At 42.5% G+C, this 121,896-nt stretch overlaps 1 protein-coding gene across 3 annotated transcripts; it reads right to left on the bottom strand.

The window, feature by feature from the left end:
- Positions 1–200: 200 nt before the first annotated feature.
- On the bottom strand, positions 201–96,776 carry KCNG2 (potassium voltage-gated channel modifier subfamily G member 2). Of its 3 annotated transcripts, XM_084850054.1 has the most exons (4): positions 95,962–96,776; positions 32,333–32,453; positions 31,411–32,243; positions 201–2,951 (listed from the first exon to the last, which is right to left on the bottom strand). In XM_084850054.1, the coding sequence occupies exons 3-4, from the start codon at positions 32,164–32,166 to the stop codon at positions 2,136–2,138; spliced, it is 1,572 nt and encodes a 523-aa protein (XP_084706180.1). In that variant the 5' UTR covers positions 32,167–32,243; positions 32,333–32,453; positions 95,962–96,776; the 3' UTR covers positions 201–2,135. The 3 variants fall into 3 exon arrangements, with proteins under 3 accessions (XP_084706180.1, XP_084706181.1, XP_084706182.1); XM_084850055.1 differs by lacking the exon at positions 32,333–32,453 and having other exon boundaries at positions 95,962–96,502; XM_084850056.1 differs by lacking the exon at positions 32,333–32,453 and having other exon boundaries at positions 95,785–96,441.
- Between the last annotated feature and the right edge of the window lie 25,120 nt (positions 96,777–121,896).

Below are 121,896 nucleotides of genomic sequence, written 5' to 3'. Positions count from 1 at the left end.
AAAATTGTGCTTACTTTCCAAATTACAGCAGAAGCATCATAATTGCTGTTTCTGAAACCATACATCAAAGAGAATTTCCTATATGAATCATCTTTTACCCAGCACTTGGGATATGTGGAACTGTCCGACACATTAAATGAAAGCAGCTAGAGCACAGGAGGCTGCACATAGACAAGAAATAGGAAGTCTGGTTTATATGTGACATAAAATGGCTTTAATAAGGAAAACAAGAAAACAAGATTTAGATTGTGTATCTGAAGATAATTTTATTTTCCATTTTGAAATATTTTGGAACAAGTAATAAGGATTAACAGAAAAGAGTAATTATAAACTTTGTTTAAAATAATTAATGGTTCTTTATTAAGGACAGAAACTTTTGTTGTTGTTAAATGTAGCTATTTTGTCAGCCAAAACACTGAATTTAATAGAAGCCTCCTACTGTCCTCAGGATGCTCTGGAAGTAGCTCTTTCCTCACAACCTTGCTGACCAGAAATCAACATAACTGAAGAGAAAATGGACATCACCCTCACTACCCTTCTCCTCCATTAGAACCCATTTTTTTCTAGGCTAGCCGTGCTCTTAATTTTTGCTCAGCTCTAAAGCACTTGCTTGTCTAGAGTAGTGGAGGTGAGGCTTACTACAGCTAATTGCTGTGAGAAACTCCTGCCTGATGGTAGCGGGATATAGGTGGAAGGCATAATGCTGTGCTGGCTACTCTTCTGCTGCTGCTTTCTTCTCTGTTGCTGTTGCCACGGAGCAGTCATTTTCAGAGGTCAGCCATGAAGAAACGATGTTCATGTTCCTTGTGTAATCAAACCTGTGGGGTTGGACAGATGCCTTCTGTTCATTTTATGTTGTCTGTATGATTCTCTCATGTCCCGTGAGAGAATCATACTCAGATACTTTGTTTTACATCTTAAAAGCAGCTTTAGATATTGCGTAACACTGAGGAAAAATAGGCAGTGAAAGTGACCTGTGCTTCCTTTTCTTTGTGCATCTTCACAATGTCTGAAATTGAACTTTTACACATTCTTCTTTCTGCTTCACAGTCAAGTGTGTACAAGTTATACCTGCATCACTTGTGCATACTGTGCACGATACATTATGTAGCATCAACTCAGTGTTTGTTCTTTCTGGGAAAGAGGCAGCAGAAGCTTTCCCATCTCCCTACCTAAGGTCATAGCCTGTGTTTCCTGTGGAAAAGTCCAACTCTGCCTTTTGGTTCCAAGGGAACCAGAGGGTACTGGCCCTCTTCCAGCCAGCCACTGACCTTCCTTAGTGATGCTTTCTTATGCTTTGAAAATCATGGCTCTTACTGCGAATGGGGTGCAGTAGGATACCGGACATGTTGAAAGAATAATAGTCACAATAATGTCATTTAAAACAATGTACATTCAAGTCTGAGCAAAGGAAAACAGACTGTATATTCTGTCATCCAAGCTAGGATGCAAAAGCTTACTGTGGTAAATCTGCATGTTCACTAAATAATGCATAACGAGCTAAAGCACAAATCAGATCTGTCAGCAGGCAGCCAAAATTGTGGTTATTAATTTTTTTAATTGAAGAAAAAACTGAAACGGAGAGGTAAACTAGGGATAGATTTGCCAGTTAGCCAGAAAAGGCCCTTTATCCTTGTACTTACAAATTCACCTTTTATCCTTTCTGTCCATAGTCTATGAGGGTATACAACATGAATTCATCAGTGGTGCAGGGTCTGGGAAAAATATTCTTGTGCAATATACCATTTGCTCCAATTCTTTGTCTAGTCAATGGCATATGTACTTCACCCTGAATTTGGGGCACTTAGTTTAAAAAAAGTATTTTAGCAATGTTATTTTCCCCCACGTGTACAGTGGAAATCTGTCTTAAATTGCTGTTCTTTTAAGACCATACAGCAACATTTTTAGTGCTGAAAAATCTCTTATGTTCTAAGAATGCTGAAGCTGAATTGTACTTGGTATTATTTTAAGCAACATAATTGGTCACTGAAGTCATTGCTCAATAGGCAGTCTTTCTCCTTCACTATGCGTGGCAATAACATGATCTAGGTGGTTCAGCGGTTACTTCAGATATGTAATAATCTACTTGACCATTTTTTCCATGTGGTTCCTGCAAGATTTTAGTTTGGTTTCAGTCAGCAATTCTTAATTCCCTGTTGCATCTCAGCGTAAATCATCTCTCCATCAGTTCCATCTGGACAGGTGGACTCTTCTTCCTGAGAACTATCATCGTTTGGAATGTTGTTGCTTTCTTCCACCTGATGAAGCTGTCTGCTAGCAGCTCGCTGCTGTTCTTCTTTAAGCTCTATGTACGAACGGGAAAAAGTGTGGAAGATGGAAGTGACAGGGAAAGCCATAAGCAAAATGCCGCTCAGTATACTGCTCAGAGCTACGACCTGTCCTGGAATGCTACGGGGAACCATGTCACCATAGCCAACAGTTGTCATGGATATTACAGCCCACCAATAACTGCTGGGAACACTAGTGAATTCATGTTTGGCTCCCATTTCACTCTCTGCCAGGTAAACCAGTGGGGAAAAGAGTGCCATAGCGACACAAAGGAAAAGGAGGAGGAGTCCAAATTCCCGTGTGCAACGGCGCACAGTAAGACCCAGGGTCTGCAGCCCCAGTGAATGCCTGGCCAGCCGCATGACATACAGGATACGAAGGGCTCGCAAGGTGCGGAGGACCAGACCCACTCTCTCTAGATACTTGTTTCCAACTCCACCGCTACTAGCCCCAGGCTTGTTGTTTTTGGTAGAGGCCATATCTACAATCAAAGAGATGTAGAAAGGCAAGATGGCCAAGATGTCTATAATGTTGAGTGGGGTCTTCAAGAAGGCGCACTTGCTCTCTGCCTGAATCGAGCGCAAGATGAACTCAAAGGAAAACCAAGCCACACAGACAGTCTCCAGCACAAAGATGTCATGGCACTTCTGGGAACATTCACCCTGTGGGGAAGGTAGAAAATTAAAACAGTCATTAAGCAAGCCAGGAAAAATGTTCTTTAGTGTAGAATATTACTTTCAGAGGGATGACCATTATCTGCTTAGAATCTCCAAGGGCCTGATCTCCATTTTATGTCACATAATGATAGATGCAAAATTCGACCAATTTCCCAGACTCGGGGCTGTTTGGGAAGCAGACCTAGGTCTAACTATTTCTGACACAGCATGAAAAAACATGTGGTGTTTGCCTCCATTAAAATCTGTTTCCTGTTCAGTACAGGAAGTAACTTTAAAGTTGCTTCATAGACCATATCTCACTCCAGTGAAATTCAGTTTTATGAACCCTTCTTTATCCCCTAATCGCTGGAGAGGATGCACAGAACATGGGTCCTTCTTTCACATGTGGTGGCTTTGCCCTCATGTATCAGATTTTTGGGATCACATTTTTTTTATCAGATTTCTATTATTACTAAACAATTAGTTCCCAAGACCTCAGTACTCACACTCCTTTTCCAATTTATAGGTACAAAATTATTGCATAGAGAGCTTATAATTTTTCTTTTAACAGCAGCTCAACTTACAGTAGCAGGGGGTGGAAATCTTCAGATTTTAATGTACAGATTTGGTGTAGTCATGTATGGAACCTTGCCCTGATGGAAAAGCTAACTCACAACTTACGTATGGCAAAGGGGCATACTAATTCTGAGGCATATGATACTACTTAGCTTCCTTTTGTCATCCATGTATCTGAAATCTCATAATGACGATGTTTTTTAAAGCAGAGTGAGGACCATGCAGAGTGAGTTTTTGTGTATGTGTGTTCTGAACTGTACAAGAGAAAGTAAACACAACTTTGTGCTGTGGCATCTTGAAGACCAACTAATTTACTATAGCATGAACTTACATAAACAGTCTTCTTCCTCACATGCTCTGCTTTATCCATTTTTTGTCCCATATTCTTCACATTTGATCAAGTGGTAACACTTTATTTTTAGAAAGTCCTACTATAGATAGATGGATGGGTGTGTGTGTGTGTGTGTGTTATAATGTTTGCCAATACAGTGCAAAGAAGCAATGAGTTTCATGTATAGGTCAGGGATAGAACTTGATGCATGGAGCCCGACTGTGTGAAAAAATTGAGAGTGACTACCTTACAGTACAGAGCCCTACTGGAAAACTGCTTTTGTATGAGGATCAAACAAAGCCCTCTTCTAGAAAACAATTCCCCCCTCCAGTATCTAAATTAAAACTAATCACCGCTATTTTTAAAAAAATCTCTGGGGCAGAGAATTGTTTGAATGAGCGATTATCAGTTCCTCCCTGGAAAATTAACAGAGCCCTCCTTTAAAGTCCGTAAACAAACTCACCTTCACACAGCACTTATGCAACAATGAATAATAATGATGATGGTTTTTCTTTGATTGCTTATCTCCACTTCCAAATATAGCTGCAATTCACCATTACCTTTTTGCTATTAACTTCCCTGTGAGAGTTAATCACTTCTAGCAAGTAAATAGAGTGTACAACAGATACTGGCTATTAGGACAAGCATGAGTTGTTTTCTCTAACATCTTTTGTGTAATACTATTATTCTGGCTCTGGTAAAAAGGGAGACCTGGAGGCATTTATAACACAAGTATATCAGACTGAACTGCAGAATTAATACTCTGTGTTCCTGCAAGAAAATTACCTAAGAACATAAGAAGATCCCTGCTGGATCAGACCAAGAGTCCATCTTGTCCAACATTCTGTTCACACAGTGGCCAACCAGCTGTCGGTGGGGAACCCACAAGTAGGACATGAGTATAATTGCACCCTCCCTCTCATATTCCTGCCTCTGATACTGGGGGTCGCACATAGCCATCAGGACTGGTAGCCATTGACAGCCTTATCCTCCATGAATTTGTCTAATCCCCTTTTAAAGGGGATTTACAGTTAGATCAGGATGATTTAGAACCCAGTCCAGTCACAGGAAGCCCAGTGCCTGAGAGCTCAGCTCTGTCTAGCTTCCCATCTGATCACAGATTGAATACCCTGCACTGTCTTTCCATGTATTTTTGTGCAAAGATTTTTCTTCAACAACTGCCTATGTCATGATAATCTCTCACCAACATTCATGCAACATGTTGATGAAAGGAAAATTTATACGAAGTGAAAGGAAGGTTTCCAAATTATTGTAGGTTCAGCAATTGCAATTTGCCAGAGGCCTAGTTAACACATCCATGTATATACTAGGTATATAGGGCTGATAACAAAGAACCAATTCTAGATGTGGGAATTATAACTTCAAGCAAAAAGGATCTATCCCTGGAACAGAACTGTATATTATTATTCCTATGTTACATTTTTAATGTTTTAGCTTCATTTCATGTTAGTTGAGGATATATAACAAAATATAGGGAATCCCCCCCCCCCCCCGAATTAAAGTATCTTTTGTGGAATGTGGCTCTGGATCTTGATTTGTATCCCTTTGCCTTACATTTATATCATATTTTATAATAGGGAATGTACCTGTCTTTAGGGAATGTACCTGTCTTTGCACTGGTTTGAATAGCTCTTAGTCTGATACAGCAAAGCCAAGCAAAATTACACAGCTGTTGGAACTGGACTCATGGCTGGCTGGAAGGATCCTGTAAGGGCCTGCAGGAGAGGCCACCACCACCACCGGGGAAGAGGCGGGCCTGCTGCTGCTGGGCCTGCTGCTGCCGCCGCCGCTGCTGCTGCCCCTGCCACCACCACCAGGCCTTCCCTGGAGACTTCTGCCTGGCAGACCGCCAGTCCCTGCAGGACCAGGCCCCCAGGTACCGAGCCAGCTGTGCTGCTCCACCTGCCCTCCCTGGAGGGGCTACATAAGCTGGCTGGCTGAGGTGGCCTGGGAGAGCCAGGGCCTGCAGGAGAGGCCACTGCCATCACCAGGGAAGAGGTGCGCCTGCTGCTGGGCCGGCAGCGGCAGCTGCCGCTGCTGCGACCACCACCACCACCACCACCACCACCGCCTGGCCTTCCCTGTGGATTCTGGCCTGGCATTATTTTTAAGGGGATTTTTAATTGTTTTGTGTGTGTGTGTGTTTTCTTTTTCCTGGGGGATTTTGTTGTGGTTTTAGAGGTGGGTAGCCTGCCTGATAGGCGGGAGTGAGGGGGCATGTGACCACCTGATGGAGGCAGTGGGGGGAGTGTTGGGGGCCAGAAGATACCGAGGCTGGGCGGCAGGCGCTGGCAGAGCGCTAGGAGCAGGCCATGCCAGGTAAGGGGAACAAGGGAGAGATGTGTAGTATCTGTCCCCTGCTCCAGGCCTGTCCAGAGCCAAAGGATGGCTGGGGGAGGCGTGACCCCATCTTCTGGCCTTCGTTTGCTGCTCTGCAATGCCAGGTCTGTTACCCAGAAAACCTCCCTCATCCATGACATGATCCTGGATGAGGATGCAGACCTCGCATGTATTACGGAGACCTGGCTGGCCGAGGCTGCTGCTCCAACCCTTGCAGCCATGTGTCCGGCTGGATTTTCGTATGCACAGCAGCCGAGGGCTGGGGATCGGGGAGGGGGAGTGGCTGTTATCTACCGAGAGTCCTTGGTCTTCACCAGACCCCCTCTCCGGGAGACCAAGGTTGCTGAGTGCATGTACTGGAGGTTGGGCCCGAAGGGCAGTCTGGGGATTCTGCTCGTGTACCGTCCACCCCGCTGCACGACTGACTCCCTGGCCGAGGTGCTTGAGGTGGTCTCTGATGTGCGTGTGCAGTCCCCTAACTTACTAGTGTTGGGGGACTTCAGCGTACATTCGGAGGCCATCCTCACAGGAGCACCTCGGGACTTCATGGAGACCATGGCCTCCTGGGAGCTGCACCATATTCTAACTGGGCCCACCCATGTAGCCGGTCATGCACTAGACCTTGTGTTTGTTTCTGGAGAAGTGGGGAGTGATCTGGAAGTCGGGGGTATATCCACCACCCCCTTGTCATGGTCAGATCACTATCTGGTGACGTTGGACTTCTCGGTTCCACAACCCCTCCGCAGGAGTGGAGGACCCATTAAAATGGTCCGCCCCAGGCGTCTTATGGATCCAAATGGATTCCTGAATGCGCTTGGGGATTCTCTGGGGCATGCCAACGGCCACTCGGTCGAGACCCTGGTGGGTGGCTGGAATGCCGCAATCACTGGGGCATTAGATCAGGTGGCTCCGAAACGCCCTCTCCCCCTGAACAGGGCTCGGACTGCACCATGGTTCAATCCGTGGTTACGAGCTCTGAAACAGGAGGTGAGGCGCCTAGAGCGCCAGTGGCGGAAGTCTCGCTCCAAAGACGATCAGACACGGGCTAGAGCTGTATCTTCAGCCTATCACGTGGCGGTGAAGGCAGCAAAAAAGGAATATTATGCTGCCTCCATCGCGTCTGCACAGTGCTGTCCCAGGAGGCTGTTCCAAGTGGTCCGGAGCCTGGTCGGTCCTGTGGCTCCGGAACCACTGGAGCATTCTAAGGCCTCTTGTGAGGCCTTGGCAAGGCACTTTACAGATAAAATTGATCAGATTAGGTGTGTTACTCTGCACGCTGCACTTGGAAGAAACTGATTATCTAGACCCATTTCAGTCAGGCTTCAGGCCTGGGCATGGGACAGAAACGGCCTTGGTCGCCTTGGTAGATGATATGGGGAGGACTCTGGATAGGGGTGAATGCTCCTTCCTTGTTCTCCTTGACCTCTCAGCAGCTTTCGATACCGTTGACCATGGTATCCTCCTGGACTGCCTGGAGGGGTTGGGCATTGGGGACACTGTATTGCAGTGGTTCCGGTCCTTCCTCTCCGGCAGATACCAGAGGGTAGCACTGGGAGAGGAGGTTTCGGACCCGTGGCCACTTCCTTGTGGGGTGCCACAGGGTTCTATCCTCTCCCCGATGCTATTTAACATCTATGTGAAGCCGCTGGGGGCTATCATCAGGAGGTTTGGGGTGCAGTGTCATCAATATGTGGATGACACGCAGCTCTACCTCTCGTTTAAATCTTCACCAAGGTTGGCCATAGAATCCCTGTCCAAATGTCTGGAGACGGTGAGTGGCTGGATGGGGAGGAATAAGCTGAAGCTGAACCCTGACAAGACCAAGGTACTTTTGGTGGGAGACAAGAGGAGGCTGGGGGATGTTGACCTGGTGTTGAATGGGGTACGGCTACCCTTGAAAGACCAGGTCCGCAGCCTGGGGGTCATTTTGGACTCCCAGCTGTCCATGGAGGCTCAGGTGTCAGCTGTGAGCCTGACAGCGCTATATCAGCTCCATCTGATACGGCGGCTGCGCCCCTTCCTTCCTGACCATCTGCTCCCATCGGAAGTACATGCCCTGGTCTCCTCTCGTTTAGACTACTGTAATGCGCTCTACGTGGAGTTACCCTTGAAGACGGTTCAGAAGCTGCAGCTGGTACAGAACGCGGTGGCTCGCCTGATTAAAGGCAGCCGCCGACGAGATCACATCACTCCAGTGCTGAAGGAGTTGCACTGGTTACCAGTTGTTTTCCGGGCCAAATTCAAGGTGTTGGTTTTGACCTTTAAAACCCTATATGGTTCCGGCCCAGCCTATCTTAAGGAGCGCCTCCAGCAGCACCAGACAGGCCGCTTAACAAGATCAGCCTCGGATGGCCTTCTCTCTGTCCCATCAGCCAGGACAGCTAGACTGGTAGGGACGAGGGAGAGGGCCTTTTCTGTGGTGGCCCCCACTCTGTGGAACTCCTTCCCTAGGGAACTCCGTCATGCCCCCTCTTTAATGAGCTTCCGTCGTGCATTAAAAACGTTGTTGTTCAGGCAGGCATTTGGGGTGGGTTAGGGTATTTTAGAAAATGTTTTTATTGTAGAATTTTATTGTTTTAAACTGTTTTTATTGTATGTTGTACATCGCCCAGACTGGCTGGGTGACCAGCCAGATGGGTGATTAATAAATTTAATAATAAATAAATAAATAAGCTGTAGAACAGTTTTCTGTCTAAACATGCATATGATTGCACCCTAAGTGGCTTTTACAAAAAGTTTAGACAAATTGATGGAGATGGGTCTATCAATCACTCTTAGCCATCGCAGCTAAGAATGAGATCTCCATGTTTACAGGATGTAAAATTCTGATTACTAAATGGTGGGACAACCACTTGTGAGCTTCCCAACTTGCTGGCTACTATGAGAGACAGAATTTACATTAGGTGGATCCTGGGTCTGATACAGCAAGGTAATTCTTATATTCCTAATACAAGCATGTGGTTTTTAAAGTGCATTAGCCAGCACCCTACAAATACGCCTGTTGAAAATGCAACTTTGGACCAACTTTTATCATGCATAACAATTTACAAAATCTTATACTGGGCTGCAAGCTCACTCCAGGATAAGTGATGTTTTAAAATTCAATAAAGCTATACAGAGGCATTTTTTTCCTCAGAAGATGCTGAACAACTATAGTTAGGTAAACACAACAAAACTTTTGAGGAGAAGATATGGTTTTAGTTCTCTTCATTAGACACATATTCTTTCAGAAAATTGATTTGGGACTTTGTATCATTCTTGCACTGTTGCAAAAATAATTCATTATTTAAAGATTGACATCAACTAAGAGTTCCTTTGGAAGTTACAAAAGAAGTCCTGCCGGACACCCATGCAGTCTCTTCCACAGTTGATGAATGGCATTTGTTTGTAATGTCAAAAACTGTTCTAACAGTAAATGGCACTCATTATGTTGAGACAGAAAATTTACTACATAGATGACATAATCTGAGGTCACAGGGTTGATATGTTGCTGCTTGATGGTATTGTCTCGGGGAAGAAATAGGTAGTTCTGAGATGTGAGGAAGGTCTCTAGGGGAACAGATGGAGTTTTAAGACAACGTCAACTGCTATGGAAGGCTCAGCAAAGACCAGAGATATCCAACTATTCCTGAAAGCTAACAGCAGAAAACACGAGAGTAGGGGCATTTCTACACCAGTCTAAAACCCTGCATTTAAAACGGGGCTTTCTGTTTCTGTTTTAAATGCAGGATCACCACTGTCTCCCTTTACATGTGCTTCCTCCCCACCTTCTCCCCATATCCGAGTCTTCCATTATCTTCCATTGATCTCACTCCTCTTCTTGCTGCTTTAACTTTTTTCATGGAGGAAACGGAAGCGGAACACAACGGGGCAATTTGATAGCTCATTATTTGTGATTTAAAAATGGAACAAAGGGCATTTAGTGCAGGAGGGTCGCGATGGGGTCACGGCAGGGTCACGGCGTTATGTAAAGAGCCCGCAAACATCTGTGAAGGAGCAATCCCAATTGCAGGATAAAAGCTCCATGTGATGAAGCCCTATGGAAGGGCTCTTACCCAAGGGAACCTAGGCACAGGTCAAGAAATGGTTGGAGCAAAACGGCCAGCTTCAAAGTAAGGGCAGTATCTAAAACTGCTGCTGAGCTCCTGCTCAATCTGTTGCACAAGCGGGATTGACCACTTGCACAACAGGAGTAGGGGTTCAAAAAACAACCCCAGAAGCAAATGGAAACACTTCTTTCTGGATCAGGACAGGTCAGCAGAGCTTCCAGCAGAAATTCCTTCCACAAGCTCCACTGACCTGCCCTATTTTGGAAACGAGTGCTGCTGCAGCTTCCTGGCTACTCCTAGAGCCACTAGCTTTGCGCTGCGGTGGCAGTGGGTCCTGCTAGCATGCAGGAAGGACTGGACACTGTCTTAAGTGTTTAAATTATCAGCTGGTTCTGCCTACTCCCTGCCTTGACACAGGACACCTCTCGCTCTTTTCAGATGGCAGATTCAGTGACAATAAACACACCTAGGAGGATGGTGAGAGGATCCCCTAACCTATGTGTATTCAGGAGCTGTGAATAGAGCTGTACACATAAACAACTGCACACACCATTAGGAATCCTGCAGGGTTCCAGACTGCAATTGTTCATGCGCACAGTTGAATGCCCATGACCTAATGCTGTAATCCTGCTTCCCTGGATTTGTCATCTGAAAGATCCTTCCTGATGCTGACATTAAGAGTCAGTTCTTACTTTTACTTTGTGTTCTCGGGTTGCTGTCGGTATTCATATTATCACCTCAGCCTAGATTAATGCAGCTAGAAATCAGCTTTGGCTGACTGAAAACTATACTTGCCACATGCTGAGAGAGACATGAGAATGAATAGCCCTTTATTGTGCTTTGTTTTTGAGCCAGACTGTGTATTTCAGCCAGCATGCCTTATGGGAATACCTTCCATACTACTGGCATTGTGAGAGGCTACACACAATTGTGTTTAAAATCATGGCTGAAGCATAGCACTATTAGCTTATTTTGTCTCACAAATCAGCATTTAAACCAGGTGTAGATAACCTGGTAGCCTCCAGATGTTTTGGATCACAACTCCCATAATCCCTGACCATGGGCAATTCTGGCTGAGGCTTATGGAAGCTGTAGCCCAAAACATGTATGTATGTATTTATTTAAAGCATTTGTATCCCGCCCTATATCATTAGGATCTCAGGGCGGCATACAGATAAACTCAATTTAAACAGTGTAAAACAATAACTAATTTAAATAGCTAAAAACATATTAAATCATTAAGCTAGCTAATACCAATTGAAAATCTAAAACAATAAAACAGTTAAAACAGTGTACAAACTGAGGGAATCCAATTAGCCCTCAAAGTCTTTGGTAAAAAGCCACGTTTTAACTTGGTGCCAAAATGAAACCAGTGTCTGCGCCAATTGCACCTCCAAAGTTCGTTCCATGACTGGGGTGCCATAGCAGAAAAAGCACTCTCCCACGTCCCACCATAGTGTATGTCTCGCACTGGTGGGACACAGAGGAGGACTCCTCCAACAGATCTCAATCTCAATATACAAGGGGAGGTGCTCCCTCAAATATTGAGGTCCCAAGCTGCTTAGGGCTTTAAATGTCATCACTAGCACCTTGAATTAACACATTGGCAGCCAGTGCAGTTCCTTTAAGACCGGTATAATGTGATCTTTACGTGATGTTCCAGTCAACAGTCTAGCTGCTGCATTTTGTACTAGCTGCAACTTCTGAGTCGTCTTCAAGGGTAGCCCCATGTAAACTGCATTGCAGTAGTCTAATTGGGAAGTTACCAGTGTATGTACTACTGTGGCTAGGTTATCCCTGTCCAGGAAAGGTTGTAGCTGGCAGATCAGCCAAAGCTGACCCAAGTACTCCAGAAGGTACTAGGTTGTCTACCTCTGAATTAAACTCTTGTACACCATGTCTGTATGTGTGTATGTGTGTATCTCCTCTTGTACATGCCATGTCTGTATGTGTGTATCTATACACACAGCAGCAGCATAGACCGGAGGTTTTGTTGTTATATAATGCAGGCTTAGTGGCTTTGTCATGAGTAGATCTCAATGTAGGCAACATGCCTAGCCTAACATGGCAGGCATGGCATTTTTTCTATAAGTGGAATATGAGTGTGAGAGGATGTGACTGTGTGTGTGAGTGTCTGTGCATACAAATGAGAATAGGCAAAGCATAGTGAACATGTGTCACTGAACGTAATATGTCTACCCTGAAATTTCATGGGTCAGCACTTGTATATTAAAATTTTATATACATAATAATTTTATGTATTATGCTTTCTCCCAATCACTATGTTGAATCCTGCTCAGACTGTTTTAAGCCATTTGATATTCTCCATCTGAGCAGCAACACAAGAGCCAATAAAATAAATACTAGATGCAATTATTTAAAATCCCTGTAATCCATCCTCAGTAAACCACTATGTCCTTAACAGCAGTGATCATGAGGGAACAATAGGACTCGTATACAAAAACCATCAGCTTCAGTTCTGAAGTATGAGATTTCTCTCACAGTAAGTAAAATTGCAGCTATTATAGTAATAAAGTAGATTCTGTACAGACTTGTCCACTAACCTAATTATGACATGTAACCACATCAGCAGATTTTTGTGTATGGAATCTGCTCCTGATACACACATGAGGCAGGGACACAGCCCTTGCAGTGTACTGTGATCGGTTACAATTTGAGCACCAACATTTTGCACACAAAATCATGCATCTTGTTAGAAGTACTAGCTTTTCATGAGATTCAGGTAGCTCAAACTCTCACATCCTTTCTTTCTGGCCATTATCCCTCCCTCCACTATCACTGCCTTAATTTTTAAAAATGGGAAATTTGTTCTACTACACAGAACATCTAGATCAGGGGTAAGCAATGTGGTGCCTATGGGCACCAGGGCATCCTTGGTCACCTTCCATGGGACCCATGGAGCTGCCCTACCCCTCCCACTTAGCTAAGTTTCTTACTGGCAGCTGGGATCACTTCAAAGCAAAGTGAGGGCCTTTGTGCCCATCTTCTTTTCCCATGAATGCCTCTGGGCCACACATGGGCCTCAAAGACAATTTTATGAACTGAAGATGGCAGGTGGCTGCAGGCTGATGCTTTCATCTGGAAAACATCTATATTGTGGTGGTGTCCAGGCCATTTTCTCAAATTGCCCAATGTGCTCATGGGCCCAAAAAGGTTGCCTACCTCTGAGCTAGACAATTATTAATTTTACTGCTAACAAAAGTTTTTAAGGAGCAATCCTATGGCCACTAGACACCGTCTAGAGGGCCATAGGATTTTTCGTTTCCTAGGAATCGAGGTCAGAGAAACCGTACTTTGTGCCCCTCCCCCTCGTAGCCAGCACGGTTCTCTCTGCACCAGTGCTATGTCTCTGCACTCAGAAATAGAGTGCAGAGATGGGGAACAGGGGGCAGTCCGAAGGCAGGGAGGGGAAGAGACAATGGAAGCTGTGTTACACAGCTTCCTATGCACCACATGACCTCCCCACCTCCTGCTCCAAAGCTCCCCAGCTAGTCAGGTGAAACCACCTGTCTTGCCAAAAATGCAGGGCAGCTGGAGCACACAGGCGAAGATCACCTCTGTGCTCCAGCTATGCTCTATTGGATATTCATCAGCCTCCAAGTTTGGAGGCTGGTGACTATCTCCATAGGATTGCGCCCTAAAACTATTTCACAGTTTTGGAACCTGGGACAGTCATGATCCTGGAATAAAGACTACTTTATAGTTCTTTCTGCAGGCACAGCTACCACCATCTCCACCTCCATTTTTTCCCCCATTACACTTACTGGAAGGTGTATGGGTTCAGGTCAGTTTCACAATTCATTTAAAACAATTCAACTATTATGACATTAGCCTGAATAAAGAAGATTAAGGGGAGACATGATAGTGGTCTTCAAATATTTGAAAAACTGTCATGCAAAAGATGGAACAGAGTTGTTACAGAAGGCAGATCTAGAACCAACTGGTGCAAGTTGAGAGAAGCAGATTCTGGCTAAATATTAGGAGAAATTTCTAACAGTGAGGGCTGTTTGGCAGTGGAATAGACAGCCTCGGGTGGTGGTGGGTTCTCCTTCGCTGGAGGTATTTAAGAAGACGCTGGATGGCTATTTGTCAGGGATGCTGTAGCTGCATTCTGCACTGCAGTGCCTGCATTGAGCAGGGGGTTGGACTAGGATCACTAGATGACCTCCAAGGTCCCTTAGAATTCTATGATTCTATGACGTGGAATTCCATATATATCAGAAGCATGCAAAGATAATATCTCACCCAGTGAAATGAAATGTGACTAATATTGGTGCGGACACATAGTTACATTCTGAGAGGCTGCGACAATTGTTTTGTGGATGAAGAGAGAAGGTGTATTATCAAGCTGAAGAGAAGACCTCTGATTGTGAGAGAGAACTATGGTGATTAGAGTCAACAAACCCATCTCAGGAAGACATTTGCTCCCATGGACTACAGTTCCGTGCAGTTAACTCCACCCCAGCCATGGTGTTCAAGACCTTATTCATCTATTGGAATCTTGTTTTTCATCTCAGGATGTGCCCTGGAACATATGTGCTACCCTTTGTATTTTCTATTAACAGCCAGGACTCAAATGTTTGCTGAAGCAGGAAGGAAGGGGGTTTCTCTATGGATGTCTGGGCCATGCTTCCTGCCAGTGAACAAGAAGTTTGACATTTCTCTTTGATACAGTCTGTTTCAAGTGAGTCATCTGGCTCACAAATGACCTACTGCATGAAACTAAGCAGCAACCAATCATTTTGATTGAAAATATACCATTAGAGCTAGGTTTGGCTTTGGATTGTCCTTCTGTGCCAATACTGGCTAAGGCATTCCTCCACTCTTCTTTTAGTCCTAGTGGTATATTTAAAGGACACAAATTCACAGGAGCTGTCTCAAAAACGCTTAAGAAGCAATCACTTGCCTAAAATGTTAGGCTGCCATTTTCTTAGAATGGTTGCAGTTTGGCATTGTTGCTTCTATACTTTTGGGCTTTTGAAGAGCTTTTCCATGTGATCTAGAAAAAAGTATATTAGGCTGCATGTGTAATATTCTCACAAGGTGAGAATATAGCACTATATCCCAGTTTTACTGTGCTGTAGCAGAATAGTTGTGGTGTTGCTTCTCCCTTCCACTTGAAACTAAGGAGAGGTGTGCTTCACATAAACTGGAGGGTAGGGCGGGGAACAGGACCTCCAAGGTAGATTAAAAGAAAAAAAATATTTAAGCCTTGGGGCAGGGAGTTTTAAAAATAACAATTCATTAAAACCTATGCTTAATGCATAGTCAATTTAACTTTTATTTATTTATTAAATTTATTAATTGCCCATCTGGCTGGTCTCTCAGCCACTCTGGGCGATGTACAGAATATAATAAAACAGTTTAAAACAATAAAATTCTACAATAAAAACGTTTCCTAAAATACCCTAACCCACCCCAAATGCCTGCCTGAAAAACCACGTTTTTAATGCACAGCGGAAGCTCATTAAAGAGCTTTTCTTTTCTTCTTACTGTAAGTATATCAGTGGTGTAGCATGTATGTGTCCCAAAATGGCTTGGGCATAGTAAGGGGGAGTTCTGCAGCTTGACACTATTGGCATCATAAACAATATCCAGCAGAAGCCTCATGTAACCACATTCCATATAGCAACAAGGGAAGATGTATGGATTATACACTATGAAGGAAAAACAACTACATATTTATGATACAAAAACACCCAATTGGGTGAGAAAGCCCTAAAGCTCGATTCTGCAAGATAACGATCTGAAAGGTACTTTAGCACTTCTTATTTATGCAGATATGATTTCCCAAAACAGAACAACAACCCCAAAGCCTAGTTCTAGAGGAAGGCACAAGAGTCACCACAGGAAGACAACAACCTTGCACACTCTACTTTTCCACTGATATCACAATCCACCCTGTTGAACCTGGTTTTATCTTTTATCTCTCTCCTTTGCTGCCCATAGTCACTCAGTTGCCAAGTCATGTCGCTATTCTGCTTACAACATTACAAAAGTATGGCCTGTCCTCTCTGCCCCCTTAGTGAAAACTCTGGTTCACGCTCTGATCAATTCTTGTCTTGACTACTTCAACCTTCCCCTTTCTGGTCTTCTTTTGTCTCACTTTGGTACCCTCACTTCTATAAAGCACACTGCTGTCACCATCATTCACCTCTCTCATCCCTCTAATCATATGAAATACCAATACTAGCTTCCTTTCACTCCCAGGTACAACACAAGCTTATTTTCCTTACCTTCATAGTCCTTCATGGCCTTGCTCCTCTTCCTCTCTCTGCTCTTTTACCCAATGCACCCTTTCCGGTGACCTTCACTTCTCCAGTTCTATCACTCTCAGCTACCCAAACATGTTCTGCCCTTCAAATGAATCCTCCCTTGCTGTCCCTTTTGCTTGGAACTGCCTCTGAGACAACTTCCATGGGACCACCTTCCATACTTCCTTCAGGTCCTTCCTTGAGCCACCCTCTACATCAGGGATGGGGAACTATTTTATAGTGGGGGGCCAAATTCCCCCCCACCAGGTATTCTGCAGGCCAGATCACTGACTGTGGCCACACCCACTGGCATAATCCCCTACCCGTTTTGCCATTCTGTGTGATGAGAGAGGCACAGAGAAAGGAACTCGTATGGCATTGGGAGACTCCTCCCAGCAATGTCCAAGTCCCTGGCCTTGCACGCTGTGCGTCACCCCTATTAGGCACCGGGAGGAGTATCTCTTCCCAGTGCTGTCACACTGTTCGCTGTCCTGATGGGTACAACATGCAAACTGACTCATCCAGCGTTGCACTGGGCAAGTCCCTGGCTTCACACATACTGCAACCCCACTGTTAACCCCATGAACCAAATGGGGAACTTCTCTCAGCCAGATTAGGCCCACAGACTGGAGGTTTCCTATCCATTCTTTACATGAACCTAGTCCTCAAGCCCGACTGTATCTAAGCCGAAGTATCTATAACTAAATAGAATTCCCACTCTTTTTGTTTGTGTATTTCTTTACTTACTTACTTACAACATTTGTATACCACTCCCATCTAAACAGATTCTGGAGAAGTGAACAACATGAGATAAAATGAACAAAAGTTAAAAAGAAGAAACCTGCCTGCCCCATAATCTTCATAGGCTTCTATAAGGTTCTGTTTCTTGGCTGTACTAGAGTGTGATGCTAGACTGTGATAAAAACTTGCTTTTGTGTACAGATTATACCTGTACATATTAAAGGGATTGACAAATGCACAAACTATGCCTCCATTTAGCCATGCCTCCATTTCCCTCCCCTTTCTCTGCTGTCTCCCATGTGTCAAAATATAGACTGTAAGCCCCTTCGGCAGGAACCTCTCCTTTTTTCAACATTGTAAAATGCCAGGAACACTGATGGTGCTATATAAATCTTAATCATTGTCATTATCGTGGAAACATTTGAAGAATAATCAATATCATTGTTATTGTACCTAAAATTGCTAGGCATTGTATAAAAAATAAAAATAAAACAAGCCTTACTAACAATTGTACTGCAGCATAGATGTGGTAAGCAGGAGAGTTGAAGTGATGCTGGATGGATGAGTGGAGATCACTATAGGGAGGGATGATGAGATCCCATCCTTTTAGTGTGCAAAAAAAAAAAAAAAAGCATCCAAGGAGTGGATAATCTTGTTAGTCCATCACAAAATGATAGAAGCAGTCACTAATATTCAGTGCATGAAGTCTTAAGACCTTTTTAAATTTCTTGCTATCCCAGTCCTTACTTGGATTTTGGACTGCAATGTATTCCTAACATTCCATTTCCTTAAACGAATTTGCACCATTAGAACAACTGACTGCTGAATCTTTATGCAGGTAAGCAGGCCAATGTAATTCAAAGAGCAGCATATCTGTCTCCTGGCTCACTGCCCATAACCTCTGAGTTAATATATTTAATTGCATTCAGTGAACAGTGCCAAATTTCCGATCTCAGGATGATTGTCTTTGATCATTTGTGCTGGCCTTCCATGAACTTTTGAAAAGAGCACATGGAGCTACAAAACATAACACCCATGCAATAGCCTAAAATTAATACCTAGAATCAAGTCTTCAAAACAGGCAAGGAACTTGACTGAACTCAAGTAAAGCTTATATCCCTACATTTGGTGAAGCAAAAAGGTTGAATCTAATAACCCTGCCTTCCGCTGCTATGAACTGCACCCCAAATCAGGTTTCAGGCCTGGTTATGGGACGGAAACAGCCTTGGTTGCCCTGGTTGATGACTTACGCCAGGGAATGGACAGGGGGAGTGCAACCCTGTTGGTTCTTCTGGACCTCTCAGCTGCTTTCGATACCATCGACCATGGTATCCTTCTGGATCATTTATCTGGATTATGCTTGGGAGGCATAGTTTTAAAGTGGTTCCGGGCCTTTCTGAAGTAGCGCTCTCAGAAGGTGGTGCTGGGGCACTTCAGTTCAACCCCACGGCCATTAGCCTGTGGGGTGCCGCAAGGTTCTATCTTGTCCCCCATGCTTTTGAACATCTACATGAAACCGCTGGGGGATGTCATCAGGAGGTTTGGGCTGAAATGTCATCGGTATGCGGATGATACTCAGCTCTACCTCTCGTTTCCATCTGCACATCCCAGGGAGGCTGTGGAACTCTTGAACCAGTGTCTGGAGGCTGTCTGGAGATGGATGAGGGTGAACAAGCTGAAACTTAATCCAGACAAGACAGAGATACTGTGGGTTGGGAAACCAACTACTTCAGATGGAGGTTTACAACTGGCCTTAGATGGGGTTGCACTCCTGCTGAAAGACCAAGTGCGCAGCTGGGAGTCCTCCTGGACTCTGAGCTAACTGGGGAAGCCCAGGTGGCTGCGGTGTCCGGGAGTGCTTTTTACCAGCTTAGGCTGGTACTCTAACTCCGGCCCTATCTGGAGAGGATGGACCTTGCCTCAGTTATCCACACACTAGTCACGTCCAGGCTGGACTACTGTAATGCACTATATGTGGGGCTGCCTTTGAAGATGGTTCAGAAACTCCAGCTTGTGCAGAATGCGGCCACCCGAATATTGGTGGGGGTGAGGCAATTCGATCATATAACCCCTATAGTGTGCCAGCTGCACTGGTTACCAGTGCATTTCCAAGCCCAATTCAAAGTGCTGGTTTTGACCTTCAAAGCCTTAAATGGTTTGGAACCAAGTTACTTGAAGGATTGCCTACACCCATATCAGCCTGCCCGCACTTTAAGATCAGAAAGAGAGGCCCTTCTCATTTGCTCACCCATGAGAGCAGTCAGGTGGATGATCACACATGAGAGGGCCTTCTCTGCAGTGGTCCCATGCCTTTGGAACAAGCTGCCATCGGAGGTCCGCCATGCTCCGTCATTGCAGACTTTTAAGAAGGCCTTGAAACATATTATTTTACCTTGGCTTTCTGCTGATATGACTGCTACTGTTGTTGCTGCTGCTGTTAACATCGTTGTTGGTTTTATTGTTGGCTTTTATTGTTGTTTTTATTGTTTTTATATTTTATCACTTTTAATATTTTAATTGTTTTTTTGTATTTTATTGTTGTAAGCCACCTTGGGAGAGCTTCTGCCCTGAAAGGTGGCCAAGAAATATTATAAATAAATAAATAAATTCATCCTTCCTTTTGGTTCCATCATATCAAGCCCAATATTTTCGTTCTTTATTGCCCCAATCTCTCCTCTCCAATCTTGGCTCCCCTCTTCTGAATGTCATGCCACCAAAGGGGCAATAACCTTTGGGGTGGCCCTTGGGCGACACATGACAGTTAGGGCAGGAAACTGGCCATTTACTAGGAAATTTATAAATGGACTAAGTGATACTTTGTTATTCCTATGTGAGGAGACGGGCTGGGAGGGATACATCTGTGGAAAATTATTTAATTGTATTTTACTTTTAACTTGTCAGCCAAGCAGTGGGGAAACTGAGAGCCTTCAGGCACCAAGTGAAATGGGTGTTGGGCCAATGAAAGGTATGGCACTGGGAGGAGATGAAATTGAGTGAGACACATGGAGAGACAAGTTCTTGCTTCCAACTTGAGAGATGTGAGGTCTGTATAACCCAGTTATTTTGTCTCAATGTTAATACTGGTGAATACCAAGTTGATGAAAAGTAAAATGTAACTCCTCCATGATTTGATAGTGGATGAGCAAGCCCACCTGATGTTTATTGCCAAGTCTTGGCTAGATGAGACAGATGGGCCTATATTATGCTACTAGGCTATTCAGCAGCAATAGAAGTCAGGGAGTTGTGAGTAGTCATTATTTTCCATTAAGCTTTTTCTTGCACAGTACAAGCAGTAACTAAGTTGACTGTGTGAACCTTGTGATGGGTACCAGGAACAGGTTGGGGATTCTACTTGTCTACTCACTGCTGAGCTGCTGTGTAGACTCCCTGGCTCGGACTTGGACTTAATGTTGGAGACCCCTAGGTTCATAGTACTGAGGGACTTCAACATTCATGCTGAGGCCACTCTGTCAGGTGCAGCAGACTTAACAGCTTCCATAGCAGCACCCATGAGATTGTCCCAGTTTATTATTTATTATGGGCACTACACTTGTACAAGGTCACCAACTGGATTTACTGTTCTAGACAGGGTTCTGATGGTTTGATGTTTGGAGTCATTGAAATTATTCCTTTGTCATGGCCAGGTCATCTCATCAAGGCATGGATGGATATGATTGGTCACCTCTACAAACTAGGGGACCTATTAGCATTGGCCTGCCTCCAAATACACACAGATTGAATTGGTTTTCAAAATGTTCTGGTGTATTTGAGGAGAGATGTTGGAAGTGCAACATGTCTGAAGTCAGTCAATGCCCTGTTCAGCTTGGGGAACGAGTGCTGGACCGGAATAATCAGCAGAATTGCTTCTGGCACCCTCTCTCCTCACCTTGCAGGACACCAGCTCACTGAGCTTATGGAAGAGCTGGGAACTATGAAATGGATAAGGAGTGGCTGAAGACTTGTGTGGTATATGACCAGACACACGATAGCCATCATTTGTAACCATATTAATAGCTATGATGCTCGTGAACACATTATTCTTCTCTGCCACCATTTAGTCAGCATGATCATGTCTAGCTGAGCTATTCCAGGTAGTAAGGTGATTACTATACTCAAAAGATTACTATACTCAAAAGAGGAACTACTGAAGGGTGAACCAACTGCGATGCATTTACTTGATTCTTTGCTGATAATGTTGCTCAAATGCAGTTTGTACATGGTTTGTGCCCAGACGTGTTGGAAGCACTTGCTTGTTACAGTTGCTTGGAGCAATTCAGCTGGATTTCTCTAGAACAGGGGTGAGGAAGTTGTGGCTCTCCAGAAGTTTTGGCCTATAATTTCCATCAGCCCAAGCCAGCATAGTCAATGGTGCAGAATCCTGGGAGTTGTAAGCCAAAACATCTCAAGGGCCGCAAGTTGCCCATACCTGCTCTAGAAGACACAAGGTGCTTGGGGCTGTGAGGGCTATTATAGGTCTGGATCCTTGCCCATCCTGGTGGGTGGCTAAGACTGTGAATACTTCACTTAGATGTAGAAAAGCAGAGGGTGCCAGTATAAAAATTGTTGTGGTGATCTGCCCATTTGTGAAGGCAACTTTCTGTAAGGAAGATCTAGTAAGTTCTAGTTGCAAAACCTTTCTTTTTAATGGAAGTTGTGGAGTGTGTGGCAGCTGAGAAGGTCCAGACATATCTGCATGGAACACTCTTTCTTGGAACATCCATTTCTATAGGGGTTCTATCTGCTTATGGAACTGACAGACTTAGTAGTCTAAATCTATGTCTGGAGACTGACAAGGGGAACTTCATCCCCTGGTTGATTCTATTAGACTATGCTGTTCTCCACAGCAACTAACATCTGGTTGGGGTGTCTAGGCTGGCACTTCACTGGTTTCATTCCTTTCTCTCTCACAGCATGCAGAGTGTAGTCACTGATGATGCCTACCTAATCCCCCTGCAGGCTGCTGTGTGGTATACAACAGGGTTTGGTGTTATCACTAATGTTATTTTACATTTATATCAGCCTTCCCCAACCTGGTGCCCTCCAGATGTTTTGCACTTCAACTTCCATCAGCCCTAACCAGCATGGCTAATGGTGAGGAATGCTGTGAGCTGTCATCTAAAACATCTGGGGGGTATCAGGTTGGGGAAGGCTGATCTACTTGAAGCCACTGGAAGAGATCATCCAATGCTTTGAGATTGCGTGTCATCAATGTGCTGATCACAACCAGCTGTATATTTGATTAATCAAACAGTGATGACCAGCTATCTCAGTAATAAACAAGCCTCTGGAGGCTGTGGTGAAGTGTATACAGTTAACAAGTTGAAATTCAGTTCAAATAAGGTGGAGATGATGCTGGTAGGAAATCTCAATACTGTGGTTATTAGTTTGCTTGTGACAGATGAGGTTAATATCTACCACCTGAGAGATGCAAAGCTTGAGGAACTATACTAATCCATGTCTTCATTTCTAGGATTGAGTACTATAATATGTTATAGGATTACCCAGGAAGACAATCCAGAAGCTACAGTTGTTTTAAAATGTGCCTGTTTACCTCCTAATAGATATTGAGATATGAGAGCATGTTCAGCTGGTTTTATGACAGTGCTGGGTTAGATGGACCAAGGGTCTGATTTACTGTAAGTCCGCTTCACATCTTATGACTTAGGAGGGTACGGAGGCACAGTTCTGCCTTTTTTATATCCAAAAATGGTGCCGCTAGCTGTTTCATTTAGTCACATTAAAATGTGGATTATATATCAAAACAATATAGAAACAACAGAAGCCATTATGTTGAAATTGCTTTTTGTGTCTGAAATAAGGTTTACCCTTGCTTTGTGAAATAAGGTTTCTAGTTCTCAATTTGTCTTCATATACATTTCCTATCCTGGCTCCTGCAGAAGACAGAAATGGGCCAAACTGGAATAAAATGTGTGTAAATTAAAATAAAAAATATCTAAGAGTATCAAGTGCTCTTAATACATGAATATTAATACTCCATGTTAATACATGAGTATTAATACTCCACATGAGTATTAATGATTAGTATTTATTAATCTTTCTCCTCCAACATGGTCTCCAATCCAAGACTACTGAACCACATATTCCAATTAAAATTTTCTTAACTGCAACAGTCCTTCACTTTTTAAGCTGAGTACAGAAAAGAAAGTCTGGCAGCTAGTACAGAGGTTACCCAACTGATTCCACAAAGCATGACAAGTGATGTGAGAAAATTCATTGCTCCCACTTCCGAAATGGGGCCCTCACGGCCATATGTCTGTAAGTGATTACAGAGATCGCAAACACAGAACAAACAAATACAACTGAGGGAATAGGTGGGACCCTAGGGACATGAGTAGTAGGATGGTGGGGGAGGGTTCCTGCTAAACATTCCTCAGCTATAAAAGTTTCCCGAACAAGGCTCTGCACTGGTGTAGAGGCCGTATGTGTGATGCACAGAGACCACAAATAGGATGTTGCTACGTGTGATTAAATGATACTCCATTTATTCTTAGCATTGCTTTTGCATTGGCATATTAATAAGCAGTTTATCATTGCTCTGATAAATTAAATATTTTCTCTTTTTACTTGCCACCACTAGTTAACATTAGTATGTTGCTTCAAGGAGATTTCATTTCGACACTGGCTTATAATCATAGGCTTTAGACTATCTGTTTTACTCTGAAATTACTTTTTGTAGCTGACTTGACAGCACTTGCTGCCTGAGGACTACTGCAGCACATTCACTTCTGAAGTGCTTCAACTATAAGTGCTCTTTCTCGAAGTACATACAAGCCATATTGACAAATCCTGATATTTTTTAAAATCGCCGTAACTTACTCTAAAGACATTGCACTAATTCACTTTCCCCAAAATTTTAGCCCTACCCGAATATCTTTTTCTCTCTCTGACACATTTTGTCCGATTAAAGCAGAAGGGGGCGGGGGGAGATACATCAAGGGCACAATCCACCAGTAACTTCTCTTATGCAAGCTCCACTGAACTGAACGTGACTTGCACAAGAGCATATTGAAGCTATAAGATTACTGTTGGAATGAGAAAAGAAATGCAAGATGACATTCTGCAGCTCTTATTTATAGCTGTGTACTGATGGAATGAACTATTCAGAGATAGCCAGTGAAAATAACAAGAGACTCATACAGATAACCAAGTTGCCATGCAGTTTAGATCATCCTGCCAAGTTGCAAGGAAATTTTTACCACAACATCAGGGTTACATCGTGTAGTAAAATGGAATCTACACTCACTCTAATTTTAACAGAATTCTCTCCCCAGAACTCCCTACAATGATCAAGACAATGATATTTTGACATAGCAAATTGACACAAATCTGGTACACAACAATGAATCATTCCGAGATTTATTTTTTAAATTACATCAGCTAAGATCTAAAGGGTTTCTTGCAGAAGCCACAGGCACTTATGCTTGTGCAATGGCATTGTCCCTAATTTCACTGACTTCCCCCATGCAATTTCACAGGGTCCCCCAGACCACAAGAACAGATTTTCATGGGACATAAGAGGCTGAAGGCAGGAGAGCTCTGTTGTATGGATGGATCTCTGCTTGTGGTTGTCTAGATCCACGTGACTGAAATTAACATTTAGTTCTTTACTTACCTTTTCATATATTTTGACTGAAACCATGTTATGACCCAATGCTCAAGTTCAGTCAAAGCTCTCAACTGCACATTCAAATGATAATTTATTCTGTTTCACAAGAATCTGGCCCTGTAGACTGTCAGTTAAGTATGTTTTTACTGTGGTTCTTTAAAGGGGATTTTGATACATTTGGGCAATAGGTGTCTATAATCCTAACTAATGTGTGTATTTCTCACTCATTTGGGGTTGTTCCCTCTTTAACTCTGTTTATTCCACTTCGAACACCTTTCAAACAGTATTAATTTCAACATAATTTCACATATAGACATCTTTCCCTATAGCGATCAAGATGTAAGATTGTCAACTTACAGTACTACAATATCGTATTCCAGTTTATCTGTTTCCTAGAAACAACAAGGATGTTGATGGATGCTTTATAGCTATCAGAAGTGTTTCTTTCTAGCATGATAAATAAACCTTTCACTTGTGGTTACCAACCATGAATGATACTGCTGCTATGCAAACAACAAAGTATATAACCTGATATTGACAATATATGACTCCATTGCCTGCCAAAATAACCTATGCCGAGAATACACATACCATTGAAAGAATATGCTGGACACGATCCAGTCACAATTAAGCACTTCTAAATCCCACTGGTTTCAATAGGAGAGATTGAAGCATGTGCTTAACTCTCCCACTAACACGGACGAGACTTTAAAATGCTTTAAAGGAACAAGATGTATTAGGTAACTAGTGAGAGTGAGTACCTTCTGTATGTATTTTATGGACACCAGGTGGGTTTAAATTTTGCAAGAATGCAAGCATTTAAGTAAGAATTCTGTAAAAATTCAGAAAAATCTTGTCAGAATTTGGTGAAGTTTCCAGATATACCTACTATCATTGATTTTTTGACCTTCCTATCACTTAACTCCTCAAAATGTACCCCCAGCATACTGAGTGCCCATCTTGCTCCAAATGTAGCACTATTATTCACTATCCTCCACAAACAAGCACAGAAAGGAGAAGTCATTACAAGGGATTTCCACCCAAAGAAGAAATGTGTATGGAACTGGGCAGCAGAGTTTGAATAAAGTGTTGTTGAAGGTGATGATTCACCTTTTTTTGTCAAGAGATTGCTGGTCTGGAAAATTAAACAGGTTTCTGTTTACACGTGAATTGTGAGCTTCAGAACTTATAGATGTGCAACATTTTCATTTGAAAGTAATCATCCTTGACCGGAAGTCCCATCATCCTAATTCATCTTCAGTTGCCATATGATTTGCACCACATGTCTCACTGACTACAACCACTATTACTGTTGAATAAGGACTCACTGAGAAAAGGGACAATGAGCATTCCTCTGCTATTGTGAAAAACACTGTGAACAACATACTGTGCTGAATCAGAACAATGAAAATACTGTGGTGATCACAGGAGACTAGGGATGGCCAATCTCCATCATGCTCAGCTGACAGACCGATTCAGTTTTGAAATCATGCTCTTCGGGTGCCAACAAACCTTCAGGGTTTTTGTGGATGCTTGATAGACATGCTCACAAAACCCCAACGATTTCATGGGTCTTCACCTCAACAGGCAGTTTCCCTCCCCTTACAAGAGAAGGGTAGGTGGGTAATCAGGAGCGGGAGGAACCCACCCGTGCCACTATCCACTTTCCTGAATTAAAACAGATTACTTGAAGAAGGGGGAAATGTAGCAGGCAGAGGAAGGCTCTCCAAAGTCTATTAGGCACTCGCAGGCTGCCCAGCAGGCACCAATTGAGAGAGAGCTGAACTATGTGCCCCATGATTTCTCCATCAGGAAATGCAGTGCACAATGTCATTTGAGGCCAGGAAGACACCCATGTGGTGTTTCAACAGGCATGCTCACAAAATCCTGATTACGTTCATGAACCCTCCCCTCCATGTGGGCCCTTACAGTGGCTGCAAATTACATGGTGTGCGTCATTTCCTGCCAGGGAATCTTGGGGCATATAGTCCAGCCGATGGTTCGACACTGAGGAAAAGATGTTCTTTGCAGCCCACTAGCCACTTCAGGACTGTAGAGCACTCTCCTCCATTTACCATCTACTCTCCATCCCCAAGGTGAGTCTTTCAGTCATCCTTGTGGAGGGGGAAGGTTTTACAGGTGGAATATGAGCCCTATCAATGAGAGCCTGCTTGGGAGACTGTGCCCACCTTGATTCAGCTTGCTCTTTAAACTATGAACAGGAGAGTCCCTATAGTTGAGCACCCCTCAACTATTTAGGTAGACAATGGAACAACGGACTGGTTTAAGATTGGGAAAGGAGTACAGCAGGGCTGTATACTCTCACCCTACCTATTCAGCTTGTACACAGAACACATCATGCGACGTACTGGGCTTGATGAAGCCAAGGCTGGAGTTAAAAATTGCTGGTAGAAACATTAACTATCTCAGATCTGCCGACGATGCCACTTTGATGGCTGAAAGCGAGGAGGAGCTGAGGAACCTCATGACGAAGGTGAAAGAAGAAAGTGCAAAAGCTGGGTTGCAGTTCAACCTCAAAAAAACCAAGATTATGGCAACCAGCTTGATTGATAACTGGCAAACAAAGGGAGAAAACGTGGAGGCAGTGACAGATTTTGTCTTTCTAGGTGCAAAGATTACTGCAGATGCTGACTGCAGCCAGGAAATCAGAAGACGTTTACTTCTTGGGAGGAGAGCAATGACAAATCTTGATAAAATAGTGAAGAGCAGAGACATCACACTGACAACAAAGGTCTGCATAGTTAAAGCAATGGTATTCCCCGTAGTAACCTATGGCTGTGAGAGCTGGACCATAAGGAAGGCTGAGCGAAGGAAGATAGATGCTTTTAAACTGTGGTGCTGGAGGAAAATTCTGAGAGTGCCTTGGACTGCAAGAAGATCAAACCAGTCCATACTCCAGGAAATAAAGCCAGACTGCTCACTTGAGGGAATGATATTAAAGGCAAAACTGAAGTACTTTGGCCACATAATGAGAAGACAGGATACCCTGGAGAAGATGCTGATGCTAGGGAAAGTGGAAGGCAAAAGAAAGAGGGGCCGACCAAGGGCAAGATGGATGGATGGTATTCTGGAGGTGACAGACTTGACCTTGGGGGAGCTGGGGGTGATGACGGCCGACAGGAAGCTCTGGCGTGGGCTGGTCCATGAAGTCACGAAGAGTCGGAAGCGACTGACTGAATAAACAACAACAAACACAGCCTTCAGGAGGCAGTGGCCACTCGTGCAGCATGCATCCTCCATCTATGTAACCATTCGATCTCAAGTATCCATTATCCTATGATTTGGGTGGGATGCTTCAACTCAACTGCAAATACCCCGTCCTTCAAAATCACCTCTCAAAATGCTTCTTATATAGATTTAACAAATAATTAAAGTACTTCAAATATTAAGTCCTTTTCAGTAGAAGGCAGAAATGGTGATCAACACTAGGACCTTACAATCTGAATGCAAGAAGAGCTGTTTTGGGTTCAAATGAAAGATGAAATACTTGTTACTCACTTTCTCCACACCACATGAAATCTTATAAACTTCTACTACTGCATTTTCCAACACCATGGATTCGTACTCACCCTATAACCCCTACTGCAAGTCATGAGTTGTAGGGTGGGCATGCCACAGCATGCACTGGGTTTGGATAACATGCCAACACATGTAGCAGCATGGGTAATTATGTAAATGAGGGGCACGCACAGGGGCAGGGGGAGAAGCCATGATGGCTTCTTTCCCCCTCGTGATCATCTAAACCCAGACTTAGAGTTTGGGGGTGGGTGATCCTGAGAGAAAGAGTTGAGCGATTCATTTGGGCGAATAAATTAATTTTAAAGGATTTTATTTAGAGATGATTTGGAGAAAATAATTGCCTTGCCTTCTCTGAAATGGATGGTCTGTTTGAGCAGAAAACTGTGGTTTTGCATTTTGGGACTCAAATCTCACCTCTCCCTGGTACTCAGGATTGGGGGCAAGTTACTTGTCTCTCTGCCTCCTTGGTTTTCCTTGTGTGAACTATTTTGTGATAGGTCATGCCCATCATGACAGCTATTTTATGGAATGGGAAAACTCTTACGGTTACTATTTTGTCATCGCGCCCATAACACTATCTCAACATTCCAAAAGGGGCCCATGGGCCCAAAAACATTGGGGACCCCTGCTCTAGCATGTTCCTCTTTATTCGCATTTTTTCTAAATTAAAAAGCCCCAAACATGGTACCCTTTTCCATGGAGTTGGAGTTGCTCCACCTCCCTGATCATTTTGGTTGCCCTTCTCTGCACCTTTTTGAATTCTACAATATCCACCTCACTGTTCACTTTAGGTCAGGAGTGCAGAAGGTCCGGCCTGTGGGCCAAATCTAGCCCTCCGGGGTTCTCCAGATGGCCGCGCCCCACCGTTTTCCTCCAGCCATCAATCATTTGATGGTTTCCAGCTTCTGTCCAGTTTTTTTTTTCATCCTCAAATGCTGAAATGCATCTCCTAAGGCTTAGTTGCTAGCAGTAAGAGCTGTAAGCTAAAATATGCTGGTATTTTGGCCTGCCCTGTTTTGCCTTTGGCCCCAGGCATCACTGGAATGCGGCCCCCAAGAGCTTCTTCAAAACTGGATTCGGCCCTTGGGCTGGAAGAGGTTCATCACCCCTGCTTTAAGTCATTTATACAGAAGTTAAGAAACAAAGGTCCTGATACAGATCTTTGGGAGAATCTACTTTTTACATCCCTGTCCATTCATTCCTACTCTTTGCTTCCTGTTCTTTAACCAGTTAAACGTGAGTGGGGTCATATTCACCCCTTCCCCTGTTGTGGCTCTAATTCCCAACTCCCGCTTCCCAACTCTGTGCCCTACGGAGTGAGCCGCTAGAGGCTTGTGCTTGATGCCCTCTTTAGAGATGTCTAGCACGGATGGATAACTAAAACAGAGAGGGGAGAAACAGTACTCCAAAAATGATAAGCAACAACAATACACCATTGAAAAATGTGAAAAATGTAAATGATAAATCTGCCAACAATGAGCACAATGTTTAAAATGTATGCATATCCTGCCCAAACTGTTATTTCTAGAAATGAAGAACTCTTAATTCTTAAAGGATGTTGAGAAGGCCTTTTGGAAAAGAGAGCCCTTTTTAATTTGAGAAATTGAAATGCAATCTAGAGTTGGACCTCCTTTTCTACAACCCTGTGCATTTACTAAAAAGTAAATCCCACTCAATTCAGAAGGATTTACTTCTGAGTAAACATGCTTTGGGTCAAGTTGTGAGTCACTTACGCCTAAGACAAGGGGACTTGGTGCATCTCTACACCAGCCTAAAATCCCGCACTTAAAACAGGACTTTCTGCTTCCATTTTAAATGCAGGATCACAACGGACTCCCTTTACATGTGCTTCCTTTTCCCTCTCCCCTTTCCCCCTCCTTCTCCCCTTTATCTGAGTCTGCCATATGTTTCATTGATCTAGTGGCTTTTTCTTTTTCACGGAGGGAACTCAAGTGGAACACAAGCAGGGTAATTTGATATCTCATTATCTCAGATCTATTTTAAAATGGAATAAAGGTCATTTAGTGCAGGAGACGCCCTGGAGGTTAACAGCATCATCTAAAGGGCCTGCAAACTTCTGTAAGTGAGCAATCTCAATAGCAGGATAAAAGCTCTGTGTGAAGAAGCCCTTGGCTTCCTAGGAAAAAGAGCTCTTCAATGCCAGTTACTTATATAGAGATATGGAGTTTCGATTTCTCCAAATAAAAGGACTCATTGTTTCTAAGAAGCCCATCCCACTGCCCGCCCACCCAAAAGCCTTTAATTCTGCATATTAACATAAATATACACGAGTAGAGAATTATTCAGAATATCCAACAGACTCACATTTAATTTTAAAAGGGGAAATTTCTCAAAAATGAGATTACTTAAAAGACACTTGAGTGGTAGAAGTGAGAGAATCAAATCCCTTCAGGAAAAGGCAAAACACACACCAATAACTTTGATGTCATGAGCAAATGAACAGGGAAATCTGAGATATTTTTGTAGGACTATGAAGTAGCAGGGGTGTACTGGGTCAGAAACAACACACTTCTTCCTCTCCAAAAATAGATATTAGCAGCAATAATTAATGAAATTGCTTTAGTGAATGGTCATACATGAGATTAGTTTGAAAAAATATTAAAAATAAAAGGTTGGATCCAACGTTTCTGATAAAGGCAGAAGAGGTGGGACAATGGACAGGATGCAGGACTTTGTGAGACATCTGCTCAAACTAATTTCAAGCAAGTACCTTCCTAATAAAGTACTAATTTTCACACAGACAAAACAGAAATGAGTGCACAATAGAAGATAATCAGAATGTAAACTTGGGGTGAGGAACAGACTGCACCAGCTCTGCACCAGTGTCTGACTGAATGAAAATGAGCTAATGCACAGACATACTCTTTGAGGTTTGCTTATATGCATATTCCTGGCATTTGAGATATGACTATATAAACATTGTTTCTGTTCATTATACACTTACCCGTTCTTCTTCTTCTCTAAGATCTGGCATGGTGCTAATACAGAGGCTAACTGCAGTGATGGCAACAAAGGAAACAGATATGCAAGCAAAGATCTTTCCTGGGATCCCCGAGTGAGGATTCTCCACCATATCCCTGAGCTTTCTCATGCACACATGCAAACGGCTGCTGTCCTCGAAGGCACATTGCGGCTCTTCATTAGCTACCATTTCACTTTCGAACAATGCGGCCTCTGCCATCTCTTCCTCTTTCTGCCGCAGTCTTTTTTTACAGCACCACTCCAGGTTCTCCTCTTCTATCCCCCAGTAAACCAGCTCATCTTGGAAAGAGAGGGCACACATTTCCCTGAGGAGCCTTAACTTCCCAGCTGTCAAAAAAGTCATGATGGTCCTGAAGGCACAAGGGTTGCGGTCAAAAAAGAACTCATTGCAGTTGACATCATAATCATCACAGATATCCATTATCTCATCAAAGTTGTTGCATGATTTTAACTTCCCAAGCCTGGTCAAGGGGCAATTCTCTAATGTGGTCCATGGAATCCTGTATTTGATGCCACCTACATTGATGATCACATACCTGGTCCGGTCTTCCCGGCAAGCAAAGCAACACAAGTCTTCCCCAGGACGCAGAAGTTTAGCTTTTTTGTAGAAGAATCCTTTCTTTGTCTGCACTTCGCAAAGTGTCTCCAAGTTGTTGTAAGAGTATGAGGTGAATTCGGGATCTGCATTCCCAGGGAGCAATGCCATTTCCTGATACATTTGTTACATTCATGGGGGTGCCCAGCCTAATCAAAGAAATGGTCAATTCTGGTCAGGTGGGGACCCAAAAGGCCAGTCTAAAAAATAATAATAATAATAATGAAGCAAGAATGTCAGAGTTAGCATTTTTATCAAGGCAAAATAAGGCTCATATGCATATTATTACCTATTTAAGATTGTGTTTCCATTTGAGAAACTGCTGGGATCTTTCCAGCTTTCTACAGTCTCCTACTGTTCTTACAGAAAAGGATTGGGTTGACAGAGTTCTCAAACTTCTGAATGCAGCACTGTGTAATAAAACATAGGCAATTATGCATCATTAGAAATTAGAGCTCATCTGCATGGGAATCTTCAACAAATCTCAATGAAGCTAACCATCTCTGTACAGAAGTGCACTTATATTTTTTTCTGGAGATTTCATAGTTTTTATCTTCCATGAAGGGAAGAGTTTTTGCAGATGCAAAGCCAGTTCATGGATACTGAACAGATCAATGGTTTGCTGAAGTTTCCCCCCAACAAATTTAGGAAATGAAGTCTTAAATTTCCTAAATTTAAAAAAACTTAAGGAAAGTCTTTCCTGTAAGAATTCGAGCTATTTCATAATCAGTGCTAACCTGGATCATAGCAGGTATAGTAGGGAAATGAAAATAATTCAGCTTCAGGCCACAGAAGAATCCTGTGCCAATATCCTTCAAGAAAAAAGAATTTAAAGTTTCCTTGAAACTTTATTGGGTTTTTTGTTGTTGTTGGAAACAGAATGTGATTGGCACAAAAGTTGTATGACAACATTTGAATTGTGTTTGGTCAGATGAAAAATAAAATGTAGTTTTACAATGGGCTCACCATTTGTAACAGCTGGATTTTACATTTTCAAAAATGGGGCATCAACCATTGTTTATTTGTTTTGTTTCCAGCCATCCTACTGGCAGTCCCAGGTGCAACCTGAAAATGTCACATCACCTGATAGAGCCTAATCTGAATGTCTGCAATCCCTTCTCCCCCATTTCACCTTAACTCTGACCATGCAGACTTCATGACTTCAATATCAAGGCAGCCTTCCCCCGCCCCCCTATCCCCTTCCCACCTACTCTTTGTAATATCTTGCCTGATGAAGAGAACTGTCAGTTTGCACATTCTTTGTGACCTTTTGAGTTGACCTTTTGAGTTCCACAAAATCACCTTTAATCTGTCCAAGCAATTTTTACGGGCTTGTTTTGAGAAAGACTGGCAATGGTGGCACGTGTCTACCACTTGAGACGCCCCAAGGCAAAGGAGGCACAAAGAGTGTCCATTGGACGGAGGGAGTTTACTGCCGCAGCGGACGCACTTTCTGATGGGGGCCTTCAATTCCATAAACTGGAAGAAAAATGGAATAACAAACAACTATACTTTTTTCTTCTTATCCAAACCACCCACCCACCCAACCTCGACAAAGAACAAAAAAGACTTGTAGTAACTCGCTGAAAAAGCGAACAAAGTTCCCAAAGAGGCAGCCATGATAGCAGTTGAAAAGGAACTGAGGAGGAAGGTGGGAACCCAATCAGACATGCACAGTGGGACAGTGGGGGAGGATTCCTGCAAAAATGTCAAAGAAGCTATAGAAGTTTTCCCGAATGGAGGCTACGTGGAGGCGCAGAGCCCATATGTGTGATGCACAGAAACCACAAAGAAGAACAGCCTTCTCCAATCTGGTAACCTCCAAATGTTTGGGACTGCAACTCCCAGAATTCCTGACCACTGACCATGTTGGCTGGCGCTGATGGGAGTTGACATCCAAAACATCGGGAGGGCACCAGGTTGGGGAAGGCTGACCTAGAACTAGGAACTCCAGAACTGAAGAATACAAGGACCCACAAAGAAGTTAAGTATTAACAACTCAACTAGTAACGCTGTAATTCTACAGTAAGTGAAAGATGACAAAAACTAAAACTAATGAGATATTATTATACAGATTTACGTCAGTGAGATGTTTTATTAAGCTGTTTATACTTTTAAAAATAATATTTGTATGTGTACAGAAAATGTTTAAATATTTTAAGTAATTTAACTGAAACTATCTGAAGAACAATGTGTAGCTGCACTTTTCTAAAGTACACAAGACTAAACCATGTTTTGTTCCTGTGACAACACAGATGTGTTTATGAAATACAATCACAAGGGTTGAAAGAGGCAAAAAACTCATCCAGTTCAACCCCTCCACTGGATTATCCACATACTTTAGTGCCTCCCTGTCCAAATAAAGCCACACAGTTCAGAGCACAAAGTATGGGACAAGAAAGACAAGTTGCTTACCTGTAACTGTAGTTCTTTGAGTGGTCATCTGTGCTTTCACACATACGGGCTCTGCACCTGCGTGGAGACTCATTTGGGAAACTTCCAAGCTGAGCAAAGTTTTGTCAGGAACTCCTCCCCCACCGTATATATTATATACTGCATAAGTTCCCGCCTTCCCCTCAGTTCCTTCAGACTGCAATAGCAGTCCCAAGTCCAAGGAGAAAAGACCTCGGTACCAATAACATACAAAAATTGAGACCAAAGTGGGGATGGTGGCAGGGTTGTTTGAATGCACAGATGACCACTCGAAGAACTACAGTTACAGGTAAGCAACCTGTCTTCCTTCATGGTCTCTGTGCATCACACGTACGGGTGAATAACAAGCTGACTTACTGGAGGCGGGTTGCTGTCCCACTGCAGTACTGATGAGATTACAGCTTGCCAAAGGCACAGTCAGATCGGGCCCAAACATCCAACATATAGTGCCTTATAAGAGTGGAGGGTTTAGCTGCCTTGCACAGGTCCACCAAAGGCATCCCTCTTGCAAAGGCCAGAGAAGCTGCCACTCCCCTTGTCGAATGTGCCTGGATTCGAGGTGGTAGGTCCTTCCCCAAGACTTGGTATGCTAACTGAATATTCTGTACAATCCAGGATGCTAGTCTCTGGGACGATACTGGCAAACCCTTATTATGTCCTCTGTAGCATAGAAATAAGCACTACGATTTACGGAAAGATTCAGTTCTTGATCTATAAAAAGCCAGGGCTTGCTGGACATCTAAAGTGTGCAGTCTCTTCTCCAAAACAGAAGTTGGAAAGGGAAAGAAGGCAGGGAGAACTATTGCCTAATTTATATGGAAGTCTGTCACCACCTTTGAGAGAAAAGCCATGTCTGGCCTGAGTATCACTTTTTCCTTGCAGAAAATGGTATAAGGGGAATCTATCCATAAAGCAGAAAGTTCACTAGCTTTCCACAAGATCGTAATCGCTACCAAAAAGGCGACCTTCCAGGAGAGGAGTCTCAAATCTATGGTAGAAAGAGGCTTGAACAGGGCCGCTGTCAGACTGTTAAGTACCAGTGACAAGTCCCATTGAGGAATGAAGTCTCTCATGGGGGGGGGGAGAGCCAAGTTCTTAAGTCCCTGCAGAAACTGTTTGCATAAGGGATGGCTTAAGATCAAAAAACCTTGCAAGTCACCTGTCATTGCAGACATCGCTGAGGTACAGACTCTAATAGAAGAGTAATTCAGACCTTTACTGTATAAGTGTTGGAGAAAACACAAAACATCCCTAAGTGAACAGTGGTTAGGATCATAATTGTTCGCAGCCGCAAGCCTTGTAAACGCCTCCCATTTGACAGAGTAGGACCAGCATGTCGACGGCTTCCTCACCGCATCTAGAATTGTCTGTACTTCGTCAGTATTGACAAAGAATGGTCCCTCGGTATCAAATCCTCCATGCCATGAGTTTCAAAGTGTGGAGATTGGGATGATGGACCCAACCTCAATCCCAAGAGATTAGATCATCTATCTGCGAAAGCAGAAGTCAATGTCCCTGTGTCAAGTACCTCAGTATCTTGAACCAAGGTTGTCTCGGTCACCATGGGGTGATTGAGATACAGTCTGTCATATCCCCCCTGATTTTTGAAACTACTCTGATGAGAAATGGAAATGGAGGAAAAGGGTAGAACAGAATTCCATTTCTTCCAGGAGAAAAGCATCACCTAGAGATCCCTGGTCTATTTCTGCTCTGGAGCCAAAAAAAAAAAGCAAGCCGCGTTCTCAGGAGTTGCAAAAAGATCTACCTCGGGTCGACCCCACTTTCTGAAATTCTTCTCCAGAATTGTCCTGGCCAATTGCCACTCATGTCAGCACTGGTGAAGGCAACTTAGAGAGTCTGCTAAAATGTTGTCTGTTCCGGCAATATACAGGGCCATTAGACGAATGTCCCTCGCAGTGGACCAGCTGTAAACGTCCATGGTAAGGTGAAGGAGACTGGAGGAATGTGTTCTGTCTTGCCTGTTGAGGTACCATAATACTGTCGTATTGTCCATGAGAATCTGGACATGTTGGTACAAAAGGTACGGCTCGAAGGCACACAGAGCCTTCCAAACTGCCATTAACTCCAGGAAGTTTATATGGGAGGTAGTCTCTGTCGCAGACCATAGACCTTGTGTTCGGAGAGGACTGAAATGAGCTCCCCAACCTAGTAAGAAAGCATCTGTTGTTAAGACCCTGGATGGAGGAGAGGGAAGAAATGGCATCCCCCGAGTCAGATGTGCGAAATCCATCCATCAAGTCAAGGTGTGAGCAATACGTGTCGGTATTGTAAGCTGAACCAGAGACACATCATCGGTGGCGTTGAAAGCTCAAATGAACCAATTTTGTAAAGGTCTCATCCATAGTCAGGCCCACTGCATGACTGACACTGTCACTGCCATGTAAACCAACAAGCATTGAATGTTGCGTGCCCTGGTGTGGTGCTCAAAATGTAGAGATGCAGCCTGGGTGATCAAGACTTTGATGTGATTTTAAGGAAGATACGTCTGGCCAGCCCTGGAATCGAGTACAGCCCCTATGAACTGGACTCTGCGTGTGGGAGTAAGCTGTGATTTCTCCTCATTGAGTCCGAGTCCCAACGCTTGGAGGAGGTTCAAAACAACTACAATAGTGCGAAATAGGGCTTCTCTCGATATGTCCACCAAAAGCCAATCATCGAGGTACAGGTGTGATGATGCACAGGTAAGCACAAACCACCGCCATACACTTTGTGAACACGCATGGGGCTGTTGATAATCCAAATAGCAGAACTTTGAACTGGAAGATCTCTGGACTGATGACGAAACAGAGGAATTTCCTGTATGATTCTTTGATTGCTATGTGGAAATATGCATCCTTGAGATAGACTTTCACGAACCATGAGCCCAAAGAAGTGGTAGGATTGTAGTTAGTGTAGTCATTCTGAATCTCTTGGTAGTGACGAATTTGTTCAGTTCCCAAAGATCCAGAATGGGTTGAAGGCCCTGGTCCCGTCTGGGCACGGTGTAGTACCTGGAAAAAAAGCCCTCCACACTGAGTCTCGAGTGAAGGTGCTGAATAGCTCCATTCATTAGAAGAGAACTTGTTTCTTCTTGGAGGACTCTCGAAGGTGATGTGGTCCGTACCCAACCTAACGATGGAAGGGCATCGAATTCTATTCTGTATCCTCAGCAAACAATAGCCAGTACCCACTTGTCTGATGTTATTCTTGTCCAAGCTGCAACAAACTTTTTAGGATAACCTCAAAAGAAAGATTGTAAGGACTGATGCCTAGGGGAAAAGGGCTGGAGTCAAAGACGACATTTAGAAGACCTGTCTCCCTTTGTCTTCTGTTGATACTTGGTAAAGGGGTAGTTCTTCTGTTGCTGTTGGTGAGGTTGGTATCTAGGTGCTCAGTCTCCAGGTTGTTTACGGGGATAGGGTTGCTACTGGTGGTACCCACGGCAAGGTTGGTATGAGGCGTGCTGTTTTTGTTGCTGCTGCACTTGGGCAGTAGTTCTTGCCTTCTGCACAGAAGCCAATTGCTTGTCTGTTTTTGCATTGAATAAACCCTCGCCATCAAAGGGTAGATCCCCTTTCCTAGAGCAAGCTTTGGGAGTTAGGCCTGCAGAACAGAGCCAGGCATGTTGACTTAGGACAATGGAGCCCATCATCCCCTTGGCATTGCAGTCTGCCTAATGACAGGCGGTATTGATCTGCTGGTGGGATAGTTTGGATGCCTCCGTGTGGAACATTCTGGCTAAGTCGTGTTGATCCTCAGGAAGGTACGCAATGAGAGATCCATTTTTTCCCAAAGGAACAATTGGTACCTGGCCAGCATTGCCTGATAGTTTGAAATCCTAACCCCCAATGCCACTGAAGAATAGAGGCAGTGTCCAACAAGATCAAATTTATGGCCCTCCTCATCTACAGGTAAGGCATGCGTTTTTTGAGAGCAGCCTTGAGCAGACTGCTATTACTGAGTTCAGTTTTGGATGTGCAAAGAGGAAAGAAGCGTCTGTCTCTTGAACCCTGTACATTGATGCTAGCCTCTTGGACGTTGGGGTCAAGGATGAAGGCATTTTCCATGTCTGTTGCACTGCACTCAGCAGAGCGGGAAGAAAGGGAATGGCCACTGGGGTGGATATGTCTGCCGTGACAGCATCAAACACCGGATCGTGGAGTTGTTGTGGAGATTGTTGCACCTTGATGCCCAACAATTGTGCCATTCTAAGCACTTGCTCAGAAAAGTGCCCCATATCCACGGAAGGCGAGGCTCTATCTTGTGTCCCAACGACACCATCTGGAGATGAGATCCATGGGGGGACTGAGGAATATGAGGAGGAGGATTGATAGTCATCACCAGATTCCTGTGAGGGGGCAGGTTGCTGTGCCACATCAGTCGCACTGTGAGGTGGAATTGGAAGCGGCAGGGCTTGACGGTCCCTGCCAGATTGGTGTAGCGTTAGAGATGTAGAACGTCTCAATACCGGAGGAGGAGGACAGAAAGTGTATGTATTTCGAACCGTGGTCGTTGTCCAGGCTGAAATGGAGTGTGTAATGAGGAAGTAGCTCCTAAGTAACAAGAGCGATCCAGGAAAAGGTCACGATCCCTCCTGAGTCACCAATCTGCATCACCTTGCTGTCCACAGGGAGGAGATGATGAGACCGAAAAACGATCCCAATCACAGGATGGAGAGCAGGAGCGATCACGGTCATATTGTCCCTGCCAATGATCCTTATGGTATTGATCCAGAGATCGGTATTGAGGAAGTTGCCGAGCAGAGAGTGTCAGCTGATACCAAGGTGACTGGATACTGTAACGGCGTGGTGTTGGCCAATACCGATACCTGGATCTCCATTCCAGAGCTGTCTGAGCTGGACAGGGTGGTAGGGTTGGCGTGTCCTTCAACTCACCCTCCGAGACCATGGAGGCCAGATCCAAAGTCACAACTTTGTGAGGGGAACCACAACACAGATGGGAGAATCAAGTAGAGGAGGGGGAGGCGGGGCATCCCGCTCCTTCTCCTGCTGTTTAGAGCTTTGCTTTCTCCTCTTTTTCTCCGCTGCGTCCACTGCCGTTTTAGAGTGTTTTGCCTTTTTTGAAAGTTTTTTAGCTACCGAGATAGTCAAGTTTCTTCCCAGAGTATGTGGGTCTAGTCGAACCAGCTCTGCGGTTGACAGAGGGGAAGATTGAGTCGCAGGAGCTGCTCCCCTTGCACTTGTGGAAGGAGCAACAGTGGGCTGTTCTCAAGGTGTTTGAACCTTAGGCATATCAACCGCTTGAAGGGCCCATTGCCAAAGGATCACCTTTAGTCGATCTGCTCTATTCTTGCGAGCTTGCTTCGACAGCGATTGGCAGTGGTGGCAAGATTCAACTTTATGGGATTCTCCCAACCAGATTAGGCATAAAGAGTGACCATCCAAAGAATGCACCTTACTGCCACAAGCTGCGCACTTTCCGAACGGAGGCTTTTGGGCCATAAGGTGGAGGAGAAAAAACGTGTCGCCGCTAAGGCGAACAATGCTCTCCAAACGCTCTCCTCTCTCTCTCTCTCTCTCTGGTTCTCAGTTTTTAGGTAAAGAAAAAGATAAGGAAGAAAAAGATACGATAAGATAAAGATAGAAAACACAGCTTGACAGAATGTCAAAGAAGTTCCCCATGAAGTAACACTAAGGCCAAAAAGGAACTGAGGGGAAGGCGGGAACCCACACTATATATGCACTTTATGCACTCATAAAGCCCACTGACAGGTATCCCTTTCTTCTCATCCATGTGGGAACAAATGATACCGCCAAGCGGAGCTACGAAGAGATCACGTCAGACTTTGAAGCTTTGGGAAGGAAACTCAAGAACTTCGGGGCCCAGATAGTTTTCTCATCCATCCTTCCAGTAGTTAGAAGAGGGATAGAAAGGGAACGAAAAATACTCCAGGTGAATGACTGGCTACGAAGGTGGTGACAATGAGAGAGATTTGGATTCTGGGACCACGGCCTATACTTCCTGAAAGATGGGCTGTTGGCAAGGGATGGGTTGCACCTCACAAAGGATGGGAAGAATGTGTTTGGCCACAGCATGAAGAACTTTATCAGGAGGGCTTTAAACTGAATCCTACGGGGAAGGGAGATGTAATTTTGGGGGTAACAATGGACGTAGGCGCATGCACTGCAATGGAGAGAACAGCTCTGATAGCACCCAATAATAGTCTTCAGACACATGTGGGAAGAAAGCCAGACTATGAAGCACATGGTCTTTGATGTCTATATATTAATGCCCAGAGTATGGGAAACAAACAGAACGAACTTGAACTCTTAATACAAGAGGGAAATTATGACTTGATAGGTATAACTGAGACTTGGTGGGATGACTCTCATGACTGGAATACAGCAATTGAAGGATATAACTTGTTCAAAAGAATAGGAGGAACAGAAAGGGAGGTGGGGTTGCACTGTATGTGAAAAATACGTATCTCTGCACAGAAATACAGAAGGATGAGCTTGGTAGCCCCATCGAGAGCATCTGGATCAAAATAAATGGAGCAAAGAATAAAAGGAACCTGATGGTCGGAGTCTACTAGCGGCCACCCAATCAAGGAGAAGACGAGGATGAAACTTTTGAAAAGCAAATAGCCAATGTTTTAAGGAAGCATGATGTAGTAGTAATGGGGGACTTCAATTTCCCCGATATTTGTTGGGAGACAAATTCTGCAAAACATGGCCCCTCCAGGAAATTCCTGACTTGTGTGGCGGATAACTTCCTCCTACAGAAAGTAGAGGAAGGAGCTAGAGGATCGGCTATCCTTGACTTGATCCTAACCAACAGAGATGACTTAGTGGATAAAGTAGCAGTTACAGGAACTCTGGGGGAAAGCGACCATGTTGTACTTGAGTTCTTGGTTCTAAAGGAAGCAAAAGCTGAGTGTAGTCAAACGCGTACCCTGGATTTTAGGAAAGCTGATTTTAATAAACTCAGAACAATGATCAGTAAGGTCCCATGGCAAGCGACACTAACGAGAAAAGGAGTCCAAGATGGGCGGGAGCTTTTTAAAAAAGGAAATTCTGAAGGCACAATCGCAAACAATTCCAACAAGAAGAAAAGGTGGAAGACAACAGAAGAAGCCAATGTGGCTTCAGAAAAAGCTTAGGGATGACCTGAAAACAAAAAAGGACACATATAGGAAGTGGAAAGAAGGCCAAGTAACAAAGGAAGAGTACAGGCAGGTAGCACCGAATTGCAGGGATGGTGTCAGGAAGGCTAAAGCTGAGAACGAGCTGAGGTTAGCGAGGGATGCTAAAAGCAACAAAAAGGCTTTCTTCAGCTATGTGCATAGTAAAAGGCAGAGGAAAGAAATGGTTGCTCAGCTATTTAATAAGGATGGCAAAACGATAACAGATGACAAAGAAGAGGTGCTCAATTCCTACTTTGGCTCAGTCTTCTCCCAAAAGACGGTCTATGACCCCCCTGGCAAAGGTGAAGTACAGGCTGAAGGGGCGGGATTGCAGCTTGAGGTCGATGGGCATATGGTCAAGGAACACCTAATTACTCTGAATGAGTTCAAATCTCCAGGGCCAGATGAACTGCATCCTAGAGTAATAAAGGAACTGGCAGAAGAACTCTCAGAACCGCTGCCTATTCTCTTTGAGAAATCATGGAGGATGGGGGAAGTGCCAGATAACTGGAGGAGGGCTAATGTTGTCCCAATCTTCAAAAAGGGTAGAATGGAGGAACCTGGGAACTACAGACTAGTCAGTCTGACATCAGTCCCTGGGAAAATTCTGGAGCAAATGATAAAGCAATCCATCTGGAAGCACCTTGAAAACAATGCCGTGATTACTCAAAGCCAACATGGATTTGTCAAAAACAAGTCCTGCCAGATGAATCTGATCTCATTTTTTGATCAAGGAACCTCCCTTGCAGACCGTGGGAATGCTGTAGACATCATATACCTCGACTTCAACAAAGCTTTTGACAAAGTGCCCCACGATATCCTGATGAGCAAACTAGCTCAAAGTGGGCTAGATGAAACAACGATCCGGTGGATCCACAGTTGGCTACAGAATTGGACTCAAAGAGTGCTTATCAATGGGACCTTCTCAAACTGGGGAGAAGTAATGAGTGGGGTACTGCAGGTCTCAGTCCTGGACCCAGTGCTCTTCAACGTTTTTTATTAATGACTTGGAGGAGGAGGAGGTGCAGGGAATGCTGATTACCAAATTTGCAGATGACACAAAATTGGGCGGGATAGCTAATACTTTGGAAGACAGAAACAACATTCAAAGTGATCTGGACAGACTGGAGCGCTGGGCAGAAAATAACAGAATGACATTTAATAGGGATAAATGCCAAGTTCTGCACCTAGGAAAAAGAAACCAAATGCAGTTACAATATGGGGGATACATGGCTCAACAACACTACAAGCGAGCAGGATCTTGGAATTGTTGTCGATCACAAGCTGAATATGAGCCAACCATGTGATGTGGCTGCAAAAAAGGCAAATGCTCTTTTGGGCTGCATTAATAGAAACATAGCTTCCAAATCCTGGGGAGTACTAGTTCCCCTCTACTCAGCACTGGTTAGGCCTCATCTGGACTACTGTGTCCAGTTCTGGGCAAGGCACTTTAATAAGGATGCAGACAAGCTGGAGAGGGTTCAGAGGAGGGCAACAAAGATGATCAGGGGACTGGAAACAAAGCCCTATGAAGACAGACTGAAAGAACTGGGCATGTTTAGCCTTGAGAAAGAAGACTGAGGGGAGATACGATAGCGCTCTTCAAGTACTTGAAAGGCTGTCACAGAGAGGAAGGCCAGGATCTCTTCTCGATCATCCCAGAATGCAGGACACAGAATAATGGGCTCAAGTTACAGGAAGCCAGATTCTGGCTGAACATCAGGAAAAACGTCCTGACTGTTAGAGCAATACGACAATGGAACCAATTACCTAGTGAGGTGGTGGGCTCTCCCACACTGGAGGCGTTGAAGACGAGGCTGGACAGCCATCTGTCAGGGATGCTCTGACTTGGATTCCTGCATTGAGCAGGGGGTTGAACTTGATGGCCTTGTAGGCCCCTTCCAACCCTACTATTCTATGACTCTAAACCAAGAGACGGTGGGGGAGGGGTTCCCTCCAAAAACTGTTCAGCTTGGAAGTTTCCTGAACGAGTTTCCGTGCAGGCGCAGAGCCCATATGTGTTATGCACAGAGACCACGAAGAAGAAAGCCCTTTCCTCACATGCCTAACAAGCAGGCCTCTCCAAGCAACAGTGTGTTCAAAAACGCCTTTCCTGCTGATTTCAATAACCAATCATGTCCATATCAAGATAGACAGTTTCTCAAATAGCCAGGCCCTAAGCCATTTAGAGCTTTAAAGATGAAAACCAATGCCTTGAACTGAGCTCGGAAAACAGTTGGTAACTAGTGCATATCTTTTAAGTATTGGAATGATGTGATCATGATACTGTACCGATTAGCAGCCAAGCTGCCACATTTTGCACCAATTGCAGCTTCTAGATCATCTTCAAAAGTAGCCCCATGTAGAATGTGTTACAACAGTCTAACTATGAGGAAACCAAGGAATGGTTAACTGTTGCCAGACCAGACTGACTCAGGAACAGTTACAGCTGTCACACTAGACATAGTTACGCAAATACACTCCTTTCCACCTGAAAATCCAAGGAGAGCAAGGGATCCAGGAACAGTCCCAAGCTACAGTGCTGATCTTTCAGGGAGAGGGCAACCCCATCTAGAACAGGCTGAATCTCAATCCCCAAGTCAGTTGTTCTACTGACCAATAGCACTTCTGCCTTTTCTGGATTCTATCTCAGCTTATTCACCTTCACCCAGTCCATTATCAAACTTGGGCAATGTTCAATGTATTGACTTATTTCCTTGGAATCAAGTAACGAAGAGCAATAGATCTGAATATCATCAACATATTGATGGCATCTCACTCCAAAGCTCCAGCTGAGCTATCCCAAAGATTTCATGTACATGTTAAACAACATAGGGACAGAACAGAACCCTGTGGGACACCATAGACTGATGGCCACAGTGTCAAACAGTAGTCCCCCAACAGCACCTTCTGGACACAGCAGGAAGGTCCAGAACCACTGCAATAGAGTGCCCCCAAGGCCCAGCCCCACCAGGCAGTCCAAAAGGATACCACAGCCAATGGTATCAAAAGCTGCCAAGAGGTTCAGAAGAACTAGTAGGGATACACTCCTCCCTCCAGTTCCCAGCACAGGTCATCCACCAAGGCAACCAAAGCAGTCTCAGTCCTATCTCCAACCTGAAAGCTTGACTGAAATGCGTCCAGATAAATGGTAGGCATCTGTAGTTGCAGGGCCACCACAATCAATTAATCTCACCCGCTGCCTAAACAAGAGATTGCTGCTGGTGGGGAAGGGAAAATCTCAGCAGTTCTAGTTGCACATATGGTGGGGGCCCAAATCCATAAAAACAACAGCAGTTTCTAAACCTGCTGTTGTATTGATAGTGCTACTGCCCCCACCACCTCTCCCTTGTTAGAAACAGGTGGGGGGTCAGCAAGCTTCCCTTCATACTTCTGATGAGCATCAGTTAGGTGGAGAAAGGATCTCTGAGATGGAACAAATACCTAAAAACCTAAACAGAATCTGCACATGAGTTTGGGGGTTTGCCTAAAAGGAACATAGATAACAATATTTTTTTTCCAACAATGTATATTTGATATTAGCATGTTATCTATGTTGGAGTTTAGATTCTGATGGGCTTATTTCAAATGTAGCATCTGGGACAGCTTGTTGGTATATAAACTTCAGATATAGTGATGATGAACATTCTGTATGCAAAGAGAGAAGGGACAACTCCTGCTAAATGTACTCCCCTCATATTTCAATGAACAGTACTCAAAACCTTGTCTACTCTGTTTCTGTATAGACAGCACTGCATATCATGAATCTGGCAGACATAGTACAAGCTGCAATGCCTGCCTTTAAAAAAAAGAGGAGGGGGAATGTGAATGCCTTCCTGTATTGTATCGTTAGTGTAACATACATTAAATTGCTAGTTCTGTGTAGTGCTTATGGGGGAATTTCTGTGGTGGTAAATGATAGCTGCAAGACCTATGAGGGAAGTAAATAGTGGATAAAAGCAGCTACTGCAAAAGAGGGTGGGAAGAAAGAGCACTCACCCCTCCTCATGTGCATACATGGTGCCATTTGTCTACATAAGCAAAAACACTCACAACCTGAACATTAGCGATACAGGGAACAGGTGGGGCCCTACAACAAAACGCTGCAGTGCAGAATGCTTCTGTTGACAGGTTCAGATGCTCCATTCACCCTTTCCTGTTTTCCTCATTTTCCTTCCAACAGTCAGCATTCCATTCCTACAGAGTATGCTCAGTTCTCATTGGGCTATTTGACATTTCCACCCCCTCCATTTTGGGGGTTTTGTGGGGTGCAGTGAACACACTTGTGCCCAGTCTCAGCTACATTAAAATCTTGAATTTCTCCATTGATCTCTATGGGCAGCTCTAACTTCTGTCGCTGGGGAGACTTAAAAATAATATGAACCAGGAAATGATCTAGCCAAACAAAAAAATGATTATCTCTGTATCTTATTTTAATATCCATGTCTCTTCCACCTTCCTCCCTTTACAGCCACTTCATTCTATCATCTCTCCTGCCTGGTGGTCAGGCTTTTCCCCTTTCAGTCAGTCAACATTCTGTGCCATTGAGTTCTTAGGCTATTTCTGGGAGTTTCTCCCTCATAAAGTTTTTCTTTCTAAAGATTTTTTTTAGCTTCTGCACTACTCAGGGTTACCCCGAATCTGCTGATACCTCCCTCTTGTGTCTGGGTAACTGAATTTTGGCTATACCTCCTCAAGCACAGGAAGCTTGCAATTAGAAATAGAGAGAATGATGCTACGCAATTTCATTAAATGCTCCATGGAGAAAAGACTTTGAATAGAAACAAGTGGAACTGGACAAAGAAAAGGCACAATACTTGCACAATACAGATGATATACATGAAGAATATATTATGTTCGACATTAAATCAGCAGAATTTATTTCCTTGTAAATGTATTTATGATCAAGCTATAAGGGTTACACTCTATTGAAGTCAATTATGAAACTCCAGAGACCATAACTCCACTAACATCCTTTGCAAATTACAACACACAGTTATTATATATTCCTGGTGGTAGCATTTATCTAATAGTTGACAGGCAAACAAAAGAAATCTCCCTCCCAACCCCACCTCCCAAAGAATATTCTGCATAAATTAGGTTCCTAACAAATCAACATAATCTTAAGGATAAAGCTTCACCTATTACATGACAGTGGATTTATGTTATACTACAAAAAAGGCCAACAGGTACTATCCTGTAAGGAACAGTCTTCTATGGCATCTATATTATTTACCATGTTTGTTCTTCCCACAGATTCTGTGTACAGCAGAACTGAGTAGAGTAGTTAAAAATCAATGACATAACTGTGCACATGAAGGCTGCAATCCTATGCAAACTTACTTGGGAGTAAATCCCATTGAACTCAGTGGTACTTGCAAAAGATGGCAGAACAAAGCTTGTAACATCAATTTCCAACGTGAATCTGTTTCATGAGGGATTGTACCAGGAGCAACCAAAAACAACTAAAAGCAGTTACCTTTACAGACTGAGTTAGTACAAACTACACATGATGGCACCAGACCTATATTTTTAAATGCAGGCCTGACCCATTCATGTGTGATGTATGGGGGTGCAATACCAGAACTGAGTCCAGCTGGGATAAAAATGTCAGGGGGAAGGGCTCCAGGGGTAAGCCCAGCAAGCAAGAGGAGGATTCCGCATCCTCCACCCCTGCACCCCTTGAAAGTACACCTTTACCCATACACTTTACATGGGGCAGGCTCACATTTAGAAGTGGCACATGTACTTCGAGTTAAAAAGCCAAACTTGCAAGTATTATGTATCAACCATGAAGAGGAACACACTGAACGTTCAGGATGGCAGGTTTACAGAATCAGTACGGGGCAATGGCTGCCTGACTGAGGGAAAGTCAACAAATCCCTGGTCAACTATGCAGCTGCAATGGTAGCCTTGAATAAGGCACTATTTCTCAGCCTGACTTTCTTCACAGAGATGTCATTAGACGAAGATATTACTTAGAGCTCCTTGTGAAAAGGCTGGAATACAAATCCAATAAATAAATCAGTGCACTCTGGAATGGTTTAAGACTCCAACAAAGGTAAAGGTGTCCCCAACCAGTCGTGTCCGACTCTAGGGTGTGGTGCTCATCTCCATTTCTAAGCCGAAGAGCCAGCGCTGTCTGAAGACGCTTCCGTGGTCATGTGGCCGGCATGACTGAACACCGAGGTGCATGGAACGCTGTTACCTTTCCTGCTGAGGCGGTACCTATTTATCTACTTGCAATTTCTTGCTTTCGAACTGCTAGGTTGGCAGAAGCTGGGACTGAAGACGGGAGCTCACTCCGTCACGCAGCACTCGGGTCTTGAACTGCTGTCCTGCTGACCTTCCAGTCTGCAGCACAGCGTCTGTCAAGGGCTCCTTGGAGGGCTCTCTCAGTCTAATCCAGTAGCCAAGTCCAGACACAGACAAAGGAATTATTTTCAAAGCTTTATTCTTCTTTTACAACTTAACAACTCTACAGGTAGCAGCAGCATCCCTATGCCCTAAGTTGGAACAGTTGGTCCCCGTTTGAAAGGCAATTACTGGCAGACCCCTGAATATAAGGACTAGGGAGAATCCCTCCCCTTTTCCCTTGGATTCTCTGGGCGCAACCGTTCTTTGAGCGCCAACCGGGTGCTACGCCTCCTTTCCGCACCCTCCATTTGGCACCGCTCTGCGTCTGTGCCACGCATCCACCCAGTCTGCTATCTGTGCTGGGTCACTCCCTGGACTGCTAACTAAACTAGGAATGTGGGTGGGAGGAATCTCCGTCAGCTGTTGGTCCTGGGAAAGAGGCGCGCGCTCCTCTCCCAGGAGCGACTGCTCTTCCTCAGCATCAGAACTACTCTGGGATTCTATGGGCTCAGTGTCCACCCTGACAGCGTCTTAACCACTAAGCCACCGCGGCCCCCTAAGACTCCAATACTTGATTTCAAATAGTCAGTTTCACGAACTAAATCCACTTCGCACCTTTTCAGAAACAGTGAAAAGAAAATACACAAGTGACTCTAGACAACAAATGAGGGGGAACTTGCACATCTGTTCTGCAAGCCATTGGAACATGTGGAAGATATGCAAATTCTCCTTTAATGTACTACCTGGAAATACATCACCTTTTCACAATATACAATGCCATCTTTATTAAATAGAATAGCCTGAATTAAAACCAGTTTAATCATACTAAATACATCTGAGTATTTCAGTGTAACTGTCAGATAGAACTGGCCATAAGAATGATGATATTAATCATTACAGCCATATGGACATCTTAAGAATAAGCCATAACCTCTTAAAATGAGGGTTGTACTGAGAAATGCATTTAATGTTAATTTAGTAATTCCTGTTTTTAACCCCACTTGCAGACTCATAAATATTCTCCTTTCTTAAGTAGAGAATACACAAGCAAACTCACAAACTGCTATGCCCAGTACAGGAGAATATGAACTTGAGACACTTTGGATATCCAATGCAATCCCCTTAGAAATGCATGGAAATTACATACCACTGGAGCTTGCACAATTGTGACTTTTATCTATGTATTTTGTTGTTGTTTTTAATTTTCTGATACACAACGTTCATCCTAGTCATCTACACAGAGAGAGCGAGAGAGAATGAAACCTCTTACTCCTTCTCGCTCATCTTGTTGGAAATAGAGCTATCTTTTCCCCCCACCGCCCCCACTAGCTGCAGATTCCTGGCACAAACACCAATGTATCGTTCGTTCTCTTCTCTCTTCCTCTTTGTTGTTGTTCAGTCGTTAAGTCGTGTCTGACTCTTCATGACCCCATGGACCATAGCACACCAGGCCTTCCTGTCCTCCACTCTCTCCCGGAGTGTGCTCAAGTTCATGTTCATTGTATCGGTGATGCTATCTAACCATCTCATCCTCTGCCGTCCCCTTCTCCTTTTGCCTTCAATCTTTCCCAGCATCAGGGTCTTTTCTAGTGAATCTCCTCTGCACATTAGGTGGCCAAAATATTTGAGCTTCAGCTTCAGTATCTGTCCTTCCAATGAGCACTCAGGGTTGATTTCCTTTAAGATTGACTGATATGACCTCCTTGCAGTCCAGGGGACTCGTAAGAGTCTTCTCCAGCACCACAGTTCGAAAGCATCAATTCTTCGGCGCTCAGCCTTCCTTATAGTCCAGCTCTCACAGCCATATGTTACTACTGGGAAAACCATAGCTTTGATTATATGAACCTTTGTCAGCAAGGTGATGTCTCTGCTTCTTACTATGCTGTCTAGGTTTGCCATAGCATTCCTCCCAAGGAGCAAGCGTCTCTTAATTTCATGGCTACAGTCACTGTCTGCAGTGATCTTGGAGCCCAAGAAAATAAAATCTGTCACTGCTTCCATTTCTTCCCCTTCTATATGCCAGGAAGTGATGGGGCCAGATGCCATGACCTTAGTTTTTTTAATGTGGAGTTTCAAACCAGCTTTTGCACTCTCCTCTTTCACCCTCAACAACAGGCTCTTTAGATCCTCTTCGCTTTCTGCCATTAGGGTGGTATTGTCTGCATATCTGAGATTGTTGATATTTCTCCTGGCAATCTTAATTCCAACCTGTGATTCATCTAGCCTGGCGTTTCTCATGATGTACTCTGCATATAAGTTAAATAAGCAGGGTGACAATATACAGCCTTGTCATACTCCTTTCCCAATTTTGAAACAATCGGTTGTTCCATGTCCGGTTCTTACTGTTGCTTCTTGACCCTCGTACAGGTTTCTCAGGAGACAGGTAAGGTGGTCTGGTACTCCCATCACTTTAAGAATTTGCCACAGTTTGTTGTGATCCACACAATCAAAGGCTTTAGCGTAGTCAATGAAGCAGAAGTAGATGTTTTTCTGGAATTCTCTTGCTTTCTCCATGATCCAGCAAATGTTGGTTATTTGATCTCTAGTTCCTCTGCCTCTTCGAAACCCAGCTTGTACTTCCGGTAGTTCTCAGTTCACATCCTGCTGAAGTCTGCCTTGTAGGATTTTGAGCATAACCTTGTTAGCATGTGAAATGAGTGCAATTGTACGGTAGTTTGAACATTCTTTGGCATTGCCCTTCTTTGGAATTGGAATGTAAACTGACCTTCTCCAGTCTTGTGGCCACTGTTGAGTGTTTCAAATTTGTTGGCGTATTGAGTGCAGCACTTTAACAGCATCATCTTTTAAGATTTTAAATAGCTCAGCTGGAATACTGTCATCCCTGCTAGCTTTGTTGTTAGTAATGGTTCCTAAGGCCCACTTGACTTCACTCTCTACGACATGCGGCTCAAATTCAGTGACCGCATCATCGCAGCTATCAGGGACATTAAGATCTTTCCTGTATAAGCTCTTCTATGTATTCTTTCCACCTCTTCTTAATTCTCTTCTGCTTCTGCTAGGTCCCTGCCTTCTTTGTCCTTTATTATGCCCGTCTTTGCACAAAACGTTCCCTTGATATCTCCGATTTTCTTGAAGAGATATCTAGTCTTTCCCATTCTGTTGTTTTCCTCAATTTCCTTGCATTGTTCATTTAAGAAGGCCTTCTTATCTCTCCTTGCTATTCTCTGGGACTCTGCATTCAGTTGGATATATCTTCCCCTTTCTTCCTTCCTTTTCGCTTACCTTCTTTCCTCAGCTACTTGTAAAGCCTCATCAGACAGCCACTTTGCTTTCTTGCATTTCTTCTTCTTTGGGATGGTTTTAGCTGTTGCCTCCTGTACAATGTTACGAACCTCCATCCATAGTTCCTCAGGTACTCTGTCTATCAGATCTAATCCCTGAAATCTATTCAACACCTCCACTGTATATTTATAAGGGATATGATTTAGGTCATACCTGAATGGTTTAGTGGTTTTCCCTACGTTCTTCAAGTTAAGCCGAAATTTTGCAATAAGAAGCACTTGATCTGAGCCACAGTCAGCTCCAGGTCTTGTTTTTACTGACTGTATAGAGCTGCTCCATCTTTAGCTGCAAAGGACATAATCAATCTGATTTCGATATTGACCATCTGGTGATGTCCATGTGTAGAGTCGCCTCTTGTGCTGATGGAAAAGAGTGTTTGCTATGATCAGCGTGTTCTCTTAGCAAAACTCTATTAGCCTTTGTCCTGCTTCATTTTGTACACCAAGGCCATGCTTGCCTATTATCCCAGTGGTTTCTTGACTTCCTACTTTAGCATTCCAATCCCCTATGATGAAGAGGACATCTTTTTTTGGTGTTAGTTCTAGAAGGTGTTGTAGGTCTTCATAGAACCAATCAACCTCAGCTTCTTTGGCCTCAGTGGTTGGGACATAGACTTGAATTACTGTGATGGTGAATGGTTTGCCTTGGATTCGTACTGAGATCATTCTATCGTTTTTGAGATTGTACCCCAGTACTGCTTTTCCCACCCTTTTGTTGATGATGAGTGCTACTCCATTTCTTCTAAGGGAAGCCCATGCTTGTCCATTTTAGTTCGCTGATTCCCAAGATGTCGATGTTCAATCTTGCCATCTCATGTTTGACCACCTCCAGCTTACCTTGATTCATTGATCTTACATTCCAGATTCCTAAACAATATTGTTATTTACAACATCGGACTTCCTTTTCACCACCAGACACATCCACAGCTGAGTGTCCTTTCAGCTTTGGCCCAGCCGCTTCACTCTTTCTGGAGCTACTTGGAAATTCCCTCCGCTCTTCCCCAGTAGTATATTGGACACTTTCCGACCCGAGGGGCTCATCTTCCGGCATCATATCTTTTAGCCTTGTGATACCTTCCATGGGATTTTCTTGGCAAGAATACTGAAGTGGGTTGCCATTTCCTTCTCCAGTGGATCACATTTTGTCAGAACTCTCCGCCATGACCTGTCCATCTTGGGTGACCCTGCACGGCATAGCTCATGGCTTCACTGAGTTACGCAAGCCCCTTCGCCACGACAAGGCAGTGATCCATGAAGGGTCTCTTCCTCTTACTGCCAGTCAATTCATATCTGCTGGACCTTTTACAGATCTATTATTTTAAAAATGTATATCTCTTTATCAGGCCAATGCCTCTCAAAGTGGTTAACAACATACATTTTAAAATAGCAAAATTCATAAAAAATTGCTACTTAAAAGCTCAGCAGAGGTCTCACAAAGATATAAAATACTTAAAAACACAGCATCTAAAGACCTGGTTGCATAAAAAGGTTGTCCCCACAACCCCAGCATGAAAGGCCATCAGAAGACTGTCTGATGCATCCTCACTTGCCTAATATCTGAAGGTGATGGAACCCAAAGAAGGGCCCTCCAAGAAAAATACTGGGCAGGTTCATGTGGGAAATTCAGAAATATTGTTTGCACCTGGCTAAAACTGACAGCTCCTGTAGCAATTCCCAACTGTTCTGCTAAACTTGTTTCCAGTAAACCCACTTTTCAGGCTTAAAAGTCTATAGTTTCTGGCAGCTCAGAGACAGAGTTTACACTCCAGTCACTTCAACCCAATCTTCCTAGATGGTTTTAGTTGTCTTCATAGAACATAGGAAGCTGCCTTATACTGCACCAGACCATTAGTTCATCAAGCCCAATATTGTCGACACAGACTGGCAGCAGTTGTTCAGGGTTTCAGGGATAAATTTTTCCTGGAGATGCCGGGAATCAAACCTGGGACCTTCTACATGCAAAGTATGTGCTCTACCACCGAGCTACAGTCCCTCCCCACAGCTCTTTGGCTTCTATGGCAATTGCAATTATTCCCAGAGTTCATTGCTTCTGTCCATGATCGTCGTAAGTAGTTCAAGTTCATTTGTGTCATAGCATTGAAAGGTTTAAGTTTTGTATTCCCACCACCACCACCATGGGCAATTTCTGACCCCAAACCTTTTTTTTTTTTAAAGGAAACCTGTGTGTCTGAACGTTTACAACAAGCCCTGGTCAACTGTCTTCACCCAGAGGAAATACTTGATCAAACTATCAGACTCTGGCAGGGTGCAAATAGATTATGGATTTCTCCAAGTGCCCAAATCTCAATAACAGTGGAGGAGGGGGAGAGAACGATTAACCAAAGATGGCAAAAAATCTCAGTATCATCCTCTACCATAAAGAAAACAAGTTCCTCATCTCTAATTCATCCTACCTTCCACTGCTCAGTCATACAAAAATTATTGTTCTAAGAACACTCAGTGATCAGGCTCACTTATAGTCCAGTCACTTGGTACCTTTTATTATTTTTGATTTTTTCTCTGAACACCTGTGCTTGAAGAAGGGTCCCGTATAAACTGAAAATCTTGACACATCATTCTGAGCACCAGTTGGTCCAATAAAACATATCACTCTGTGTTTTTTGCTCTGTGAGTACATCATGAGCATTTCTAGACACAGCAATAATTTGGTTACAAAATCTCAATTTCCGTGTCTTACTTTATAGCAGCTTCCTCAAGCTGGTATCTTGAAGATGTGTTGGACTACAATTCCCATTATCCATATCTGGAGGACACTAGGTAGAAGAATGCTGCTTTATAGGTTTTAAGTGGTACTCCTCGTCAAACAGTCACTGCCTCTTATTTTGTAAAATATATTTCAGAGAATTCCTCCATTCATTACTATTCAACTTTAAAATGTCTGCTCTCTTTCTCATCCTAAATCTCTCTTATTACAGAAAATTCACCCTACCACATGTGCAGATTCAACTAATAAAGTAAGCAACATTTATTCTAATACATTATTTCCTATATGTAACCAGAACGAATTTTTTGTCTCTGAGTAGTAATTCATCAACCACTTTATATATTTTACACATTCCAATCAGTGACAAAACTAATTTAAGTGCAAAGTTACAAAGTAAAGACTATTTCAATGTCAAATTGTGCCAAGTACTGCATTTCTTTTTTGTCACTAACATTTTCCTAGCCTTATGCTTTCATTCTGAAGTTTATGGAGGTTTTTTTTTAATAGTGACTTTCTCTGCTTTTTGAAGCGCCAGACACTAATGACAAAAGTGTACACCATAATCAAGCATTTACAAGTAATGCATGTAATTAAATGTGAATTATTATCCTGCACTGGCACATTCTCTCAATTGACACATTATTTTCTTTCTACTATCTTACATTTCAAACATCTAAATAAAATGTTTTGGAAGTGGAAAAGTATGTGATACTTCTTTATAATGAAAAATAGTTTAATTTTAAAATTGGTATCATGCACTAAATTAGAAAGACTACCAAAACCTACCATCAGGTTTCTAGGTCTCAGCTTATCAAGTGACTCCTATTAAGGTGTAGGTAGTTCTAAAATGTATTAAGAGCACAGAACTCTCAGAAAATCAAGAGAAACACTCTGATCTTAATTTTTCAGCACCAGCTGCTCAATAATATGATATACTGGAAGAGAATCAAAATATTTCAGGCAAAACTCCAGAAATGGAATCTTAGATTTAAAAAATAAGCATACATATTATGTGTGTTTTTAAAGGAATGTAGTCGATAACCTCTTCATTTGACACACCATTCTTTTGATACTATTTTTGTTAGAAAGTGAGGTACTTATACCTCTGTTGTAAGATGCTCAGATAGGAAAAGTAATGACCAGATATGTTTTATAGCTATGGCGTGTCTGGCAAAACTCTTGAAACATGGGGGGGGGGGGAGAGTGTTTTTGATGGGAAAACATTACCCTTCCTAATGACAGCTGAAGGCATTGTAAGGTAGGTGCATTTATGTTTTGTGACACAATCCTATGAGGCACTGGGTTGAGGCAGTAGCTCTAAAGCAGGGGTGTTGAATCTCTTTTAGCCCAAGGGGCAAATTCAATTTTGGACAAGCTCTTGGGTGGGTGGGGAAAAAGGCAAAGGGAGTAGGGCCAACAATACCAGCATATTGTAGCTTAAAGCTCTTAAACTAAGCCTTAGGAGAGGCATTTTAAGCCTTTTAGAATGGGGAAAAACGCACAAAAGCCGGGAGACCACCAAACCATCAGGGGAAAGGGGGTAGGGCATGGGGGAGGAGCTATCTGGAAAAAATGGAGAGCCAGAATGGGATCCCAGGTGGGCTGGAGTTGGCCCACAAGCCTGAGGTTCTGCACCCTGTTCTAAAGATCAATTATGACGGTCAGAGTGTTAATTAAAGGAGCCATGCCATATGCACATAGACACACTATGCTGACCATTGGCAAATTGCACCACTTTCTTAGTTTATTATTTGCCTGTATGATAAGGTGCTTTCACTTCTATATCAGCTGTAATGGAAAGAGGATTGTCAGTTATCTTTCACTGCAGTAAGTGTGCCTGAGCAAACTGTCTCTGTATCCTAACTAAGGAGAAGTCTTTGCCTTCCTGTTTAACATTCACAGATTGAAAACAAGATTTCTTTTGTCTGCATTCACCTAGACCTCTATTTACTTTCACACATACCTATTTGCACATAAAAAGTAGGCATATGTACTCAAGCATGTAATTACTAGTGAATCTGATAAAATATGGTAGTTTGTTTAAACATTTCAGAGAAGTGCAGACAAGCAAACCACGGCACTATGAAAAAATAGGAACTGGAACTAGATAACATTGTGTGCGTGCGTGCGCGCACGTGCGTGTGCGCATGTGTGTGTAATACACTAATTTGCATTTGAAAGTTACAGCATTTAAATTTTTTGCCTGTGTTCCTACCAACAAATTCAAATAATATAGGTTAGGCATAAAAGATTATAAAATAAATTCCCTATTCTCCTGGTATTCCCCCCTGCCCCCCCTCATAATTAGTAATATTGCAGTGCTTCTTGAAGATGCAGAGGCTTGGACTTGAGGAAGTCTCCAGGATGAGGGAGATGCAAATCAGTCACAAAGAACAGCTCTCTCTATGCCTTTGCTGAATATTTGGCTTGGTATTCAGATGCTGATTTCAAAAAGTGGCCTCAGCAAATCATATCTGCTATTACATACCTAAAATGGATGTTATATTTTTTTTACGTTGTTGCTTCACAGTTTCATTCTTAGCTTTTTAAGAACAGCACTAACAATAACACAAAATACAATTCCAACATGCATGCCTACTGAGCCTTGACTATGTTAACCTGTATATCACTCATTTGCTATTAAATATATTTGTGTCATAATATATATAAATTATCTATTCAAGTGAAAAGGTATCCTTTGCTATAAATTATTCCTTGCAAGAAATGAATGGCAAGAAAGGGCTGTTATAGTCAATTAATAAAAAACAATTCTTGCCAACTTACTATTATTAATTTCATGCTAGGCAGGCGTTGTAGTTAAAATTGCCCCAAACCACAAGTTCACTGCTATTCATAAACTACTTTTTCATTTCAATTCTCATCTCCTAGTCTTGTTATTTATTTCCACCAAAGAAACAGCCTACAATAAATTCCTGAGCCAAATTTGCCAATATCTTTAGGTTTTACCATAAAGGCATAACATGCACAAAAACTCAGAGATAGTGAGCATCTTTTCAAATAAATGTTTTCTTATCTATCTGTCAATATGTATGTCCCATCTTCATTAATCAAAGCATCTATAGGACAGCTAACATCAGCATTAAACACCAAATACATATTAAAAACTAAAACATAAAAGACAGTAAATTTGTAACTAATTCACCAATTAAGCAGCTATAACCAAAAACCAAGAGCAAGCAATGATTGTGATTTTAAAACTCAGTGTGCACCAAACGCCTTCTGGAATAATGTAATCTTTGCCTAATGTCAAAAAACAAACAAAGAGAGAGAGGGGGGTGAACTTCCACCTGGAAGGGATTTCCAAAGCCTTCATACATGGTTGAAAATGCCCTATCTGTAACTCCACCACTACACTTCAGTTGACAGGGGTCTGAGCAGATCCTCTGAAGATGACCTTAAAAGCAAGTATGGGAGAAGGCTGTCCTTTAGATATCCTGGACCCAGACCATTTAGGACTATAGAAGTAAACACTGGCATTTTGGGCACCAACTGGGAGCCAGAGAAGCCATTTTCAAATTGGTGTCATATATTTTATGGCAAGGTTCGTATAATCAAAGCTATGGTTTTCCCAGTAGTAACGTATGGCTGTGAGAGCTGGACTATAAGGAAGGCTGAGCGCCGAAGAATTGATGCTTTCAAAGAAGACTCTTACAAGTCCCCTGGACTGCAAGGAGGTCAAATCAGTCAATCCTAAAGGAAATCAACACTGACTGCTCATTGGAAGGATAGATACTGAAGCTGAAGCTCAAATATTTTGGCCACCTAATGCGGAGAGAAAACTCACTGGAAAAGACCCTGATGCTGGGAAAGATTGAAAGCAAAAGGAGAAGGGGACAGCAGAGGACGAGATGGCTAGATAGCATCACCGATGCAATGAATCTGAACTTGAGCACACTCCAGGAGAGAACGGAGGACAGGAAGGCCTGGTGTGCTATGGTCCATGGGGTCACGAAGAGTCGGACACGACTTAACAACAACAATTTTATGGCAATGTGCTGCAGCTCACACACTGAAAACCCTTAATCATGTCCCTGGTATCCAGAAAGGCTTTTAAACACAAACAATCCATTGCTAATGATGGGAAATTGCAGCCTTGGCACTATGGATCTCAATTAGCTTGATTAAATGGGTTTCCCCCTATAAACTAGATGCATGCTGTTTTGTTTGAGAGATCACCATAATACCTTGGAAAGTGCATTCATAAAAATAGCATCTACTTCCACAGTTTATATGTCCAATAGATCTCTACCTCAAATGCACATTTTGCAAAAAAGTGATGCTTGTTTTTCTCCAATATTAATCTCTGCAAACTCCCTGAAACATCTTAAGGTCAAATTGGAATCACCCTCAGCAATAACAATTCTGCAGGTCAAATGCTGCCCTGCTGTTCTCCATGTACACCCTATATTAGACCTGTACAATACTTTTTAGTGAGATATACCCAGGGGTATAATTTAACAAAACTGAACTACACAGCTAGCCTTGCCATAATACTCAACCCAAACAGCTCAGTCATCTTGGCTTTCAAAGTTAAAAAACTTCAGTTTAAGAAACCGTATATACTGCAATTAGAGTAGGGCTTGAGTTGGAGCCCTCTCAAAGGACCATCCATCATTTCAAATCCAGTAAAATGTAATAAGAAAATCAACCACCATGTAGGGATAATTGATAAAGAAGAAAGTGATCAATCTGTGATTACTAAACAACTACAGAAACCAAGAAAATACAAATTGATATAACTATCCAGGGATTATTCACTTGGAGGTAGGTTCCCAAGTCCTCTGGTTGCTTTCTGTGTAGTTCCAGGTTGCTGGCACTGCCACTGTTAAACAGCCATCCATTAATTTATTTGTGAAGTCTGTCTTGAGAAAGAATTCAACCAGTGCTCATCTCCCTCTCTTCCTTGTGGATGCAACCAGTTAGGATAAATTCCCTTTCCTGAACTTGTTTGCATGACACTCTTGTGCTCACTGTGGGTTATTTAACCCATGATGAGCCACAGTGCGTGCCGGGCACCATTCTGAATATGCAACCCCTTATGGGGTAGTGGTATGTCACGTGAACTCACCCTCAGTTAAACAAACCCTCGCATAACCCTTGGGCTGAATCTACACATAGCAGTTATACCATTATCATACCATTATCATAACTATTGGTGCCATGTGTATCAATAGTTATAACGGTATGATAATCGTATAACTGCTGTGTGTAGATTCAGCCTTGGTTTGTTGTAGAGTTATCCAAGGATTGTTTAAACTTCTCATAACCCCTAATGGTCAGGTTCAGATGCAATATTCAAATGGCGTTGCATATTCAAAATGGAGGCCAGCATGTTCTGCGGCTCATCATGGGTTAATTAACTGTGCAAACTGAAGCAAAGGCTTCTGGTGAGATCTAGTTCAATCATGACAGGAAGCACAAGACTCAGTGCTCCCAAACTTCGCTTTATAGACCTTTTATACTTTAATGAGGGGGCGAGGAGCTTTCCTCACAGACTCACAATGGTCCAGCATGTTCTTGATCACTGGGAAATGTCTGGGCGCTTCTAGCACTCTCTTCATTTTGTAAGCCTGATAATGGTAGCCCACTAACTACTCAATATTATGTTAAAAGTACACAATTCTATCTTATAAACTGAACATAATGGGGGTGTTCAGACAATCATGGGGGTAAAAGAAGCCATTGTGGCTTCTCCCCCTGCCCAATTTAGATAACTACCAGCGATGCAGTACAGGTTGCCGTGTTGTCTGAACCCAGCGTGGTGCACAGTGGGGGTGGCTTCTTACCAATGCCGTAACCCCTACAACAAGCCATGGGTTGTGGCATTGGTAAGGAGCCACCCCCACCGCACAGGGTTTGAATGACACAGCAACCTGCACTGTGTTGCTGGTAATTTGCACTGGGAATTATGCAAATCACGGTCACATGTACAACATGCGTGGAGGGAGAAGTCACAATGGCTTCTTTTACCCCTCTGATCGTCCAAACCCAGTCAATGGCTTGGATGCAGACTTAGTCATAACTAACTTGTCCCATTCATTTCAATGGATCTGCTCTAAGAATGACTAAGTCTGGATCTAACCACATACACATACCCAAACATTAGCACATTGTAAGAAACCTGCCATAGAACAGTTCTATAAAGAAACATAAAAGTCACCTTTCTGAACAGTAGCACTACATGCTTGGTATGTATTGCTTAAGAACCTCCACAATGATCCAATCTTTTCTTTCTTCTGTCTACTATTAATACTTCACAAATTACCTACAATTTTTCAGCCTATGCCCAGCTAGTGCCTGTTCCACCCACACTACATCATGGTATGACTGAGAAATTTCTAGGAAATTACGTAGATAAATCCTTTCTGTGCTTTGATCCAAATATGTTACCTGTTCTTCTGTTAGAATGGACACCCCAGAACTTGTCCCCCTGGAATAGCTTCACTTTTAATTTTATTGGAGGGACTCAAGTTATTAATGTACACAGAGGGATTTGCTTCCTCAAATGAACTGAATGGGAACTCCCATTCATAGGAAGTATAAATATTATAACGGAACATATGTATCCACATCAACTCCCACAACCTAATATACAACTGCCTGGTTCAGAGAACAATAAGCATGTTAGAAGGCTGTGTGTGACAACTACTGGCCTTGTGGCCAGACTGCTGAACAGAAATCCAAATGGGTTAATGCATGTGGTTCAGCACATATTACCCCATTTGTGGTTGTGGCTTGTCTCCTCCCCCACTCTGCCCACATTGCACTCGCACTAAAGCAGATCCATACACAGAGGCCTGTTTCTATGCATGAATCACTGTCATGATGCTTTTGTCATTGTCAGGGTATATGATGCTTCAGTTGGAATTGATCAACGTGACTGTAATATTACAGTCTTTATTTAAAAAAAGGTTTATGGCAGATTAATGCACATAAACAGTCCCACAGGGCCTGTAAATTAAGCATAGGGTTTTTTTTGTAATATACAGATTTTTATCAATTTAAGATTATTATTTCCCTTTTTATTTTACATGCAACCTTAAAAAATTATTTGCAATCTGTACAAGTTTTCTTCTACATCTATACTAAATATATGGGCTTCACAAAAAGCTTAGGGATGACCTGAAAACAAAAAAAGGACACATATAGGAAGTGGAAAGAAGGCCAAGTAACAAAGGAAGAGTACAGGCAGGTAGCACAGAATTGCAGGGATGGTGTCAGGAAGGCTAAAGCTGAGAACGAGCTGAGGTTAGCGAGGGATGCTAAAAACAACAAAAGGCTTTCTTCAGCTACGTGTAGGGGTGGCCGAAAGTCACTTACCTGTCGTCGAAGGACGTTCGCGGTGGGGGGGAGGCGCTTCGCTTGTCCCCCCGCGAAGTTCAGGCCGGGGGGGGGAGGCTTCCCGCCTCGCCCCGGCCGAAATTCAGGCTGGGGGGGAGGCTTCCCGCCTCGCCCCGGCCGAAATTCAGGCCGGGGAGGAGGCTTCCCGCCTCGCCCGGCCGCGAACGCGAAAGTTAAAAAAACAAAAACAAACGCCCCCCGATAGGCTACGTGACGATTCACGTAGCCTATCACGGCTAGATCTGCAAAGTCAGCCGTGATAGGCTACGTCAATCGTCACGTAGCCTATCACGGGTGACTTTAAAAAAAAAAAAAGCGCGTACACTAATGGCAGCCCCCATAGGGAGCCCCCATTCGCGTTCCTTATTTAGTCGCTGTAGTCTACGTAAATCTTTACGTAGACTACAGCGACCAAATAAGGAACGGGAATGGCGGCTCCCTATGGGGGCCGCCATTATCCGTACACACTTTTTTTTTTTTTTTAAAGTCACCCGTGATAGGCTACGTGACGATTGACGTAGCCTATCACGGCTGACTTTGCAAATCTAGCCGTGATAGGCTACGTGAATCGTCACGTAGCCTATCTGGGGGCGTGGTTTTTTTTTTCTTTCATTGCAATGGCGGTGGCGGCAGCCGGTCAAAAGACCGGCTGCCGCTCCCGCCCCGCTCAAACACCTGCCGAACCGCCGGCTGGACCCGCCTCCGGGAGGGACATTCGGCGAAGGTAAGTCCCGTCCCGGGGGGTGTGTGGGGGGCGGGGGGGGGTTCGGAGGATTTCTCCCCGAAACTTGTTCGGGGGGCCGAACACGTTGGCGCTCGGCCCCCGAAGTTTTGGGGAGAAATTCTCCGCCAACCCTAGCTACGTGCATAGTAAAAGGCAGAGGAAAGAAATGGTTGTTCAGCTATTAAATAAGGATGGCAAAACGATAACAGATGACAAAGAAAAGGCAGAGGTGCTCAATTCCTACTTTGGCTCAGTCTTCTCCCAAAAGACGGTCTATGACCCCCCTGGCAAAGGCAAAGTGCAGGCTGAAGGGGCAGGACTGCAGCTTGAGATCAATAGGCATATGGTCAAGGAACACCTAATTACTTTCAATGAGTTCAAATCTCCAGGGCCAGATGAACTGCATCCTACAGTAATAAAGGAACTGGCAGAAGAACTCTTAGAACCGCTGCCTATTCTCTTTGAGAAATCATGGAGGATGGGGGAAGTGCCAGATGACTGGAGGAGGGCTAATGTTGTCCCTATCTTCAAAAAGGGTACAAAGGAGGAACCTGGGAACTACAGACTAGTCAGTCTGACATCAATCCCAGGGAAAATTCTGGCGCAGATGATAAAGCAATCCATTTGTAAGCACCTTGAAAACAATGCCGTGATTACTCAAAGCCAACATGGATTTGTCGAAAACAAGTCCTGCCAGACAAATCTGATCTCATTTTTTGATCAAGGAACCTCCCTTGTGGACTGTGGGAATGCTGTAGACATCATATACCTCGACTTCAGCAAAGCTTTCGACAAAGTGCCCCATGATATCCTGATGAGCAAACTAGCTCAAAGTGGGCTAGATGAAACAACGGTCCGGTGGATCCACAGTTGGCTACAGAATTGGACTCAAAGAGTGCTTATCAATGGGACCTTCTCAAACTGGAGAGAGGTAACGAGTGGGGTACCGCAGGGCTCAGTCCTGGGCCCAGTGCTCTTCAACAATTTTATTAATGACTTGGAGGAGGAGGTGCAGGGAATGCTGATCAGATTTGCAGATGACACAAAATTGGGCGGGATAGCTAATACTTTGGAAGACAGAAACAAAATTCAAAGTGATCTGGATAGACTGGAGCACTGGGCAGAAAACAACAGAATGACATTTAATGGGGATAAATGCCAAGTTCTGCACCTAGGAAAAAGAAACCAAATGCACAGTTACAAGATGGGGGATATGTGGCTCAACAACACTACAAGCGAGAAAGATCTTGGAATTGTTGTTGATCACCAGCTGAATATGAGCCAACAATGTGATGTGGCTGCAAAAAAGGCAAATGCTCTTTTGGGCTGCATTAATAGAAACATAGCTTCCAAATCCAGGGAAGTACTAGTTCCCCTGTACTCAGCACTGGTTAGGCCTCATCTGGACTACTGTGTCCAGTTCTGGGCACCACACTTTAAGAAGGATGTAGACAAACTGGAGAGGGTTCAGAGGAGGGCAACAAAGATGATCAGAGGACTGGAAACAAAGCCCTATGAAGACAGACTGAAAGAACTGGGCCTGTTTAGCCTTGAGAAGAGAAGACTGAGGGGAGATATGATAGCACTCTTCAAGTACTTGAAAGGTTGTCACAGAGAAGAAGGCCAGGATCTCTTCTTGATCATCCCAGAGTGCAGGACACAGAATAATGGGCTCAAGTGACAGGAAGCCAGATTCCGGCTGAACATCAGGAAAAACTTCCTGACTGTTAGGGAAGTACTTGACAATGGAACCAATTACCTAGGGAGGTGGTGGGCTCTCCCACACTGGAGGCATTCAAGATGAGGCTGGACAGCCATCTGTCAGGGATACTCTGACTTGGTTTCCTGCACTGAGCAGGGGGTTGGACTTGATGGCCTTGTAGGCCCCTTCCAACCCTACTATTCTATGATTCTATAAATTAGAAGAAAGTTGCCTAGTTTAAAAAAAATGAAAGGAGGGATCAAGTTGGGTTTGTTATTTCATCTTAAAGAATATTGGAATAGCTGTTTTTTCTATACTATAAAGAATTATTGAGAATTGGGAATTCTAATTGGGAATTATTGGGATTATTTTAAGAGTCTGAAAACTTGAAATATGTGCTACTGTTAACTAAAGAGGCAAGCTGTTGACTCTTTCATAAAGTCTTCTCTTCTGAATTTCCACTCAAGAAGCTTTGGCTGAATTTATTCAGGACAAAATAAGCAAATGTGCCTTTGTAGTCCCATTACTCAGATTTTACTTTTTCCATATTTGTGGTCAGGTCACAATTTTCCAGAGGAAAAAATAATGGCTTTATTAGTAACTTTTACTGCAATTATATAAGGAAAACTGCAATTATTAAGTTGAAAAATTTTCAACTTTGGTCTTCACGTCATAAGCACTACATAAGTAAACATTTACATCATAATCCTATGCATGTCTACTCAGAAGTAAGCCTCAGGGGATTCAATGGGGTTTACTCTCAGGTAAGTGTGTATAGGACTGCAGATTTACAAGTGTTTATTTGGTAAAGAAATGAATTACATTTAATTACATGCAATTCATGCAGTATCAGAGGTAACTGGTACTTGCAAAAAGAAGAAACGATAACATTGTTAGGATCTATAAACTATGATGAACTACCAACTATGATGAAAGTAAATTACACGTTTTGCTGAAACTGACATCTTTGTTACAAAAACAAGTAAGCCAAGATGCACTCTTGAATCATCATCCCTTGGTTCGGTTTCCAAACAGAACAGCAAGGAAGGACTGGTAGCATTCTCTTTCTCCCTCCTTAATTCTCCTCTCTTGCCTTTTCTTACTGAGAATTCCCCCTTTCTCCCTCTCCACAGAAGCCCAGATCATACTACACAACCACAGTCCACAACCCTCTTCTCTCTCTTTCTAGGAAGCCATCATGATTAACCCTTTAATTGCTCAATTATTACATTTATTCTATTTCCTCAATAAAACTCTGGAAAGCATTGCTCCTCTTGAATACCTTACATAAATACTGTCCTACCTAGACTAAATGGTCCAAATGTTACCCATACATGGCTCTCTTTTACTGTGTGTAGAAGCATCTGTCTCTACCAGGCAGCAGCCTGGCCTCCAACAAAAGATAGCCAAGGATGCAGTGGGAAGGGGTTCCCTAATGATATTTAAGCTAAATTCCCCCAGTTATCTGTGTTCTGGAAGGGCTTATTCCCTACACACGGAGAAGTCTGCAGGGGTGTTTTCAAGACACATGTCATGAACAAGCATGGTAATATCAGTCCCTGGTGGCTGCATACAAAGACAGCAATAATAAGAAAACCGAGGTATATGATCTACTTGTACACTCTTCCTGGGACTATATTTCAGAATTTAGGTGGGAGTTTGAAATGCTCCTCGTGCAAAAACAAACAAATGCTAACTCCCTGCACAGAGAAAACCAACACATCAGTGAAAGTGCTAGGTTAAAATCGAACTCTATACCAAGCATGTTAGCTTTCCAAAGTCAGGGAGTTTTCAACATGGAGAGCAAAGATGTGATTCCCCCAATGCTCTTCTGTAAAACACAGACTCCATGTGCTGAATGGCTTCTGTAGACAGAACATGGGTTCCGCCCACATGCTTTTTCTGAGCTCCTCTCTAAATTGAGTACAATATAAAGGACACAGTAAGGAGGTCAGACATCATTGTCCAAATATTTGTTGCTGAAATATATTTTTTACATGAAATGTTTTTAAAAGCAATTATTAGTGTCAAGAATGTCAGTGAACAACTATTCATATGACCAGGAGAGTCAACTGTATGAGCAGCCAGACACATCCGGATGAGTGGTGCTGGCAGCTGGTGAAGATATTTTGCAAGCTATAAGTCTTCTGACAATTCTGTCAAAGCAGGAGTTACAAAACAGTCACAGAATAGTGTTGGATGGAGCAAGAGAGCCAAAAGCTTACACAAAATAAGACTATAAAAAATGAGAAAAGCAGAACAGAACATTTTATTGTATTTGCATTACAAAATAAGAATATAAGTATATACAGTGTATTCAATTGCATGATTTATTCTACATTCAGAATCTGCATTTTCTTGGGGTGCAGACATTAGACATTTCTCTTTATTGTACATAATAACAATAATAGCCTAGGCTTTACAGTGTCTACCATCCGCTCTATGTCATTCCTTGCTAGGGTTCAGCATAACAACATCCTGAAATTCTTAGGGAATGTCAGTTGTCTACAAGGCAGAAGTTGTTCACTTTCTCTAACAAAATGAAAAATCTGTGCAAATACTGATTTCTACCTGTCACAGTTTCCTTTGTGACTTTGTCTGGATTTATATGCTGTCTCCTCTAAGCAGATTTATTTGGTTTAGATTGATGTGGCTAAGCCAAGGAAGGTAGACAAGTAATAACCAGGTTATTGACAAATGAAAGGAACAAACAGACCTTGCTAAGAAGGTTCTTATTAGTTTATTGCAGCTTTTGTGTTGAAGTTAAGGGTAGTGACTAATGTGCAATGCCAGATACTTTCAGAGATTACCAACAAGATGACTGTGAACTATCTGAAATTTCTTGGAAACAGAGATGAAGTTCACACTTGCCAAGCTATTAGTACATGAAAACAACCTATTATGGGTCATCACGCTCTGTCTTCTCTTGCGAGAACAATGTGCAAGCTTAAAAGGGGGGCGGGGAGTTAATCTGCAAAACTAACGAATGGATTTTACCAGCAGAGGTTTTATGTTTTAATTTCATTTTAGAGTTTTATCAGTTTTCTTCCTCTCTCTCTTGAATAGTGTTTGAAATGCAATTATAGGGTTATATCTAGCGTTACTGATAAGCCCCAATCATTTCAATGGGTGAAGTAGAACTAAAATCGGATACAACCCATAATTTCAGACTTAACTGTTAACATAGATGGAAAAAGCATGAAGACTCTGCCTCTAGGTGACGAATAATAAGAAATGGCTGCCACTTGCCAACCTACCAGTACAAATAGGCTTGGGACAAACTACAATTCTGGTTCAAAGAAGTGCCACACATAGCTGGTCAGGATTTATGTTATCAAAGAAAGGCCCATTGTTCTCATCCAAATAATTTTATTTGCTAGAAAAAAGGCACACAGAACTAAAAATCTATGGCAGGTTTCTTACAATGTGCTAATGTTTGGGTATGTGTATGTGGTTAGATCCAGACTTAATCATGCTTAGAGTAGCTCCGTTGAAAGGAATGGGACAAGTTAGATATGACTAACTTGTACCATTGATTTCAGTGGATCTACTCTAAGCATGACTAAGTCTGCATCCAAGCCATTAACAGGGTTTGGACGATCAGACGGGTAAAAGAAGCCATCATGGCTTCTCTCTCCACGCATGTTGCACATGTGACCATGATTTGACAACCTTTTGGGTACTTCAGGAGTGCTATCATATCCTCCCTCAGTCTTCTCTTCTCAAGGCTAAACATAGCCATTTCCTTCAACCCTTCCTTGTTGGGCTTAGTTTATAGTCCCCTAATCATCTTTGTTCGCGGTGGCTTAGTGGTTAATACGCTGAATTGCAGACCGGAAGGTCAGCAGGACAGCAGTTCGAGAACCGAGTGCTGCGTGACGGAGTGAGCTCCTGTCTTCAGTCCCAGCTTCTGCCAACCTAGCAGTTCGAAAGCAAGAAACTGCAAGTAGATAAATAGGTACCGCCTCGGCGGGAAAGGTAACAGCGTTCCATGCACCTCGGTGTTCAGTCATGCCGGCCACATGACCACGGAAGCGTCTTCAGACAGCGCTGGCTCTTCGGCTTAGAAATGGAGATGAGCACCACACCCTAGAGTCAGACACGACTGGTTGGGGACACCTTTACCTTTTTAATCATCTTTGTTACCTTTCTCTGAACCCGTTCGAACTTCTGAAAGTGTGTCCAGTTCTGAGTGCCACACTTGAAAAAGGATGCAAACAAACTGGGGAGGGTTCAGAGGAGGGCAACGAAGATGAACAGGGGACTGGAAACAAAGCCCTATGAGAAAAGACTGAAAGAACTGGGCATGTTTAGCCTTGAGAAAAGAAAACTGAGGGGAGGTATGATAGCGCTTCAAGTACTTCAACCTTCAAGTACTTGAAAGGTTGTCACAGAGAGGAAGGCCAGGATCTCTTCTCGATCATCCCAGAGTACAGGACACAGAATAATGGGCTCAAGTTACAGGGAGCCAGATTCTGGCTGAACATCAGGAAAAACATCCTGTTAGAGCAATACGACAATGGAACCAATTACCTAGGGAGGTGGTGGGCTCTCCCACACTGGAGGCATTCAAGATGAGGCTGGACAGCCATCTGTCAGGGATGCTCTGACTTGGATGGACTTGATGGTCTTATAGGCCCCTTCCAACCCTACTATTCTATGATTCTATTCTAACATTTTCCAGCTAGTGACTATGAGAAAATAATATGATTTTCATGTACATTTGCATCAGTCTGCAGGCTGGTTAACACCATTTATGTATAGATGACTACATAAATTAATCATTACAATACTAGCCATAATTATTTTTCCTGGACATCTTTCATCCTTGAGATGTCTGACCTGGCCACAGTGACACATGCCTTAGTTACATCCCGTTTGGATTACTGTAACATGCTCTACGTGGGGCTGCCTCAGAAGAGTGTTCGGAAACTTCAGCTGGTTCAAACAGCTGCTGCCAGACTGCTGACTGGGGCTGGTTACAGGGAACATACAACTCCCCTGTTAAAACAGCTTCACTGGCTCCCAGTCTGTTTCCGGGCACAATTCAAAGTGCTGGTTATGTCCTATAAAGCCCTATATGGCTCGGGTCCAGGTTATCTGAAAGACCGTATTCTCCCTTATGAGCCTACTCGTGCCCTGAGATCTTCAGGGGAAGCCCTTCTTGCCATCCCGCCATCATCACAGGCATGCCTGGTGGGAATGCGGGAGAGGGCCTTGTCAGTGGCTGCCCCAAGGCTCTGGAACTCCCTTCCCAGGGAGGCGAGAGTGGCACCCTCCTGTCAGGGTGGACACTGAGCCCATAGAATCCCAGAGTAGTTCTGATGCTGAGGAAGAGCAGTCGCTCCTGGGAGAGGAGCGCGCTCCTCTTTCCCAGGGCCAACAGCTGATGGAGATTCCTCCCACCAGCATTCCTAGCTTAGATAGCAGTCCAGGGAGTGACAGAGCGTGGGAAGCAGACTTGATGGACGCGCAACGCCGACGCAGAGAGCGGCGCCAACTGGAGGGCGCAGAAAGGAGGCATAGTGCCCGGTTGGCGTGCAAACAACGGCTGCACCCAGAGGATCCAAGGGAAAAGGGGAGGGACTCTCCCTAGTCCTTAAGTTCAGAGGTCTGCCAGTAATTCCCTTTCAAACGGGGACCAACTGTTCGAACTTAGGGCATAGGTACTCTGCTGCTCAGATTTAGTTGCTAACGGTAGAGTTGTTAAGTTGTAAAAGAAGAATAAAGCTTTGAAAGGAATCCCTTTGTCTGTGTCTGGACTTGGCTACTGGATTAGACTGAGAGAGGCCTCCAAGGAGCCCTTGACACCTCCTTGATACGTTTTCGCAGGCATGAAAAACCTTTTTTGGATAACTAGTCTGGACCTGGGAAAATGCGACGTATGGATACCATTTTTGTTGTTCTGGTTGTCTTTTAATGTTTTAATATCTTCACAATTTTAATATTGATGATTTAATTATATTTTTAACTTTTATACAGTTGTATTTATATTTCTATTTATAGGTTTTAATTGTAACAGTTTTAACATTGTAAGGCTGCCTTGAGTCCCAATATTGGGAAAAAGGCAGGATATAAATATAATAATAATAATAATAATAATGATGATGATGATGATGATGATGTTTAACCAGAGCAGGGGAATCTGCACAGGTGCCGTAGATTAAGGGGGGAGAGAGAGAGAAGAGTACAGTTGACCCTTCCAGGAAACATCTTTCTAATTCTGTTAGTATAGAAAAAGCCCCACTAAGCCAACAGTTCTCACCAAGAGCACGTTCAGGAAAAGAGCAAATCTAATGCTGCATTCATCAAAGTTTAAAATGGGCCTCCCTGGCGAGTCTTAGGCAGTTAATAAAGATTAACTGCTCCGTTCCACCTTTCATCTTAGGTCTTTTCAAAAGGGAGAAAAGGCAGGGTGCTCAGCCACATGTTTTCATGTAATGCTGTGGACGGAGTCTGCTGCCAAAAACCCCTCCTCAACGAACAGTTCCAAGGGGGCCAGTATGACAATTCTATATTCTTTTCCAGATGTTTTGTTTCCGTGTGGTCCTTTCCCCCAAGGTTCATAAACCAAACCCATCAAACTCTGTTCTTTCTTCCTTTCTCTTTTACTTTAACAAAGTGCTCCATGATACTCTGATTAGCAAGCTAGTTAAGTACGTGCTGGATGGCACTACTAGAACTGTACTCAAAGAGTGCTCATCAATGGTTTCTCATCAAACTGTAGGGAGGTCTTGAGTGAGGTGCTGCAGAGGTAAGTCCTGGGCCCTGTATTCTTCAACATTTTTATTAATCACTTAGAGGAACAGGTGGTGGGGTGGGGAATACTCGTCATATTTGCAGATAACACAAAATTGGGTGGGTTATCTAATACCTAAGAAGACAGAAACAAAATCCAAAATGTTCTTGACAGGTTAGAAAACTGGGCAGAAAATAGAATGAACTTTGACACAAGTGCATTTTTAGAAAAATGACATCAAATGCACAGGTATAAGATGGGAGGATACCTGGCTTGGCAAGAGAACATGTGAGAAGAATGCTGGAGTTGCAGTCAATCATAAGCTGAATATGAGTTAGCAATATGATCTGGGTGCAAAAATGGCAAATGCAATTTTAGGTTGCATCAATATAAGTATATTTTCAAAATCACAGGAAGTAATCGTTCCACTCTAGTCTACACTGGTCAGACTTCACCTTGACTACTGTACCCAACATAGAATCATAGAATAGTAGGGTTGGAAGGGGCCTATAAGACCATTGAGTCCAACCCCCTGTTCAATGCAGGAATCCAAGTCAAAGCATCCCTGACAGATGGCTGTCCAGCCTCATCTTGAATGCCTCCAGTGTGGGAGAGCCCACTACCTCCCTAGGGAATTGGTTCCATTGTTGTATTGATCTAACAGTCAGGAAGTTTTTCCTGATGTTCAGCCAGAATCTGGCTTCCTGTCACTTGAGCCCATTATTCTGTGTCCTGAATTCTGGGATGATCGAGAAGAGATCCCGGCTTTCCTCTCTGTGACAACCTTTCAAGTACTTGAAGAGCACTATCATATCTCCCCTCAGTCTTCCTTTCTCAAGGCTAAACATGCCCAGTTCTTTCAGTCTCTCCTCATAGGGCTTTGTTTCCAGTCCCCTGATCATCTTTGTTACCCTCCTCTGAACCCATTCAAGTTTGTCTGCATCCTTTTTAAAGTGTGGCACCCTGAACTGGTCACACTTTAAGAAGGATTCAGATAAATTGGAACAGGTTCAGAGAACGGTAACAAAGATGATTAGGGGACTAGAAACTAAGCCCTACAAGGACGGATTGAAGGAAACGGCTATGTTTAGCCTTGAGAAGAGAAGACTGAGGGAGGATATGATAGCACTTCTGAACTACCTAAAGGGTTGTCACACAGAAGAGGGCCACACCCTGTTCTCGATCATCCAAAGCTGTAGGACATGAAGTAAAGGGCTTAAGTTGCAGGAAGGTAGATTTTGACTGAACACCAGGAAAAACTCCCTAACAGTCAGAGACAATGGAACCAACTGCCTAGGGTGGTGGTGGGCCCTCCATTGCCAGAGGTATTCAAGGAGAGACTGGACAACCATCTGTCAGGGTACTTTAAACTGGATTCCTGAATCCAGCAGGAGATTGGACTCGATGGTCTAAATGGTCCCTTCCAACTCTATGAATCTGTACATTTTTGTTATAGTTTATATGTAGAGGCATAAAACATTTTGTCCTTTGCTAATACAGTTTACCATCACTATTATTTGAGAAAGATCCAGCTTCCACTACCCATTTTCACACAGCAAGGATCAAGACACAATGACTTTGGAATACTGTAGTTCCCTTGCAGCTGGTAATGAGGAGACAACAACCAGATTGTGTCCTGACTGAATATAGCATTTATTGTTGTTGCACCTTTAGGAAATCTTGAAATCTCAGTACACAAGTCCCATTAAAATGTACATTCAAATGAGTGTTATGTCCAAGATGTGTATTTCTTATTTTTGGATAACAGGACAAAATAGTCTTCATGAGAGTTTTTAAAAATGAAGGTTTAATGTACAACATATAATTACATAATAAACTTTTATTTATATTTTAAAATATATTTTATTGGCAGTTTATATCAAATATGTATACTGCAGGATTTAAATAAGCATGCTACATCAAACCCTAGATAAATACAATGCTTATTAAAAGCATTCAATGTACTTATTGGCATAATAAACCTTAGGGGTTTTGAATAATTTACAGCTATGAGATTGGATAAATAATTTATTCTTCTGAAAACTCTTCCACAAGTTTAGAAGTCCGTACCATTATAATTTAGCACAAAAAGCTGTTGACATGTTGATTGCAATGAATGAAATAAAACTGGCAGGATAACACCTTTTTGTCGGTGACAAAGCACACGAGCTTTAGAAATGCACTGAACATTTAATCAAAAAGAATGGTAATAGCTCTACGTAACTTAAAAGCTTGCATCTCTGCTTTTGATCCTAAAGTACCTTATCATGATGCAAATATTATAAAGGTTACTGAGGAATATACTATGGATACTTTGGTGCTGGGATCTCCAACATGGTGCCCAAGGTGATACCTCTTTTGGTGGCCACCAGGCTCCCTGCCTCTCATTTTTATTTTACTATTTTTTTAATTAAAATTTTAAAAAAATTGCACTGGGAGGGTGGCGTGGTGCAATGACAAAGTGCTGCCTTCCTGTGTCATATTTATTTGGGTTCAAAGGCGTATGTTTCTGTTTTGGAGCTCAGACCTCAGCCGTGTAGTTCGGTTCTTGGGCAAGTTATTTTTCTTTCTCATCAGTCTGCCATCTGGGAAACAAGTGTTTTGTGACTGGCCATGCCCACCATGATGGCCAATTTATGCATGTGAAAGCCCCGCCCCTACGGCAGCCATTTTGTGAGAGCACCAACAATATTATCTCAAAATTCCGAATGTGTCCACTGACCCAAAAAGCTTGGGGATCTCTGCTTTGGTGCCATCTTTTTTTCTTAGTCATGATACCATGTAGTTAAAACATCCAAAATAGATGACTGCTCAGTTATTCTTTGACAGATTATCACAGAATCTTTTCCTGTTAAGACATTTTTTTTCCTGAAGGTTACTCTAGAGCTATCTTTCTATAAGTTAAATTGATTCTTGTCCTGTAATAATTGTTTTCCCTTCATCATTTAAGATTTAGTTTTTCAAACCTTCTTTTTCTCTCAGGCGTTTCGTCTGACCAGGTGATGGCTGGTCTTAAAACTGATTTTAAAACTAATCAAAGTGAATTGGCTTAGCTGGATTGTTACTCTCTCTCTATTTTTTGTATTTTATATCTTTTATATAGTATGGTTTTTATATTTTGTATCCTTGTATATTTAATGTGTTATGAGTTGCTGTGAGAGCTCTTTGCACTATATACAGAGACAGACAGACAGACAGACAGACAGACGACAGATAGATAGATAGATAGATAGATGAGAGAGAGAGAGAGAGAGAGATCATTGCAACCCAAGATCTGAGATGGGAACTATAAGTTCCACATCTGATGAGTGCCTTCAAACCCTGGTTGTTGTTTTCCTTTGTAAAAAGGGATCAAGAGGACATTTTGCACCCGCAAGTGCTTTTGAACACTTTTCAAAGGCATCCCCACATAGCGTGTGTTGCAGTAATCTCAGGTGGCTGTGGCCAGGTCAGTGATCATGGCCAGATATTCTAGGAAAGGACACAGCTGCAAACAAGACAAAACTGTGCAAACACACCCTGGCAATAGCTGCTACTTGACTATCCAGCATCAAAGTCGGGTCCAAATTGCAAGCCTGATCTTTCAAGGGGAGTACAATCCTGCCTAGAACAAGCTTTACACATGAACACAGATCAGCTTTCCTACTGATCAACAGCACCTCTATCTTGCCTAGATTAAGTATCAGCTTGTTAGCCCACATCCAGTCCATGACTGAAAGGTCCAACAGAATCAGTAGGGACGAACACACACTCCAGTTCCTAGCGTAGGACATCCACCATGGTGACCAAGGTAGTCTCAGTCCCAAAACCAGGATAGAATCAAAACTGTAAAGGATCAAGATACTATCATCCAAGAAAACCTGGGGGGCTGCTACCATCCACTCAAGCACCTACACCAAGAATGGCAGGTTTGAAACAGACTGGTAGTTATTTAATATTTTGGGATCCAAAGAAGATTTCTTTAGCAGAGGTCTTGCCACAGATTCCTTTAGTACAGTTGGCATTTCACCTTCTCTCAAGAAAGCATTCATAATCTCCACCATCCAACTGGTGAGTCCTAATCTGGTTGCCTTTGTCAGCCGGAAAGGGCAACAACTGAGAGGGCAAGTGCTTGGCCTCATACCAGGTATTCTGTCAGTACCTTCAGGCTGAAAAACCTGGGACATACTCATAGCAACAGGACAAGCAGAACCCAAGGGCACATTCATAGGTACATGCTATTAAAGTGTAGTTTGTTGGAACAGACATGAGCAACTTTATCTGTAGTGTCTTGCAAACTAATCATAGTGGGCCACTGATGGCTTTCTCCCTTTTCAGAGCCAAGGTGTAATACACTTCTCACCACTCAGATCTCCACTAGAGGAAACTGTGGTGAAGAAATAAAGATTTCTTTGTTGCCATCACCACTATAGAGCTGTACCCCATGTTTTATCAGACTCATCATGTATCTTCCTCCACCATTGCTCTAGCCATCATCTCTGCTGCTTCAACCCCAGTTCTCCAGAAAAAAGGAAGTGCAGCATCTAGCACGTAAGAGGGGGAACTTGGGAGCTATTATATCATCTACCCAAGCTATTTCCCTCTTTCAAAGGTCCACTAGGCCTTCAACAGTATCCCCAATCATAGCAAAAGGAAATTCACCCAGAGGAGTCAAGAATCCATCTGGATCCACCAATTTCTTAGGGAGGACCATCCTAATAAGCTGTGCATCTCTGCAGAGATTAGTCCCAGGAAATCTAAACCCTATTGGGTAGTGATTGCTCCATAACTATCTCCTCACAGAACAACCTATTATTATCTTCTCTTGGAGATTTATATCTAGTAATGTACATCAGTACACCACCAGAAATGCCACTGGGGAAAAGGAGGGTGGAGAACAGTTGTCAGTTCCAGCTGGTAAAGGTTCTATCAAGAGTAACAAAGAAATATAACTAGGTATATGTAAATTTTTCTACATCTCACTGATAAAAGTGATTATTGTTAAAATTCTTTTAAACAGTGGGGAAAACTACATTAGCTGGAAGCCTTCGCAACTCTGAAAGCAAGTATATTATTTGTTAACATTAAAAGCTAAATAGACTTTCATGTATCCTAAGGATGTTTCTTTCTACTTCCCAAGATTTTTTAAAAATTCAATAACGTCATCAAAGGCATTTTGGGAAAAAGGACTAACAATTCTTGGTTAAGAGCCAAGTTTTCACAGTAATGTGAAAGAATCCAAGGTCAGAAAATTAATACTGCAATCCTATGGACAAATGCCCGGGACTAAGCCCCACTGAACATAGAGGGACTTACTTCTGAGTAAATATGCACAGGCTTGCGCATGTAATTTTAAAGTACTTTCCCCAAAGAAGGGAAGTAAAGAGCGTTTGCAGGTTTTTCTTATTCTCCGGTGCACTCATACATGTCCCATTTCCACAAGGCGTTATTTTCAATTTTGTACAGTTGTATACAAACATGTGGGGCAGAATCCAATGTCACATGAATGGATGTCTGTTCACATACTAGGACTTTCTTCTATTCTCCTCTGACCCTGCAGCCCCCTGCAAATCTGTTCTACAGGGTCCCCCAACCTACCAGAGATTATTTTAAGGGCATGTAGGTGGGGACACTGGAAGACCTTCCTTTGTAAGGCTGATAGTGTACTAACAGTCTAGGACCGTGTTTCCACGATAACGGAAGGAGAAGCGAATGGAGGAGTACCGGATTTTTTTTAAAGGAATCAGCTTCGCTGCACTTTGGTCCATGCAGGGCTCCACAGGCAGGTTCTCTGCACCAGTAAAAATCACTTAACAGAACATACTTCCTGGTGGAGGTGGGGGTTGGAGTCCAGTCATCTGACTGGAAGGGGCTGCTCAACCAATAAGAGAGGCTTCCCTCCCTTTCTCCTTTCCCTTGAAAGTCCAGATAACCCTGCATTTCAGGAACAAGCCTCATTGACCACAATGGGAGTTACTTCTGAGTAGACACACATATGCTTGTGCTGGGAAGGGGGGGGGGAGAAAACAAAGACAGGAAACCAGCCCCCATTTTAACCCGCAGGATCTCTATAACAAAGGGTCAAAGTAGTTACTTCCTAAGGCAATAAACCAAACAAAGGAGAATCGGAGCCTCGAGATCACACTTTACTGCACTTAGGGAACTGGGCTTTAAACTGTGCCATGTCAATTGAGGGGGATCTCTGTAAGTTCTGATGTGGGCATTCAGAGGGCAAGGCTCATTAAGCACAATGGGAATTACTTCTGAGGAGACACTAATGGGTTTGTGCAGGGGCAGGAAATACCCCTTGACTGGGGTCATGGTGAAAGGCACACCCCTGGGCATGGCTAGCATACCCAAAATAAATGCAGGGGTTGGGGCACACAGCAACTATACAGAGGAGAACCCAACTTACGGAAAAGAATCGGACTTTAAGCAGTATCAGGAAATCTGGTTTTTCCCTGATAAGCTCCAGGGTGGCTGCTGGATGGCCACAACATCATGTATCCCTAACAACCTCAACACACAGCCAGCTCAGAGTAAATCACTGGTGGAAACACCCCCTAGGATAATATATTGTTTCACCAATGGAAGCTAATGACAGGAAGTCTTCAACCACTGGGAGGGAACAGAAAAACAATTTGAAGTCTGAGAAATAGGGAAAGATAAATTGGACACTTTAAAGCTTTCCTATGTTCCTACTGAAAAGCCAAGGATGCAAACCTACACCCATGAAGAGTGGGGTGCAAAACAGTTCCTATAGCGCTCAAGTATAACATCTTCTTTCACATGTCCATCCCTAGTATACCAGTGTTATTCCAAGATAAGCTGTGATGCAGCTAGGTCATCCAACTTCAGCCCTGCAATGTTTTTTAACTGGCCTAAACAACTTGCAACCTACCAAGTCAAATACAGCCCACCAGGCATGTATGGTAAATCATCAAGGGCTCAACATACCTCTTGGTTTTGCTGCCTGCCTGGGACTGCAAAACAGAGGAACTGTCACGCACCCGGCAGTTCACATGGCTGGTAAACTGCGTTCAGATTGGTGGATCACAAATTGTGCAGGCCTTTGTTTGTAATTTTCACAGGAACAGTGAATGAATTAGCTAAGTTAGCAAACAATTTGCTAACTATCCAAGATGTCTAAGTGTAGATGTGGAATTTTGCATTGGGTAAACCACCACATCTCCCTTGATTTCCCTGTGGGAGCTGTCATATCAACTATTTAGATAATACAGGGGCCAACAATATGTGCATTATCTTTATGAAAGGAATTACAGGATATCTGAGTAGGCTGCCAGGTACTGGAGTGGAGGATTGGATCAGCTTTACTAGTATAAAGCTGTCAGATCATTAGAAAACAAATTTAACAAAAAAAAAAAACTACATATGAATACAAATGTAACATATTTACATAAAGTTAACACAAACCCAGATCATATAGAATAAACTTTAAATTCTGGATCTCTACCTAAAATAAGTAAAATGTACACAAACCTGTATAGAATTATATAAAATCACTCATAAAGTTGAAGTTCTGAATCTCCCTGACAAGGCACAGCATGGTAATGACTACTGTCAAGAAAGTCATCCAGAGCTCAAGAAAAAGGCGCACTAGTGATATGGCAATCAAAATTGTAAAGGAGGAAGTAACAAGGGATGATCGTAAACAACCAAAGGGAAATGAAATGACAGGTTCTGGTACTGCCAGCCCCATAGCAAAGGCAGCACCACATAAATTTGTCCCATGCTCTTATTAAAGATCCAATAAAATTGGTTATACCAAACACCAAAAGGTTAGCAGACAGTGAATGGAGTTTATTTTTCACTCTTTTGCTTCTATTTACAACATGTTTTGATTTTTAGATCCGTGTCTGCAATCCAATTTTGATAAAACTGTCGCCAACTATTAGTTTAGCTACTCTGGTCACAAAGTGAAAGCTGAAAGACAATGCTGCAAAACTGCTTGCTAAAAGGTTTATTGAATCATTTTAGATCCTAGCACTGTGATTTTATTATATTCTGCTCTTAGAAGCCTAACATTTTAATTTTCAGAGAGCATGTTATTTTGATACAGAAAGTAAAAAAATGACAAGACACTGCTGAGATTGGAAAAACTAGCTTAACAGGCAGCCTTAGAAGAATACTCAAAGAACCTTTGCTTATCCACATGACTTGCACAACTGGGGACATTTGATGACTCAGAAGATGGTAAAAGTTATACAGATTTGGAATGGCAGCTTAGAGAAAACAGACACATTATCTGTTACTCTTATGGCATCCCAAAGGAGCATGCTCAAGTCCTGGTTGTGCTGAGTAGAGCCAATACTTTTGGAATAAGCTGCTCATGCAAAAAAATAAAAAAAATAAAAAAATAAAAATAAAAAGCACTTCAGAGGAGGAAGGAAGATATCAGTATTCAAGTCTGGCTTTAGATCTGAGCTCTCTGTGTGGCTGATGGCTGCTCACACAAATGGGTAATAGTTACAATAGTAGTATGGCCTGTGAGCCAGTTGAGATAAGCCCCTGGGCACCTTGTTAAGTACTGTTGTGTTAACCACTGTGTATACAAAGTACAGATCAGGGGTCTTTGATTCGATTGGTTAAGACACTTAGGGCGTAATCCTATTCAGATAGGAGGCTGCCTCCAAACTCGGAGGCAACTGCCTAACCAAAGCAGGGCAGGGGAAGTACAGAGGGGATCGTTCCCTCTGCGCTTCTCCTGCCCTGCATTTGTGGCTAGACAGCCAACTGCGGCTGTCTAGTGACGGGAGGGCTGAGCAGAGGAGGAGGCTGCCGTACAACACATTGGATTTCCGCCCTCTCCGCACCCCAGAACGCCCCTTTTTGGCTGCTCCGCACTACTCTTGCGAGCGCGGAGCTGTTCCGCGCTGCCTCCAAGGCAGCGTGGAAGTGACGGGGAGGTCGGTTCCTGGAAAACCAGGTATCTTATGGCCAACTAGCCGCTGTCCAATGACCACAGGATTGCTCCCTTATTTAATTTGTAGCCCACCATATTCTAAGCTTCTGGCAGGATCTACATCAGAAGAAATGAAGCATACTAATGACACCAGATTCATATCCCTGTACAGCCTAACTCAGCCTCATATACAAGTCAGGAACAAGAATGTCACAGAACAGAATCCTTCAGGAAACCTCCTAAAGAGAAGACTACAGTTGCCCATCGCCATCCTGGAATTTTCCAGCCAGGAACAAATAGACCCACTGCCCACAATGCCCTGCAATTATATAACCAACACCCTATAATTAGTGGTATTAAGGCTGTAGGAAAGTGTGAAGATTCAACAGATTGCAGTTTCCCATATAAACATCTGTTAATGAATTAGACATACATCTGAAGCAGTAAAGTTCATGCCATAATGACTGTTAGTCTTTAAGGTGCCATGAAAGTCTGCTGTTTTTGCTACTGCAAGCTAACATAAACCCTCTTCTGGACTTAAAAGATTTAACTTTGGAATGAAGGGAGATTGTCAATCAAGGCAACAAGAGGCTTCCCATAACCAGGCTAATAATCAAAGTGGTATGATTCCAGAAACTTGACGGAATTCATTAGTGCCTACTTGATAAACAGTATTTTACAAGAAAGCAAGGTTGGAGATGGGGGAGCAGCTGGTGTGCAGGTTTTCTGAGGAGAAACTGAACAACTGCACATTCAGGATGTCTGACATTTTACTCTTTCTTAATGAAGCATTAATAACGCCAGACAGCAAAGCACCCAGCCTCCATCAATTGGCGCATACCTCCAAGTGTACTCTGCTTTGGGAAGAGAAGGGCAGACTGAAAATGATCCAAGTAAAGAGGACAAAACAGAGGTTATGGATACTCATACTCTGTATTCTAAGTTGTGACTCCCAAGCTGAACTGAATACAAGCGATTCTGCCTGCAATATAGCAGCAAATTCATTTCAACAGATGGATGATGACTCAACTTTGAAATGGAGACTGTGGGGTTTTACTAGGTCATACAACCAGAAGAAGCAAAAACAAAAGAGGCAACAACACCACAAAACGGAACTGAAAAAATCTGAAATTTAATAAAATATTATGTGCCCAATGCATTTTGGTAAAGACCTTCTTCAGGAGCAGAATAGTTTTCCTAGTAGAACAACATCTCTCAGGAAAACTGTATCTTTGTGCCCCTAAAGGTCTTCGCAAAACTCACTGAGAAATTTATTATTTTATTAAAATCTGTATTTTTTCAGTACCATTTTGACTCTTTACCTGATTTTTTTGCTTCTCTGTGTTTGGTGCTGCCTCATTTTTTTCCTTTCATTCATTAATCAGAACAGCTCTGCTGTATAAGACTTTGCAGACACATTGGCAGCCAAGGAGAAAGGTTACTTTGCAGCCACCACTGCCATGGTATAATCTTTTAAAAATGATATATGCAGCAATTGGCCAGCTTCAGAGAAAGCTAGGAACCATTTGTGCTCTAGTTGTCTTCCTTCCTGCTTCATCTGCCATCAGCGGAGGCATGATCTGGCAAAGACATAGGAAAGGACATCTCAGAACAATTCTATGAATGCCCTAAGATAACCTGCTATTTTACCAATCAAACAAGCTATCAACTGAGTAGCCATCAAGACTAATAGGCATATCTGCCAGAGAATTCTACAACTGAGTTGGCTCCATGAGTTATTCTACCTGGGCCACCACCCTAACACAAAAAGGTATGCATCTATGCATTTGGAATGTAATGATGTGATAATGACAGTATCATCTCAGTATTTTAAGTACTCCCTTAAAATTGGACAAGCTTGCTCCTGATAACCACTTTAACAAAATAGAAAAGAAAGAACTGATGCTATTAAACATTTTTAAAGCCAAACAGAAAAAAGGCTAATCCTAAGAAGACAAACCTTCAACCATATCATATTCTAAAAATACTTCAGAAAGTATAAAGAATTTTCCTGAGGAACTATAAAGCATAAACACAATATGTCTCTATAGTAGAATGATATAATTTTCTTTCATCATTTTCTGTGGCTATTCATTGTGATATTATTTTTCTAAGTTTGAAAATAACACTTTCACATATATTGTTTGAAGCTGTCGTTATTTCAATAGTACTGATTACACTTTGTGTAAGAAATCCTCAGATTACTTACTCTGGATCACCCCCACCCCGATAACAGTTAATTGTTGCTAAACCAGAAGGATACAGCTTTAAAAGAATGATGGAGCAGTATAGGGTCTGAATTAACATAATATAACAAACATAAACAACATTTATATAGCTTTCTAACTGGAGAACTACTTGACGGGCTTGTTGATACAAGTATTTGTCTAGGAGGTTCATACAGTAAAACTTCTAGTTATTGCCAAGAATTTTAATGTAGAGAAAAATCAAGATGGGTCAAATTTGGATCTTAGCTTGAGAAAACCTCTATATCTTTCTGAATTGCAAATGTAACTTGACTTGTAATAACTTATAAAACATACATACATATGCATGCACGCACACAACAAAAAACTGCCAAGAGGTATAGGTCTACACTTAGGCTCCCATTACCTATTGTAGTCAATGGCAAGGCCATTTGTTTTAATGAAACAGGGAAAGTTGGTGGGCAAGGATTACAATATTAGATCCTTCTGCAAAATACACCGGAATCTACTGAAATTATTTGGGCACCCTGAACAATAGGATGCAATTCATCTTGAACAAGACTAGAAGAATCTTGTATTCAAATAAAATTAAGAAAACAAATCACTGCTTAAAAGACGTGTATCTGCTGGCAATACCACATTAATATCTTTATGTCAGGAGTACCCAACCTTTTTGGATCAGTGGGCACATTTGGAATTTTGAGAGTCTCAAGTGCTCTCACAAAATTACTGCCATGCTATGCATGGCCAGTCACAAAACACTCATTTCCTAGAAGATAAACTGGTGAGACTAAAAAAAAAAAAAAGGGAACTTGACTAAGAATCTCAGTACAAGACAGAGGTGAGGTATGAGCTCTAAAACACAAAGCCACTCTTTTGAACCCAAATAAAGATGGTGCTGGAAGACAGTTTTTCACTTTGCGGCATGCCAGCCTCCCAGTTAAAAAAAAAAACTAAGAAAGAGAATAAAAATCAGGACTTGCAGGAAGCCTGGCAGGCACTAAGAGAGGTGTCCACAGGCATGTTGGTGCCTATGGGCACCACACTAGAGACCCCAGCTTTCAACATGGATTTGTGATTAATATGCCCCGTCTAAACATTTATTTCTTGGTACACCATGTACCCCAGCAGTAATCTAGCTAATTAGTATATTCTCCCCAAAAGGTCTACCATGGACAAAGGACACATTTGAAGTCATCAGAGAGGCAATCAGTTTAATTACTATACTTTAAACAAAACCCCTCGGCTGAAAAATGTCCATCTAACATCACTCCAAATCTATGACCTCATTAACTAAGTAATATGCTCAGTGCAGAGCCATGCCACCCCTATGGTCTGTAATGTTTTCAGTGGCAGTAAGCCAAAAGGTTCTTAGGTTCTTCCAGTTGCAGGACCCTGATGATGAACAATTCAACAAAAAAACGCGATAGAATAATCTAAGGAGTCTTACTCTCCAATTTTCCACGTCAGAATGTACGAAGGCCCCTAGAGAATATAAGAATTGCCTTGTTGGATCAGACCTAGTTCAGCATATTGCCTCTAACAGCGAGTAGCTATATGTTGTAGGGTATCATTCTAGATTCCTGGATTGCCTAGAGAGTTAGACAAGTTTTCTTCAATGTGTGGGTCTGCAGGTATGTCAACCATAGGTTTTCAGAAATGTCTTACACATTTGCTAAGTTTGAATGCCTAAAGTAGGTGGAACTAAAGATGGACACAAGAAACTCCTGACACAGATCATATGAGCTATTCCCAACGACTATCAGTAGATCCCTGGATTGCCACATTTGCTAAGTTGTCTAATAACTGACACTGTCACTAGAAGACTAGGCTGCTGGACACAGTCTTGCAGTCCCAAAGCAGGCAATGATCTCATGTGATTGGTCCCATCCTAAATGGCCTCCCTAAGGCCATCTGTTCAGTCTCACTATACTGCCTTTAATACGTATTTCTTGTTATCTGCTCTTTGCATAACAAGGGATTGGAAGCAGCCGGTGCGTGGCAATATAGTGGATCAGCACTTCTCTGAGGCAACTGCCTTGTTCTTCGCCATCTGAGCCTATCCTTAGAAATAATTAAGTCTCTAGATGTTACAATGGTGGGGAAAACTTCAGAAACGTAAACCAAATATAACTGTATGCAGCAATTTATGTGTAAAAACTTTACAGAGCCTTGAACTATTACCCAAAGAGATATGTTATACCATTCACCCTGAAGAGGGGAACTTAAAAGACATCTGAAAGTATCTCTTTAAAAAAAGAAGCACACAAATAGAATGAGTTGAACTTTTTTTAGGTGGAATTTAGGAGATCATCTGTTCTTTTTCTCTTGAATGAAAATGAAAGCATTATATATACTACTGGACAGGAAGAGCACCAAGGTTTCATACCAGCAAAATGCTGGTTCTCAGATTACTGGAACCTCTCTTGAAATGCAAACAGCAAAATATGTAAAGATGTCCTTTGGGTGGGTGGATGTCAGATATACATTCACAGCTCATCTAACCCACAGTTCACAAAGACCCATATCTTCATCCTGCACTGGTCAGGGTAGACAAAAATAGATGATTTAAAATAAATAAATGACAAAGTTTTAAAAAAACGAATCAGATTTTTTTCTAAAAACATCAATTATATCAAATGCACCTTAAAAATAACCTGGTTTAAAATTATCACACAAACTAAATATAATAAAAATATATTAAGATCTACATCATAAACTCTTAAAATGGAATTCATGACCTTTGATTAAATGCATTGAGTTAAAACCTGCTGTTCTCTGTAAAAGAATGAACTAGGCAAAATATGTGACTTTTGAGGACAAGCTTTACAAATATAACACTGGCAGAAATGTACTGTATGTTATTTTCCAAATTATGAATATTTTGACTGTATCAAGCAAAATGCATGGATATTAATTTTCCATATAATATATACATGATAATTGACAACCCCTGCTTCTGAAAAGTTCTGGGTACTGAAAGCCAAACTATACATAACACAAGAAATCTGTGCTAGAATTTCCCAGCATTTTTTAAAGCAGCCACTGGAGGCTCAGATTTTCTTTTATCAGTTAAGCAGCACTGGGGGAAAAGGGTTACACCTCTCCGCTGCACCCTTTTCTTGATCAAAGTCCCTGTTCTCAAAGCTGCTAGATCCCCCCCCCGGGGGGGGAGCAGATACAATACAGGTATCTGTATTTCCCCCATACACACACACCTTAGTGGGAGGGGTTGAAATATAACCAAGGAAATGGGCATGGAGCACCACAGCTGGAACACCACAGCCCCAGTGCCCTTTGTGCCCCACCCCCAGCTGATTTCAAGCAGGAAAAAAGCCCATCAGGATATCATGGAATCACATGTGAGCCTGAGTAAGTGATCTTGCTTAGTTGTGACTGAGACTAGATGGATGACAAAGAATACACTTCTCAAAAATGTACCTCCTGTTTTAAAAGTTCAAGATGCAGCACAATGCTATAAATGTCTACTAGAATAAGTTCCACTGAATTCAATTAGAATTACTCCCAGGTAAGTGGCATAGGATTATAGCATAAGGCTGCAATCCTATGCAGCCTGGGACTGCATAGGATATTACCTGGGAGTAATTCCCGCTGAATTTATGATGCATGGTATTGTGATGTTAATCAGCTTGAATCAGGGTAAAGGATATTTTAATCACACTGCATGTGTTAATAGGCTTACTTAGTGCCAGGATGTTATCAGCAGGGACGTACGGATTTAGTTAAATCTGTTCTGTCTGTGTTTCATGGATTCTTAGGCATCTTTTGTTCTGTTTTCCACTCAATGACGGATTCAATTTTTTTTTTTTTATGGAGAAGGATCTTGGAATTGTTGTAGATCACAAGCTGAATATGAGCCAACAATGTGATGTGGCTGCAAAAAAGGCAAATGCTCTTTGGGGCTGCATTAATAGAAACATAGCTTCCAAATCCAGGGAAGTACTAGCTCCCCTCTACTCAGCACTGGTTAGGCTCTGGAGTACTGTGTCCAGTTCTGGGCAAGGCACTTTAATAAGGATGCAGACAAGCTGGAGAGGGTTCAGAGGAGGGCAACAAAGATGATCAGGGGACTGGAAACAAAGCCCTATGAAGACAGACTGAAAGAACTGGGCATGTTTAGCCTTGAGAAAGAAGACTGAGGGGAGATATGATAGCACTCTTCAAGTACTTGAAAGGCTGTCACAGAGAGGAAGGCCAGGATCTCTTCTTGATCATCCCAGAATGCAGGACACGGAATAATGGGCTCAAGTTACAGGAAGCCAGATTCTGGCTGAAAATCAGGAAAAACTTCCTGACTGTTAGAGCAGCATGACAATGGAACTAACTACCTAGGGAGGTAGTGGGCTCTCCCACACTGGAGGCATTCAAGATGAGGCTGGACAGCCATCTGTCGGAGATGCTTTCACTTGGATTCTTCCATTGAGCAGGGGATTGGACTCAATGGTCTTATAGGCCCCTTCCAACCCTACTATTCAATGATTCTATGATCCATTATACTTGTGCTAATGGACATTAGCACTAATTCCCACTTGTAGTGATGCACATTAGGACAAGTGCAAATTGCAGCAAATCCCCCCCAAAAGAGAAATAATGGTCTGCAAGTCCGCAAAATCTGCATGACTTGGAAAAACTGGTCTGCTGCAGAATCCACAAGTCAAATTCATAAAAATCCAAACTCATTTCAATCTGCCACAGATTTCTCCGACATCTCTGTTGTTGTTGTTCAGTTGTTATGTCTTATCCAACTCTTCGTGACCCCATGGACCATAGCACACCAGGCCTTCCTGTCCTCCACTCTTTCCCGGAGCGTGCCCAAGTTCATATTTATCGCATCGGTGATGCTATCTACCCATCTCATCCTCTGCTGACCCCTTCTCCTTTTGCCTTCAATCTTTCCCAGCATCAGGGTCTTCTCTAGTGAGTCTTCTCTTCGCATATTTGGTGGCCAAAATATTTGAGCTTCAGCTTCAGTATCTGTCCTTCCAATGAGCACTCAGGGTTGATTTCCTTTAGGACTGACTGATATGACCTCCTTGCAGTCCAGGGGACTCGTAAGAGTCTTCTCCAGCACCACAGTTCAAAAGCATCGATTCTTCAGCGCTCAGCCTTCCTTACAGTCCAGCTCTCACAGCCATACGTTACTACTGGGAAAACCATAGCTTTGATTATACGAATCTGTCGGCAAGGTGATGTCTCTGCTTCTTACTATGCTGTCTAGGTTTGTCATAGCATTCCTCCCAAGGAGCAAGTGTCTTTTAATTTCATGGCTACAGTCACCATCTGCAGTGATCTTGGCGCCCAAGAAAATAAAATCTGTCACTGCTTCCATTTCTTCCCCTTCTATATGCCAGGAAGTGATGGGGCCAGATGCCATGATCTTCGTTTTTTTAATGTTGAGTTTCAAACCAGCTTTTGCACTCTCCACTTTCACCCTCAACAACAGGCTCTTTAGATCCTCTTCACTTTCTGCCATTAGGGTGGTATTGTCTGTGTATCTGAGGTTGTTGATCATTCTCCCGGCAATCTTAATTCCGACCTGTGATTCATCCAACCCAGCGTTTCTCATGATGTACTCTGCATATAAATTAAATAAGCAGGGTGACAATATACAGCCTTGTCGTACTCCTTTCCCAATTTTGAACCAATCGGTTGTTCCATGTCCGGTTCTTACCATTGCTTCTTGACCCTCATACAGGTTTCTCAGAAGACAGGTAAGGTGGTCTGGTACTCCCATCACTTTAAGGATTTGCCACAGTTTGTTGTGATCCATATAATCAAAGGCTTTAGCGTAGTCAATGAAGCAGAAATAGACGTTTTTCTGGAATTCTCTTGCTTTCTCCATGATCCAGTGAATCTTGGCGATTTGATCTCTAGTTCCTCTGCCTCTTCGGAACCCAGCTTGTACTTCCGGTAGTTCTCGGTTCACATGCTGCTGATGCCTGGCTTGTAGGATTTTGAGCATAACCTTGCTGGCATGTGAAATGAGCACAATTGTATGGTAGTCTGAGCACTCTTTGGCATTGCCCTTCTTTGGAATTGGAATGTAAACTGACCTTTTCCAGTCTTGTGGCCATTGTTGAGTGTTCCAAATGTGTTGGCATTTTGAGTGCAAAACTTTAACAGCATCACCTCTTAGGATTTTAAATAGCTCAGCTGGAAAACTGTCATCTCTGCTACCTTTGTTGTTAGTAATGCTTCCTAAGGCCCACTTCACTTCACTCTCTAGGATGTCTGGCTCAAGTTCAGTGACTGCACTATCATGGCTATCAGGGACATTCAGATCTTTCCTGTATAGTTCTTCTGTGTATTCTTTCCACCTCTTCTTAATCTCATCTGCTTCTGTTAGGTCCCTGCCTTCTTTGTCCTTTATCATGCCCATCTTTGCACAAAACGTTCCCTTGATATCTCCGATTTTCTTGAAGAGATCTCTAGTCTTTCCCATTCTCTTGTTTTCCTCGATTTCTTTACATTGTTCATTTAAGAAGGCCTTCTTGTCTCTCCTTGCTATTCTCTGGAAATCTGCATTCAGTTGGAGATATCTTCCCCTTTCTCCCTTGCTTTTCGCTTCCCTTCTTTCCTCAGCTACTTGTAAAGCCTCATCAGACAGCCACTTTGCTTTCTTGCATTTCTTTTTCTTTGGGATAGATTGAGTTGCTGCCTCCTGAACAATGTTACAGACCTCCGTCCATAGTTCCTCAGGCACTCTGTCTATCAGGTCTAATCCCTGAAATCTATTCCTCACCTCCGCTCTATATTCATAAGGGATATGATTTAGGTCATACCTGAATGGTTTAGTGGTTTTCCCTATGTTCTTCAATTTAAGATGAAATTTTGCAATAAGGAGCTCATGATCTGAGCCACAGTCAGCTCCAGGTCTTGTTTTTACTGACTGTATGGAGCTTCTCCATCTTTGGCTGCAAAGTACATAATCAATCTGATTTCGATATTGACCATCTGGTGATGTCCATGTGTAGAGTCGCCTCTTGTGCTGTTGGAAAAGAGTGTTTGCTATGATCAGCATGTTCTCTTGGCAAAACTCTATTAGCCTTTGACCGGCTTCATTTTGTACACCAAGGCCATGCTTGCCTGTTATCCTGATGATTTCTTGACTTCCTACTTTAGCATTCCAATCCCCTATGATGAAGAGGACATCTTTTTTTGGTGTTAGTTCTAGAAGGTGTTATAGGTCTTCATAGAACCGATCAACCTCAGCTTCTTCGGCCTCAGTGGTTGGGGCATAGACTTGAATTACTGTGATGTTGAATGGCTTGCCTTGGATTCGTACTGAGATCATTCTATCGTTTTTAAGATTGTACCCCAGTACTGCTCTTCCCACCTTTTTGTTGACTATGAGTCCTACTCCATTTCTTCTAAGGGATTCTTGCCCACAGTAGTAGATATGATGGTCACCTGAATTAAATTCGCCCATGCTTGTCCATTTGAGTTCGCTGATTCCCAAGATGTCGATGTTCAATCTTGCCATCTCATGTTTGACCACCTCCAGCTTACCTTGATTCATTGATCTGACATTCCAGGTTCCTAAACAATATTGTTCTTTACAGCATCGGATTTTCTTTTCACCACCAGACACATCCACAGCTGAGTGTCCTTTCGGCCTTGGCCCAGCTGCTTCACTCTTTCTAGCGCTACTTGGAAATTCCCTCTGCTCTTCCCCAGTAGTATATTGGACACCTTCCGACCTGAGGGGCTCATCTTCTGGCGTCATATCTTTTAGCCTTGTGATACGTTCCATGGGGTTTTCTTGGCAAGAATACTGGAATGGGTTGCCATTTCCTTCTCCAGTGGACCACATTTTGTCAGAACTCTCCGCCATGACCTGTCCGTCTTGGGTGGCCCTGCATGGCATAGTTTATGGCTTCACTGAGTTACGCAAGCCCCTTCGCCACAACAAGGCAGTGATCCATGACGGGGCCGACACCCCTAGTGAATGACTTTACTGTGAGTGACTGCTATCAACACTTCCTGCATTTAATCTTCTTCTGACCTGTTTACAATGATTTCTCCTTCCACCCCCATATGTACTGTATATAACCCTGAAACTCTGTTACACTCCAAGCATCTGATGAAGTTGGCTATACTCCACAAACGCTTATGCCAGAATCAACTTATCAGTCTTTACAGTGCCAGAAGATTCTTTTTTATTTTTGGTGCAACAGACGAACATGGCTAGCCTCTAGAAATTTTAAGATTGCATATATGCATGTATTTTAATTAATACGTGAAAATGAGCAATAGCATAAGGATGCTGAAGAGACTCCAGATGGCCTGCTGAGTTCTACCATCTTCTAGAAGAGCCAGGAGGTCAGGGCTTCCTTGACTGTTTCACCGTGATCCATATGCATACTATCTCTATGCTCTCTCCCTTGCTAATCTCTTTCACTTCCCTGCTGGTCCACCAGCCATCTCTCCCTTCGTCCCTGACACATGTATTGCAGTGAGGCTTCAGCAACCAAAGCACAATGTAAGACATAACTGAGAATTGTATTGCCCTGGGTACTGGAAGTTTTTCACCATTTTCACAAGTGTGTTTACTATTGATTTATTAACTTTCTACATCTATAATTCATTGACTAGAAATGAACAGCTGATTTAAAAATGGCAGTTTTCCACTTTCTGTCCAACATTAACAACATTCACAAGTGATGTGTTTAGACTAAAAGCTGTTCTCAGCACCACTTATGAAAATGCTGTTTATCGTTAAGCACAAGACTTACATCTCTAAGGCAAGTGGCTTTAATTGCCTGACAAAGAACAATTGAGCATTTGAGAGGAACTGCCTGAAAATATACTACAAATAAAAATATTGTTTATTTGGAATTATTTATTAATTTTACAACACTTATAAGCCACTCTACATGTGAAATAAATTCCTGATCAGTGAACAGTAATAAAAAGTATTAGAATACATAAAAAATAAAAACATTTAACAGGATTCATATGCAAGGACCAATAATTTGTATAGGCTGGGATCGAAAGCATGGCATGCAGTGTTTCATGTATGTACAAAGACTTTTCAGCTCCTGCATTCTGACAGTATCCTTCTACTTCATGTACCCAAAAGCACCCTAACCCTCAGGAGCCATCCAGAGCAGCACCCATGGGGTGTGAGCAGCTGTTAGTGCAAGGTAAAATTCCCATGCATGAAGGGAATTTTCCCATGTATGCGTGACAGAGCTTTCTGAATAGTACTTTCAGGCTGCAATCCTATTCAATGAAGCTTACTTCCAAGAAGACATATAACATTGTACTGTCAGTATATATTACAATCAATGTATATTACAACTTTTCTCAACCAGCCTCCAAAGCAAATCCTTAATATTCCAATTTTACCAGAACTAAGGAACTTTCCAGAAGTTCTTAGTGAGTCATTTGCAATAGCCACGTCCAGTATAAAAACTGAGATTTTTCTATTCTCACATAATGAATCAGACGGTAGCCTCCCTACAGTGGGATAGCCGCACTATGAAATGGCAATCCTGTTTGCTGTACTAGGTTGATTTTGTTGACTGGGGCGGGAGAGAATATGATTAGATGTGACACATCTCTCAGTGCTGGATTCAGCTCACACAAAAATGAAAGAGCTACCTCTTAAGGAGATTAGGGAGTTCTTGGTGTTCACAACTTTTGTGGAAATTTAAAGGGTTAAGATCAAAAGGAAGATTAAAAATAAATAACAGTTCTCCAAGTTACATGGAATAGTGCTGGGCAGAAGAGGAGGAACTGTGAGCTGTGAGCCTTATCTAAACAGATGCTATCAGCACTAACCAGTTAGTATCCCTGATACTCCTACCTCATTCTACACAAGCTCATTAAAACAATGGCCGACTTCATGTGGAACAATAAGCCAGGATTCTGGAGAATCCTGGTTTATCATAAACAAGCTCTGTGCTTGTACACACAGCTCATTCGCTCCCACATGGTTCCTTCTGCAAGTGCAACAGGCTAAACAAACTACTTCCCCCCGCCCCAGTAAGTTAACTGAGCCAGGGATCCTGGCTTGTTACTTCCTTTACAACCCATTATCATAAACCAGGGCTGCTTCTTGACTTACAAATCCTGGCTTGAGGGAGACAAACCAGTATCTCCAGATAGATGACATGCTAAAAAACTACAACTTGGAGAGACCCTAGCACTGAATCAAGGGTGAGCTGAAACATGATTCTGACTTTCTGAGATTCATTTTTAACACCTTAATCTTTAAATGTCTACCTTTAAATGTTGCATGAAACACAATGAACAACTATTATTCCCTGTCGCTCTGTGACCTGTGACCTATTTTATACAGAAATAATTCCTTGCCTCACATAATTCCATTTAGGTTTTAAATTATTCTTAGTTTTCAGAAAAAAGAGCAAGGAATCCTTGTTTCAGGAGGTCATTCTGAGGCTGAAAGGTCTGTATTTTATTGCTATGATTTTTTTTTACTATATTCTGGGTTTTGTTCCTATGATAAAATCTTTTATCTAATATTTTACTGCATTTTAATTGTTTTGCAAGCTGCTTTCCATTTTAAGGTATATATTTTTAAAAATAATAATAAAATGATTGTCCTTGATAGAGAATGTCAAGTGAGGATTTCTACCTCAAGGTGCTTTGTGTTTTTCCTCTGCAGTTAATAGATATTATAAAAAAGCAAACAAATTTGAAAGAGTAAAATGTGTGAATAAAACTTGTTTTTCAATGCCATATGATCAGGCATTAACCATCTAATTTCTGACATGCATGGGCTGCAATCTACACATACTTACCTGTAAGACCTATTGAACTCAGTGACTTAGAACCTAACTAACACTTTGCAACAGAAGAGTTCCTTCCATCCATGGAAGTGACTCCAATTCAATGGAGGCTTCTGTTGGAGGAAAGGGGGAGCAATTTTCACCACCACCCCAGCCTCCTGCATTACCTCCACACTGTTCCTGAGGGTCTCCCAACCCTTTGAAGCAGAGTTTCAAGGATGCAAGGGACTGTAGGGAAAGTGGGATTCAGTGAAAATTGTCCCATCCCCCCGCTTCTACTGCTGGGAATGCACTTTGCTGAGTGGAGACTCCTGCTGACAGATAATTAGTTAGGATCCAAGCCAATGAGACATACTTCTGAGTAAACATGCATAGGAGTATGCTCTCTTAATTCTGCTGTCATGGACATTTTAAACTAAATAAATAAATTAAAAATGAACTGTACTTATTACAGAAGGCTGGTGTAAAACAAAAACAAAAATAACATAAATGGAGGGCCAGGGGGGTACCACTAAGAGCCGGCATGGTAGTGAAGTGTTGGATCAGATTGGGAAGACTCAGGTTCAAATTCCTGCACAGCCATGAAGTTCACTGGGAGACTTTGAGCCAGTCACGATGCTTCATCTTAACCTACCTCACAGAGCTGATCCAAGGATTGTTGTAGTTGTTCAGTCATGTCCGACTCTTCGTGACCCCATGGACCATAGCACACCAGGCCTTCCTGTCCTGCGCTCTCTCCCGGAGTGTGCTCAAGTTCATATTCATTGCATCGGTGATGCTATCTAGCCATCTCATCCTCTGTCGTCCCCTTCTCCTTTTGCCTTCAGTCTTTCCCAGCATCAGGGTCTTTTCCAGAGAGTTTTCTCTTCGCATTAGGTGGCCAAAATATTTGAGCTTCAGCTTCAGTATCTGTCCTTCCAATGAGCAGTCAGGGTTGATTTCCTTTAGGATTGACTGATTTGACCTCCTTGCAGTCCAGGGGACTTGTAAGAGTCTTCTCCAGCACCACAGTTCGAAAGCATCAATTCTTTGGCGCTCAGCCTTCCTTATAGTCCAGCTCTCACAGCCATACATTACTAATGGGAAAACCATAGCTTTGATCCAAGGATAAAGTACAACAAATAAAATAAAATTATGTACATTACCCTGGGCTCCTTGGAAAAAGGACAAAACATAAATGTAATTAATAAAATGAATTAATGAATAATGTCCAAAACCTTTCTGTATAAGGAAAATACCCTTTCCCTAATGGATCAACAACTATAAATATATCCTGGCTCACATAACTATCATATCCAATTATTGCAAAATAAAAAAGATGTCTCATAACATAGCAATCCCCCCCACACACACACTACAGGATGGGATCTATCCCTTTCTGTAATCTGGCATATTTTACTAGCAGAGTGTGTGGAAACATCAAGGAGAGTGAAATAAAAATACAGGTAGAAAGCCAAGGTTGCTTGCTATATAAAGACTCTAGAGTCAAAACTACATTAAAATGACCTAAAGGGGAGACTATTTTAGCACAAAATCATCAATGAAGTTAGACGGAAGCTGACTTCTTTGTTGCAGCTAATTTTAATCTCATCTTTGGAATTCAGGCAAGTTTGGATCACAAACAATTAAAGAAGCAAACTTTGGTATCAATTCTTACTATGTTCCATGACGATAGTGCTAGAAACTACCTCTGCATGGTGGCGGCTTCATATGAGGAGCCATTTCATAAGAAGCTGCTCTAAGACAGAGCCCCCAAACTCCTTTAACTTTATCTGAGCTTGGCAAAGCAATAGGGCTGTGTCCTATACATGTACATACCAATGTACAGCAAAAATGAAATAAGTTTATTCTGAATAAAAACAAGCAATAGCTTTTCTGCTCACGGCTCTACAAGGATCAAGTTTTAGCATCAGCAAGAGCTCAAGTCTTATTTATCAGATTTTCAATTGAGAGTTTAACACCAGGCATCAACAGACCTATACTACAAGCAATAGATCCACAATGGAGATGAAATCTTAAATTAAGTTGTTATACACAGTAGAATGAACACAGTGTATGTTACCAGAAAGTATATGCTATAAATACTACACATAATATGCACAATCTTTTGGCATCTAGTTATTAACTTAAAACAGCATACCCCCTTGTTGAAAAACATATTGAGAATGTAAGAGCTAAGGCCCACTGATTTATTCTAAATTCCATAAAACAGAAAGCTTATTCAAAAGGCCCCCTTTGATCACCCATGTGTTTAAGATAAAAGTTACATAAATAACTGCAAAGAGGCAGACTCACTCAGAGAAAAATAAGTATTGTGATGACCAAGCCAAACATATCTGAAAGCCAAAAAGTGAGCATCAATTACAGCTTACGCATACATAAGTGTTCTTTCAAAAAAGGGAAAAGCCACTAATTTCTCATCATGCAAGAGCCACAAACCCTTTTATTACTAAGCTTTGATGCATATCATACACATAAATGATATAATTTTTTATTTACCTATTGCACTCTCAAAAAAATTGCTTCCATATGGGAGTACCAAAACGCTCATGCTGGATCAATTTTCCCTGCCGGCAGGTACTAGCACCAATGTTAGGGCCGGAGGTGGTGATTAGAACCTGGCTGGTGCTTTGCTCTAGACTGCAGAAACTACTACATCCCCCACCCGAATTCATGGCCATGAACATACCATGCAACACATTATAATCTAAATTACACATGCCTTGGTCCAGCAGCATAGAATATTTTGAATTAAAATGAAGAAGGAAAAGTCAACAATCTCACTTTTTGCCATCTCCTGTTTTAGAAAGTGGAAACTCAAAAGGTCAACTGTAGTACACATGCTCCCCCTGAAGTTTGCTTTTTTCCTGCCAAATGAGGACTGGAGGTTAATGGGAAGAAAGAAGGGATACTAACACACCCCACTTATGAAATGTGATGTGAAACATCCGGTTGATACAGGCTAACCACCAGCATCAATCTCAACTGGAATCAGCGGCGTTCAAATGAAGGAAAAAGAAAAAAAGCAGAGAGAGTTCGTGCCAGCCCCTTATCAGTAGAGCAGACAAACTACCCACCCAGTTGCTTGCACCCCACAAGATCAGCAGCAAATAAGGGAGAAGGAATCTGTGGGGTTTCTTAGAGCCTTCATAACTGGGGGAAAAAAAAAAAAAGCCTGGGATTTTAAATGCTAATTCTCTCAGTCAGTGCAAACACAGGAATTACAGAAACAGGTTAGACTAGAGCTCAAACTTATCTAGCCGCCTTTGCTACGCTTAAGCTATATCCTCAACGTTTATGGCTGCAATCCTACGCACGCTTTCCCTGAGAGTAAGCCTGATGAACTCAATAGGCGTTACTTACATCCGAGTAGTCATGCACACCGCTGTTGTCAGTTACCCTTCGCAGATCTGCCAGGTCCCCGATTCACTGCTACGACAGAGGAACCGGGCTGCCAACAGGGCGGCTCTCTGGCCGCAACGCCCACCCAAACTTCCCGCTCGCCACGCCGCAGACGCCTCAGCCCAGCCCGTGGCTCACCTCCACTTTCAAGCAACTCTTCTTGCTCGCTCGCCACGCTAGACCTTGGAAGCGCTCTCGCCTCGCGCCGCCACCGGGCGCGTCCGACGGGCGAACCCCGATAGTCGCCTCTCGGAATAAAATCAGAGCCCCCCTTTTGCCCCGCGGAGGAGCGGATGGGAGGGAAGGAGGAGAGACCGGGCTCCGGCGAGGCTGCCGGCTCCAGGCTCTCTCGTTACGCGTAAGCCCCAGCCGGCTGCACCCTCTCGGCGGCGCGCTGCAGGTGCTTGCTTCCCAGCCCCTTCGACCAGAAGTCCGACCACCAGCGGCGGCGCTCCCGGCTCTGAGGAGAAGGCAGCCCAAGAAACGCGGCGGGTGGAAAGAACGCCGCCCCGAGCAAGCAGCCTCGCCTCAGGCGCCGCCTTCTGCACCCCCTCGCGCTGCGAAAGCCCCGCAAGAAAAGGGCTGTCGGAGCAGCGCCTCAGTTGCGCTCTGCTCCCCGCCCCTCGGGGAGCGCCAGCGCCTTCCCCGCTGCGTTTGGGTGACTGCGGAGTGCGCGAGCGCGGCGTGCGCCCCAGGAGGACGATAAGGGCGGGAAAGCGGCTGCTCCTGCCGGACCCCACCCCGGCTGCACCCCCACTCCGGCGCGCGCGGGGAGGGGCTCGGCAATTCCTCGTCAGCTCTGAGCAGAAGCAAAGCGCGTCGTTGGCCCTTGTGCCCGAGTTGGCCGGGGCGCCCTGAACTTTCTGGGCAGCTGCAGGCAATGTATGTCGAATAAATAAAACGAACCAAAACAACACCACCATATAGTTTTGCCTCCACATCTCATTCAGACCTGGACGGAAACCAGTCTTGACCGAAAGTTTCCTTCCGCCTTCCTTCCAACGCTCACTTTAGCCTGACCATGAAGCCACGTTTTAACATTTTTGTTCGGGACACCTAGGTCGGATTCCGACCAAGGGAAAGTGTCGTAAATAGCCCCCAAGGTCTCCTACAAAATTTGAATATACTGTTTTAGTCAATAAAATGTACAGCCTCACGAGTATGAGCCCAAAATATTCTGCTGCCTGAGGCAAAGGGACAAGATCGTATCTCCACCCACATTCTATGTACGGAAGCCAACCAGATTGGCACTTGAATCTTATTTCAGCACTGGCAAAACAGGACAGAATCGTCCAAAGCATCTGCTGGCAGTAGGCTAGCTTAGGGGGACGAGGGCAGTCAATGTGGCACACACAGTGTGCACACACACACGGTGTCCTTCAACACCGTGCCACTGCTCCTGAGATGGTCACCTCAATCCTAACGGTAGGGCTCTACTGGCCTTGTCACTGCCCAGTGCCTACCCCCCTACTCACCATCTCACACAATGGGTCCTCCTCCCTCAAAATTAGATTATGTCAACAGAATTTCATAATTCAAGGAAATATCCAATCAAAATAGCAAAAACTATTAGCAGAAATGGAAAAGTGGATTTCTGAGGTTTTTTATTGTTAAAATGTTAAATAGGTGTTTCTGACCTTTCAAGGTCTTACAATTCATATGCCAATGTGTGAGATGATAAGAGTCGATTTTTGAACTATTCAGCAGAAACAACCTTCTCATTCCTCTGGATGAGGAACTATATGTTCCATGTGTGCAATTTTTTAAATTTTGAATAGAATGAAGCAGATTTTCCATCATACAAAAACAATTTATTGCAGTCATCAAAGGATTTGCAGTAATAAGTTGCTAGTGCCATACACATTACATTCAAGATCATTAAAAATCAGTGTTAAAACAACTTGATTCCTCCTACGTTTCAGCCTTTTCAACTTCTTTCTGTTGTTTTTGATAATGTTGCTATTTATTCTCCTCAGTACTCCTCTTAGAGTACTTTTTTCACCTTCCTTTTCTCCTTTTTTTTCCTTTTCTTCCTTTTCTCACGCCAAGCTAGTCTTGCCATTTTCAGTTTAATTTGCTATTTTCACACTAGAGACAGTACCAACATTTTAGTTCATTTTATTATTTGCTGCATTGATTATTGTAACATTCTTCTTTTTGGTCTTCCTGCTTCTGTTCTTAAGCCTCACCACTCTTTCTTGAATGCTGTTGTTTACCCTGGCTTTTTCAGATTGAGGATGCTTCCAAATTAGGTTTTTATTGTGCCTTCACCCTGGCTCATTCACAGAATTTTATGGAGGGTCCAGACAACGACATCTTCCACTCATAACTCTTCTGTGTTTTTTCACTACTTCTTCCACCTTTTTTCTGACAGCAGAAAATCTGTTAAGGAAAAACAGATAAAATAGCTGAACAATGCCTTCTGACCAGTAGCACTAGGGGCCCTCCATTTGGAAGCACCCTGACTCTAGCGAGCAATTTTAGGTGATAAACAAATAAATATAACTCCAACCACTTGAATCCTGCATATTTGTACCAAAACACATTTCCACAAACATGATAAAAGTCTGCCTGTCAAGCATTACACTTCCAGCAAGTAAATATGATGACCCAAACATGTTGTTAATAAAATAGTATAGTAAACAGCAGATAAAACACAATAAATAAATAAATAAATAAACACACACACACACACAAGAGAGTAAAACCATATTTTCCTGGTACTGAAATTACAGCAAAATAGGTGCTCTCCCTGAGGAGAGCATTCCAAAGTCCTGGTGCCCTGCAGCCCCTGGGTTTCTCCCAGATCTGCTCCAAAGGATCCCCCAATCCTCTGGAGCAGATTTATGGGATGAAGAGGGCTTCAGATGGAATAAGTCAAAATTGACTCCCCCTCCCTGCTTGCAGACACCTTCCATCAGCAAAGGGACCACCACTGGATGCAATACAATATTAATTCCACAATTTTTGAATAACTTTATGAAAAAAGCAGAATTAAAGGTGTCAGCCAAAATATAAGCTAGTATATGAAGCCCAGAAGCTTTATTTAACTTTTCATTCTTTACCTGGCTTATTACTTCCAGAAGGATGTTGATAGTTTTCATTGTTCTAAAATTGTCACCTGGTAATTCGTAAAGTATTAAAAGGACAAACATTCCAGAATTTGGGGAGACTCTGTCTAATAAAGGTTAATATAAAGGAGAGAAAACTCATGTTTAATTTCTTCCAGCTCTCTAGTTAACATCCCAGATATTTTCTTAATTGAGGAAATAAGATTTTCCATTACTTTTTTACTACCTGAGATGCCAACAATTTACCAGATTTTGCACACTTCTTTAAATGTTTTTTGTTTGTTTGTTTTAGATAAGCCTAGGATGTTTGTTTTAATTATGTACAGAAAGTCCAGTTCTTCACATACAATAAATAATTCTGTATACATACCTTCCAGAAGGTGTAAATTTATGTGTGTGTTTTTCAAGTTTTATTTTAGCCCTCTTCAGAACACCCCGTGTTCTCCCAATGAATGAGGGAGGGGGGAGTTGGACTCTGCCAACTAGCCCCACTCCCAACATTGTGTTGACTGACTCACTTTGCCCCCTGGCATCTCTATATACAGTGCGGAACACCTGCAGGAAGGGTAACTCCCTAAAGCTTTTCCCACTGTGCAGATAGATGGCGGGGGTTAGGGCTATTTGGTGCAGCCCCCACTCCCGCCTCATACAGTTGGGAAAATGCTGGAGGTGTTCTTCTGAAAAGGCCTTATTTATTTCAGCGATGCACGCCTAGCCACTCTCTCTTTATACTGTTACATTCCTGCACCCCAGTCCTGAGAGGGGAGAACTTGCAGGAGCTTCAGCACTTATGCAGACTTCACTTTCCTGGAAGGAGGGCACTGGAGACTTGTGGCATTTCTTCTATAAAACGTTTATTTACTCAGTGCTCAGGATGAAGGCCTACAACATCACAACTCCAAGCAACCCCTGCTCCCTCTCCACTGCCTAGGGCTTTTCTTCTGCAAGACAACAGCTTTTCTCCTTTTGTCTTAGATTCACCCTTCCCCCAGATCCATTTCCTCCTACCCCCTCAGGCCTTGTAGAACAAAGGTTACCAATTCAAGATAACCTTTGGGTAACTCACCCCAAAGGCTGCATTGGGGGAAATCCTCAGTCTCTTTGTATTCAGCAACACTGAATGGTAAGGAACCTCTGGAGGTAATATGGACTGACCCCAAACACATAACACTATTCCCCCTTCTGAAGAGGTCTGGACCCCAGACCACTAAAAAGAAACAGGCAGCCCATAACAACAGTTTTTCCTGTAAGACACAAGTGCATAGAGTTAAGCAAAAAGCGAAATAACCTTTTAGCAAAGACCTAAACAGGATAGATCTAACAAAACACAGTGAAAATTCCCAGTAATACTACAAATATGCAGAACAAAGACAAAGTTCAGCCCATAAACCAACTCAGAGAGCTAGTCTCCTGTTTCTTTGCGGCCTTGTAATGTATTGTGCAGTTGTATCATCCCTGCTTTCAGCAGCCATAGTTGTGGAGTGACCCGGGTTAGGCGAAGCAAGAGCCTCCACTGCTAGGCTTCCAGAGTCAGGCTATAGATCTTGCCTCACTATGCCAGTACCTGCATAGAAAGCTTCTATCTCAGTAGCAACTTCCACTGCTCCCCACAAGGTCTTTGGGTGGCACTCCATGATTTTGATGCAGAAGTCCACATCATTCTGCCCATCAAGAAACTGGTCCTTTGCTAGCATCTCCTGCATCTCCTCACAGGCATTCCAGTATGCTGTTCCCACGAGACATCTCAGATCTTCAGCAGTTGGGGTGGGGTGGGGTGTCTTTCTTCTTCCTGTGACTCCTGGACCGCATCTTGGATAGCTCATATTAGTGTGCTGCTCCAAAACGCAGATCTAAGGCTTTTACTAAATCTGGGTAACTCTGCCTTTTATCTGGCGGCAAATTCTGCAAGAGGTATAGAGCTCATCCACCCAGGTTGGTTGCCAGGAATTCCCCTTTCTGCCCATTATCCCAGCCATTTATCTGGGAAATGATCTCAAACTAGGAAAGATAGGCTTCCCAGGACATCTTGCTATCATAAAGAGTGGGCTTCTGGACCCTTCCTGCTGAAGGGGTCTGCTCCCTTCTTTCCAGTCCTTTATGGGGAGCATATGGGGTAGAAGAGTCATGACAGGGAGGTTCTTACTCAGTTGCTGTCTCCTGGTCCACCAAGCCACTCACTCCCATGGTGGGCTGTTGTAGAGGAAAACCACCGGAAGACTACTGTATATCGAGGAGATAGGGATGGTGTGCCACAGTTGTTCCTTCTATTCCAATGTCTCCTGGAAGACCTTAACACTTAGGCCTCCCTAAGGCCTTCAGTGTGAAATTCAGTTTTCAGTTAGTTGCAGGTGGGGATGGCATGGCCTTGAAATGCAGGAGGATGACATGAACGATGATATGGCCTTGGAATGCAGGAGGGTACCATCTGGCTACTGTCCACTCGCTTCGCATTATCTTTTGAGTGGTACAGCTATGACATACATCATCATGTGGCTTAAGCACAACAGGTGTGATGAGCTGAGGTACTGTCCTAAGAGATTAAGGTATAAAAAAGCCCCACAGTTTTGCCCAAAGGGAGCTTCGATGCACACCTGACCGGGAAGGTGCTGCATGCCAGCCGCAGACTGGGGTCTCCTCATTGTTGTCCAGTGGGGCTCCCAACAACTGATTGAGGGAAGCTTGCTTGGTATTGTGTATTCTTAATATCCTTTTGCCTGCTTTAAATAAAATCCTTTGACTTCAACTCACTTGTGTGCTTATTGCTCCTGAATCCAAAAAGAACTCTTGCCTTTGGCAAGACAGCTGTCCTCTTGCTTCCCGTCCTGCAAGCTTCTTTCCGAGTCTTGTAAATGTGCTATTTTTCATTTTCCTCCTGGTTGGCCAGTTCCAAGTTGACCAAAGCCTTTAGGTTTTCAGCTACTGTTTCAAATATCTTAGAGTGCAAGTTAGTCAGTCTTCCATCTACCTCCTCAGTTTTCTTTGCCAACCCAGATTGGGGGTCCTGTAACTGGGCTTCTAAGTCAACCTTAACTCCTTGTAGCTTATGGTCCAACAATGCTCTGATATCCTGGTGTAAGGCCTCTAGCCTCTGCTTCGCTGCATTTCCAAGCTGGCCTTGAGGTTCTCATTAAGCTGCTGCGAGGCCTCTATGTACTGTTGGTTCTGCTGCTGCAAGGCCTCTAGATGCTGCTGGTTCTGCTGCTTCAAAGCCTCCATCTTCTGGGATACGGCCTGCTGGAACATGAGCTTCATCTGCCCCAGGAGTGTTGTGGTTTCACTCCCCATTCTTGCACAGGTACACCTTGACTCACAGTTCCTGTTCCAGGAAACAGTGATCCTGATGCTGACACCAGTGTTATGCTCCTGCACCCCAGTCCTGAGAAGGGAGAACTTGCAGGGGCTTCAGCACTTATGCAGACTTCACTTTCCTGGAAGGAGGGCACTGGAGACTTCTGGTGTGTGTGTTTTATAAAAGGTTTATTTACTCTGTGCTCAGGGTGAAGGCCTACATCACAACTTCAAGTAATCCCTGCTTCCTCTCCACTGCCCAATGGTCTTCTTGTGCAAGACAAAAGCTGCTCTCCTTTTGTCTTAGATTCACCTTCCCCACAGATCCATTTCCTCCTACCCCCTCAGGCCTTGTAGAACAAAGGTTACCAATTCAAGATAACCTTTGGGTAACTTGCCCCAAAGGCTCCATTGGGGAAAATCCTCAGTTTCTTTGTACTCAGCAGCACTGAATGGTAAGGGAGCTCTGGAGGTAATATAGCCTTACCCCAAATACATAACAATACTTATGTGAGGCTCCAGAAAGTAAGGAGCTTGTGTCTAAAAGCATCTTACTTTCTGCATCTTTACATAAGTATAAAAATGGGATTTAAGAGAATCCCACAGAACTGTCATACTCCCAACCATCTCATTGTTGTTATGAAAATAGTATTTTCTGTCCTTAGCAAATCCTTCCTAGTAGAGATATCCTATCAGAATGTAAACATTAAAAACTCACTAAAAGTGCAATCCTTTGCATGTCTACTCAGAAGATGTGAGATTTACTCCAAGGTGTGTATATGATTGTAGCCTAAATTACCATTTTAAAATTATGCTGGCATCTCTTAGTTCCAAATTATGTGTTTTCATTTTATCTGCCAGACCTTACAGAAAACATTTATTTGATTTTACCCATTTGCAATTCAGTTTTCCTATTTTTAAAACATGTTGCTATAAAAATCCAAAAGATATAATGTTGGTGATAATATAACACAACCCTCTACAAAATAAAAAATAAGAACTGCCCTAACAGGAATGTATTGTTCCACTGTGTTATATATATCATTCCGCTATGTGATAGATAGAGAGAAAGAGAGAGAGAGAGAGATGATAAATATTGCTTTTAGCTCTCTTATTATATTTATTTGTTTTGAATTTTCTGTTCTAGTTCCAATAATTTTCCAACCAGGCCATCTATCTTTGTTTCCATTTGTCTGATTTTTTGTTGATTTTTTTGTAGTTTTTGTCAAAAGCAAATGTGCCGTTCTTCAGTCTTCCTGAACATCTTTAGGTCATTTAAATGGCACTGAGGCAATTCCCAGTCATGCCCCTCTCCCCACAGCTGACTACAAATGTGGCTCCAGCTGGTTGTCGGACAACCAGCAAGCGAGTGGTGCCCACTTTAATCCCATTAGTGGCAATGACACATGCAGCTTTCTTGACTTGGCTCCTGCTGTAGTCAAGAGGGAGGGGAGCATGCCAACAAGCTCAAAAAGCTCGCTACACAAACATATAGTGGTCTGGATTTTTAAGGTAAAATATTTGACCAGCAATTAGCCTATATTATAGCTGAACTCTTTTTGTCACATTGAGGCATACATTGTTACATAGCTTCAATTACTGATGCATCATTACCCTTTTGAAATAGAAAGCAAACTGACATCAAAATCCTAATGAATAAGTGAATCTATCCTAAATACTGACAATTCCTTTATTTAGGATTTATCCAACCTTACAGCCCTTTTATTTATATGTGGCCATGTTATTCATGGGGAAAAACTGCATGCTGAATCAGAGCTGTGTTTGGTGTTTTTATATAGCAGTTTCTACTGCTAAAGAGAGAAGCTACTGTTCAGTCTGAAAAACACATTGACTCTTAAGCAGTGGGAACCATTGGAGAGACAAAATTAAACAGAAATTGGGCTGCGTACCCATTTATTCTCTGTGAGTGCCTATTGTTGAATCACAGCCTTTGTATCTTTTAGTTCTGTTTATTCCTGTTTTGTTTATAGTAAAACATTTCACTTGATGAATATATTGTTCAGTCTCCCTGTACTCTTCCTTTCCCCATGCATGCAATTTAAATGTACATATTTTGCATTAAAAGTCACCCAGCTATGTTAAAACAAAGCTTTGGTTTCCTAATGTACAATACTGTCTATCACTGAGTTAGACTAAAGTTAGGTTTTAAGCAAATTTAGTTATTTTAGAATCAATGAAAACATGTTGCAAGGAAGCCTAATTCTACAAAGTCACATTATTTGGTGTTCTATGATCCTACATTGTAGCTTTATCTGCAGTTTATCTGAGTTCATCGGCCTTAATTTTCACACCTGCTTTAAAAAAGGAATAGAAACACACATTTACCTTTGCACATTAAGATACAACTTAAGATACATCCAGGTGCTTAATGTCATTATTATCACATATTATCACATGTAAGTGATGTGCTGCTATTGAAGAACAAGTCCACTCTCTCTAGAGAAGAACACTTCTCAACATATTAGAAAACTCTGGTGGGAACATTGCCTACTACAACAGTATTTTGCAGTAAGGAAAAAATAGGAAGAATGGGCATATTTGTCTAAAATGAAACTATTTTAAACACACAAACATGAGGAAATTGTGGTTTTACGCACTTTCCAAGAGCCTCCCTCAATCTTGATTATTGAAACTCAGTATAGACAGCTGCAGTGAAAACCATTCCATTCCATCAGACATTCAGAACAAGGCACTTGTGTCCTGCTTGTGGTTTCCTGATCAACAGCTGGTTGACCACTGTGTGAACAGAATGCTGGACTAGATGGACCCTTGGCCTGATCCAACAGGGCTCTTCTTATGTCCTTAAGGCCTTTCTGTTGTTATTGCAGTCATAAATGCAACCACAAGAGAGAAAGAGAGACATGTCTTGAATCTTCCCATTTCTTTGCAACTGTGAAATATCTAGAAATCCAGGCTATTTTTACTCTACCCATAGTGGCATATTATTTCTTACTGTCATGCACAATAGCTGTATATTTGCAGGAATCACTAAGAGATGGGTTGTCATGCAACAATAGATAGCATCTTAAAGTATGACTACCATAGTCATTTGTTCTCATCTGATAAGCATGAGAACCAAGGATTCTTGGTACCTGTCAACAGCCCCAAAGATTCTTGGTACCTGTCAACAGCCCCAAAGTATGAAGACTACTGTATAATTTGAAGACTACACTAAAACCAAATTGAACATATTGTAGCCTATGTTCATGTGAAATATATGTGCTAAACCAACTGGGTTGGATCCATATGTAGTCACTTAGAGGACTCTATTTATTAATAAATACTTAGAGTAGACCCATTGGGGCCTTCGCATGTAATGGCAGATCACTTGCCTGACACATGCCATCGCCATTTTGAAAATGCAACCTCTGGAAGTTATTTCATGATGTGCAAACCCAGACGCTATGGGTTAATCATGGGTTAAACAATCCACAGATAGCCTAACAACTTCCCTGCCACCTTGTCTCCATGGCAACTACTACTAGCCCTCTTAAAATGCTACATAGAAGGGGACCTTGATGAATAGGGTAGACTTGGTCCAGGAGTATCCCCCCAAATCAGGTCACAGCATCTTCTCTGAGCAGAGTTCTGCTGCTGATTTGGGGGGATCCCCCTTCCCACACACACTACTTAGCCTATGCCATTCAGCAGGGTCCCCTGACCTTCTGTGTGGCATCTCTGGGGGCTAGAGGGGCTGCAGCGGGGAAGTCTGCTTCCACTAGCTCAGTTGCATGCTCCTAACTCTAGATTTAACATTATTTTTAGATACAAGCAATACAAGTTTGCACTGCAGGTGGTTGAATGTTTATTATTTATTTAAACTACTTACGTACCACTTGATACCATAAGATTCTAAGTTGTTTACATAAGAAATACATAAAATGCAATATAAAAAGCCAGTAGGAAACAAATAATACATTATTATTTATTATATCTATTATAAAGAATAAATATAAAAATAATAAATACATTAAAAACATTATAGAAACACAAAAACAGAGCAATGCAATTACGTATCAGGGAAATCCTGAGTAAACAGGTGCAAAATTCATATTGTATTGCTCAGGGAAATGTTAACAGTGCTGTTCATATAAGGCTTTTTACATAATTTAGAAACCTAAAAATAACAGTCTTATTAGGTATCCCTTTCTTTTATTAGGTATCCATTTCTTTTGAACTGATCCCCCCATCTTAGGTGGTCCAGAGTAAAATAAAATTGCATTTTAAGGCAGATTAATTCTTCTGGCATGTGGCTGGAACTCTTCGGTTGAGCCCAGTAATAACACAGAGAGAAGATGTGATCGTCTTGGTTCATATCTAAAACACAGAACCAAATCAGCCTGGTTTGAGCCCCGACCTTTACCTTTTTTAAGTGAAGCATGTTAGATAGAACAAGTGTGTTCAGGAAATTGTACCACCTATAACACCTATATATTTTTTCATAGAATAATTGCATGCTTTCTGTTATATCCATCCATAATGGTAGCAACTGCATGTTTGCACTATTTTCACCATTCCTGTGATTCACAGTGAGAATTTAGGGAGCAAGGGAATATATGAAGAATACTGAATCTAATAAGGACATTAGTCAATTCTGTCTGCTTTGAGGGGCAGAAGTAATTACCCAATTAACAAAGCAATCTTATGATGAAGGAGGGAGAGTCTGTGGCAGAGGAACCACCACTTCCTATGCCCTGTCAAATTTACGCTGGCCAGGGCCAAAGGTGGAGGCAGATTCTTCTCTCCCCACTACCCTTTCCACTGGTTTCCATTGGTTTCAGTGGGAGGGAAAATAGATATGCCAGCTTCAGGGCTGGCATATTTTTTCACCCTTTCTGGGGTATATCAGGGGAATGAGGGGTCTTTGGATCTGACGGATGTGAGATCTCCCAAAAGCCACTCTTGACATGCTCCCAGCATGCCCCTTTTTACTCCCTACCACAAATCCAGGTGAAGCAGTGGCTGTTCTGAATCAGTGCCTGGGCACAGTAATGGACTGGATGAGGACCAATAAACTGAGACTCAGTCCAGACAAGACAGAGGTACTGTTAGTGGGTGGTTCGTCTGCCCGGCAAGGTGATGTTCAACCTGTTCTGGAGGGGGTTGCACTCCCCCTAAAGGATCAGGTTCATAGTTTGGGGGTGCTCTTAGACCCAAAACTGTCACTTGAGGCACAGGGGAACACAGTGGCACAGGGCACTTTTTATCAGCTTAGGCTGATATACCAACTACATCCTTATCTGGATAGCCTAGCTACAGTTATCCACGCTCTGATAACCTCTCGTCAGGATTACTACAATGCATTATACATGGGGCTGTCTTTGAAAACGGTCCAGAAACTTCAGCTGGTCCAAAACAGGGCAGCGAGATTGTTAACCGGGGGCTGGTCAATGTGATCATATTATGCCAGTACTTTCCCAGTTGCCAGTCCCTTTCTGGCCCAATTCAAAGTGCTGGTAACATTCAAAGCCCTAAACAGCATGGGGCCAGGTTATCTGAAGGATCACCTCCTCCCATATGTACCTGCCTGGACTCTAAGATCATCTTCATGGGAAGAAGAGGTAAGGCAGGTGGCTACCAGGAAAAAGGCATTTTATGCTGTGGCACCCCGGTTGTGGAACGAACTCCCTAGAGATATTTGCCTGGCACTTATGTTGTACTCGTTCCAGTGCCAGGTGAAGACCTTTCATTTTCCCAGGCATTTTTAGCATTTTAGCATTCCAGTTTTTAAACACTGCTGTCTTCAATCTGCTATTGCGTTTTAAGTATCTGCACTGCTGCTAGGTTTTTCTCTGGTTGTAGCTTTAATCTATTATGTTTATGTTGTATTTTCTGTTGTATTTTTGTGGTTTTAATTTTGTGGACTGCCCAGACAGCTTTGGCTATTGGGCGAAATTTCAATTCATAAGAAATAAATAAATAAATAAATAAATAAATAAATGTTGGCAGTACTTTCTGCCACTGTCCAGGGAGAAGCCCCATTGCCACCTCCCTTTCTGTGGGCAGAGAGGCCCACTATATTCAACAGCCCCTCAGCAGCCCATCAAAGCAGCATAGGATTGCTGCTGTAATTTTTCTGCACTTTCTTGTGCACATAGGATTGCACCCTAAAACTATGTGCCCTGACATGTTTAAACTACTGCTGGACCTTCTAGTCCACTGGAAAGACAAGCAAATTTACCATAAGGAAAATCAAAACTCTAAACTGGCAAGAATACTCCTATCCATTGACAGTTTTAGAAAGTAAATTGTTTAGAGTTTAATGTGAATGTGCCCACAAAGAGGCATCATCACCAATTCCACAACTGCGTTCAGAGCAGTAGCAACCACTTAGAGAGAAAATATTTAAATCAGTAAAGATCTGAGAAGTGAAAAACAAGCCTTATGCATAATAACTCAGTTTGGTCAACGTAATTATTATCTAGGAAATCTGAGCACTCTTCTTCCAGAGGTCCCTGAGAATATGATGGATACTAAGCGGCCAGGATAAACTCTGTATAGCATCCTCTGCAACTTCCATGCAAACCCTTTTTCAGTTACAGTCTAATAAATTAAAAACTAAAACCACAAAGGTCTACAGGCCTCGGTGATGCATAGAACAATGTACAGGTTCCTGTAAGAAGCTTGACATCTACTATCTTACAGTCTCTTCAAGCGTAAGTTGTGTGCATCTGAACAAAATACTTTGTTACCAGTGCTTATACTTTTCCACAGCACCTAGACAAAGTAATATTTTTGCAACAATATATAGAGAAACAATGTAAATTGCTAACTATGATATATGTCTTTTATAATAAAGTGAACTATTTCAAATAATTCTTATAAATATTAATATGCATTTCATCGAATGCCTGGCAAATACCTGATTATAGAGCTATTTTGCTGAGCATCATCGCATGGTATAATTTTCTTTATTGTGTTGCGCTAGTATGTACCGTAATAACAAACAGAACTGAATCCACCTTCCATTAAAGCTGAACTCATTTTTAAAGCACTACAGAAGAGCTCCATTCAAAAGAAAAGATTATTAAGGAAATCCCATTCTCCATACTCACTGTGGCTCTTTTAACATGAACATGTGCTTTGAGGCAACACATATGGTATAAATAAAAACAAAAAATTATTACTAAATCAATGTAAATATTTTTGATCAAAGCAGCAAAGGAGTGTATATACTATTGACAACTGTACATACTACCATACTTAAGATACACCTTGGATCAAATTTTAACCCACAATAGCAAAATTAAATTGCTCAGGTTTTGTAGGAGCTTTGATTTTCCAAAGCCCCCACTTTATCTGTGCATGTATTCAAACTACACATTTAGAAGTAGAGATCTGTGTATCAATCAATCAATCATTGTATGCCAGTTTCTGTGGCTTGTATGTATCAAATGCCAGTCAGACCTATACAGTCCACTTTAAAATGCTATTTTTTCTAAGGAAAGACATGCTCCTTAAATAATAACCAGATGAAAAGTGGCAGGTAAGTAGAGAAAGAAAATAGAACATTAGAGCTGATCAATCATGCCAAGAATAAAATTTAATCTTTCGGTGCAATAGAAGCATCTAAGGTTCTTAAACTCAGCTGTATGTTTGCTGGACAAAACTATTTTCTAACAAATGAAAAAATGAATAGCTTTTACCTAAATGAGCAGAGCAAAGTAGGTAGGATTCCTGCTTGAATCTGGCAAAATTTTCATCTCAAGTGTCAGTGCTCTTTAAGTACAATTAATTGCATAAATTCAACATCTGTTCTAAAAGTGTTACATTTGCTTGTTTATAGTCTTTTATACCTGAAAGATATTATTGGCCTATATGGCTGAAGACAACATGTTTCAGGAATCATGTCAGGTTGAACTCTTGTTTTGTGTTATAAAGGCTAATGATGGAACATGCCAATGGTTACACCTGCATCATGTTGTTATGTTGGCATACGCGGATGTTGCTGAAGCATGGTAGGTACATTTGTACATCCAGTACAAATGTTTAGAGATCAGAATATCCTAAGAGTTTGATTTCATTAAGTAGCTAAAAAGGGATACTTTGTGGGGTAGACAGAGAGCGAGCTCTTTGTGTGGTGTAGAACCATCGTACTCGCTATATCCCTAGTGTTTTCTAAATTGTTTGAAATTGTGCCCTCTCCCAAACTTATTGGATGCTTTACACCCTTAACTGAGAAATCTCAGTGGATATATCTGCACATTCCTTACACCTGATCTTCACTTCATCCTGCCCCCAATTTCTATATCATCTCTCCCCAATCCAGCACCATTCAGATGTGTTGGATTACAACACCCATCATCCCCAGCCAGCATGCCAATTTATCATGCTGGCTCAGGATATGGGAGTTGTAGTCCAACACATCTGTACAGCACTGGCTTGGGGGAAGCTATTCTATATACATTTTCTCCACATGTCACAAATCCAGCATTTTTTAATTCTTTTTTATTGTACATTTCAGCAGAACAAAGCAAAACAAAACAATAAAAGAAAAGAAAAAATATGTTGACATGAATTAATATATCAATTTTAGTAATACATGTAAACTGTGTGTGTGTGTATAGATATATATTTTTAAAATGCAACTTTCTAAAAAGTAAAAGATTGTATATAATTGTCAACAAAAGCAGACCAAATATCCATATATGTATTCACTCGCAAGTGGCGCCTATATATCACCCGTTCAAATGTTGAAAGTGTTATTAAGTCCTTAATCCATTATGTTATAGGAGGTGAGGATTTATCTTTCCAATGTTGTAATATCAGTCTTATAGTCATCAAAATGGTGTCAAGAATCCATTTACACTGACCGTGCATTAACTTCCAGGAAACAGGTAGATAATTTAAAAAAACATGTACCTCAGTAAATATTAAAGAGTGTTCCAATACAAAGTTTATCTGCATAATAACCTCTCCAAAGGAGGCAACAATTAAGCACTGCCAAAACATATGATATATCCAGCATGAGACAGGGATTCATGATCCACCAGCATCACTGAAAGGAGACAGTGGGGTTACATCAGGTACTTTTGGGAATTCTGAGCTGTGACTGTTTATTAGAGCTGTGCACTGCTTTGGTCCAAAGCCCAAATAATAAGTTGAAGCAGGCTGATTCAGAGGTGCCTCATCGCGATCAGAAGCAGATCAGAATTGCAACGAGGTGCACTGAAGTGAAACAGCTTGTCGATGAGGTGCCTCATCAACCTCAGAGATTTGTAGCTCTTCTTATGCCTTCTGAGCAGCCCAGACAGGCTGTCTCCAACATGTATCAACTTGAGAAAGATCACACGGAGGGGGAGGAGGGAAGGGGGAAGGGGAGAGGAGGGGGAGGAGGAGGAGGAGGAGGGAGGGAGCTTTGCTGTGAGTCAGCCTCTGTTTGCTCATTGTGAGAGCGGTGGTGTTACTGGAGAGCAGAGGACTGTCTGAACATTATTTGGTTAGAGCAGTGGTCTCCAAAGTGGGGTGCACAAGGCCATCCATTGGGATGTGCAAGCCACCTGATACTTGAGCAGCCTCCCACTGCCCTGATGAGCTGCCATTGTGTTCAGTGATGGTGGTGGCAGTGGCAACAGCAGGATGGGATGGGAGCTGAGAAGGAAGCTCCATAGCATTTCTCTCTTGGCTCCAGTCCTATCCTGCCTCTGCTGTGTTCACTGAGAACAACTGTACCAGTCTCTGCCAGGCATGGCAGAGGAAGCCGTGGCACTAGAGCAGCTGGCATCCTGCCGAAGGAGAGTGCGAAGATATTAAGTGTGTGCTATGACAGCTATGTTAGTCTCTCCCCACCCTTCTGTGATAAGTTTACAGTTCATTCTTCTTGTTTGTTCATTTAAAAATCCAGAAAATTTCACTGCAGTTGCTTATCTTCCCCCACCACCTTTTCAATTCTCTCTCAACCATTAGTTTGCCCTTACTTTGATTCTGTGTAGATTTTTGTCTGCCTGCCTTGCCTTGCCTTGCCTTGCCTTGCCTTGCCTTGCCTTGCCTTGCCTTGCCTTGCCTTGCCTTGCCCTTGGTTCCCCTTCACTTCCCCCTCCCCTTCTCAATCCTTGTATTCCTTCCCTTCCCATTTTTAAAATCTCTTTTCCCTTAAAAAAAAATAATTAAACCCCCCTTTTTCTTCTGTTAGGATTATAGTTAGTGCCTCGCCCTGGCCCCCACTTGTAGTTTAGTGTTTGCTTTTCTTTTGCTCGTGTGTATGTGTGTGTGGTTGTGCTGTGTGGACAAGCAAACAGTGTTTGTCAAAGGAATGCACACAGTCCACATTTCCAAAAATACTGGGCAAAGCACTACACATTAACAGCTATAATTTAAATACTATACTACACTATATGTTGCAAAGCAAGCATGACCAATATGAGGCATCTTCGGGATCTTGGCAGGGGCAGAGGTGGGCGAGGAGCTGTTGTGCCCTCCTGGCAGGGTTGCTGTGTTGCTTCCTGCCTCTGTCAGTCCAGCAGACAACTGTTGTTGCTCTTCAATGAAGTCCATGTGCCCACCCGGCAAAGTTGCTGTCTTTGTTTGCCTCTTGCCTACCAGCCAGTGTTTTCCCAGGCAATTCAGCCAAAGAGACCCTGAGGTTATTGTTGACTGTGAATATGAAAGTAGTACTAGGGGAAAGGGGTTATTTGCATTTCAAAGAAACCTACTGCAGACTTTAGGGATGGTGACCTCCTCACCACTCCAACACCTAACTTGATTATCCCTTTATGAACTTAGGTGTGAGTTTCTGAGAACAGCACCTTTTACCTGTGCCTAGCACAAAAACTCCTAGGCCAAACTGTCTGAAATTTGGCAGGTGGGATGCCCTCCAGGGGGGCTGTGCATTTCCCAGCTTTCATGCACTTTTGTGCAAGCAGTGAAAAGTTATAGCTCTTTGCTTTGAGAGATTTCCTTGGGAAAAAAATCAAATGTCACTGCGCCTTGCACAAAAACTAGCAGGTCAAACTATCTGAGATTTGGCAGGTGAGATGTCCTCCAAGGGAGCTGAGAGTTCCCCAGATTTCATATATGTATCATGAAAACTGAAAAAGGTATGGTCATTTGTGTTTTCCCATGCAAGTCAATGGGGAAACACCAAAAACAAGTGATTCAGATGTTTGAATCTTGCTTTGGATTTGGATCCAAGTTGAAGCAAATGGAGTCTGAATCAGTCTGAAGCAAAGCGGGGCCACTTCAGAAGGTCCAAAGTAGCATTCAAAGAGAAGTGGTGAGTCCGTGCACAGCCCTACTGTTTATAGATTTTTGCAAGCCAAGTAGGAAAAAGTGTTAATTTGGAAATAAAAGTATGAGTGACGTCCAGAACCTCCAACTTTATTGCAATGACATGAGAAGTATTTATAGATTTCTAGTGCTGAAAATTAAGCAGGGAGATCTTATGCCCAGATAAGAATTGCCAGATCCATCAGGGAGACTAAATAAAACTCCGCTTGTTTCTCTTCAGTGCTAGGAATACCATTATTTATTTAATAGCTAGGGAAAATATGGCTAAATTAGTAAGGTGAAATATTATATATTTTCCACTTCCTTCTGTTTAATCTAGATGGAGTTACACCAAATGAACAGAAAGGTTTGAGATAGAGGGTTGCCTCGTTGATGCAGTAGGCTAGGCAGCAGACTAGAGCATCACAGTTGATGAGGTATCTACCATGCCTGGATCTGTGCTCAAGTCCAGGTTCTGAGACCACTTCTGGTATAGTGCTGGCCTAGACCTCAAACCTTATGACACCAAAGAGAAGAAGCAGGACTGTATTAAGGCCCTCAACACAGGCTAGAATCATGAGGCATCAACACCTTCTGAGGGACATCCTGAGGCTGTCTCTCCTGCAAGAGGAGGCTGCAATAAGGAGGGACCCTATGGCCCCTGACAGAACCCCCGCATCACCTCCAGGACCAGAGGTAACAGTGGACCTGTGCCAAATCCCAGGACACATTGCCCATTTGGTAGCCTGAGGTCTCTCTTTCCATATTCTGGATCAGGACTGACTGAGTTCTAGGAAGAAGTGGGGTGGCTGGGTTCACTATAAAACTCTTCAGTCTCTGCCTAACAATAATCTTGCTTACCCTATTTTTCAAAGAAAAAGAAGCACTTTCACAGTTATGCAGAATTTAGTGATAAAATTGACCTTGAAAGCCCTTGTTTGAAATCTGAGAGAAAAGACGTAACAGTTTGTAAACCAAAGGCAAGCTTTGTGCTTATTTTATCTAGTGAACAGCCAGCGTGTGGAACTGACTTCATCAGGAGCCTAATTAATGTTGCTGATTTAAAAAAGCACCTGGATGACTCTATGGCCATTATTAACAAGTTCAGTTTGCATGATGGAATCTTGAGGCATCATGTGCCAGTGCTATTCAAACCAAAAACCTCAGATACGTGTGAATCCTGTACATTATTTCTACAGGAACTTAACTGATCTTAGTGACATGCAGATTGTCTTATAGTCACACACACACACACACACACACACACACTCAATTATTTATATATAATCACTATTCATGTCATTGTCACTGTCAGTACTACCTGCATTTTATTTCTTTCTGACCTCACTGTTTACAATTCTGTCTCACCACCATACGTACTGTATAAAAACTTGAAATTCTTCATAAATAATTGTATAAGACTAATTAACATTTGTGACAAGTGTTTTGTTATTACATTTAGGAATGGTAATTCCTGATCAAAACAGGGCTCTTCATAGCTACATTATAGGGAGGTACTCAGCAAACAGAACTTCTCCTCTTACATCTGATGAAGTAGGCTGTAGTCCACAAAAGTTGCAATAGACTAACACACCTACCCTCTGAACATTGTACATGTATTGTTACTATTGTAATCCTGGAGTGCTACAGAGCATTTGGCTAATGACACCTACCTTTACCCAAGAGCATCAGTAAATAGTGAAAACCAAAATGTTATGTGAGTATGAAGTAAGTTACAATAGGGAAAGATCATTTGATGTGTGTTAAACAAGCATTTCCTCATTTAATCTTTGGTATATAAAGTAAACTAATGTGCATGAAGTGAGCAAATGTGTATGAAGCTACAATTCACAGCAAGAACAAGGGAGGTCAGAATCAGAAAACAAATTGCCTAACTGAGCATTGCTCTGTTCCCCATCTGTTGCTAAAGATATAGTGGCAGGGGGAGAAGGGTGTGCAGGAACCCATTGCCTTTGCCCTCTTTGTTGACAGAACTCCACTGGCAGCATTGACTGGGGTTCCTGCTGCTTAATGAACAGATGACCTTTCTACACCCACACCCCCTCCTCTCAACAGTGCATATGTGCAAAACAGGGTTGGCCCTACAGAATCTGCTTTGCTATCCTTTTTGTTCACCTCCACATATTTGTTCTTAGGCCATCACTGGCTAGAATTTCAGATTAGTCATATTTTCTGGAAATGATCCAGAGCCCTGCCTTCAGGAGAAAAATGAAGGAAAATAATTAGCTAGTGCCCAACCTTCTGTTGCCTGCTGCTCCTTTTGAAGCTCACCTTGCATAAAATATGGATAAAAGCTGGCTTGGGCATGCTGGGGATTTTAGGACTTTTTCTACCTAAACATGTATGGGATTCCTCTCTTTTGCTATCATTAGTAGGCCAGCAGATGATTGGAGTCAGGGGTGTTGCTAGAATCTGCATATGTTAATTTATCTCTATATATACAAATTTAGAAATAATTATTAGGATTTATTTAAATTTCTCAGGAAACAAAGCCAGCCAATTAGTTTCTCATCAAATCATCTCAAATAAAATAAGTTCTTCAATTAATTTGTACTCTGACCCAGATCATCCAAAACCAATGGATATTTTTCCCTAAACTTAATTGCCATGCAGGGGAGGGGGGTTTGCAGCATGTGGTAAGGGAAGAATTAATCCTCCCCCCACCAGCTACAATCCCACTTGAAAATTGCCCCCTACATGACAATTGCAATGAGAATAAAGCTTCCATCAGCACCAATGAACACTTAGGGCTTTGAGGGAGATCTGGAGCACTGGGAAACAGATTCAAGCCCCAGACCTAGCAACACCCCCGATTGGAGTCCTGTGGGAAGTGCATATGAGGACCAATTTCACTGCCAGACCTGGCTAATGGAAGGCTGTCTAGTCTCTATCACTCCTCTGCACTTAACATTAACTTTTATTAGGTTTAGTCCTGGCTCACATAACCCAAGACGAATTTGTTGTGACTAATTTGTTCCTCCTAGTGCTACCTAAGCTTCATGTGAAATTGAGGCCTTTAAAGCATAGTAGTTATGAATGTCCTAGTTCATTTTGCTTAGCCCATCAGTCTTGGATGTTGATAAGTTTTTATTATCTGAGATAATCTGGAGTTTAGCTGTTGACCGCAAGACAAAAAGCACTTACCCTGTACCATTTCTACTGAACTGTAGCATATGCAGATGTAGCATTAATCTAAGCAATACTTTAAAGACATATTTTTGCTTCTTAAAAATTAATTCTTCTATTCCACCAGGGGTTTATTTTTGTCTACTCCTGCAACATTAAGCAGACACCTTCATTGTTCACAGTTACTATCAAGACCTTCTGCTGAGAAGCACTAGCTAATTTAGAAACCAACTGTGTGCATGAAAAATGTAAATGAATTCTGCCAATGTACTTTGAAACAGCACTAAACTAGTGCCTCACCATGACCAAATAGGGTGGACACTGGATAAACTGAGTAAGAGAAGAATCTTTTTAAAGTTGCTGCTTTCATCTCTGTTCTCATACTTCTCCTTATAATATTTTTTCCAGGTAAACAACTGTGTAAGGCAAATTAACCTTTGTGATGAGCATTTTGTTATAGAATGTAGAAATGACAATTCCTGATCCAAACAGCTCTTGTGCTCTTCATAGCGACATGGTAGGAAGGGAGTCAGCAAGCAGAACATCTCCTGGTACATATGATGAAATAAGCTGAACACCACAAACCCTTATGACATAATAACTGTCTTAGTCTTTAAGATGCTATAAGATTCTTTGTTGTTTCTCCTGGTTCTGTATTGCACAAAGAAAATTTCTCTGTCAAAATTCGTCCTTTCATGTATTTCTGGGATATCTGGACATTCACATGCATTTGAAGCATTATTATCAATTTCACAGAAAGCATAATATTCTGAGATTTTCCTACCATAAAATGAACAATGGTTACAGTAATTAAAAACAAAAACAGGGCAGAAGGTAGATGCTGTTTAATATCCAGAGCTATGACTGAAAAATAAGTATTTTAAAAATACACTTGACAGCAAGTCTCTTCCATATGGAATTAAAATTATTAACTTCATTTTTAGGCATGCTCAGTAGGTACAGAATGCTGGCTCAGTGGCTGCAGAATGAGTTCTGATGGTGCTTTGAGTTGTAGCTTTGGTTGCAGGGTTCTGGTAGGAATCCATTCTTGACCAGGGGTCAGGTTGGGTCAGGTTTCTCAGGAATCAAGACAGAATGAGATCAGGACCATGGAAAGCTCCACGTGGGGATGTGTGTAGCTACAACAAAGATCAGAGCAACATTGAGGTTTAAATAGGAAGTTACCGGCCTTTGAGATGGTTAGTTCCACCTCTACCTCTGCTGAGGCTAAGGTCTGATTTGGCAGCCTTAGGCTGTGACAACTTGATGGTGGCATGATAGTGTCTTCATGGCCCAAGCCCTTAGACTCTGAGGACAGTAATGGAGCCTCTTCTGGATGCAGGGGAAGAGAACTGGCTTCTGGTGAAATAGAAGCCTCAGGATGCCTTTCCGAGGGAGAGTCTTCTCCTACTGACTTTGGAGCTTCTTCAGAGGCTGATGGTCAGAATCCTTTGAGGATGATGGATTGGGATGCTGGTCCATGACACAAGAGTGTGGAATTGAAAACTGGATGGGAGTGAAATGGAATGGAGTATCATGGGGGAGGATATGGCTGCCTCACTGGAACTATGAACAGGAACACTCTATATAGTGCAGCTTTTCTAAATGGCTCTCTAAATGGAGTTTTACTCAGGATGCTCTGTCCAGTGGGCAAATATGCAGCTAGGTAATTTTAGAGCTGGGACTCAATGGTCTTATGGTAGGGGAGGACTCTTTAAATGGCCATATGTATTACTACAGTTGAGAAGAACACAAAATGTATCTTCTTCTACCACCGTCCTATTGCAATTCCATGTTTTTCATCCTTCCACATTCCATATATATTAGAGCAAAACAAATGGACAACAGAAACTGTTTCCCAACCCTGCTGAAATGGCCATACTCTGAACAAGGGCAGTTTCACATTTTAAACTCACTTAAATGATAGCACCATCTTAACTCCAGGAATAAAATGGAGTTAGCTTCTGCTGCCCGGCTGCAAAACACATCTTCTTGGGAATAAGCACTATTTTGTTATAGAAAAAGATAATATATTTTTAAAATAAAATAATAAAATTAACATCTCTAACATGTCCATTTCGGATGGCCTCCCTCAACTATAATTTTAAAAAAACAAAAAGAAAGGATGCCGCAGCAAGCAGCGTCAGCCCCAGTGGGCCTTGGCATGCGCATGCTTGGATAGGGGGCTGACACTAGGCCTATTTGCTGCTGCATTCATCTCCTGCCACTCTCTGGATGGTCATTTGGGTGGTCATTTAAGGTCCCATCCTAGCTGCTCACTGCTGGTGGCAAGGGGGAAGGTAATCTTCCTGCCTCCCTTTGCAGCCCCCAGCGTCAACTTCCTCACTGTTCCAGAAGGTCCTTCAACAGTCTGGATCAATTGGGGACTGCAAGGGATAGAGGGGAATCAGCAAATATCACCTCTTCCTACCTTCTGCGAGTGGAGAATTTGTGCTTGATCAAAAGTCTGGACAGAAAAAGCTGTCTACAGAAAGAGGACTTTGGATCCAAGCCTCAGTCAGGGAATAAGGGGGAGATTTTCTAGGAAAAGTATCAGCCGTCTATCAGTAGCAATGCTGCAAACTTAAGACTCATCTGAATTATTATGGAGATGCAGTCAGGCATATGTATTAAGACTCCTCACTCTTCTTGAATGAATAGGCTCTATTGTAGGAGGTCTTTTAGAATCAAGAGGCCAGAACTCGTTGAGAAATGCATTATATTGTAAGCTGCCTTGGGAAGACCATGGCTTTGAAAGGCAGTTAAGAAATATATCAAATAAATAATAGATAATAAAAAGAAAAGAGCCAAACCAAAAACGCTAAGAGTTGACTGGTCAGGTGATGTGGCAGTAACAATTGGAGGCAGGTGAGAGGGGAAGTAAAGGATGCCCATCAAGGCTTAACAAACCACACAGCCAGGCAGGAAAGTGAGGTGGGTTATAATGCCCAGGAATTCCAGGGACAAGATGGAGGGAGATTTCATTATTTCTCAGGGTACCAAAATGCTGAAGATGGCCTTTTTCATAATTGGTATTCTGGCCATGAGCCTGTTCTAATTGGCTCATTAAGAATTTGCAGATATTCATCCTGACAATAACAAAAGATATTGGATTTATGCATCCTAATGGGCAACAGGTATTGGAATTATCAAAACTCATCTGATAAGCAGATAAAACTGTTACACAGAAATATGAATAGCTTGTGAGGGAAATAATGTATTAAGTGGGAGGTTACACCAGCTAATCATTTGGTTGATTAGATTAGTTGATAATATTTAATTTTTCTTGGATTCCAGTCCAGCATAGGATATAATATTTAACACCACAATCCTGTATCAACTTCCCTGGGAGTAAGCTCCATCAAACTCAATGGGACTTACTTCTGAGAAGACATATATAGGATTGTGCTGTAAGTAGATGATTATATTATAAGGATTATGGGCAAAGTAATGCTGTCATTCACCTATGAAGTATAAAAATGCTCTGCAAAGCACACATCAAATATATTGGTGAGACCGGATTTAGGTCACTGTTCTACTTTGATTCAGAGATCCTATATCACCTCCATTTTACAATTTAAATGTATTGTTCTTCCAGAGAAAAGCCATGTGAAACACACACACACACACACACACACACACAAACTCAAAACATACATTAATAAGAGGGTGACTGTGCTTCTAAAAGAAGTGTCCTAGGTCTAGATAGGCCAAGATGAGATGGAGCAGGAACAAGGAACCAGTTTTCTCCATCTAGCTCCTGCTTCTGTATTATTAAAAGAATGAAAGGGGATGGAGTTCCATTCTTACAGTTTGCTTCATTGACAGAAACATCTTAAGGCTGGCACTAGATGTAGAAAGGGGTAGCAGTAGTCTGAGATACATGTCTATGGTGAAACTAGACATGACACAATTCATGCAATTAGCAACAATTACATGAAGGGTACAGTCCTATGCATGTTTATTCCTGTCTAAACATGCATAGGATTGCACCTTAATGGTATATTTTTTTTAATGAAATAGCAGATGTGGGGAGCAGTTTAGGACTTCAGCCATGTAGGAGTGGGGAAGCTTTAACTCTTTGATCCTGGTGGTCCTGATCCAGATTTCTCCCCTCTGCACCTTCACTTTGCATCAGGAGGAAAATTCCCATTGATGCCATGAGAGCTTTTCTTCTAATGCAACTAGCATGTAATGCAATTACATCCAGTCTGGATTGGGACTACAGCAGCAGAGAGAGTAAAAGCCCCCTCACACCCTATCAGGGTTTAGATCTGGTTTGGACCACCCACACCTGTTTTTTACTCCAATTTTTAAAAATACAGTAGCTAATTTTGTGAATGCTGTCACACCTAGTTTGGACTTTCTAATCCAATGAGAAAACAGTTTATTGTACTTCAGATGATTGAGCAAGGCTGTATGCACTCCAGCAGTCTTTTAAGCTCTGTTCTAACCGTTGTTCTTCTGTCCTACAGGCTCCAGTTAGCAGTAATATGGCCAGGGCCAGGTCAAGATATTTTGCAGCCTGAAGCAAAGGACAAGATGCCCCCCTCTCCATTCCATGTACAGAAGAATTGCAGTTAAATCTTACTTCAGTACTGCCAAAGGGAGAGCATCCTCCACCAGAACCAAGAGCAGCAGGCTAATTTAGGAGACAAGAAATATTAGTCCCCCTTTGAAGCTTCCTGAGGTGCTCTGGAGTTTTCTTTTGTACTTTCAGTTCTTGGTTACCTGTCTATTCTGTCAGCATTCCCAGAAATTAATAAGCTTTGATTTCTGAGAATCCTTCTGGTGACTAAAAGCTATAGTATGCCATTGGTCAGTTATCACCATTGATACAGATGTGGCTACAAGGACTAACACAGTTGTTATTGTTGGATTTCTAGCCTGCCTTTTAGGGTGTATATCAGGGGTGGATAACCTCTTTCAGCCTAAGGGCCAAATTCTATTTTGGAGAAGCCACTATTTCGGGGTGATGGGTAGGCATGTACTTCTCACACCTTGGATGAGTGCGAACCATCACAAGAGTCTCAGGCTGGGGAACTGCCAGACAGTTGGTGTGGAAATGAAGGAGCACAGATCACCCACATTTTCCCTAATGAGGGACGGACAGACACAACAGACCCCTTAAAATACAAAACAGCCACTAAAACCTGAAGTGTTACACCCCCACACTCATGTGCCTGCGCAGCTGCGCATTAATATATAATGGTTTTTTAAAAGGTACAGTAGAGTTTCCTGTTGGGGAAGTCCACAGTAAATCACAAGTGTATCGCAGCAGAAGCTAATTCACAGCTGCAATGCTGTGCAGTTGTGAAGGAGTGAAGGGTGAAAGAGGTGC

Source organism: Heloderma suspectum, chromosome 4, assembly GCF_057233095.1.
Source record: "Heloderma suspectum isolate Gila_16-S chromosome 4, 16-S_ref, whole genome shotgun sequence".
Classification (NCBI taxonomy): Eukaryota; Metazoa; Chordata; class Lepidosauria; order Squamata; family Helodermatidae; genus Heloderma; species Heloderma suspectum.
This window is presented reverse-complemented; position numbering and strand designations above follow the sequence as displayed.

Coding starts and splice junctions, on each gene's coding strand:
- KCNG2 (XM_084850054.1), bottom strand. CDS start 32,166: ATGTATCAGGAAATGGCATTGCTCCCTGGGAATGCAGATCCCGAATTC. Junction 2,952..31,410: donor TTAGAGAAGAAGAAGAACGG/GTAAGTGTATAA, acceptor CCTTCCCCACAG/GGTGAATGTTCCCAGAAGTG.